Genomic DNA, 143,785 nt, shown 5'->3' with positions numbered 1-143,785 from the left:
GAGAAGGGATTAACACTTTCCATTTTATTCATGGTACAGCAAAGCACAGAGAAACGAAGTGATTTGCCAGCGTTCATGGAAAAGCCTTGGAAAGCCAAGAACCGAGGAAGTGACACCAGATCCCCATAAACCAACCCAACACCTTTGCTATGAGAACACCCTTCCTCCCTGACCCAACCCTCCCCACCTCTTCCCTTCCCTCCCCCTTTCAAATGTCACAGAGATACCAAGAAAAATAATTTAATGCCAGCCAGCTTCTGAGATTCAACCCAAAGGGTGGCAGGATCCCAGACACTTTGAACAGGCGTTTACTGCACAGTTGGGGCATATACTAAATAAGGCAGCAGAAACGAACAGGGCCATCCAGAGTACAAGCGATGGCTGTAGAAAAATGCTGATGTTTTCCTGTATTGCGGGGTCCCTCCCTGCAGGAAATAATGTATTGTAATGCAGAGTGCTTTGGTTTCCTGCAAAATCCCTGTTGGAAGACAACACTAGCCTCTGCCCTCCACCATAGACATTGTACAATAGCCAGCAATTCGGAGCCACAGTAGATTTCACTTTGTCCAGTGAGAATAAAGGCAACAAAAAGATACTGGGAGGCGGTGTGACCATCACTTTCCAAGGCGGTACTACTGAGGAAACCCTAAAAAATGATTTTAGATGGAACTTGACAGCTCAGTTAGATTAGATGTGCCTTTTAAGGCCAGAGACCTGATCCCTAAACAGTGTCAACTCATGGCTCAGCAGAAGTTCTGACATGGGATTTTTTTTTTTTTTTAGAAGCCATTTAAAAGTTAGCGTAACTATCCTTAACAGCAGGTATTATTCATATCTTCGGTTTAACTCAAAATTTCAGAAAATAAGGAAAGTGGTAGAACAAAGGAGCAGCTGAAGTAAAGGGGTGGCAAAGGTCCTCAGAGTTCACCGGGGCTGGGTGATCCTGTGCCTGCTGGCTCTCCATGCCCTGAAAGGCCTTGCAAACACAATTTGCCTCTGAGTCCCGCTGCAGCAGCAGCCCTCTTATCAGTGTTCATAGGGCAGGGGTTTTCTACAGCTCTGTCGCTACGCTGGCCTTTTATCAAAGCATCTAGGCACCTTGGTGAAATGGCAGAAAGACCTGTACAATCTGGGACATGTGGTCTTTTTATTTGTGTGTGCCTCTGGAAGCTGTGGTCTCTTAAAAATTTAACCCTGCAGATATTATCACATCAGGGATCACAGTTGATTAGATGCTGCTTTAGCAGGCTGTAGCTAATGCTACAGATGGGGCCATTAATTTTATGGTCTCAGCTCTAATTGCCATGGTCACAGCGGCAGAATGCAACTCAGAATATTGGGTGGAAACAGCTGCCTTCTCCACCACTCAGGCGGCACTAAGTCCTTCACTTAATTCCGGCGCAGCTGTGCATCTTATCTTGTGATTATCCCTCACAAGACTGAGGAATTGGGCAGAAGGAAGTGTCTCTGGATGCCAGCCACCCGTCTGCACATCTGACCCAATGCTCTGCTCACAGATGGGTTATCTCACATCACTGCCTTTCCCCAGAGCATTCTCCAAGCAAGAAGCATGCCAGAGCACTTCACTGAGGTCTGGACAATTTACTTTGTAATAGGTCATGGCTGGGGACAGGCCACGGGCTATTAGTCTCTTTGAAAATACAGTAGTACACTAAGTTAATTATGGACCCGATCCAAAGACCGTAGACATCTCTGCAACAACTGCATTGACCTTTGGACTAGATCCATTTTGTTTTACTGATAATTACGGGAAGATTTACTGACATTTTCCATGCCACCTCCCGCAACTGGAAGTCTTCTTCCTGTCAAGAACCAACATGCTTTCCCTCCAGGCCCATTTCCCAAAGACTTGACTTTGAAGAGGATTTAAGTATATCTACCTGCTAGCTGCCCAACCTGCTTCAATATATCACTTACTGTGTGGCCCAGTCCCTTTCTTCTTTGTCTAGAGTTAAAAACGTCTTGCGGTCAACACCTATGCTTTATTCATACACACCTCATTCAGGACCGATGCTTAGCAAAGACCAGATCCTGGCACATAATCACCTGAGAAGAACTAGGAAGTCAGCAGTCCTTTGAATGAGGAAGGATTGTTTCTGCCTTGAGTCATAGCAAGAAAATAAAACTGTAGTTGGCATTTCCCTATTGCTGTTTTTTTTTCCTTCCCAAAATGCATTGATTTCCTAGCTCTTTTTGCCCTATTGTGGAAAGGGCAGCCTTGAATTTCATACTAGGAGGTCCAGCTCCAGGGTTTTATGTTTGTTGGGTCTTATATACCAGTTTTGAAGGTGAGGGTGGTAAACAGGGGCAAGGTGATCAGATCAGAATAGATTATTCCTTCATCTTATTTAAATGTAAGGAAGCATCTCAGGATGCTATTGCAAGCATTTCAAGTAGCATAATAATAAAATGAATGTGAAGGTCTGACCGTTCAACAAACAATATTTCTGAGAGGGTCCTTGGTGGCTGAAGGAATCTGCAGCTCCTGCCTTCCTGTGATTGAAATGTTGAGAAACCCTGTTTCCTTGAGTAAATATAAGATGTGGCTTGGCAGCACGAAGTGCATCAAACTTTCTTGAAGGAGCAAAGCGTAACTCAGACAGAATGGCTTGCGGGGCTGAAACCGTGACACTGGAGCAGAGAAAAGACCCTGTAAACCAAAGCGCTGTTTGTATGTGGGCCTTTTCAGGCACAGTCGAGAATGTCTTTGAAAGCCAAAGGCATCACCACTCTTCTTCTAGAAAAGAAAAATAATCTGTTCTCATTTCTCAATGGAATACGTAATAATACACATCTACCCTTTCTGGGTTTATTGAAATCTAATCTCCTCCACAAAACATTAGGCGACCGATTCATAACGAAGGGCCTAGCCCGGGGTTTCAGGAAGACTGAACTTCAGTTCCTGGCTTGGCCACGTCCTTCCTGAACGAAGCAGGGGATTTAGGTACTAGCTGCACTGTAAGGACGTGGGGCAGGAATGGCCTCCCAGTGTACGGTCGTACAATACTGAACACACTAGGGCCCTGCTGGGCAGTACTTCTCCTCCAAACAATGGCGGTAAGGAGGACTGCTGAACAATGCTAATGATTATTTCCAGTACAGAGTGGTTTTGATAAGACCTTAATAAACTTTTCCCTTTGTCTGAAATCTTTTCCCTTTTTTCTCTTTTTTTTTAATCATTAAGCTGCTTCCTCCATTTCTCTTGGATGCCTCAGAACAAGGTGGAAAGACACAGTTTGGTTGAAGACACGTTATTATCTCTGCAGTGATGCACTGGATGAACTACTTGGCTGACCTTGTATGTGCATGCATGTTTGTGTGATTAAACAGTGTGAGAGAGAGATCGACGATTTCTCATGATTTTAGCATCTCAGTCTTTTTGATCTGCACCAGGCCAAGACAAGATGTTCTTTTCCAAAGCTTCATAGCTCATTTATGCAGTAAAGAAGTCATACAGTAACAGCAGTGAACATGAACAGGCAGAGACAAATCGGAAAATGGTTGCTTTTGTTTGAAATACCCAAAGAGACATAGAGGAAAGCTTTGGCTGGGGTTGGGGGGAAGAAAGCTGGGAAAGTGGGTATTTGCCTGGAGGCAGAAGTCGCAAATACAGCTTTGCAACAGCTGAGAGGTGAGCATAAGTCCCTGAGCAAAGGTAAGGAGAAGAAACACCCACAGGGGAGCAAACGTCTGAGCAAACATTGATGGCCCTGTGCCTCCTGAAAGAGCATAAAGTTGCTTGAAAAGCCAGTCTCCCCTCTCTACCGTCAGAAAACCTTTATTTTTTTTAATATATATACACGCACACAAACATACCTATATAGGTGTATATATTATAATCAAACATTTCACTTCCTGACCTCATTTTGGGTTTAAAATAATAAGGACATGCTGTCATAACAGTCAGCACAGCATTAATAGTTACTTAGACATGTTACAAAAAAATCAGGGAAAAGTAGATTTAAGTGATAAAAGTTTTTGTTTTTAAACTTGGACTAAATTAAATCTCATGGAAAACGAAAACCATTTTGGAACTGCTTTATATTTTCCACCAAATTCACGGGAAAGGAGAAGCCAGCGTGTGGACGGGTGTTGAATTTGACAAAGGATAAACCTTTCAGTTCAGGGCTGCATGGGTCCCTTCCTGTAGCGTTCCTGAGCTGCTGGGACACTTAGAGGACCCCTAGAGAAGCTCCCCTGCTCCGATCTTGCACGGGCGATGCCCCTGCCCTGCCCCTGTGCAGGGCCGCGATTCAGCATAGCACATGCCCCTTGCTGATCTTCTGAAGCCTTGGGGAGGCCACGTGAAACAACTATTTCCTGATGACAAACAGCTACTCGGCCTTGCAACGGGTTTTCTCCTGCTCTGATAGCTCTGCTCACACTTTCCTGCTATTAAAGCGCTTTTTCTATTTGATGACAAAAGGGAGAGGTCACGGTGTGGTTGCTGTATCCCTGAACTTGGCTGTCCACGTTGGCTGTTGACACAATTAAACCGAAAAAGAAAATTGCATGAAAAGAAAGTTCCGACGATCCTTATCTGCCCAGTCATGCTGTGCAACCTTTCCCTTCTTTTCTAACAGCTTGCTGTTTTGGGAGCATTTCTCAGCTTCTTGAATCCTGAGACCAAAGGACTGCCAGAAAATCACCAGAATTTTAGAGTATAAAGAAAGCCACAAGCAGCAGCCGCCAGGGCCCTGGCTCTAGTGTGCCGGCAGCGGCGTTACTCCTATTTGATCTTGAAACCCTCAAATAGAAAAAAAATTAACGCGCTTCTTGTATTTTCCCCGTCAACTTCATGCAAATTTATGGGAGGCAAGTGAAAGCTGCGTTTCTTGGCTAACCACATTCCTAAAGTCATAAATAGTCTCAAGCTTCTGTTATCTTATTTAACTTTGGGAAGGAAAGAAGCAAACAGAAGTGCCATGAGGGCAGGCTAATTATAACTTTGGCCTCCAATGTGAGAAAAGTTCAGTCATTTAGACTGTATCAAGCTGTCATCCTCTCTGCTAGCTTTTAATCTTGCACCGAACAAATTGGGATAAGAAAATGCAGTCCTGTTTCCCATAAGACACGAGGCAGAAAACAACAAAAAGAGAAATGACAGCCTTTCGGCGTAAGGCTGAAGGCAACTGGGGACATTTTTTTGTAACAGGGTAGGGTTATCTTAAATGCTGTACGTTCTTTATTTCCACTGTGCTCAAACCAGCACCTACACCCAGAGTTTCAGAACATTTTTCTGTCATTTGCTCAGTGGCTATTCAGTCTGAGCAATGACTTAACAGTGTGGCTCAAGAGCACAGCGTCCGTCCAGATAGCAGGAACACACACAACTACTCCGCCAGCAGTGAAAATCTTTGTTCTCTTTATCAGCGCTTATCTGGTGATATGGGATGACATACCAGAAACCCTGAACCCTGCATGGTTCGTCGACTGTAGGGGCTGGATCCTGCCTTTATCAGTCCTAGAAAGCTGGGAGAGGAAAAGTAGACTAGTGACCACTAGGTTCAAGGGCTCAGAAGAGCTGGTTTGATAGCAGCAGCTCTCTCGCGAGCCGCCTGTGCTGTCTAGAGCAAGAAACGGTAGTCTCCTCGCCTCTGCTACCTCCCTTCAAACTAATGGTCCCAGCCTCCTGATCCAAGTGGAAAAAGTGACTTAGGCCGTAAGTCGCAGAGGCGCAGTACCTGCAGAAAGCCATGCTTGGGTTATCAATACTTGTGCGTGACTTGCCTGTGCCTTGTCTCAGTCCGCCTCTTTAACGCCCCTGTGCGAGCTGGATTTCTGAACGCGTTGGTAACGGTGCACGGGGCTGCTGGGGGAGACGCGGGAAAACGCAAGAGATGCCTCTGCAAAAGGGCAGGCTTACCCTCCAAGATACGTTATTTGGTACACTCGAAAAAAAATCCCTCGTGGGATTCACAGAAAGAGTTTCATGTTCAATCTGTTGCAGCTTTTATTACCGAGCCCCAGAAATAAAACTCAAAGTGTTTCTTTTCCAAGCAAATAGTCTCTTTCAACCACGTCATCCTTACTCTGGTAAACAACAGATTATAACAGCACAAAGCTTTCTCCTCCCTCCTACTTTACATAATGATTTTTAATCCATCTGCTCTATTGCAAACTACAAAAGCCATTGTCAAAATATATCTCCCAGAAATTCAAGGGGAACCTACAAGTGGTCATATTCTGGTTAAAAAAGAAAAAAGAAGAGAAAAAGACAAGCAAGTGTTATCCATTGGGGTGGAAAATAAGGATACTCAAAGGATTTTGCTTTAGCATAAAAAAGGAGAAAAATCCCACATTGAGTCTTGTCAACAGGATACTACAGGTATGCTAGGCCAAAACTCAAAGCTTCTCCAGAAAGCTGTAAGACAAGAACATGCCCCTTGGACAACAAGAGTAGAATTTATATCACATGTAATGCAACGCTAATGAGATGTCTGCTTGCTCTCTCTCTCCTCTCTTGGCAGGAGAGACATTTAGCTGTACCTATGGATTTCAAAAAATAGTCCTACCAAGTTATCTTGCTACACAGCTTCCTATGTAAAAGTCAGTCTTCTTGGAACAGGACTGAGGAGTTTTAGTTTGGGGTGACCAATACCAGCTTCCGTCCCCACAGTGGAAAATCCCTGGACTCAGTTGAATATTCCATGAAGCTGCAGAACAGTGAAGGCACCACAGACCAGCAGCATGAAGCTATTCCGTTTTATTTTCACATTTGAAGTGCCTGAGGAATATAAAGGGGCTGGATCGGGGACCAAGACTTGCAACACGAGGAATTCGCCTACCCCTAACAGAAATGTTTGCAGAGAAAAGCAATGAATTTCAGTGTGAATAAGCATCCATTTTGGTCCCAAAAGCTGGTGCTGGGGTGTTGTCGAAGCAGATGCAGAACTTTGCTTGCACTCAAGCAGTGCTTGCTGCAGTCACCAGTCCGCAGGGAGTACTAGTCCCCCCACCACACTCCCCAAACAGGAACTCTCCAGGATTTCTCTAATTACAGTAGCTCTTGAAATTATGCAGAAGATATACTTAAGGCTCTGATTCTGCAAAAGAGTGCATATGTAACTACCACTGAAAACACTGGGACAATGCAGTTACATTTCTCCCTGCCATTTCTTTTATGTTAGCAACTCCAGGCTAAGTGAACCTTGAAAATCTCTGTAAAATTCTGCCAGAAGAGGGCACATCTGTCTCAACTTGCAGACGAGAGATCATAATGCGCTTGAGATTTATGGCAACACATTGCAGAAGGTCTGGCCGTATGTGATTTTCTGTTACAACCATTACTCAAAGTCATAGGTTTCCTGTCTGGATGTTAGTCTTAAAGAAAATACTGGTGCGGACTGATACCTAGCCTATCTGTCTGAGACTGAGCCCTTTCATTCCTTGCTACTGATGAAAACATATGAAAGGAAAAGCAGATAGCATATACAAAAGGGAAACTTGTTTAATAACACCAAATTGTTCAAGACGGTCATGAGTCACATCCCTTCTGCTCAAAGTTATGACATTAGACTCAAGTCGATATCATTTGAAAAAATAAAACTTTTTTAGCATCCCTTTTATTCACTTTTGGGTTCTTAAGTGTAAAGAGGGGATAAGTTTCTGAGCATTTCTCCACAAAATGGCTAGAAATATATGGGTGTGTATATGTGTACATGCACACACACGCATATATACACAATTTTTAATGAAAGCTGAAGCATCACATTATTCCGGGAACTGAGACATGAAGGGAAAAAAGTTTCTATATATTTGGAGACCTGCAACAAATTCTAGTGCTAATAATGAAACTGTTAAGGACATATAGCTAAAGGAGCAAGTGCTCCTGCAGAACGCTAACACCGACTACGGAGCGCGTTGCCCTGTTTCACAGGCTGTAGAGACCACCAGGTGTTTGTGCTGGTGCTTACATGACCACCCGCCTCACGCCAAAGAAAGTCTAGTCGAACACACCAGTGCTGAGTGGCGAGCAATAGGCAGGGATTTATGTTATAGTTACTGAGCACTGACGGCATTGACTCACCGAAGGAAAACCGAAATGTGAGGGGGAAAAAGTAAATTCAATATTTTCTACTCTGTTTACCTAGCCTTGGTTTTGGAGAGCTTCTTTTGCCAAGATTGCTGGTGAAATACTTGACATCTAACAATTACTTCGATGTAGGAGAGGGAGAACTATGATTTGTTGACTGGAAGAAACATGTAACTTTATTTCACTTGCTCTATGGGCAAATATCATTTCCCCAGGTTATTGTCCAGTAACGCTAAGAGGTGAGAAAATACATCATTTCACAAGGGGATTTTGAAAGGAGTTGGTTACCATTCTGCAACAACAGTTTCCCTCCCACCCACCCTCTTCCCAAGTTCCCACACTGCAACATGAGAGGTTAAAAACCGGGGCAGAACTGCAGGAGTTCAGAGCAGGTTTCAGGCAGAGCTGCCCCCTTCCATGCTGAAGGGCGGATAGCTGGTGACCTGGGTCCTAGGACAACCGAAAGCAGGTTTTTCATGGCTCTGAGGTCTTGGGGGCTCCCTTTGGTGCCTGGCAATCAGGTACCCTGGCTCCAGCATTTCATCTGTGTTTGCTTTGGGAGCCATCATTTACTATTCATACTGCAGGTACTGCCTCCGATTGCTGTTAGTCCACTGCCGTGTTTGCTTGCCCCAGAGTCCTTTACATAACTCCTGCTCCTTTCTGACCACGCGGCCCCACACCCTTCTCTCTCCATCTTCGCTTTCTCCAGGGCAAGAGAGAAAATCCTTGACCAAGCCTTTCCCAAGAGCCTATGCCCTTTGCTTTGCAGAAAGGTCTAGGTCTGCTCTTCCACACCATGGGGCCAGAGGACAGGGGAGAGCACGCTGGGATGGGAATGGATATTAATTTCCGGCTTAGAAAATTCTTAGCAGCTTATTGCTTGCTAGCGAGTTCCTGCTGCTCTGCCCCAAGCTCTGATGAAGCAAAGTATTTCACATGTGACCAAAGAGAGTCAACAGATAATTACTGATTGTATAGATTTCTGTGCAGAGGACCGTGTCAGATTGGGACCCTAACTCTGCATGCATTGAAGATCAGGGAACCAGGACTTTCTCTTGCAGCTCCCATTGGGAGCTATAACAGTGCAATTTTCTTTGGTGAAGAAAGTTTTCATAGCCTTAAAAGCCTGATTCCTAAGGGAGATGAGCTAGAAACAAGGATGAAAGAAAATAAGTTCTTCTAGTGCACTTGCTGAACTTTGCATCAAAAAAATTAGAGTTTAAATCTAGAACTTCTGCTGGCGCCTAAACTTTAAGGAATGAAACATCACCGGCCACTTTTTGCTACCTTAAGTATGACTTCCAGGTAACCTCTGCGCCTTATAAAACAAAACTATAGAAAAAGGAGGCCATCTAACATAGGCAGTGCTTATCTTTGGCTTCGTCTTGACTTTCTGTTTATATATGGTTACATTATAAGGCTTACATTGAATAATGTTAGCTAAAGATAACTCACTTGTTTATATTGGATTCAGCCAGCTTTGATGACACCAGAAATAAAGCTTAAGCAATGCTTAGCAGCTGGCATGTGACACATCTTTAACTTCTTCTGAGAAGATCTGTGTAAAGAGCAGACCTAGCCTTTGGCAGACAGCCTGGCACACAAGCAGTTCAGCTAAACACCAGGCCCTCACTGCAAAGGCGGACGGCCACGTTAAGCATAGCCTGTGGCTCTCAAAAGTAAAAGGTCCACTCTCAGCATCCCAAGAAAGGAGATGCTACTGTGGATTTGCAAAGAAGCACGAAAACCAGAAAAAAGCCCACCCCCATGTGACTCCCAGCTGGAGGTACTGTAGAAGAGACTGTGCCCTTGGCAGAGCCCAGAAGAGATATTGATGCTAGTGGTAAGGGAGGCAGAAAGTGAAACGAGCTAATCTTGCTTTCAGCTTCACATGCCGAATGTCAGCTGTAAATATCCAATCACTTTTGCTGCTGAGTGACAAACCTCATTAGCCTAAAGGAAATCATATTTTTCTTGAAGTTATGCTCTCCTTGAGCACTGCCTTAGCTGCACAGTGACTCTCAGGACAAAATGAGCATGCCAGTCCGTCTTTGGCAGCGTGCCCAAGGCTGCCTTGCCAGTCATGCCTCCTCCTGCTCTTTCTCCTTGCATGGACCATTATTGCGCATTGTTATATTCCTGTGGGCACTTAATCACACCATCCACCACTCCTCAAGCTCACCGCCCACCTCTGCTAAGTCTCTGCCTGTTCTTAACACACCCTGAGGTCTAGACAGCTTGAGAAATATAGGCACTACCGCACAGCGCTTGCGATCACTGTAAAGTTGCTAGCTTTTTTTATTAAATCCCAATGGGACACTCTCCCAATGGGAAGTTTGGCATTCGAGTAGCAAATTTTGCCTTTTGGAAGCATTCATACATTTCCTGTTGAACTCCACAGACCGTGAAGATCCAAAGGCAAACATTCGCCTGGTATAACTAAATAGTCTGGAAAAGGGACTGGTTTTGGATGCTGCATGTTTTGAAGTTCTTGTTGAGAGCAGTTCGTGTATTTTCCAGATCAGCTCCTTCCGTATGGGATCTCCTGAGAGATGACCTCAACACTTTTATGCATATACAAGATACTTTTCTGCCATGCTTATCCTCAATGGTTCTCAAAAAATGTTCATGTTTTAGGCTCATCTGTCTTATTAACGAGCTCTGCTGATGGGGTCTCTCCTGCCCCCACTCAAGTTGCACGGTGGCCGAAGGGGAAAGCAGTTGCAATTACTGCCAGAAAGGGTTTCCAATAGCAAGGGAGTTGTTAACTATCGCTAACTGCTGGTAGCAGATCAGCAGCTCCATATTTCCCAGTTAATGAAAACATTTTGTAACCCCTTCTGAACCCTCTCCCAAGTTCCTGGCAGTGGTGACCCACAGCTGGAGAGCGCCGCGCTAGCTCCGATGGAGAGTGATTTTGCGACTGCACTGAGCGCCGGCTCCGCAGCCTTCATCCGCTAGCCCACCGCTTTCACCTCTCAGCACACCAGGAGGGAGGCTGACATCAATCTGAGCCCATCTGAGCGTTTGGGACTGGAGTTTCTCGGCCGGCTGATCAAGTTTCAGGCTCATATCTCATGTTAATGGGAACGTACGCACTTCCTAGAGACATACCATTCCTATCGGCTGATCCCCAGAGCTGCTTTTCATTATCAGCCTGCTGTACGTGGTGCAATAAAGGCTGCTCAGCATTTCTGAGGAACCACTCAGAAACGTGCTGGGCTAGAATCCATATATATATAAATATCTATATCTATATATATATATATATACACACACACGTATTTTTTTAAAGGATCGCTGTGCCCCCCACCCCACCTCAATGATTCTAACAGCACATAGCAGGCTCTCTGACGAAAAGCAGTTCTGGTAGCTCTCATCCACTCCGAATGTCCTCTAAAGCAATCAACTGAAACTTCAAAGTATGAAGCTGGTTGATGTCGAGATGCTCCGACCCTTTACCACATTGTCACGGGCCCTCGAGCGGGATTTCCTGCTGTGCTGACCAGTGCTTTCACACCTGTCTGTGAATGCTGCAGCTCACAGAGCTCCCCCACAGGCTGCCAGTCCTAGAAGCACCCCCAAAGAGAGAAAAAAAAAAGCTCAGAGAAGTACTTCTCAGAGATGCCTGGGAACTCCAGCATGTGGAAAAGGTAAAGCAGCTTGGCTGCCTCTGCTCCAGAAGCCCAGGTAGGTTCAGGGAAGCCGGGTAAGCAACTGGCTGCGAGGATGCCAAAGACACCACATGGGCACGGCAGCGCTCTTGCACCTTGAAAGAGGTACCTGAAAGAGGCAGCATTGCCTGGGTGCTGCCAGCCACAGTCCTGGGGAGCCTTTGCCTTGCAGATTAGCAAATGTCGGGTGCCAACTGAGTGGCCATCTCCCGGGTCAGGACGACACAGGCTGGCGCTCGGCAGCCTTGAAGCGTTGCCGATCCTGCTCTGCCACTGCCTCCCCTTAACCTAAATCATTCCCTTTCTCTACGCAGCCTTCCTCTACTCATAAAATGGAAAGAAAAGTATTTTTCCAGGGAGCCTGAGAGAACGTAAGATATCAAAGTCTGCTAAACGCTTAGGCACTGGAGCAACAGAAGCACCGCAGACAAAACCAAACAGCAGCCTTCCAAAAAACACACCCGTTGTAGCCACACTGGTGAGCTACCAAACTGCCTCCTACTAAGCAGGCAAGAGTGAAAGCTAGGGCTTGATTCCCTCTGATAACACGACAGGCAGGTACTGGGAGCAGTGTAAGCCCCTCAACACAAATTGGAGGTGGTTGATGTGAACCTTTGAGTCTCTCCAGCTTTCAGAGCCTTCCTGCAAACATTCATCAGAAGCAGCATGGAGCAAAACTCCCATCTGGCAGAGCTGCAGGATGCCAGCAAAGGCCTCTTGGCCACTGCAACATCCAAACCCCTTTTCCTGCAAAGCAAATCTATCGGCTACATTGCCTGCCTGCAAATACTGTGTTTGACAGTAAAGCTGAATGCACAGTAGTAAGCCTGCCACCTCTCTGGGTTGTTTGTGCCCAAATGGACGCTGAAGAAGAGCAGCTACAGCTCTCAAGAGAATATAAGACAGTCAGTGTTGTTTCTTCTAAGTTCACCAAGAAAACCTAGGGAGCACATTAGAGCAAAGCTCTAGTGAAGTTGAGAGTGAAGCAGAGGCGGCCAAAGAATAAATTGTTTTGCTTTCTCTTATTCGGTGCTAAGAAAATATTAAAAAAAGGTGGCTTTTGCCATTGTCAGAGACCAAAAAGGCCTGTGGACTTCAAATTATGGTTAACCAAAGACTAAAGGAAGACTAAATGCTCTTTGCACCCTCATTGCTAGTTTGCTTACCCAGTAGGCAGACACAGTCCTTGCTGGCTGAACTCCCTTGTGCTACCCAAGGATACCCAGTTTCGTCTTTCATCCATTTACGGTTAGATATTTTTTGGTGGTGTCTCTATTTTCTATTGCCCATGGTCCACAGACATATATAGACATGTTCTCAAGCCTGGCGCTCCTGTGAAGAGGGCTGGGTCTCATCTTTTCGTGTTTCCATCACCATCAGTCCTTTAGTAACGTTACTGCTGAAGAGAATGCCTTCATCCTCACAGCAACCAGAGCAGTGCACAGATTTAACGGGCACGCCACCTCTGCCCACCTCTTCTAGTCAGCCTGATTTGAAAATAGCCCTTAATCTGTTCTGCAAATCACGTAGCCGTTCACAAAATGCTATAAATGGTCTGCTTTCTATATTAAGATATTAAGAGTATTTTTAAGCATGTCTTATAATAGACCTGAATAAAGTGAGGAAGAAGGATAGATCTGTGCTTAAGCCACTGGACTAGGCACCTGGATCTGCACATTCAGAAGATGATTCTTCTTGGTCTAAGCAAGTCCCTTAGGCCAGCGGTGTGCTACAGCAGGGCCTGAAGGTGAAATACTGGCACCGCCACGCGTGGATGGAGTTATATCACTATTGTTTGCTCCCTCTGTGGGATGTGAACTACTGTGCCAGGGTATATTCGGAAAACTGTGTCTGCGCTATGATGCGGTGAGAATTGTATTGCTTTAACTGATCTGGTCTGCTAAAACAGTACCATTCGCTCCTGCGGACAGAGCTTTGATTCTTCATTTCTAAAGCATGCACAGTAAACTATCCCTACGACTTTTGGGGTTTTAACCTCTTGGGAAAGATATGACTCTCACACAACCCTTAGTTGATGCTCTGATCTTGCAGTGACACAAACATATAGCAGGAACAAGGAGCAACACTGCTACGAGTGTAAGTTCTCTGCAAAAGTGCCTGAAGTCAGTTTTTCAGCTGGTATAAACAGGCATCGCCCCACTGAGACAGCTATTTAGAAAACAAATGATTATTAAAATCATTCAAGCACAGCTGAACGTTGTTTTTCCTTTTCCTTGCTGGCTTTTGTTTCCATTTGCTTTGGAACATTAACAGCCCTTTGCTCAGCAAGCTTCTCCGCACACCCTGGGACCGCAGAGCGTGAGCAGATCTCTGCATCTCAGCTGTCACTGCCCTTACAGCAATCCCTTGCTCCCTGGTGGTGCTGTTAGTCCCACTTTTACAGCTAAGAAACTGAGGCACAGAGGGGAAGGGATGACATTCCCACAGACTTAAGTAGCAGTGCAGGTTCCTTACGCGGCCAGGCAACATCCTGAAGATAGAGAGCAGTTGGCTCTGACACACCATCAGCATTACGAAATGCCTCGGTCCATTTAAAAATGCTTACATTGAACGTTTAGAGCCAACAACGCAAGAAGTTGCCGGAGAGACTGACACCCAGAGAGAGACTAACCGTCCTTAATTTCAACCTGAGTTGGCACACAAATACTTGCAGGTCTATGGGGCTTTTCAAGTGAAGTCTCTGAAGCTTCAGGCTTCTTCACTACAAGTGTTATGGGCTCAGCTCGAGTTGAAGGTTAGTATTCTCCCACTATATCACAAATGAGCAAGGCACTATATGTTAATGCTCTGTTACTGTACATAATAAAAGGGCACTACTGGATATATCAAGAGTTGAAGTCCTCCCGCAGGCAACACAGGCTTGTTGAAACCATCAAAATCATTAACAAAGAAACTACCTCAAAAAAAGGAGGGGCAAAATAATTTAAAGCATTTCATGACAAGAAATGCTAAGTCTTATTTTAAAAAAAGCCTGGCCCTCAGGTCTTTTTTGAATTGATGAAAAATTTTAGAAAATTCAAGCTTTGGTTATTTCTTAATGAAATGTCAACAGGTTTGCAAGAAGTTCTAGTCCCAGTTTTGCAATCATTTTGGTCATTTCTGCTAGCTGAAGTATTCATAGCTTCAAAGAGGAGTTACATTTTAGCATCTTACTTCCTTTTGTTAAGATATTCATGATTACAAAAGTCCAATTTCCCTGAATTTTGGATGTCAGTACGGACAGATTGTACTTTTGGTTGTATAAGAACTATATTTCTATGAAACAGTGAACACTAACAGTAACACTAGTGGAAACAAGTTCCAACAGATTTTTGTTTATTCAGTAAAATAATATTATTTGGTAATTCTGTGTGTATGTACATATATCCCCAGATATGTTTTGATGTGGCCACTTGAGATTATATAAAATAGTTTTGAATCGAGAGTATGTTGCATTCAGAACACACAATCACATTGCAAGATTTATTTTTGAGAGAACATAAATAAGCGATGCCCTTTTAGGAGCTCACTTACACAACAGTGTTTTTATTAACATAGTTGGCTAAAGCAACAGCTCGATAAGCTCAAATTTAGCCAGGATGAAAGAGTTACATATCGAAATCCTTCTATCAACTTGAGTGGCCTTTGGATTAAATCTTTTTTATAAATGTATTGCAGAAAATGCTGGAGCAGCAAATTAAGAGATGTTAAAAAACAAAACAAAAAAACAAAAAAAAGAGAGAGAGGGAGAGGCAGGGAGAGAGAAGAGTCAGCTGCATTAGAGAGAGCTCTTGTACTGACACTGGATTGCAAAACTTATTTATACTTGTAAGAAGTTACTCATTTGGATAGCTCAAGCCAGATTGCTTTGCACTGGTCTTTAATGTCCTTTAACAGGTTTATAGGAATATAGGACCTGGAATTCTATTAAAAGACTATGGTCTTCTGTACCAAGGACTCAAAACGACTAAAGTGACTCAAGAGACCAAAATACCCCAAGAGCAGCAGGAGAAAACTCTGACCACAGCCATTGCCTTCATGCTCTAAAATACAGCACGTAACATAGGCGAGAGTGTCCAGATGCTCCAGGGAGGAGGATGGCACCCCAAGGTAGCAGCAAAAGGCAGAAAACTCCAGGAGTTGCCCATCTCACCCAGGGGAAAAACCTCTTCCTCATCCTGTGACATCCCAGGGGCATTTCTTGCCAGCCGTGAGACAGCCTCACCAGCTGGCATCCCTGGGAACTTCTCGAACACGTAGAAGCAGGTAATAATCTCATTTTATCTCTAGTTATAGCAAGAATATCTAGGTATAGGGCAGCCCAGATGAATATGGTAAGTTCCCCTCCTCCACCTGCCCTCAGAAACCAAACTAGGAGTTCAAAGGGGAAGCGAGACCTTCCTGTTCCCAGTAAGGGATTCTGTCTATCCCCTAGGCACTACGTGCAGACCAAGTGGAATTAAATTAGATGGACGCAATTATACTAACACTAACAAGAGACATTAGGAGGTCAGGACAAGATCCCTTCTGCAAGGGATCCCAGAAGGGCGCTTCCCTCACAGATACAAGATGCAGCAAGGACCAAGTCTTGCCATGGTGTCCCGCTACGTATTGGGGATGTCCCAGCATGTCAGATGCTGTAAGTTAAAGCAAAGCAGGGCTGTGCCCTATTAGCCCCTTTAGGCATATGCAACCGATCAACCTCTTGGACAAATTGCTCCTCAACTTCTTGGATTACAGCAAAATCGTGACTTGGCATTTTAGTTCTGGAATTCAGCTTCTGCGAACTTCCCATGAACTGAAATCCAGATGGTTGCCTCTAATGAATCATGCTGATAGTAGCAGTTTTCATTAACAATTGTCATGGTGAGGTATCTCACCCCAGTGTGGCGATGAAGCTGATGCCTCTATTTCCCATGATAGTGGACAGACGGCCCTTGATTTACCTCTCAAACCAAATCTCATACAAATATTTCATTTCTAAGGGATCAAGGCAAAATTTCCATCCTCCTTCTCCAAGGGCAGGATTTGCCCTTCTCCTGCTAACTCCTTTGTCAGTTGTTGCCTCATTCTGAGTCACAGCAGTTTAACCTACAAGGCCCGTAATTCTTTCATTACTGAAATCTTAAAGTCCCAGCTCCAAGATGCAACAGCTTGAGAGAGGAAGCTCAATTTTCCTAAATAAAAAAATTGAAAACTGACTTTCTAACCCCCTTTCTTGGGGAGTGGGGAAAGGGTAAGACATCCCAAACTGAAGAACATAACCTAACGCTCCCAAGCCTGACACTTCCAATGTATTACACGCTTTTGAAATGAGGGAATTTTATGTCAATCTCTTGCCTGGGAGAGGGGTGAGGATATCTCACTTTTAAATGCTCTGAACACTTAAGGTTGGCAATGCAACAACCAAACCACATAGAAGCTCTCCTTGCAGACAACCCACTTCACTCTCAAGCCGCGCTAATGATGGACACTTCAAAAGACCTTGAAGACCTCAAGTCATTTCTAAGTTTAAGCCTATCCTCAGCAAATGACTTAATTCTGCCCTCCAGTTTTTACCCTCTGCATTTTTAAGTCAATTACCTCAGGTCTGATTTTTTTAAGCTAGAAAAAGACTATCCACACACATTTCCATGATCATGGCAGAGCCAAGATCAATATAATGAAGTGTGCTTGGCAACTGTCACGGCATCTCCCTCAGTCATGGCTATGACTTGATTTTTATGCATAACAAGTGTTTCTTAACTCTTCATGGCAGCTCCCAGCGAGAAAGGGGCAGTGAGAATAAAGGACCTGAGATCTAGTTCTGTCTTTTGAAGCTTACAAGTTCCATTTTACCAGGAACAGAAGATGCATGGGAGATTAATTTGCTTCCAGAAGTATGATTAGAAGAACTATAACAACATTTGTGAAAGCAAAGAACTAATTATAATTCTTCTACTGCAGACAGCTTCATGATCCGGTCCAATCACATCCCTTTATCAGTTCCTGGTCATCTATACTACATTAATTTTTCAAACTATTAGCCAGGCTATAGAGGAACAGAGAAGCAAATATGTCCCGAGCTACCTGCTTAAACGTGCTCGGATTGGCAGCCGGGTTTCTCTAGGTTGATAGACTTGTGAGTGAGGAACCGTTAGAGTTGTTTGTCTCCTTGGAGGATTTCCACCTTTCATTTCCGTCCATTTATTGCTACACAGGCAGGGCAACACCCATCCCTTTCCAAGTCCTCACTTTTGTTTACTACCCTGCCTTTTCCTTCATATTTCCTTCAGGCAGGTTTCAGCTACTTTCAAACTCATCTCCCTCACATCCTCAAGTCAATTCCTGGAACCCCGGAGGTAACAAGGGAGAGAAAAGGCAATTCGGAATGCAGCTGGGCTGGGTCTTGCCCTCTCAGATAATGTGTGCTGGAAGATATCCCCAGAGGGATACTCCAGCGAGCATACGCCCTTCTGAGTCACAGGCACATGCTGGTCCCTCCTTGGGCCTACGCCGCGTGGTAATTAGCCAGTCAGTCATGTATAGGCCAGTAGTAAGACACATACCAAGATGTCACCACTTAGGTTGCAAAGCCAAAGTTAGCAGATACCCAGTTTAAGCCATCTTGCACTGCCTTAATTTTTTTTCTCTGTGCATATATTTCAAGGTATCAGCTTGGAGTTCTTAGGCAGCAAACCTTAGCCAGGAAACCTGGGGGAAAAACCACAAACATAGAAGCTCTGACAAGAGCCCAACTAAAGCAGACAGGAAATGATGCATTAAGAATAAATATTCCGTAAAGGGAGGCAATTAATAGTCAATAAAAATAAAAAACCCAAAAGACTCCCACAACTCAGCTCCAGAAAGGAAGCCACAGAAACTTGGAGATATCTTTATGCACATATCTGACTACCCTAAATATGAACGAGGGTCTCCAAAACGTGAATTGTTTTCTGAATTATTGGTTACAATACCTTTGCCCCTGGGGCCTACTGAGCTTTTTGAGCTTGACTGTCCCCACTGATGGATTTAAATGAGATGGAGACTAGTCTGAAATTGCAAGGGTAGGAAACAATGATACTTCCTTCAAGATTCCTCTTTGGCACCAAAATGAGAGGACACAGAAAGAATGTCAGTGACCATATCTTATCCTCCTGGTTCCAGTTTTAAGTGAAGAGGAAAACAATGAACTATGGTGATGGTATAAAACATTCATTGCTTGGAAGACAGGTCTGCATGCCCCTGGAAAGACAAGGACTACTAGCCTCCACGAGCCATCTGGAATACGTTGCATTTTTTTCATCTTTCTAAAGTTTCATTTGTAACTGTAACAGGTAGGTACCTATTTCTTTCCCTTCCTCTTCCGAGAGTAAACCCAAAAGCTGGAACTAATGGCATCTTCAAGACTGCTCATCTTTCTAGAAGCTGCCTGTCAGCCCCGGCTGAGCTCTAGGTCAAAGAAGTTTTCCACCTCTTGGTGCTTTCACGTAATAAGAACAACATTTTACACAGGGAAAAGCAACCTTGTCAGCCTCCACCGTGTATCAAAAAAAAAGTCATCACATATCACCTGGAAGAGAAATGGCACAATCTTTTCTTTCCATGTAATCCAACATTAACGCAAGCAGTGTCTTGCTCATCCACCCGCGTCCTGCTTCCCTCTTTGGGTGATCTGAAGTTTAAAGGTATTTTTGGTCTGCAGCTGCAGCCATCGCCCTTCTAGCAAAGCTTGCCAAGAGGAACTGCAGAGCAGCCCCAGTGCGAAGCTCTGGGGATGCAAGCACGAAACCCATCAGCAACCACAAATATGCTCTTCCTTAAAATTCTTCCATTTTATTTGGCAAAAACAAAGCCTGGGGTTGTTAAATTGTTCTGCCCGACACTGCTAACAGCCAGCCCTGAACGTGGTACTCGTAATTAAAAAAAAAAAGTAATATTGCCTCTTTCTTCTGGATCTTAAGCAGCAGCTTTTACCTCACTTCCTGATACATGTTAAGGTTATGGCCCACTGATGTACAGGTCTCTCAGGGCTCTTTTTCCTCTTACTCATAATGAAGTCACCATTACTAGGCTGAGGTACTCAAAAATTGTCAGCCAGGCTCAAAATCCACATGCAGTATTTTAAAAACCAACGTCAGATTACTTTTTGCCCTCACCCTTTAAACATAAAATCTGTTAGGTTTCACAAATCAAGCTTCTTTTCTAAAGCCATAACTCTTTCCCCTTTCCTTTCACTTTTCCCTTTGGTGTCTCCCCAGTCTTCTCTCTTCAGATCCAAAATAAATTTACCTCTCTCACATGAGGTCTGAGCATTGCCTGTAACACAGGAGGAGGGAGGATTCAGTAAGATGCAAGGAGGATTTTATCCGTGTGGGTATAATTTAGCAGAGCAATGCAAGGAAATGGGATTTCATTATCTTTTGATGAGCATGACTGCAGCGCCACTTTTTATGCCACCTCTAACCAACTGCACAAGGCAGGCAGGCCACGCTGTACTTGTCGCCAAAATAGCAAGGGCCAGCCAGCAAGCTGGGCATGAAAAGACAACCTGGATTCCAGCTTTAAATCAAGCCTTTTGGGTGCCACAAGAGTCAGATCTGGGGCAGCTGCCAGTCTGGGGCAGCTCCACATCCCACCTAGCCTGCATCCTGGGCCTGGGTGCTGCTCGCAGTCCAACACTTTTTGCCATTTCTTTATTGCACGTCCACCAGCTGTTGATTTGATAACCACAAGGGAACACTCACATTCAGCAAAATTAGATACTGCTTTCGGAAATAGCTCAGAATAATCTTTGTTCACCGTTTCATTTGTAAAGCCTTAGAATCCATTACAAATAAAGACCCTCCCCCTTCTTAGAAATAAGATGCTTCTCCTGCCCTTCTCTTGCTTCCTGTTGCTCTTCTGAATGACAATTTAGGTGGGGAAAGACAGCATATTCCTGAGTCAGAGGGGGTTTTACATATCTTAATTTTTCACTCCTAGTGCTACCTGTGGGCTAGAAAACAAAACAGAAACCTGGTGAACTTGCTGCTTTCTTGCCCAATGTCAGCTTGGATCCGCAGGTTCAGAAAAGGACCAGGCAGGCCCAGAAACACCCTCAGGCAAGTCACACAGGCTGGTTTCTTGGGGCTACCAGGTCCTAAGCCGCGTGGCACTCATCCCAGCCAAATTCCTGCTTCTCTTCTCCCGGTCCGTCATCCTCTAGAGCCCAACCACAGCACGCCCAGCCTATCCCAAAGGAAACGCTGCATGGCGCAAGTTAAGGAGTGACCCAGCACTGATTTCTGTAGGTATTGAAGAACTGCAGCTGGGGCACGGCTGAGCCATGCTCACCTTGCATGTCAGCCCCTGCTGCTGCATGCAAACGCACTGCAATACTCATGAACCGCGGCTGCTTTTTCATATCTATTGCACAAAGTAGTTTAGCAAATTGAAAGGGCCTCAGAGGCTTAGGCTTTGGCGTTTGGCTAAATACTGTCAAGTTAGCTCTTAAATAGGGAAGAAATGCTGGAGAAACGGGCAAGTATTTGTGGGAAAATATCAACAGTGTTGTTCTGGATGATTAATGCAGCACAGCAGGAGAAATGATAAAATCTGCACTGGAAAAACTACTTGAATGAATGATGTCATTGTAATCATGTATTGCATATAAAGCAATAGCAACAAATTATGCTAATGTTTGATCCGTTCCGTTTTTAGACAGTCACGCGTCTGTTCTGTCTTTTGTCACTAAGTAACAGAGTAGAAACCACTGAGACGACAAAGTGAATACCGCAGGGCTTACTAACCATGCGCACACATTCAGGCTGCCTATCGAGCACTGAGTGTGCCTGCACAGCCGCAAGGCTGTGCAATGCTCCCATGCACCCGTACCCCCACGCCGACGATGGATACCACAGCCTTTCTGGATACCACCATATCTGCAGTAACATACTCTGGCACCAACTACTGCAGCACCTTATCACCATGTAGTATTCACCTCAACAGCACTTCTACGAGGCTGCAAGGTATGAAGTATCTGCAGGTGGGAATATGAGGCATAGAGAAGCTAAGGGTACACAGAAAGTTTAGGGTATAGCTTATTATTAAGCTTCAATAAGGTTTGCAACCCAGATACACCCCTACCTTTCTCTTCTTCTACCATACTTGGGCACATGCAGTATTTCCCTCGATGTTCTGGAGAATAACCACTTATAAAGCTAGAATCAGTTTACAAAAGGATACCTCAGCTGAGGTTGCAGTCATAAATCTTGCTGAAGTTTTAAATTTCAAGAAAAAAAAAAAAGAGAACAAACTTCAGAAAAACATTAGTGAAACCATTTATCTCTAAATGTGGCTTTAAGGCAAGTTGAAACAAAAGCAAGCATACAGACATCAAAAGTCTTTCAACCAAAGCAATGGTTTGCCTCTTATCATTTCGAAGTCTACCATAAAACTGTTGAAAGACCTCTCTATCAAATATCATCACTTCACATAGCTACATGATGAATTGAGCAGAAGAAGCAGAGTTACAATTATTCACTCAGTACTTTGGCTGGAACAGTGCAAAAGGGTCTGAAAAGGAGCAAAACAAGGCGGCATGGGATGAGATTTGGTGGAAGAGAGGATGCAGAGTGTAGCTTCACAGATAGACTTGTTGCACAGAAGAAATTAAAGCAGAACAGAGATTTAAAATGGGACATCAAAACCAGCTGAATCCAGCCTCGTGACTTGGAGGCAAAAGTACACACGAAACGTTGACTTGCAAACTTCTCAAGCTGAGGACACATCTATTCATTCACCATGAAGTTAGTTAGCGGGGGAGACTCTCCTTCAAGTAAATTATTCTAAACAGTTTGTGGCCATCAGGAGTGAGACACTAAAAATCTATTTCAAGAAATCTAGGATTTTGCAGCATAAAAGTCAACATTTTCCTATTTCCCAAACAGGAACCACCGTCTTGACAGAAACCTCAATCCCAATTACAAGCTATGGTGAAAGCCACACTTGCTAACAGAGGCAGATGGATAGATGGGCAGATAGAGGCAGGAACGGGAAGACAATTCTCTGGCCTCCACAGCAAAGAGGTGGAAGTTACTTCAGCAACTTTAGTCCAGCACTTGGGCTCCAAGTTAGGTATGAGCCCACAGCTGTGTCACTGCAGCACCAGATGGTGAGCCCAAAGAAACTCACATTGCTTTTACAGAGGATTTTTTTTAGTATCAGGTTACAGAGCAGCTGCTGGCTTTGAAGTTTGGCTATTTTTCTAGTATGTGTATTTGTATTTTACAGTCCTTCCCATGAACAGTCAAGAATTGCTCTTCATTTGCATTGGAAAAAGCAAGCACTGGCAACCAAACAGAATAGGCTAAACTAAAAAGGAAATCCCTCCCAACATTTTCTCTTGGCAAAAGAGAATCTTAGACCTTTTTTTGCTCTTGTAGCTGGTCCCACATAAGAAGAGAGACACTGAGAATAATCATGCAAAAATTCCCTATGCTTTTGCAACTTTCAGTTATCTTTTCCTATTGTGTATTTCAAGACCAGTATTTACAGAAATAGATGAAGCTCGTCACTATGGGCAGGAGGAAAGGTATGTCTCCACAGCAGCAGCCTGGCTTGGCCAAGTCGACTGCTGTGTAAGCACAGCAAGAACCAGCCTTTCCTTCCACTGTACCCAACTTGGTTGGTAGTGCACTACTTGATCAGTGAGCAAAGGTGGGTCTGAAAAGGGTCTGTCTGCCGGGACTGAAGATGTCCTGCTACCCTTATAAGAGGGGCGTGCTTTAGCCACCCTCAGAAGGTGCAATCACCAGGGAAGGGAAGGGCTGGTGACTTCATATGGAAAACTTGGCTCAGCTTTTTAATCCGTCACAAGAATTTTAGGTGCAACTGCGAGAAATCATGTTGGCCTACACTGTCTAGTGTCTTCAGTTAACTGAGTGGCCCACCTAATTCAAGCTACTGTTGAAGACCTGTGCCTTAGTCACTGGTTGCAAACTGTCCCATGAAACAGATGAAGAATAAGGCACATAAGGTTGAGAGATAACATGGTGTTCAGGGCCAGAGTTGAAAGAGTTTTCAGAGCTAGGAAAATAAGAGTATTCACCAAGATGCTGGTAGTGAAAGCTGGCTCTTCTGGTTCATTGAGACTCCTGAAGGCCAGGAGGGGCCCCACCTTGCCTTCCAAGGAAAAAAGTGCAAAGCAGATGTCCAGATTGCAAGCCATCAGCAGGCAAAGTGCCACTCACTTCAGCTTTTGTGAGCTCAAAGTTCCAGATGAAGCTTAACCACATGTGTTGGATAGGTTTAGCCTTAAAAATCCCATGGTTTATTCCTGTGGCCAGAGGGTTTGTGCACTAGCCAGGTGTCCTAGTGGGATTCCAATAGGCATGATGGAATTAATATGCTTAAATTTCCCTTTGAAATTAAGAGGGGCTTTTTTTTTTCCATCTATTGTCTTTTTCCCCTCCCCTCTACTACAACTAAACCCTCCCCAAAATATTTGTTGTTTAATATTGCTAGCAATAATAGCACATCAGTGGGAGAAAAGATCGTTACACACACACATGCTAAGGAACAGCATTGAATTTAATGCTTATTTTCTCTGAATTTACTCCATCTGTAAGAAAGACATGGTGAGATCTTATTACGACACTGCATTTTATAAATCCATCAATACGCTCAGCCTCAGACCACCCAATACAAAGTAGCCAACAATTTCATCACTTATAAGGCACTACACTGAACTTCTAAACATGAGGAACAAAGGAAACAAATCACTTTAACAAACACTTAAGGGCAAGTAGCTGCCTAAACAGCTCATATGGGATGCATAACTCATCTCACATTAAATGATATTAGATTTTTTTTGCTACACTTGACAGTCTCTCTCAACACAGTTGTGCCTGTTCCTTTGTCAGCAATGATGTCAGATTTCAATCTAAGACAAAGTGGATGTAAACATGCATTGCCGCAGGGGATGATGGCCTTTGAATAAAAGATGTTAGTTCAGAATAGCTCCCAGGAGGCCAGTTGCTCTGTCCCTCCACATAAGACAGAGTCAACCGTGCCTTTGCTGTTCCTGCCGTATGGCTGTCTGAGATGCTCTTAAATCCAGCAAAGTTTCCACAGCTTCTCCCAGCAACCAGCACGCTGTCTCCGTACCTCACGATACAGATTTTTCAGGATCAGTGACATAGCTTCATCTCCCGGAGTTCAATGGGACCTCTGCTCTGCAGTCCCCAAGGCTTACCTGGAGTCCTGCCAGATTCATCTTGGACCAGTTTGCTCTGTTGCCATATGTGAGTACTTTGATCCCATTGTTTCCCGGTATGGGCAGATGCATAACGCCCAGCTACTCCCCCTTACAGGAGGCTACCTTGCTCAACTCCTCTTTTTTTAAGCATATCCAAAGTGGTCTGACCCAGAGGCTCCAGCTTGCTGCTCTTCTAGTGCATTCCCATTTGGGTCTATGGGTCTTCAGGTGTACCCACCACCCTTCCTGTGCAGCTGTGTTGCCTTGCTTGCTCAATTCACTATCGTAACTGGCTACAGTACTGGACTATCAGAGTACCTTATTGCATGTACAGTATTTCTCTTCCCATCACCTTTCTGAAATAAAGGATTGCGATCATCCCTGGATATACCCATAATAAGATACTGTCCCTGCCACCCGGCGAAACCAACCAAATGAAAACCAACCTGACCTGAATGAGTCAGGGAGAGGCAACAGATTAGAGGACTGAAGGATTGCTTCTGTAGAAAGAAGCCATAGAGCTTTTAATCGACAGTTAATCAAATGAATTTTAATCTATGAACAATTTGGTAAGAAACCTTAACTTCATAGGAATTAACAGGCAAAAAAATCTCTCTCAGGGTTACCATACCAGGACTCTATCCTTGCAAGATATTTCTTTGTATTTTGAAATCACTTCATGCTGCGCCTGTGCTGACACATTTCACTTTAGGTGTTGCATGAACTATTTAGTATGGGTGGAGCAATTGAATTTTGACCCACAATCAACAGTAAATAGCATGAACTTGCTGCTGCTGCTGCTCTTACTAGATGATTCCCAAACTCCCCAGAGGCTTGCTGGGCAGCTGAATGCTTCCAGGACTAATGTCTGCTACTTGCCTACTCCTGTAAGGATGTGTGACCCTTTTCCAAACTTTTACGTAAGCAAAGCTGTGCCAGTAACCTGCCCCGCCAGTTCTGACAACTTTGTTATGATTTGCACAGCGCTACCTTCTATTTTCTTAGTGCCTCCACTTCTGCTATGGGGCATTCCATTTTGTGAAAGTCTGAGATTTCAAGTACCATTTAGTTCTTTTATTTGAAGGAAAAAAGCTTGGAAAGAATGCCCTAAGTGTAACATAAGAACACAAAAAACCCTTTTTGCCCTCTTGGAACTTTTTTTTTTTTTTTAAGATATCAAAATCATTTAGGTCATCTACCTGATATTCAGCATCATTTCAACTCCTTGAGTTCACAGCCAACAGCACTGCATTTGAATACCTCCAAACAAACGGAAAGGACTGACCAAAGTCTGCAAAAACAAAAGCTTACCTTGGGGCCGCCAAATTAAATACTCAGATGCCTACAGAAGCAGCCTTATTTCCCGATATCCCCAAAGTCCCTGCTGGTGCTAATCTTGCTGTTTGCCTTCCGTCTCATAGTTCAGGGTGTTCTTAATGGGATGCCATCAGCTTCCCCTGTTATTCCAGCAGAACCGGGTTGATGGCCCATTGGAGACAACAGCAAGACCTGTCTGTTTACTCAGGCCTTTCCTGAGTTAGCAGCAAAAGTTGCTTTTGGAGACTGGGAACTCTTAACTTAAAAAAAAAAAAAATTGTTATTGTTGCATGATGTGATTTATTAGTCAGCCAGAGATTACTGATGGGCATGTTAAAATGAAAGCAGCAGGGCATGTGTGTGGACAAAAATAAAAGAAGATTCGTAAAGATGTTTAAAATATCTGACTTTAAAAGCACAGAGCCTAGAGTTTGGAAGTGAGCGAGGTGGCTTGGCACAGCTCCCCTGACTCGGCCCCAACTGCACTGCCTGGCCCAGCTGAGGTCTGACTCACTGCATTACAAGTATTTCAGGCATAACAACCAGGTGCTGAAAAAAGTGCAGATGCAACAAAATAAATGTGGGACCATTATGAGATGAAGCTCTTAAGGGAAAGCACGGGCCACAGAGATGAATATGTATCAGCCCATATTTCCAAAATCCTTGTTCCTATCCAGGGATTAAAACCCCAGCTGATCGACCTTAGCGTGAGCTCATTTCCACTTTAAATGCCTGCACAAATAAAACCACACAGTATATGCAGGAAAAAAAAAAAATAACTATTCACTTGCAGAATATTGCATACTGGTTCCCAAGCATAACTTTAAATTTGGGTTGGAAATTGCTACGTGAAAGAGGGTGTTTTGCTAAATGTAATTATTCCCTCCCGCTACTGGGCTTCAACCCCACATGAGTCCAGCATTGCCTTCCAGGTTCACCCCCCTCTTGCCATGCCAAGGTCTGCACAGAGACTATTAGTGGGTGCATAACATGCTGCAAACATACTGTAATGAAAAGAGAGATGTCATTTTGCAATGTGCTTAGCTACTAGGTACATCTGTGTTTGGAGTTCAGTGGTTGTTTGTCAAGACAGAACATGAAAACCATTCAGCATGCTCAAAGAGCCCCAAATCTGGCTCTGAGCAGATAGCATAACTCAAAAGGGCCAGAGTCAGGCCCTTGGATGAACCCCATGCAGCCCCGAAAGCAAGTGGGAGTCCTGGGATTGCATAACACAAGGGCCATGTTACTCTGGGACATGCTCCAATGTCAGTTAGAGCAGCCAAAAAAGTTCATCAGGGCTGGGAAGGCTTAATGCCTCCAACACCCTCCACGCCAGGATGAGGGAGGACAGCTGGTCCCAATGGTTCCTATCGCCACAGGGACTTCCAGGCACCTGGGAAAAGGCATCTGGTCAATGAAGATTTTTGAGTACTGGCGATACCGGGTGTTGTGCATGTAATACTGTTCTTGTGCAACAGCCTGCTTCAGGGGTGGGGGGAGGTACAGGAAAGCTGCCCACCTCCAGCAGATCTAAGTGCAGCCTTCTTCAACAGAGCGTGGTTTGACACAAAAGACCCTGATTACTGAGGATTTCAATCCACAGCCAGTGAAGTGCATCCCTATTTGACCTCCAACAGCACATGCTATTCATTATCATTAGCGCAGCTAATAAAATACTCAGCATTGGCTTCCTTGTTCACTCACTTGACATGTGCTCACTTATGCTTGGAAAAGTATAGACACTTGAGTGTAGGGCTTGCAAATACCTTAGTTTTAAGTAAGTCAGCAGATCATCAGGACAGGCACAACTAAAACACAGAAATCCCCACCACTCTGAATCTCATACTAGGGACAAATGTCATCACTGCCCATGTACTTCCCGGACATCTCAGCTGGTGCCACAGGCAGGCTGGTGGTACAGAGCCATCCCCTCTGCAGATGGCTGTCAGTATTTTGCCACAAGGCATCCCGCTAACAGAGGTGCCCGCAAACTAGCCACCTTTTAAGTGTCACCTTCTGCTGATTTTGCTCTCCTGCGTGCTGTCAACTCAGTGTCTTGTTGCATAGATCAAGACTGGCGTACCATCTACGCCTGCTGGGGAAGGGTGCTTGATGGATTTATGCTGCGGAGGAGCTGGGTGAGAAGCAGGTCAGGGAGAGGCAGGCTTTAGGAAATTGCGCAAACTTATCCCATTTTTGGCTCCGAGTGGAAAGCTGTCCTGCCCCACCAGCTAACAGGGCAGATAAGGGAGAAGAACCGCTGATTATCAGTGGGATGCCGCTGCCCTGGGGGAGCAGGTCTAAACATCGCAGGGGGTACAGCCAGGAGGAGCTCGCACTGGGCGCCCTTCCCTGCTTCTGCCCAATGAGCAAAAGCCTATGCTCAAGGTAAGGCCAGGAGCAACTTGGTTTTATCTGCAACAGATAGGAAATGACTTGATAACAAAGACATCGTTTTGAACGCACAATCTCTCTACATATCTGAGCAAGGGGGAGAAGCTCCTCTGTTGGAGTCCATCCAGCTGATGAAATGGGTGAAAGATCCTCTGCAGAGTGCCTGATTCCTGAAGAACAGGGAGCATTTAAAAGGCAGCTGGGGTCTGAGCCCACACCTATAGTCTGTGCTGGTCGGGGGTGGCAGGGGGCTCTGCAAACTCTACAGCTAGCCAGGGAAGGAAGCATCTCTTGGGAGAAAGTCCATCTGTGCAGGCAGAAAAAAAAGCACCCATAAGTCCCATGCAAAGCTGGCCTGGGTGCAGCCTTGAGATCAGCAATCCAGTGCTCTGATTATATCAGACTTTCAGAAAGGGGAAAAAAAAAAAAAAAGAAAAGAAAGAAACCCCACACTGCTGCAGCCTGAAAGCCGCTTCAATTTTAGGGAAACACTGGCAATAGCAAGAAACTGCAAAAGCTGATAAAGTTTTGGGGAGGGTCTTAAACTGGATGTTTCCAGGATTTGACAGGGGAGAAGGGGACATGAACTAGACTGCCATGCAAATAGCAAAATCACCCCTCCTCCTTTAAAAAAAAGGGCTGGGGGTGAGAGGGAAGATTAAGAGACATGTATGTTGTGCTGCTGCTCAAAAGTAATGTGGTATCTGGGTGGGAACTGATCTTTCCTTTCATTACTAATTTTTTTCCTTTCATCCAGATAGATATTTGCTTACTCCATCAAAAGGAAAAAAAATACCACCATCATACAATTACTGTGCTATTTAGCAAGAATTTTCCTGAGAAAGGGAAAAATGGCCAAAGAAAAAAATACTCTGCACAATTTTTGAACGATGTAGCAACTCGAGAGCTAAGCAATTAAACAAAGAAAAAGCATGTTTCAAGAACAAAAGCAGGAACCACCCCTCTGCTAAAACCCTGTCCATGCCTTCACAAATTATTGGGGGAGAGGGGGAGAGAAGAAAGAACACCCCACAAAACAAAAACAGTCACAACATGGAAACTGTAAGGGGGGAATAGAAAACAGAAAAATTGATCTGTGAAAAATGGACAGCAAGGTGGATTGAGAACTGGCTGGATGGCAGAGCTCAGAGGGTTGTGGTCAGTGGTGCAGTCTAGTTGGAGGCCTGCAGCTAGTGGTGTCCCCCAGGGGTCAGTCCTGGGTCCACTCGTGTTCAAAGTCTTCCTCAATGACCTGGAGGAAGGGACAGAGTGCACCCTCAGCAAGTTTGCTGATGACCCTAAACTGGGACGAGTGACTGACACCCCAGAAGACTGTGCTGCCATTCAGAGGGACCTGGACAGGCTGGAGAGGTGGGCGGAGAGGAACCTCCTGAAGTTCAACAAAGGCAAGTGCAAGGTCCTGCACCTGGGGAGGAATAACCCCCTGCACCAGTACAGGCTGGGGGTTGACCTGCTGGAAAGCAGCTCTGCAGAAAAGGACCTGGGAGTGCTGGTGGACAACAAGTTAAGGATGAGTCAGCAATGTGTCCTTGTGGCCCAGAAGGCCAATGGGATCCTGGGGTGCATGAGGAAGGGTGTTGCCAGCAGGTGAAGGGAGGTGATCCTGCCCCTCTACTCAGCCCTGGTGAGGCCTCACCTGGAGTACTGTGTCCAGTTCTGGGCTCCCCAGTCCAAGAGAGACATGGCACTCCTGGAGAGAGTCCAGTGGAGGGCTACCAAGATGATTAGAGGGCTGGAGCACCTCTCCTATGAAGAAAGGCTGCAAGAGCTGGGCCTGTTCAGCCTGGAGAAGAGAAGACTGAGAGGGGATCTCATAAACATGTACAAGTATCTGAAGGGGGAGTGTCAAGAGGATGAGGCCAGCCTCTTCTCCGTGGTGCCCAGCAACAGGACAAGAGGCAATGGGCACAAACTGAACCACAGGAAGTTCCATCTGAACCTGAGGAAAAACTTCTTGACTGTGAGGGTGACAGAGCATTGGAACAGGTTGCCCAGAGAGGTGGTGGAGTCTCCTTCGCTGGAGATATTCAAAACCCGCCTGGACGCGATCCTGGGCAATGTGCTGTAGATGACCCAGCTTGAGCAGGGGGGTTGGACTAAACGATCTCCAGAGGTCCCTTCTGACCTTGGCCATTTTGTGATTCTGTGACATTCCCCATCTGACAACATGGTGATGAATGTTTTTAAGACGACATTCTCCCATTCACCAGTCCCTTTCAGTTTGCTCCAGTGTTACTTGCAATACCAGAAAGAAAAAGAAAAGGAAATAAATCCAAAATAAAAAACAACAACAAAGAAGGAATCACACCAATGCATTCTCCCCCACCTCCAGAAAAGTTGAATGCTGCTGAAAAGAAAGCTTCCAGATTGCACACAAAATCCCTCGAGTATTTTCCAAAGGCTCCTGCAGCAAGGCCTTAAATGTAATCTAGGATGTTGACAAGCGTTTTGTCATTTGTTGTGACCAGTAGCCCATGGGGTAGATGTATGGTGGTTCTTTTGGAAGCAGATGTCTATTCTACCCTCACCTATGACCGCAAAGGACAAGAGTGCAAGGGATGGCTGTGGGATGACAGCTCTCTTTCTGAATGTATGGATCGAATTCAAGCACTGATCCTGCAGCCAAATTCCCATTGCTTTGAGCAGGATGAGCAAGGAATCATTACACAAGGTCCATTCTGATTAACAACGCAGCCCTGTCTGTTCCCCCCCAGCCTTGAGTGAACCACTCACATGACTACAAACACTCGTTTACATGCATGGTTGCTTGTGCCCAAGTTGCTTCCTTGACCAGCACTGGGATGAAGCCTGGGCAGCACAAAGACACTGCTTCAGAGGCCTGTCCAGCTCACCAGTCCTCCCTGTGGAGGGACTGGTGCCCAAAGGCAGTTGATGTCAACACCCAATGAAGCGGCCACAAGGACTGCAATAAAACCGTTTTCCCCTCATCACATACAAGAAGCCTTGAAACTTGGTTTGCCAGGAAGACATCTTGGGAAGTAAGGGTACTTAATGAGGAGACAGGAAGGTAAGAAAGGACTTGGGTCCCAGATGGTCCCAACTACAAGGTTTTGCTGACCCAGACACTGGATTTCACAGCTGGGCTCATCCCCGAGATCTGTGGATTGACAAGGCATAACCTCCCAGTCCACAAACAGGAGTCTAAATACACAAAGCAAGACATGATCTTCATTGTATCATGTCACTGACACCTCTTCATTGTATCATGTCACCGACACCTTGCAAAGAGGTCATACATGCCATAAAAGCTGTTCTCCATAGTGAAAAGCAACTGATGCTCAGAAACCACAAATATACATCCTTGGTATAAAATTATTGAAGTGCAAGTACTGTCACAAAAAGAGTATTTTGTCTAGCTGTTCCTTAAGTGGCTTATCCATCTCTGTGGGACAAGTGGCCAAGCTTCATATGATACATTGTCTTTGATGCCCAGACATATTTGCAGAAAGGATTGCACTGCCACCTGCAGTGGGCTCAAATAGCTGTCCCAGGCAGTGCCCTGAGGTCCTTTGCTTTAGCTTGCTTAGGTGGAAGAGCCTATTTGTAATGACCACCTAACACCAGTGTTATTTTCCCCAATATCTCAGCAATTGCTCAAAGCATATATACATCCACCTTTTCTTGGTATTTCGTTGCTTGTAAGCAAGAGACCTGAGCCAGCTGTTTGCACTGAGGTCAATTTGATGCCACCAATGGATCATATCACAGAAATTGTGGGGTTTTGCCAATCTTAAAGGCTCCGAATATTTTGAGTGATTGAGTAATACAATTTTTTCCATCTTTATCACAGAGTGCCTATTGGTCCAGTTGTACTGAGTTGATGAAGAATGAGTTTTTCAGATTGTTAAAGAACAGCATAATATTTGCTTTGGCTGCTTGAACTTGTGAGTTTATTTGCACGTATTTCACCACAATTGAACAGAAACAGTATATTGAGAATAAAACATGTAATGATAAATTAGCACCATATTGTCATGTAGATACTAGAAAAAATTATTGCATGTGATTCCTACGCGTTTATTCCAACTTTACTCTTACTTATTTAATAGAAAGGCATTTGCAGAAGAAAAAGCGAGATATTTTCCAAGGTGCCTTAAGAACTAGTTTAACAGAATGACTTTGTTATTTTATGCAATAAAAAGCCATTCAAGTTTCTTGAGACGCCCAAATATTAAACCATACAACTCTGGAACCACCATTAATACTTTACATATTTATTTATCATACTGTCCTTTTTGCATTGATATTGTTTCTAGGAAAAGGGAACTGTCCCATCTTTTCGCAGTTAAAGGCAATGTTGCATAAACATTTTGACCCATGTTCTGCTAGCATGTTGCTTAAATAAGCTGAAATACAGTCCAAACATGACACTGATTTTGCTTTACAGTTAAAGACGTATGTTTTGGGACCGTGTTTCTCCTGTGTTTTCCCCAAATAGTGCATTCTCCAAGAGAACAACTGAAAACAACATGTGCTTAACCAGAAATGAGCAATTCTTTTCTGTAGCCCACAACTGAGAAAAGGCACTATCCATCACTCTTAGACAAAGTATTATGAAAACATCCCCTGGAACAGCCAGATTGCTTCAGCTTTATTCTTTTTGGAAGGCTCCTGTCTCACACTCCTCAGAATAGGAAAGGCTTACCAGTGTTGCACAGTCTAGTCCTTCAGGGGCTGTCTCTAGACCTAAAATCCCACCTCAGTCCTTATGCCTGATCAATGGGGAAAGCTAAGCACTTCTGAGGACTTCAAGAGAGCAAATAAGAGGTATAAGTCAGGCATAGAGCTCAGCAAACCTTTGATCAGCCCATAGGAAAAGCAAGGTACAGGAACCTAGAAAGAATTTGTACCCCCTGAAGCTGCAGGGAAGGGGATAGAAAAAGAAACCCTAAAACATGCATCCTCTATTTTATTTGGCTATGCCTTAAATTGTCACCATGGCAAAGCTCTGATGGTGCAGTTGCCATGCTCCTTTGGGCTTCCGGTCACCCAGCAACTCCTGTGCTGACTGGGTCATTGAACATCCACAAGTCTAAATGGAAGCACCTGCAACGCTAGCAGATATCAGTGCTGGCCCTCTAGCTGCCATCACTGCTCAACCATGAGCTGCTTCCCTGGCTCTGGTTTTAGGCCTTCCCAAGATGAGTCTGCTGCAACCATTTTGTTGCTCATCACTGTGAGCCAATGTATGTTTTCATCTAGGGGCCAGGATCAGTTCCTGACCCTCTTTTACTTGGCAGTATTGACACAGGTTAGTAATAAAAGTAGAAACGCCAGCAAATGTGGGAGCAAGCTGCAAATAACAAAACAACAAAAAAGTACAGCTATTAACGTCAACGATCAGCAGCCTGCATGTGAATACTCTGACCACCGTGTCCTTGGGATAGCTAGTCCTATGAAATAGAGGATGGAAGAGATAGACTACCGTTGAGGTACATCTCCAAAGTACATCCTAGCCAGCACTGCTACATACAAATGCAATCTTGTCTTGAAAAGTAAGAGTTTGACTTTGATAATATAGTGACCAGAAACAAACTGAAATGTCAAATCTGGTTCAGATCCTGCATGACTCATGATACTTGCATGTTTAACTCACAAGTTTTATTCCATGTGTTTCTAGCTGTTTAAATACATTACATATATATGTATGTGTGTGTGTGTGTGTGTACGTAAAGAAAGTCTCCCCTTGTTAGGGGCCTGTAAAAAGACACAGTAACAATTCTTTTAAACAACAATATTGAATGAACAAGTTTAACAGAACTAGATGGAGGTGTGAAACTTGTTGCCCTTGTATAACTAGCATAAATTGACAGCAAGCAAAGGGATGATTCAGTACACAGAATGATCACCTGAAACCTGGAAGTCTTTCAGCTTCCTGCCTCAGACTTCCAAGACAGCCACTTATTCTAGCATGCCTCAGTTTCCCCACTGGTAAAACTGAGATCATGGCACTGCTCAGTTCATTAATACATTCATTCTCACAAGAGCCTGAAGATTGCATACAGCAGAGCACAACTATTTAAAAGAGAGCAAACTATGATTTCCCACATACTGCATAAGCTTATGTTTTACAAAAGTATTTTCAGTGAAGAATGCTTGTAGTTGTCCTAGGAATTGCATGGGGCATGTGTTGCGTGTTATGTGTGTATTGCATTACCTAAGCTCAAAATATCAAAATAGGACGTCTTTGGATTTTTACATAACCTTATATTTAGATGTCCTTAATATCTGAATTGGGTTAAAATGAAAAAGATAGGATAAAGCAGTCTCTTATTTGGAATACAAAATTCTTGAGGGAAGCCAGTGACCTCATAGAAATGACCTTAGCTACCACTTGGTCATTACTGCTTAATTCCTGGAATTGCTAAATAACCCTCAGAGCAGCGTGGGGATTGACTGTGTGTGGGAGAAGTACGCAAAAGCCTGAGAGAGCCAGGACTCTGGGAAGAGAGCTGTTAGGATCACTTTGTTTTAAGGACATGACTCATTACCCATGGTCTCACTAGCTATGGGAAAAGCCTATGATAAGCCTAACACCTTACTTCTTGCTTTGCTCACAGGGCTGAGATAATAAATGTTTCTTTGACTGCTGCTTCGATGACAGAAAACATAACAGCACCACTAATAACGTCCTTCTGACTTTAAATGGCATAAAAATTAACCTTCTAACCTGCCCTGAGACAGCGCCCTTCCTCTCCAGAAAGTCCCCAAGGTTTCTGACTGTGAGGAGCAGAGAAACTGAAAGTATCAAAATTTAAGAAATGCTCAAACTTATCTATTCAAAATTATGCAGAAACATTTCAGACAGGAACATTCTTTACCTAAACTAAAAGAAACAAACCAACCCAAGAGATTTAACTAGCAACAGTACAAACCGATTAATGTGTTCTTGGATACAAAGCCATCCCTTCCTGGAACTCAAAAAAGCAAAGTCAGTGGACCAGATAGTCTATCTCTTTTTGCCACAGCTGTACAACAAGGATGGATCAAAGCTGCCTTAGGACAGCAGAGAGTCTTAGAACCAAGACCAAGAACCTCAGGGCTCCAGTTCCACAGCAATAGCCTGGGGGTAGGTGGTGCAGGACACATCGTAACTCCATCTTACATCTTTGTCCACCAAAACAGCTTCTTGAAAATCACCAACCAGCAGTACTAGCCAAAGCAACACTAGATCAGAAATAAAAACACTTCCAAAAAGGCCAACGCATGGCACACCCATTTCATTCCTTACCTGGTGTAACAAAGTCCACAGCCGCTCATCTAGAATCCACTGGACCAGTATGTATCTAATTCGGTGCAATAACTGATGTATACCATAAAGAACGATCTAGGGCCTTACATCACAAGCACTCAAAGGAAGCGTACCTGAGAAGCCTTTTGGCCAAACAGCTAGAGCTTGACGAGCCTGATGCTTATCAAGCCTTACTCAGCATAGCCTCATTGGGTTGCTTGATTCCCATCAGCTGAGGAAAGGTGCTCCTCAGAGATGTAGTAACCCAAGACAATCAAATAAATTATTGGCCTCAGACTAAAAGAGCTGCTGCTCCTCACACCTTTGTTTTGACAATATGATAGGTGGTTGGGGCACTTAAACTTCATCATGGAATGTTTTCTCAAGGTTTGCAGGGAGCTCTGGTTTCTTTATTTAGGATAAAAAGAGGAGCAACCGGGAAAGTCTGGTAAAGACGTCTAACTCTTTCCTTATGATGCCATTCTCAAACCTCCTGTCAGGCCCTTGAGCACAGCACTCCTTGCCTGGCTTAAAAATGCTAACAGCCTCTTGCAAGTGCAGGGGCATCTGAAGCCACTGAGAGCACCCCAAGGCACAAGTGTGCCTACAAGTGTAGATGAGAGGTGGAGCTCAGCAGCAAGAAGTTAGCAGAGTCAGGCACTATGTAGGGAAGACACTTAGTCTTCAGAAAATACAGAAACAGCTGCATTTGACCCGTCATTTTAACCCTGGAAATTAAAGCTATTCAGAGATTATCCCAGGTTATAGAAAAGTTATTTTTTGGAATCAAGACATGAAAGAATTTCTCCAAAGCTCTCAGAAGCAAGAAAAATATCACAAGTACATACATGTTGTGGCTGACTTAGATGTTTAAATACTATTTAAAAAGACATTAATAGCGTTCTCAGAAGGGAGCCATACCTTTGGGTAACTCAGGCGAGCTGATCAAAATTAGAGGAGTGTCAGAGACTGAAGTCAGCCGAGGATCTGGTCCTGTGAATACCTTTTCCTCCTTGCTGCTTGTTCAGCATGGTGGCCCCCCTGAGGGTTGCAGAGCGTGTTTGCAGGCTGTGGTTTCACAAGTGCAGGGACCACATGTGCAAGCAGACACCAAAACAGCTAGGTGTCACCCAGACCCCCATACTGGGTGATGAAAATATGCTCCTTCGGTGTGGAAACAGTGACTTAATCCAAAGAGACAGACTGTAATAGAAGAATAACAAAACAAATATTTAACCATTGCCAAAGTATTGCATGCCAAAAAGGAGGAAGCAGCTCCTCCCAAACCTCTCCGCATAGCGCCGGGGACATGATTATAAACGCCGAGTGTGTTGGTGCCTGTGCTGTCGGCTCGAAGAAGGTCAGTTGGCAGGCTGCAGCTCACCCTCTGCTCTCTGGTTAGTGTCCACCCGCTGCACGCATGCATGCATGCACACACGCATGTGCTTCACCAGCTCTTGGTTACATCACTGCTTTCTCTAGCTTGTTAAACTAAGGGTCATCTCAAACTCTTAGCTGCAGGCTAATTATGCAGTAAAAGGTACAGCTATTGGGAGCAAACTAGAGAGGAGAAGGATGCTACCTGATAACAGCAATCATTCTTAGCCCCTGGGGAGAGTTATGCTGCAGAAAGCAAATAGCAATGGGGTGGCGTGATGAGGGAAGAAAGGAGGAAGACAGAGGGATGGTGGGCTCTGATAGTTCGATTCGCTAAATTGGTATTAAGGAAAAAAAAAATCTTAATGCTTGTAAAACAGAGCCTGAGGAGATGTAGATAATGCAGCTCCATTGCACTGCAGAGTTTGATACCAACGGAGCAGCTAGACTTTTAGGGCTTTCTTTTCATTGTCCCCTTCCCGCTAAGTTAACTGGAAAGTAAATAAAAAGAAGTCATTAGAAGATGAATCAGAAGCAGCAACTGTCAATCTAAAGAGATCAATTGCATTGATTTACTCTGAATATGTCCACTTCCCAGCAGATAATACCTCCATAGGTTTCATGGAATGTAACCACGTCTGTGGCACTATAGCAGATGCATTAGCCATTTACTAAAACCTCCAGCAAGTACTCACTAACCTTGTAAAAACCATTAGGAAGCAAAACCTTGCTGTTCAGTGAGATTATTTCTGAACATGCTGCAGATTAAACTCTTCAAAATGATCAACACAATGTTGTGTGACAACCGGAAAGAAACATTTCTGTGTTGATTGTGTGTGTGTGTTTTTTTTTCTTTTCCAACAAAGCCCCCAGAGAAAATGAGTTAAATGAGTTTTGCCTAAGCAAAGAGGTCAGGATCAGCACTAATTGCCACAGTGTCTGTGCCATGCCCTTCTGCATTTAGGAAGACTGTTTTTTATCTCTATCCTGTCTCTATATTGTACAGATAGTAGCCCTAATGTGGTTCCTTCCTGGAGACAGGACAGACAGGAAGAGCTACATTACTGCACACCAGCCCCTCCATTTTTATTTGTAAATATCCTATTTTTGACTAAGAAAATCACTCTGTGTTTAAACAATTCTTTCAGGGAATGATCTCTCTGTAGCTATTGTTTCATGTCCAGCCCCATTGCTAGATTTTGCTAAGATGGGTTGAACTGGTAGAAGCATTAAATGTTTCCTGTGCGATAGGAAAATGGGCCAAGTGTGCCATAGGTAGGGGCTCTTCAGTTCAGACCTTAGGGGAGAAAGAATGGAAATAAGTTAGGAGAAAACAAGCCGGGTGTGCATAGGAGCTGGGTCTCACTCAACCATGGGACGCAGCAGAGCTAGAGTTTTGGGCAGGGGTGTTCTCCTTTGCATTGCAAGCCCGTTTCCCACTTCTCTGCTCTCCTAGAAGCTCCTGCTGCTCTAGGGCTTCAAGCAGCTAAAGCGAGACCTAGCAAGGTGGAAGAGGGTGGGGGAAGAGAAGTGCAGTGTGGCTTCGCTCCCTCCCGTCTCCCTTGGTCCCTTCTGCATCAGGGTAGGGTGGCAGGAACGAAGGCTAGCACAACAGGATCCAGGGAAGGAGTTGCATGGGCGAGAAGGGTGCTCCATTCCCCTTCGCTCCCTCGGTTTCTTCCTGTCCTGTTTCAGCTCTGATCTGTTTGGAGACAACAGCGAGGAGGTGGGAGGAAATGAAACCTGCACAATGGCCCCTTCCTCCTCAGGTGTTTGAAGATGCTCCTTGGGGTGCGGAGTCTGATTTGATGGGGCTTTGCAGGCTTCATTTTCCTGGGACTACTTGTTAAAGAGGCCAGGAGGAAGAAGAGGAGGAGGAGGAGGACGAATTTTGCTCCAGCCCCTCCAGCTTCTTCTTGGTGGAGGATTTCAACAGTTTCAGCACTTTCCAGGAATTCCTAAACATGACATCTATATGCTCATCAAATCGGAAGTCATGGCCTTCCCTTTTATTCCTGCAACGCCAGATTGTCGGCCAGTGTATTTCAGGGAAACTACACTAAATTCACACGTATTAGACTAATCTATTCGTCTGAAGATCTGGCCCATTGCCTCTGTCCATTTTCCATGGTTATCTGATTTTTAGACTCTGCTCCTCCTGAAACGATGGAGAGGATTTGTTGTTGATTTACAGTAGGATGGCAAAACTCCTTGGGGGTTAGAGGGGCATATGCAAGCCGGTGGTGTAGACGGGTGTATTTTAGCTTTGCTAATGGTGTGGCCATATGCTGTATGAAACCATTGGTCTCCTCGCAACTTGTATTTTCACCCAGACTATTTTACGCTATAGTGCCTATTCATTAACTCCCTGGTGTCTCATCAAAGCAACTGGGAGAGAATCCAACTCTTGTTGCTCTAAAACCTGAGGGTAGCACTGCACAAATTGCATATGATGCTGAACTGATTCACCATTGAGCAATGTGGAATCTGTCCATTGAAGGGCAGGGTTATGATCACCCCACATTATACAAAGCTACAGGGAAATGGATGGCTTGGGGAACTGGAAGGGTTATGACATGCTGTCAGCATTCCCACAAGAAGATCCTGTTTTGTGGAAATAAAATGACAAAGGCAAATAATTCCAGCCTACTAGATTATGATGGATGTTAAAAAAAAAAAAAAATTCCGAATTAAAATTATTACTCTCCCCCAGGTCAATTAGATGTTGTGCCAGTTATCCTTTACTCTGTTTTTCCGGGCAGTTGCTTTGTGGACAGTTCCAGCATGGCCACAAATAACCCACAACAATAGATCATGATAGTCTACTGTGCGGCTTACATTTGATGCTGCAGTATGACTGTTCTGCATTGCTCGGCTCTTAGCACATGTCCTAGTGCAACAATCTGTCATTAAGCCAACTTTTCTTCCTCTGTGGTGCTCACTTGGAGCAGGGAGATGTTTTCTTTTTCTTTCTTTAATTCCAAACACATGGAGGAAAGTATATGACCATTAAGTAAGTATTACAAACAGACACAGAGAACTAATATTTTACTTTATAAATTAGCATCACAACATCCCACTGACATTTGGGTTCTTTCCTTAAATATTCAGTAACAAATTCTCTAACTAATGTTCAGGGTGTCCCACAGAAGAGAAATGAAAGACTGCAAAGCTTGGGATGCAGTTAAAAACTCATTTACAGTAAATATGGGAAAGTTTCACAATTTCATTGCATTCTTACAGGTGGGAAATAAAAATATTTCAGGTCAAAATCGTTGACCTTTCTTAGTTCAACAAGATACTATGTTAGTTATTGCTCACAGTATATGTATGTGAACACAAATCCTGGTAAGTAATAGAAAGCAATGAGACTTAGAAAACACTTAATTTGCACATAGGAAATACTACTTAACATTGTTGATCTTCTCATTTGGGTGTTGTGGTTCGCTGTCAGACAGGTAATACTTTTGGCCCGTTCACTATTGGATTTTTTCTTGTATTTGTCAATCAAACTATCAAACTTCTCATCTTTTTTTCTTTCCCTTCCTTTTTTTTTTTTCAGAGTCCTGGGGAGCTATATCAGAGCTGTTGGAATGTATAAAACATTATTAGTGAAACAACTTTCAGAACAGCCCCCCGAAAGACATTTTTCATGCAAAAGCATCTTTTTGTTCTTTTCTGGAAGACCTGCCTTCGTTGCCGTGACTGAGATGGTGGAGTCTGAGCATCTCTTTCCCTCTGCATGCAAGCTGTGAGCGTGCTTAACCTAAAGCTAAGCCCAAAAGAGGAAGGCACATTTCCTTTGTCACTGAATCTTTTGAACAGACACATATAGGCTTAGACACATGTTTTAACTTTATACGTAGCACAAGTCCCAAGGGAGTGAGTCTGTGGAAGTGTCGATGTGCATATAGGAAAGATGCTTGCGTAGAGCCCCAGGAGGACACCTAATCTGACTCCCTGCCAGGAATACCAGTGCTTTATTTTGTTGGAAAGTTCTCCAAATATTTAACTTAAATCTCTCTTGCTGTGATTTAAGTCTCAGCCAGGGACCCAGAGAGCAGATCATTACCCAGTGAGTGAAGTGTGAGTGTGATCGTGAGCAGGACAGGAACTACAGGGCCTACAGGGTCAAGCCGACTGCAGGCATTGGAAGCCTTGCAAAAAATGATCGAGCAGGCTGGATGGGTGTTAGCAGCGTTTACGCTTTGTGCCTTTCAAAAACAGCAGTGCTGACCTCGATTGCACATGCTACAGGTGGCCCCGTGTGTGCCAGCCAGATGGCAAGCGGTGTGTCCCAGAGCTGCACGTTTCATGTGGCTGCGGGAAGAGTATCCTTACAGCATGAAGATGGAATAAATCTTCTTCTCCCAGTCCATGGCAGGCAAAGAAGACCAAGGATCATGCTCCTCCCTCTTTGATCACTCGGCACAGTTTTTAATAGTTTGGTGTCATGCTGCACAGATAGAAGGACCCTTCCCAAGTTAGTTTGACGTATCATATCCCCCTCCTGCAGAGCACCTCAGGTACCTATTAAGAGCAACGCTTATAAAACAAGGGGAATGAAAGACGGTGATAGAGTGATGGAGGAAGATGCTTTCCATGACTGCTCTGAAGGAGGGTCTTGGAGTTCTTCTGCGCGCAGGACGGCACAGAGGCTGAGGAGGTCTGCTCCACTCCCCCGCTGCAGGCCCCTCTGTGACACAGGGGCAAACAGCTTAATTTCGTGTTGCTTCATCCCTCAACTGTAAATGGACATCCTTTCACTGGATTTAAGCCTTCCTTTCAGGTGGAGCTTATGTAGATTATAAATGTTTCCAAACACATTTTTTCATTGCTCTCAATATGTAGAGAACCAGCCATAGCAGAGCTCAAATTGAGATCAGGGCCTATTGGTTCAGCTGCCCTACAAACTAATAACAACAACAAAGCCTTTTATAAACTGATAAGCAAATAAAGATCTCAAGGTCTGATAATTTCAAAAGCTCATGAATGAAGTAGCAAAAACAGCCAAGTAAAGTAGAATTACTTTAAATAATAGTATGTAATTGGATACTAATAATGATATGAACATAAACTACAGTGAATGTTAATTCATGGTTACATAGCTTGGCTTAAACCTCTGAGAGGAGGCTCTTTGCACATCAAGTTTATTCCTATGAGATTTTAATCTTTTGCATAATGCATGGCCACAAATTGGCTGCTGGTTGTTTTTCGGTTACAGAAATATTGCCATTTGGTAATTACCATTGCCTGTAAACATGAAAGTAAAAGTCACTGAAGCGACAACAAGCCATGGGCCAACTGCTGTTTGAGATGGAAAGTTAACGGGTTTAACAGTAAAGAAACACAGATCTGATCACACCAGGATGCATTCTTTCTTCAGCCGCAGGGCTAGGTTTCAGATCCCTGGCAGGGTTTTAAAGTAGATCCGTTTCAGAGAAGCTGCCCTGACACCAGATGAATTTGTAATAGTACCTCCTGTCAACAAGGCAGCTAAAGGTCCTCCTTCTCACCCAAGAGAAGACAGTACAGATTTAGCATGGACCATCAGGATCACATCCAAGCCCTAACAAGCATAAGAGGGGAAAGAGTGATGAGAAAACAAGCCCAAGATTTAGTTGGATAACAAACTTCTTAAAAATGGCATTTCACAGTAATTCCCAAATCACCAGTAAAGATAGATACTCAATTTACATGGGAAACTCATATCCAGAAAAATAAATGAGGACAATAAAAATAAGTGAAAAGCGTACGTTTTATGAGTTTGGATTTGCACTGCTTTTTCTTCACATCTTGCCCTCTTCACATATTAATTTTAATTTTCCTCCCACTCCCACCCTTACTGTATTCTTATTCCCAGGGAGACAAAACAAACTGATCTCGTCACTAAAACTGCCAATAGAAGGAGGACTATAAATATAGCCAGCTTAACCCCACTTAAGATTCAGTTCCATCCCAGTGTGTCCTCTGGGCAATCTCCGCGCTTTCCAGACCACTGAAGCCTGCAATAAATATTGTCCCGACATGACCCAAGGAGAGACACTGAAATGTCCTGTATTAATGTGCTGGCATGTGTTCAGACAACATTCATGGGTTCAAAATTTTTGCAAATGAAGAGCATCAAAAAAATCAAAGCATGGGAGAGTCTGCAGTGGTGGAATATTACTTCTGCTCACGAAGAACTACTGGCTAGCTAACCGAGCCAGGTGGACAGGCACTGTGAGGATCCCGAACAGGCTGAGCTGGTGGCAGAGGGCTCAAAAGCTGGGTCCAAGATGACAAATATTGTTACCACCACGTCAGAGAATGTCCTTCTGTGATGCAGAACCCAGGAATGCCGCTTGGGCAGTTAATAAAGTGGGAATTCAAAGGATAAGGCACAGTTTTCCACAGTGCTTTAAAATTAGTAATCATTTTGATACAAAAGCTGTAATGAAAAGGGAGTAGGTGGGCCAAGATTTAAAAAAAAATGCATGCTGAACGGCCTGACTTCTCAGTCTGTCTTTACAACTCTAAACAGTGGCTTGGTCTCCAAAGACTCAGAACACATTGCTCAACTTTGCAATTTGTGTGAGAGAATTTGATAATGAGGTTTGCAGCCTGCTGGAGTGTCGTGATGTTCACGACTCCTGGACATAGCGAACTCTCTGTGGGACATCACTGCTTAAGATCATTTCCATCTAATGATATTCCTAAACGTAATAATCAAAGTAGAGCTTTAGAAAGCCTTGTGATTTTCTGCTTGAAAGAATGGGGGATAGCTTGAGCAGCTGGCAAAAATGGCATGATTTCCTCTCCCATTAGGAGGGAGAGATGAGAGTTAGCGAGCAGGGCATGGCTTATCAGGCCAGAGTTTCTTGCTGAAAGACCCAGTCATTATTTGCCACCACCTTTCCACTGACAATCTGTGAAACCTTTTCGTTAAACCCTATGAAGCTATTGAGCCAGCACTGATTGGAAAACTTTCTCAGTACAAGTGACCTATATGAGATAAGCTAAGAGTCACTTACAAAGGAAAAACCACCGAGTTAATCACTTTGGAATGGAATGCAAAAAAACAAGCGGTAACTTTGGCTGCAGGTCACATAATGCACACTTTGCCTAAACGAACAATCTTTATATTCCTCCTGAAAACGAGGGGCGGCAGAATCCAGGGGGAGAGCGAAAAGCAAAATCATAGAGAAGCACTCAGTAGCACCCAGGCAATAACATCAAAGAAGGGGAAATATAAGGTCTCAATGTCCTTCCAGACCTCCCCTCACTGGGAGCCGGGAGGGGATGGCACATGGCGAGGCACTGGGCACTACGCTGCCTGGCCACTGAGTTCCTTTGGTCTGTGCTACCAGCCTCTGTCTGCTCTGTATGTAAGGCTAGCAATACACTCATAGCCATAATCCAAACATCCTCCTCTTCATCTCCCTAATAAATTAATAATACTTAGCCTATTTCTTCGACTGAATCTCCAAAGGTTTCCCAGTACCACAGCTCAACTACCTAAGAACATTAGTTTCAGTTGCTACAAGCCTTATTTGGGTGTGGGATTAATGTTGTGCAGCTTTCCAGAAAGCGGAGCTTAAATTTGCAACTCATGTGCTCTTTAAAAAGATGTGAGAAATGAGGATGATCTTTGAAACCCGCAAGCTTTGGACTAGTCACCACTCAGCATATTTTCCCTTACTACTTGATCCGAAAAAAGAGGACACAGACAGAAGTGCTATGACTTTTAGTGCCGTGACTGGGCTTCGTGAGATAATTCCGGTGAAGATACTGCAACATCGGAACGGAGACCTGGGTATGGTGTGGATAGGAGATGTCTTTCTCTTTTGTGCTTGAAGGGCAATTCTCATCCGTGAAGGGGGCTCACTGAGACTGCCTTCATACAAACAAACGACTGTCTTCACTGCTATGATGTAGGCGTGTATTTGCATCAGCTGGCAAAATTATAGTAACTTTTCAAAGTTGGTATAATTTTAAAGGTAATTTTGCTTGCTCCGGAAAAGTTGACCACTTTCTGCAGTGTTCTTTGTGGAAGGAGAGGACAATCAGAGTAGATTGCTGGTGGCCCTTGATAATCCTTTCCTCAGGATGAGGGGAGAAATATCTTTGTAAACGTATCCTAAGGAACATCCCAATGAAACGTAGCATGTTCTACAGTTCTTCCTAGAAGAGTTGTATTTACAATTAAAGGCCTTAATGTAACGCTATCACATACCGTAGTCCCCATGCCAGATTGCAGCCCTCACTCATTTCTCACCATTGCTATTCTACCTCCAATGCTGAGCTTCCTCCCTCTTTGATCAAACCATTGATTTCTTAAAACTTCCCCATTTTTAAACACGTTGAGTTTCTGGTCTTCACGTCCTGAGGCACGGAGAAATTCCCCTCCCATGTCCTTGTCACACCCGCCAACTGGTGCCCGCTGGCCTTCAAGTTCAGGGGAACGTGGCACCAGCTGTACCATGGGCTGCATTTTCTGAGCCCACAGCCCCTGGACCATGATCCTTGAATAGCCTTTCCTGACTCCACCTTTGTCACCTGGGTTTCCACACAAATGGCTCAGTCAAAAACTAGTAGTCCGTGAAAAAAATCATCAGCTTTATAGGGTAAAGGAGCTGGCCTTACGTTAATTATCTGCTGAGATTGTGCCAACCCTTTTTCCTGCTTAAACGCGTGTTTAGATTTCAAGAGTCCCCAACCCAACACGCACACTTTCTGTCCCTCTTTATCCTCCATGTTTCAGTGCTGAGCCTCTAATTGGAAGTATTGTCCATAGTACAAAGGAATACATAGAACAAATAAATAAAAGCTCACAGCACAATGCCCTTTGTTGTTATCAACCCTTGTTGATAAAATATAGGATTTCTTCTCTGTTGTGGGAGAGGAAAGGGTGCTCTTCATGTGGCTGCCTTTCATGTGGGATACTGATAAAATTTTTTTTAAACTCTTGCTTTTCAAAAGCATCCAAATTCTTAAAATTGTTGTATTTGCATAGCCAGATGCAGAGACGTTTCATGTAACCGCATTCGGGTTGTGTTAGCCCAGCGCCTTAAGAGGCTTCCTACGAGGCCAGTCTATACTCCTTTGGCACTGGGAGTAACTAGCTCTCTAGGCTCTGCAGCCTATCTGCACCACAGCAAATCAGCATTATAATACAAGTTATAGTCTAGTTTGCTGTTTAGAGGAAGCTGGTGATGGTTGACTGCTTAGCCTTGTGCTTTCAGCATCAGAAGGGACTTATGTAGCTGTTTCCAGTCTCTCTGCTGTCACAGTGGGGAACATCCGCCGTGTTAGCTCTTTATGAGCATTCCCAGTTGCTTTAACAATAGAAAGGAAGGTGGAAACACATCCTTTCCTTCCACTCTGAGGCCATTTATTGTCTTACTTTGCTACAGTTACTTAAACAACAACACTTAAGGAAGGGCTTACAAAAAATGATTCTGCGCAATTATCATTAAAGAATGTGAAATATATATATATTTTTTTTTAATTAACCAGGCCTTGTTACATTTATTCACAGGGAGTATTTTCCTTCTCTTTGTAAACCCCACACAAAAATCCTAGAAGGATTGGTAGAGCATGCCATTCCCCCATATGAGTTAGGACAACCTACTGTAACCCAGAGAGAATTATACTGTACACGTGAATATAAATAAGTACAATAATGTTTATAAATATATATTATATATAAAATACGCATATGCATGTTTGTGATATATAATGCATATACATCCATAAAATAGTTATTAACCTCAGAGGGTGTTGGTTTCCTGTAAGAACAAATATGCTGGATCAACCAACGAAATGTGGCACCACCTGCAACTGCAATTGTATTTCACGATGCTGAAAAGAAGGCTGCACCAGCTCAGCCCACTCGTGGGTAACACAATGAACCAGGCTAATAACTTCATCTGCAGTGTGGGAAGAAGAATATGAGGACAAGACGAGAACGTCTTGCAAATGGATCCCCCTCTGAGGGTGAAACCTCACTTGCTATCGTCCCAGTTGTGTGGATGTTTTGCATTAGCCTGCTTTGGCTCTTGCGGCTGTTTGCAAAGCACTTCTTGATGGAGTCAGTGATCCATCCCATTACACGTCGCGTTTTGGAAGAGGTTTTTTTAATTCTTTCCCCTTGAATTCAGTGTTGTTTGCTTTTCTACTTCCTTCTAGGCATTTTGAATAATTCCCAGGGTCTCCAGCAGCTTGGCTAAAGCATTAAGCCTCCCATGTTAGTCCGCTTTGTGACTTCTGATGCCTGTCTCACAGGCAAACCTTCAGACCAGCGCCAGTTTGCTCTGCTAACCTGGTAAAGCAGAGGGCTACCTTCTGGCCCAAGCTGTGAGGCTGAGCAAGGCTGAGTGGGGCGGATGGAAAGAAGAATGCTTTTTGGTTCCCTTGCAAAGGTCACCCAGATTTCATCCTAAAAATGTGTGGCCTTATATTAGAATTTTTTTTTTTTTTGAGTGCACTGGCTTTGCTGAATGAGCAACATCATAACATTTCACAGTTTCATAATGCACGGCTGTAAGAATTCAGATGTTGACAATCTGGGTTTTCCCCACATAACTTAAGAAACAACCTTCTAGATGAAGTGCAAAGCTGACCCTGTGTCTCATATTCAAGAAGAAGAGGAAGGCGGGAAATTAGTCAGTAATGCCAAATAGCCTGATCTTTCATAAGGCAGAACGCGAGAGAGTCGCCTGTTTTTTGGTTTTTATTTTTTTCCTCAGGGATGCTAAAATTCCTGCAGAAAGAATATGGTGCGGACGTACATCTGATAGATCAAGATGCCACGTGGAACCCGTGAATTATTTGAGAGCCTTAACAACAGCTATTTTTCTTTTTACCTAACTGCTGTTGCCGTAAGTATAATAACGGCGACAGCGAGAAACTAAACAAAGAAACATTCTTTTCCTGGGACTTATCTTTGACTTTGTTTTCATTATAGCCTTGCTAATTCCTACTTATTAGCAAGGGACTGCAACAGTGGACCCTAAGCATCATCCTTCAAAAATATTTAGCTGGAAAACGTTCCAATCAGCTCCCACAGTATTATGATTTTATTACTTAAAAAGCAGATGATAAAAAATCTTACCTAATATTCAATAAGGTATTACTATAAATCAACAAAACTAAAGCGCGCTTGCCAAAATACACAATAGCCCCTCTTCTGAGGCAGAATGTCCTTCAATACTTTTCAATGCATCTTGTTTGCTTGGCCATTAGTGGATTTTGGCAAACCCCCACAGCGGACTTTGTCATCAGTGCAAATTCATCAACTTTTACCCTGTTCAAATTCACCAGCGTGCAATTACATGCAAAGCTTTAAAATATCCCCCCCAGCGTCTGCCCATAGTGTTTGTGTCTCATCTTGAGCCCGCCGCAACCCGCTTGCAAAACCCTTTTTCTGGCACCCCCGGCTAGGCCAGGGGCAGATACGGCCGAGGACGCCTCTCTGCAGGCCCTGCTCCTTGCACAGCAGCAGCGAGGCGGGTTTCCAAGTCGTCATCGTGCTGCCGAACATAAAAACGTACGTTTGTGCCGGCAGAAGCCCAGGCTCGATTTGCTATATAGGGCAACAACGGCATCGCCGCCCTCCCCAGGGAAAGCGTTGAGTTCCTCCTATTCTTCTGCGGCGTGCTCGCCGGGCTGCCAGCGATGCAGGTGTTCCCCTCCGGCTTCTCTGTGCTATTGTCCGCTGCTCTAACCTTGATTTTTATGTTGTGCGCAAGCATTTGCTGTTGTCAAGCAGACTGTATGCATTTCCGTCTCTGGCCTTTACGAAAGGTTTTTCTAATCAATTCCTGTAAGAAGCTGATACATTTTTATGTGCGGCGTGCTATTCAGCTCGATTTCTGATCTTGAAAAGGCAATTTGCTTGTGATTATTATCTGAAACATGGCTTTATAGGGTAGTTCAACTCGGGGTGGGGGAGGCTGAGAAGCAATAGAAAGGAACAAAACCCCTTTTAATTCACAGTTGGGACTTTTATGGGTTTTCAGATGGGAACATCAGCCAAATCGAGAAGAAAATTTAAAATGCATGGTGTATTTAATAAAAACTAGAGAAGTTGTATGTATTTTTAAGTTACCAAAAACTGCTCTGTTGCCAACACTTTGGGGAAAAATGTGGATGTGAGCTTCATAAATGAAGAAGTTCTCATTAAAAAGTGTGTGTTGGGGCTAAATGTCCTGTCCATGAAACTGTAACCAGCCTGTAATTAGCTCTAGCAGGAATGTTCAAGTTGCTATTAAAAGATAAAATACCAGCGGAAAATTTGATTAGCTGTATTCTTTCAAATTTAATGAAGGGATCTGATATCGCAGTCTTGAAAGAGAAGTCCCGTTTCATTTGATAGGAATCCTGACTTATAAAGCTCATACTGGCTTAGACCCTCTATACATCATAAAGAAAAATATCATCAGCTATCAATTAGTGTACTGAAAGAAAGTAATTTTTTGTTGCCTATCGCACTTTTTTTTATTTTTTATTTTTATTTTAGTTCTAAATACTTGGAAGTATTTAGAGAAGCTCCAGGTAGAACTGGCCATTTCTTTGTGCATAAAACATTGTTCAACAGAAAAGGCTTGTGGGGATTCGACTAAAATAAATTAAGTACTCAGTTTGCCTTACCGTTTCAGCTGGAAAGAGAAAACACTAACAGTGTTTTTATAAAAGCAAAGGCATATTTTGATCTAACAGAAAGGAAATGCTTTTGAGTACTCTGTTTCATATGAATTATGACAAAATTTCACCATATCTTCCAGGAGGAAATTTTGAATTACAACAATTCTAGGTTGCATCAAAGTATTTTTTTCCTCCCAACCCTTTTTTTTTTTTCTGTTTGGTTATTGACCCCAAACCCTCAGTTATTCACACATCTTAGCTGCAGATATCTGGGAAACTGTGAAGGACTTAGGTTAAATTCCTCGCTGGTTGGTCTACTTCCCTTTCCTGTCAGTCTGTCCTGTCTTAATGCTTGCTTCCTCCATTACTGCCATTTTTACTAGTTTATATTACGTGGAAGCCTGCAGCATAAGCTGTCCGACACAGAAGTCCAGCTCAAAGCCTCCTAGCAAGTCAGTGGCTGTCCAAGTCAGCGGTGGCTGAGGCTAGAGGAGCGTGACGGGCTGCGTTTTTGGGTTCAGCCCACAGCAGTAAAGGCTGGGTAACGCTGCTAAAACAGTGTGGAAGCAGAGCAGTGGAACAGGCTGAGCACTGCAAGCCCCCACCATCACCTTTGGCTGCCTCCAAGCAAAACCTGGAATACGATGCTCAGGGGACAACTCAGCCCTGGCCTCTGCTCCTTGTTGCTCAACTCCATCAAGCTTTCCCGCCTTTGCATCACTCCCTTTTTGGGATCCCCAGGGCTTGGCTCGGCCAAAGATCTGCTCCATCCCGCCTGAAAGAAAAAAGGGCGAGTGAGAGCCACGCTGTCAGCGCCCAACGTCCACATAATGGCCCCAGGTACTGGAGCATCAGCTGCTACAGCTGCCTGATGCTGTTTCTCCATCGGGAAGCCACAAATCAGATCAGCACCAGAGACAGAAACTACATATTTCTTTTTTTGCTCTTCTTTCCTCTCTCTCTTTGCATCTTATGCTGCCAGATCAGCCAGGAGTGACGATTCTCTTTACCAAATGATATACTTTTCTCTTTTTTATCCCCCAAGTGAGGGCAGTTAATGCTGTCTGGTAGCTTGCCAAGCTGTAGGCTTAATTGGTAAAGGGGCTCCAGCTCCTGCCCTCTCCTCCTTTGGAGCAAAGGTCTTTGCTACCTTCAGATGTGCAGAAGACCAAAACCTAGCCCTCGTTAGCATAAGTATCTGTTAGCCACAGGGTATCCCAGAGTCTAGGTGTTGTACACACGCAAGTTTGGGGAAGAAGAATAGAAACCTGTATTCTTTAGAATTTAGATTTCTGGGCACTTTTTATACGTAGGGTATAAAATAAGGAAATGAACAACGGCTTTCTTCTTCTTTTGGTTCCTTAGTTGGATTGCTCTAGCTTACTACTGTGTTACTTAGCAAACGCAGCACAAGAAGTCAGATAAAGCAGCAAATAAGTAGATTCCCGGACATTTGAGAGAGATGTGGACTTAATGGTCACTACTCGTGTCTGCTATGCAAAAAAAAAAGAAAAGAGTTGTGAGTCAAGGGGTTAAATTCCCAGTTGACTGCGACAAGAAGAAAACTTCAAGAGAAGAGCCTCGGGATGTGCAGGGACAGGCAAACGATCTCGGCGAGGGACCTGTTGATGAAGACCGTTATTCTGACAACTGCAGTTGTGGCTGCTCAGATCCCAGATCCTCTTCTCACATCTCAGACCCTCTACTTTCAAATGGTCGCTCTGCCTCGACACACTGTAGGCTGTCGTTGCGAGCCTTTTGAAGCCCAAGAGGATACACTGAAACTCCCAATTAGAGGATAGCCGTTGCGAAGACATCTCCGGATCACAGCTGTTACTCATTTCACTTTTGCCTATCAAACTGCTTTTTCTCATCTCACATGGTGGTTTCTTCTCGTGCCAAGACACTCCCCTTTTTATTGGAGAGCGTTTTGCTCTTTTGTTCTTTTATCCTCTAACACTGCCATATATTCTGCGGGTTGTGCAAATAAACTGTCCAGTGTTATTTGACACATGTAAAGCCTCTATCAACTGTCATCGAATCAAGCTATGAGTTCATCTTCATCTAAATATCTCCGAGCAACAAATGGAAAGAATAAAAGAACACTGCGTCTGCAGATGCTCTCACAGTTTTACCTTCTTCAGGATATTCCATTAATCTTCACAGTCTATAATGCTGTCACCATCCTGAACTCCATGTCCATACTGCTCCAACTGAACACGCAGCGGGTAGGAATCAGCTTTAAAATAAGGGTAGTTTACTGATTAAAAAAAAAAAAAAAGGCCTCAAATGCTTGGGGAACTTTGCGCGTCTGTCTGCACACCTACTTCTGAACGCACAACGTATCCAAACCAGGGCATACAAGGAGGTGCTGGGACGTGTAAAATATTTGTTGGTGTATGTGCACAGCCAGATTACACGTGTGGCTGCAGTGGATGCGCACTTGAAAGCAAACAAAAGAGTAAGCAGGAACTGTGAGCAAACCCATTATGGTGTTGTGTTTAAAAAAAAAAAAAAGAAAAGAAATTACTCTGTTGCTTTGCGCCTAGGACATCTCCAGGTCTGAAAAAACGACAGTCTAGTAAGTTCTGCTTCAGTAAATATGTGATTTAAATCACATTCCTGAAATGCTTTTGGAGTCGGAAATACCGTTGTGAGTAATTTCAAGCCCATCTAAAGGCTTTCGTAATGTTAACATATTTGTTTAAATATCCCAACGTACTATATTCATGTCTTTCTCCTCTCTTTAATGGCCTTCTCTAAGGCTACTGACATCAGCAGAGGCGGCTCTTCTGCACCAGACCGGATTGAGGGTCAAGTGATTATTGAGATGTTCACTTGGAGTGTTGCAGCAATGATCTTCACGAGTGACACTACAACGCTGGCTGGCCCGCGTTTTTCTCCTGTTTGGAGGGATCGCTTTTGATCATCTTAGGGACTGGCTGCCTGCGCGGTGGAAACTCCCTCCTGTCTACCAAATAGGAATCGGTTTAGCGCCATTAAACGACTTGGCTTAGTTCTGACAGCCTGGACGTTCTCACGACCTAATTCCTATTTAAGGACTTGTCCATCTATTTAAAGTACACGAACGGGGCGGGGGGGGCGGGGGGGAAAAAAGCACTGGAGACGCAACGTGCGCATGAGATACTGCGCCAAATATTCAGTTTCTTTTAGAGGCATGATACTGAGGGATCCCACGACTTTTATTTCCCCTTTTAGCGATAGATGCTTGAAAACTGAAATGCCCTATTAGGGATTAGAAAAATTATCTAACGGGTAAGTAAGCGGATTAAGCTGTTTAAAACCAAAAAAAAACAACAAAAAAAAAGCAGGATTCCAGCTAGTTTCTCATACAGAAAAGCGACACGAGCCAAAATAAAGCAAGCCCCTTAATGGTAAAACATCTCAAATGGGAACTAGAAAGCCTTTTCCACTGAGGGAAAAGGCCAGAAAAAGAGCCAAATATCTCAATAGCGATCAACAGACTCCGAGTAACAAAAATACGCTACAGGAAACGCTAGTCTCCGGTGATAAATAAGAGACCCAGCGGCACAGGATGCATGTGGGGTGAGCTGCTGGGGCCGGGGGGATGTGAGCGGCAAACGGGCTGTCCTCGCTCGCGCCGCGCGTCCGCCCGCAGCCGCAGCGCCGGCAGCAGCCCCGGCGCGGCCGTCCCTGCAGGACGGAGGCATGGGCATCGCCCCGCTCCTGCTGCTGGCCCAGGCCTTCGTCTGGGGGGCGCGCGGCGGCGCGGCCGAGCGCCCCGAGGTCCTCTGCGCCGGCGACGCCTGCTACACGCTGCACCGCGGCAAGCTGGCCTGGAGCGGCGCCCAGGAGAGGTGCGAGAGCAACGGGGGCAACCTGGCCACCATCAGGAGCTCGGAGGAGGCCGAGCGCGTCCAGGAGCTGCTGGGCAGGAGCCAGGCCGGGGCCGGGTGGCAGGGTAAGGTGTGGATCGGGCTGTCCCTGGAGAAAGGCAAGTGCGTGCAGGCCCACGACCCGCTGCGGGGCTTCGCCTGGGCGGCCGGCGGCGAGAAGACCAACTACTCGGCGTGGCTGGCCGAGCCCCACACCACCTGCCTGAGCCACCGCTGCGCCAGCCTGCAGCCGGCGGGGCCCTCCTCGCCCGCCGGCTGGGCCGACGGCCCCTGCCGGACCCCGCTGCCGGGCTACGTCTGCAAGTTCAGCTTCCAGGGCATGTGCGGGCCGTTGCCGCTGGCCGGCCCGGGCGCCGTGACCTACAGGACGCCGTTCGGGGTGGAGAGCGAGCAGTTGGCGGCGGCGCCCTTCGGCACGCTGGCGCAGGTGACGTGCGGGGCGGGCGGGCTGGCCGAGCAGCGGTTCGCCCTGTGCAAGGAGCGGCTGCCGGCGGGGGGTTTCGCGTGGCACCCCCGCGGGCCGCTCTGCGCCGCCGGCTGCGCCCACCGCAACGGCGGCTGCCAGCAGGAGTGCCTGGAGGAGGGCCCCGGGGCGCCGCCGCGTTGCGCCTGCCGTGCCGGCTACGCGCTGGCCGCCGACCTGGTGTCGTGCGAGCCCGTCGACGGCTGCCGGCCCAACCCCTGCGAGGGGCCGTGCCGTGGCCTCCCCGGCGGCGGCTTTGAGTGCAGCTGCCCGGCTGGCTACGGCCTGGCGCCCGACGGGCGGCGCTGCCTGGACGTGGACGAGTGCCTGGGGCAGCCGTGTCACCAGGAGTGCCGCAACACGGCCGGCAGCTTCGCCTGCGCCTGCCGCCCCGGCTACGAGCCCGAGGCGCCCGGCTCCTCGCGCTGCCGCGACGTCGACGAGTGCGCCGGCGGCGGCGGCGGCGGCTGCCCCCAGCTCTGCCTCAACGTGCCCGGCTCCTTCCTGTGCGCCTGCCGGCCGGGTTACCAACGGGACGCCCTGCGGGACGCCTGCGTGGACGTGGACGAGTGCCTGCGGGCCCCGTGCCCCGGCGCCTGCCTCAACGTGCCGGGCAGCTTCCGCTGTAGCTGCCCGCCGGGCTTCGAGCCGGGCCCGGATGGCGTCGCCTGCCACACCACCTCGCCGCCCGCCACCCCCCGGAGCAGCCGCCCGCCGGCTACCACGGCCGAGCGGTCCACGGGTTCGCCGGTGAGCCCAGCCGGGGCCACGCAGCAGCCCGCTCCCACCGAGGCGGCCGGGCGCGAGGGGCAGCACGCCGCCGACGGCCCCCGGCTCCTCCTCTACTACATCCTGGGCAGCTTGGTGGCCATCTTGCTGCTGGTGGCTTTTGCCCTGGCTTTGCTCGTGTATAGGAGGAGGAGGGCCAAGAAGGAGAAGCAGCAAGCCAAAAGCGCGGCGGACGACTACCGCTGGGTGCCCGAGCAGGCGGAGAGCCGCGCGGCGGGCGGCGAGTTCAGGTGAAAGCAAGGGCTGCCGGCAGGGCGCGGGGGCCGCCCCTGCCCGCGGGCAGCCCCTCCGAAGGGTCTCGCGGGGGGGAAACGCAGAGCCGCGAGCAACAGAGAGCGTTTTATAAAGGGGAAAAAAAAAACAACAAAAAAAAAGACGGTGGTGGTGGTGGTGGTGGTGGGGTGGGGGGGTGGATGCTGTCCCTTGAATGCTGTTTTGGACGCCTTCGTGTCTTGGATCTTCTCGTGACGCAGGACCCGGTATTTCCAGAGGCAGGCGCTCAGCCCTGCGTGACGAGACCCCCCCCCACTGACCCCCCCACCCCGCGTTAGATGTGCTTCGGGGCCCCGCTGCCTCTCCTGCCAGTGAAAAGTTAACGGGGAAGGAGTTGCTTCCTGAGCAGTTCGGGGACGACGAGCTGTTTAAAGCGACGGGTTTTACGTCAGCTGCGCTGGCTGCTCCTCAGGTCTCCGAAATTTCACGATTCCTACAAATAGCAAACGGCTAGTATTGACTTATTTTCTTAAAAGGAAAACGATTCATTTAATCTTTTCCTTTGATGTCCCCCACCTGCGTGTAAAATGCAAACACGCAAAAGAAGCAATTCTCCCCCTCCACCCCCCCCCTCCCCAAAGTAATACTTTGTCACCTCAAAAGAAATGTTAGTGTTTCCCCTTTGCCCGCATGGAAGCAGATAACTTGCCACTCAGCCTTCATTTTCGCCTTGTTTTCCTTGAAGTTGGTTTTCCAACCCTCACTTATTTCACAAGATCTGATTATCTGCAGCCATGAGTGGTTTGGTTTTTATTTTTTAAAGTTGCTACACCATAATAATTAAATAAGGCCCGCGTGAGAACTGCAGCAACAGAACACTTCCGCACATGAGCAGAAATAAGCTTAGCGGAGCTAATCGTCCCTGCAAAATTACTCAGAGCCAGTCAGGTGCAAGGCTGGAGCCTAAGCGATTCTGCTGAATTCTGGGAAGAGGGCTAATGCTGCTTCTCAGAACTGCTGACCAAGCGGGAAGGAAAGCCCAGGTATAGCTAATCCACCTAATGAAGGCAATAAAACCTGCGAGAATGAGATCTTCATGCATGGCAGGGAGCTCACAGGTACACAGTGTGCATGAGAACTGTTGAATTTAGCCTTTCGTGTAGGTAGCCAAGACGGAGAATATAAAAAGGTAGTGAAAAAGTATGTCTAGGAAGAACCATCCATCTATTTCCCACGTATTCAGAACAAAACCACTTGAAAAAATACAAAAAACAATCCTCCTTTTCAAATGCAGTCAGCGCTTGCCGTTGCATCATGTTTTTTGGTAGGCTCCCGTCCCAGCTGCTTGGGTTAAGCTTGCATGGCGTCCAGGCTGAGTGTATTTTTCATCCTCCCCCCCCCCCCCCACCCCCACCCCGGCATGGTAAAGAGTACACTGGATGTAGCATGTTTGCTGACTACTGAAACTTAAACATCCCCCTCAGAACAATATGCTTTCTCAGGGTGAAGTTGGTCCCTGGTCTTGGTTTGGGTGCTGCAAAGCAGAGGAAGCCAAGTCACTCTCAGGTCGTTGCACGTGGTGCGTGAAGGCCACAGTCTCGGCCTCGGCGCTCGATCCCCGGGAAGCATCAAGGGATGGGGAGATGACACCTGCGTCCTTACCCCCACCCGCTGGCTCCCAGGGAAGCCGGGGGAGCCGGCCACATCCTTTTAAAGGACTGAGCACTACATTTCTGCAAATAATCCTGTTCGTTTCAGTGCGACTCTAGAGGCGAGCAAATACCCTCTCACCGGAGCGGGCCAGGCAGGAGGAAGGAGTCGCAGTCTCCTGGGTACCTCTGGGTACCTTCTGGTACCCTCTCAGGGTACGGCGTTACAAGGTCTATCAGGAGGGCTTCGTTTGCTTACAAATCTCAAGCAGGTTGGCCATGCTGATCTATTTATAGATGTTTTAGACATTCTGGGAATTAAGTGCATTGCGCTGTGCTAACCGGTGTGTGCTTTTGCCCAGACGAAGGGCTGGGAAAGCTATCGTTAATGTGGCTCCGTGAACGTCACTGGAAGCTGGACTGGACCCAGGAATGCGTGTGAAACGGTGGCACTTTGTATACAGAAGTCCCTGATTTTGGTAACGTTGCTGCAGTTTTAAAAGCCAGCAGAGCAAAAAAAAAGCTAAACGCAGACGGTGATAATGTGGCTTGTAGGTACCTAGCTTTCAGAGAGCTGTTTACTCAGCTGTTTCTGAAAAGAAAGTCTCTTTAAACTGTTTCACAGTGAGAATCATCCCAAAATTGAGGCAGAGTACGGGGGCCATTCCTGCTTCCAGTCAAAGCAGCGCCACTTTCATTACTTACTGCAGTGAACCAGGGCTGTACAAGGCGAAAAGGTGCTGGAAAAGAATAGGCATGTTATTTGAAGGGTACATAAGTTCCCTGAAATTTCTGCTGTTTTTATTGTATACTTGAGGCTTAAATTGTGACAGAAACGGGAACTGAACACAAAAGAGTTTGCTGCGGGCAGCAGCCTACATCCTGTTCTTCAGTTCATGGAGGAAAAACCCTTTCCTGCTTTTTTTTTTCTTCTTCATTTCCCTATTGTAAAATTTAAAAAAAAAAACACACACAAAACAGGAAAATGTAGCTTCTAGCTGATACAAATGTTTTTAATGTTCTGTTCGTGCTTCCTTTTCTCTGCATGGTAGGATGAAGAAGCCGTGAATTTCACAGTGGCATTCCTGGAATTCCCACAGAAAATTCATAGCATGTCTTTGCTGTGACAGCAAGCCAGCAGAGCATTTTGAATGCAGGAATACATTAAGCAAATGAGCAATCCTACTAAAATCGGTGGGACAACCTGCAGGCGTGAAATTCTGCGTGTCCTGAAGGGCTGGGGTGCCTCAGGGTCTGTATGGGGGGAAAAGCAAGCACACCAGTGTGCGCCCCAGTTCGGGGACTACTTGATTTGCTCTAGCTACAGTTAAGGCATTTCCAAAATGTTTATAGTCTCAGGAGTTTCTCTGACATATTTTTCAGTGAAGATATCAATTAATTTCCATATTAACTCTTTTATTCCACTGTGAAGAAGCGAAAAGGAAGCATAAGTACAGACTTACAGCTGGTAACAGTCTGAGGGCTATTATTTATTCTAGAAATGCATCAGTAAAACCGATAAGCCTATTTTCTCCTGTGACCTTTGTGTATTCTGCTGTGTGTACCGTAGAGCATTACAAATGGAGTATTGTAGTCAGTTAAGCCTAGAGAAGACACTACTTTGTACATAGGTTTTAGTTTAGGGTTGATCTTGTGGAATTATTACATTTCCTGATGTAGCTTCCCTCCCCTTGGTGGAATCACACCAGAATAATCGCATAGCCTACTTTCTTCCTGCCGTGAACACAGCGGGAAAACTTTGATACGTGTCGTCATTTGGGAGTTATCTAGGGCCCAGTGAATACAATGGGCTAAAGCAAATAGGAAACGGCATCAGGCAATTTGGTACACCTGACTTAAAGTCAGGAGAGACAGGATAGTCATCCTGGCCCATGGGGGATTTACTGTGTTGCCCTGGGCAGCTGCCTCTTTGCTTCCTATTCCTTGCATATAAAAGGGATGTAATTATAAGCAAGACCTGTAATTGTTTTTCTGTTGATCTGTCAGGACTGGCTAGCTAACACATCTGAAATGTTTTGAACGTATCAACTGGTTTGTAAGCATAAAGCATTGTATTTTTATGGTCTGGAGTTAAGACTTTCCTCGTCCTGCATTGAGAGTTGCATCTATCCGTACTGACTGTGCCAGACTGCAACGGCACGGTACAACCCCCTTACCATTGCCTTAAACTAAAAGAAAAAGGTTATCTCAGCCTTTGAATAACACTGTATGTTGCTTTTCTGTTGGAACTAATAAAATCTAAAGAAAATATATCATTAGTGATTTTTAATATATACCGTGTCAATATCTATCGATTTGGTACATGCAAATTTTGTATTTCTTACAGTCTGTTTTCTCTCTAATCAAGGAGACACCCCGCAGATTTTCTGAGGATTTTAATCATGAGAAACCTCAGTTTAAGAATGAGAAGGCAAGCAGAAATGCTTGCTGAAGCCTTGATCTCTGAATTTGTTTAAAATCTATTTAATACTGCAGTTTAGCAGTAAATAAGTCTATTTTTAAGTCAATACCTTTCATCACCGTTGCTTTGCTAAACCATGCACGCGATGACTGCATACTACAGGGCACAACAAACAGAAGACAGATTTGTCTTACTATATGGGGTCACACCGCTAATCTTTGCTTCTTTTTTGAAGCTGTAGTCTATACGTGGAGGCAACGGCAGGCCCTCCCTGCCCAACCCAAGAACTGCAAGCTGTCCCGATTAAAAGCCTGTCTCCAGTGTTAGGAATCAAATGGCCATGGAAACTGGACAGATTATCCATCCTTTCAATGTGACCAGCTGTTTTTCTTTTCCTTGTCTAAATCTGAACCAAAAAAGAAAAGTTTTTGCTAAAATATCGTCTTTGATTTCTGAGGGAGAAAATAACTCTGTTCATTTTTAACATGTGCAGTTGGCTTGTAACTCCTAACCCCTCCCCAAACGTATTTTTAAATAGCAACCAAAAAAACCCGTTCCTGAAGAAAGCAAACTTTTCTCAGGCAAGCATTTTGTTGAAGATGCAGATAACTGTCAGGAACTGGACGAGCGGAAGATTTTTGAGCAGCCCTCTTGCAATGTAGCTCTTGCAAGGCAGAGGTAAGGCCCTTAGTCTGGACAGTACTGGTGAATCATCTTACGCTATCGCTACTCATCCTATGTGTAATGTCGCTACTCATCCTATGTGCAATGTAGTCAGTAGGATCCCAGCCCACCGAGCTGTCCGCAGTCACCTTTTGTAACTGTCTTCGTATTGACAGAGCTGGGCTTCAGGCGGTATCAGGGCACTGTTGACCTGAGCGAGGGTTTTTCACTCCATGCCTACCAAGGCCATGAGAAAGAGAAAAGAAAGCCCTGTCCTAGGCCATACAGAGACATGCTGAGACACATCTCCTGTTTCCATGGGGCTGGGGCCATTGGGATGATCTCGGTCAGATCCTAAACCCATAAGCAATCCTGCTGATTTCAATGTAGCTCTGTACGAAGGCAGATCAACTTTTCTGGTTCCGGTCAGTGATAGAGCAGAGAAGTCACTAGACGCTTTAAAACGGCAATATTGCTGGTAGCTAGAGCAGTCTCCACAATACGCACCACCAAAGAAAGGCCATGCAGGGAGAAGGTAAATTCTCACAAGGACTGGAAAAAACTCAGCAGCGCAAAGAACCCCTTAGTGTTGCCCCCATTTGCAATGGCATTTGCGTGGCTTTTTATTAGTCTTTGGCATTTTTCTTAAACAATGTTTAAAAAAACAAACAGTCAAAAAAGAGGATGCAGCATGTAGTGACAGATGGATATTCAGCGTCTGCACACATCAAAATACAAAGAGCATTTTCAGATTTATTCTGGCTACCCGTGGGAACTGCCACATGAAGATTTTGCACCAGCCATGCTAAACTTGGCAGCAGAGGCTGCTCACGGAGGTGGGAAGGATCCCCTGCTGAGTTAAGGGGCTGAGGAAAGCGGGAACACAACTACATTGTAGTAGGAGCAGCAGCGTGATGACAGCGAGCTGCGATCCAATAACACTCACAGCCTGTGTGTGGCAAGAGCCTCATCAGTCTGCTGTTATCATTAATCCTGTTTATTTTGCGTTGCCAAGGGACCGGCTGAGATTGGTACATACTGCATACGCACAGAGGAAGCAGAGTTCCTCCTAGAAGACCTTCAGGTCTAACTCAATAAACCAAAACAAAGGAATGCAATATGGTGATTTAGCCACCCTTCCGATTTCCCCCAGTTTTTCTGAGCTGGGAACCCAATCCAGGGGCACCGTTCCTGGGTGCTGGCCCCATGCCCCACTCTAAAGCAGCAGCAATGCTCCCCTGTGACTGCTAAAAAACCCAATGCTTCCAGTCCTACTCGAGCTCTCTTTTGCCAGCCTGACCGCTGCAAAGAGATGTGAGCGGCCAGGTCCTGCCGCTACCCAGCTTGGAGGGCTGCCTCCGTCCTCCCTGCAGCAAAACCAAGCACCTTGTCTCCTAGGTGGTGGCACAGCAGCAGCAAGATGGGTCTCCAGAGCCAGCCGAGGAAGGATCCAACCATTTGAGCTCTGCTCATTCAGCTTTTCTCTGCCTTCTCCAAAGCAAACGCTGCAGGCAGCGCATGAGCGTCCGATGGGACCACTCCAAACCATGGAGGCCCCATACCGAGTCCTCTGAAGTTAGTGGAGTTTGGGCCCACGCGGATTATTTCAGCTATGACTCCTCACCACACTGAGACATTGCCGCTTTGGCTGGTGACATCTGTGGCCCTGCAAGTGCCACGGGGCAGTTCAAAAGATCAGGTATATATTTTTCCCCCTTTTGTGGGAAAGGTGCTGCAGCAAAAAAGCCTTTACCAGAAGAATTTAGAGGGAAGGCATTGGGGAATGTTAAAATACAAGCTACCATGCTCCTCACTTCAAATCCCACAAAGAGTCAGACACTGCAAAAACAAATGCTTTAAATGTCTGCTCATTTCCCCTTCTTCTTATTTTTATCTTCTAAATATTTCTTGGCATTTGGTTCTCTCAAGTCCTTCCAAGGCTGGTAAGTGAAGTTAATGTCTCGCCAAGTAGATTTCAGCGCTGCTGGTGACAATGCGACAGAGGAAAGGAGCCAGCCTGCTGCGGAGAAAAGATCAAGCTTTCTTAAGGGCAAATCCAGAAAACCTCCCAGGTGCCTAAGCTGTCGTGCAAAGGCGTGTGTTGGAGGCGACACAGGGTTCAACAGTAAGCTCATGGAAAGGGGTAATGGTCTAATCTCCCCCATTAAGCAAAACTTCCAGCATTTCCCCTGTCAGGGCCTGAAAAGGAGAGCACTTGCAGACTCTTGTGTCAGTGTTACAAACACCGGGAAAGCTTATGGACCTTCTAGACATTGTATTTTTTGCTAAATGGGTCAGATATGGGGTGATTCCAAACAGAAGGAAAGTTGCCAGAAGGTGAGGAAGATGGGGGTGGGGGGGAAATAAGTCATGCGCTCGCCAATGCCAAATCAGCTCAAACATCCAGCCTTTTGAGGTTTTAATCCCTGTGGGAAACAGCACTTACCATTTTTCCTGTTATTAACCCAATGATTAACATAAGACTATGAACTAGAGGAAATAAATGAGACACACTTGCTTGCAGGACCTAATTCAGTCCTTTCAAAATTTGGTGGTGATCTGCAAAGACAGGCGCATTGTTCTGTTGTCTTATAAAACAATAAACAGCTTATTGCTTTGTAAACAGGCCTTTTTGGTAGTGGTTTTGCTTTAAACAGGAATACTGCGCCTTATGAAAGCTAGCTAGGCTTTGATTACCCCTATTACTGGCCAAGGGAGGGGGAAAAAAACGATTTGGGGTGAAACCTGTCCTATTGAGTTGATTAAAATGAACTTCAGAGTAAAGAAATTAAGGAGCCTTGGGTCTTAGCCTAGAGGAAAGAAATACCAGTTCCTTCCCTCAAAAAGCAATGGCTGCATGTGCTTAACGTATAAAGAGGCGAGAAATGTTGTTATACGTTAAAGTCAACCGCTTTGAACCTGATGCATTCATTTGCTCTTCACAGCCCTTGTCTTCCCACGATTACTACAAACGCGATTAATACAAATGTGGCCTGGCAAGAACACAGTAGAAACGGCAGCACCTCTCCTAAAGTCTTTCCGGAGAAAGAAAATTCACTGCTCTCAGACTGTGTTTTCTGTATCTATATTGAAAATCACGGTGCTATAACATGCTATCGGGATGTGAACAGATCTGCATCTCCAATACCAGCAGTCCTGATGTAGGCAAAATTTCCGTAAGCAGCACTCTTAATTAATATGCAGCCTATTAAACGTACTCACTACAGATGTGTTCTGCTTACCCATAGCATCGGCACCCCCTTGCAGAGCCCTCTGCATTGCCTTGGAGTGGGACTGGGTATGGGTTTGACCATAATTGCAGCCAGCTGACCTAAAAGTGCCTGGTTCAAAGGCTCTCAGGCTGCTCTGATTCCCAAAATAGGAAATCCTCAGGAGGCTAAGTGTTTGTGACAGGACACAAAGATTGTAATAAGAAGTTATATCATTTTTGCCATTGCTTTTATGGTAGTTTTGCAGAATACTTTGCATCCTGCAGACCAGTTATAAGGCCTAGCGATGTACTCCACCTCTCACTGTAAGATGCTAAAATCCGTTTGACAAAGCTTTATTGGTGTAAAAAGCCTAGAAAAATGAAACAGCATGAAAGAGACTTCACATAGATGAGAGTTAAGTCTTATTTTTGGATATATTTATGGGTGTGCTTCTCATTTAAGTCTGCAGTCCCACTCTGACCATTTGTGTTCCTCCCACTGGCAAAACAAAGCCTGAAGACATTTCAATTGAGGGCATGGTGACATTCTTTGTCCTGCCCTTCCTGGACTTGTTATACTTTTTTTTTTTTTTCCCTTGTAACTGCAGTAAACGTACCATTTCAGCTTTGTCTCACAGAAACAGCAGGCCCCCGGGTGGCTGTTTAAAACACTGAAGACGGCTTCCTTTGCACCAGCAGCCACCGGGGCTGGAAAAACACGGGGGTTCACATGGCCTTTGACAAGAAAGCCTGATCTGGCATAGTGAAATTTGCTTTTTTTTTTTTTTTTTTTTGCTGGGGCTTTCCTGAGAAGTATGTATATGTCTATGTATTAAGTCCAGCGTGGACCAAGTGCTTTGGCTCTGTTGCACACAGAGAGGACCAATGGCATCAGATACACCTGTCTGGCCATCTTGGCAGTCAGATCTAGCCTGGGCTTGTAGAGCTCCAGTAGGTGCAGACTACCCCAGCCAGTGACCATTTGCCCAGGATTTCTGGGTGTCCTGTTGGACCTACTGTTCTTATCGAGCTGATGGACACCAAGCGATGCCAAGCAGATGATCCAAGTCCTCTCATTCTTCCTCGTCAGTATTTTTGGATAGAATAAAAGGGTATATCTGGCTGTATGGGAGACCTAAATTCGCAGCAGGCATAGAAATACTAGCAGAATGTGCTGTGTGTTTTGCAGAGGCCACTTAGCACCCTTACAGGGTGTGGGCCGGTGCAGGTTTCTCTTCTGTTCGCGTCTACAGCCTCCTTCCCTCGCTCTCGAGTCCACCATGCAGTCCTTTGCAGCTCTGCACAGCAGGCATGCTGCTTTGGCACTGGGGTGCACCAAGGAAGAACGGCCAAATAGCCTAAGTTGGAGGCAAGATAGGGAAGAAACAGGAGGTTTCATGGGCTGAGCCCATTTCTTAACATTATTTGATAGGCAAACTGATGATAAATGCCGGGAAATCCTGACAGAACTATTTATTACGTTCTTCCGTGTTACCCATCATCTTCCTAAACGTATGGGGAAACTGAGTACTGCTGCTCTTGGGACCCTCATAAAATCCCTGTTTGAATATGTGTGGTGTAGATGCCTACAAAGTTCACTAAGGATGAGCTCATCAGAAATTCCCAAGGAATGCTATTATCTGTGCTGCTGTTTCTCTAATTTTACATGTCAGAAATCATGCACTTGTCTTCAAAGAAAAAGGGTAAAAGTAGTTAAGACTGTGGAGGTTTGTTCCCCATTTATCATTCGAATATGTAGAGTCCATGTTGTCAAGCTTCCTCAGTGACAGAATTGCACCAGGGTTTAAATGCAAGCTGAGCTTCTCATCAATAAATACAAAAAAGGAGTCACAGAATCACAGAATCACAGAATCGTTTAGGTTGGATGGGACCTCTGGAGATCATCTAGTCCAACCTCCCTGCTCAAGCAGGGTCCTCTAGAGCAGATTGCCCAGGATCACATCCAGACAGCTTTTGAATATCTCCAGCGAAGGAGACTCCACCACCTCTCTGGGCAACCTGTTCCAATGCTCTGTCACCCTCACAGGGAAGAAGTTTTTCCTCAGGTTCAGATGGAACTTCCTGTGGTTCAGTTTCTGCCCGTTGCCTCTTGTCCTGTTGCTGGGCACCACGGAGAAGAGGCTGGCCTCATCCTCTTGACACTCCCCCTTCAGATACTTGTACACATTTATGAGATCGCCTCTCAATCTTCTCTTCTCCAGGCTGAACAGGCCCAGCTCTTGCAGTCTTTCTTCAGAGGAGAGGTGCTCCAGCCCTCTAATCATCTTGGTAGCCCTCCACTGGACTCTCTCCAGGAGTGCCATGTCTCTCTTGGACTGGGGAGCCCAGAACTGGACACAGTACTCCAGGTGAGGCCTCACCAGGGCTGAGGAGAGGGGCAGGATCACCTCCCTCCACCTGCTGGCAACACCCTTCCTCATGCACCCCAGGATCCCATTGGCCTTCTTGGCCACAAGGACACATTGCTGACTCATGCTTAACTTGTTGTCCACCAGCACTCCCAGGTCCTTCTTGGCAGAGCTACTTTCCAGCAGGTCAACCCCCAGCCTGTACTGGTGCAGGGGGTTATTCCTCCCCAGGTGCGGGACCTTGCACTTGCCTTTGTTGAACTTCAGGAGGTTCCTCTCCGCCCACCTCTCCAGCCTGTCCAGGTCCCTCTGAATGGCAGCACAGTCTTCTGGTATGTCAGTCACTCCTCCCAGTTTAGGGTCATCAGCAAACTTGCTGAGGGTGCACTCTGTCCCTTCCTCCAGGTCATTGAGGAAGACTTTGAACACGAGTGGACCCAGGACTGACCCCTGGGGGACACCACTAGCTACAGGCCTCCAACTTGACTCTGTGCCATTCACCACAACCCTCTGAGCTCGGCCATCCAGCCAGTTCTCAAGCCACCTCACCGTCCACTCATCTAGCCCACACTTCCTGAGCTTACCTAGGAGGATGGGATGGGAGACAGTGTCAAAAGCCTTGCAGAAGTCCAGGTAGACAACATCCACTGCTCTGCCCTCATCTACCCAGCCAGTCATTCCGTCATAGAAGGCTATCAGATTGGTCAAGCATGATTTCCCTTTGGGGAATCCATGCTGACTACTCCTGATCACCTTCTTGTCCTCCACATGCTTAGTGATGACCTCCAGGAGGAGCTGTTCCATCACCTTTCCAGGGATGGAGGTGAGGCTGACAGGCCTGGAGTTTCCTGGCTCCTCCTTCTTGCCCTTTTGAAAGACTGGCGTGACATTGGCTTTCTTCCAGTCCTCAGGCACCTCTCCTGATCTCCAGGACCTTGCCAAGATGATGGAGAGTGGCCTAGCAATAACATCCGCCAGCTCCCTCAGCACTCGTGGCTGCATCCCATCGGGGCCCATGGATTTATGGATGTCAAGTTTGGACAAAAGATCTCTAACCTGATCCTCCTCCACCAAGGGAGAGTCTTTCTTTCTCCAGCCTTTCTCTCTTGTCTCCAAGGTCTGGAATTCCTCAGGACTGGCCTTAGCAGTGAAGACGGAAGCAAAGGCAGCATTCAATAACTCTGCCTTCTCTGTATGCTTCGTCACCAGGGCACCCGCCCCATTCAGCAGTAGGCCCACATTTTCCCTCGTCTTCCTTTTGCTATTGATGTATTTGAAGAAGGCCTTCTTGTTGTCCTTGACATCCCTTGCCAGATTTAATTCCAGCTGGGCCTTAGCCTTCCTTGTCGCATCCCTGCACGCTCTGACAACGTCCCTGTATTCCTCCCAAGTGGCCTGTCCCCTTTTCCACATTCTGTACACTTCCTTCTTCTGCTGGAGTTTGGCCAGGAGTTCCTTGCTCATCCATGCAGGTCTCCTGCCCACTTTGCTGGACTTCTTCCTCAGAGGGATGCACCCATCTTGAGCCTGGAGGAGGTGACGCTTGAATATTAACCAGCTTTCTTGGACCCCTCTTCCTTCTAGGGCCCTACCCCAGGAGATTCCCCTAAGTAGGTCCCTGAAGAGGCCAAAGTTAGCTCTCCTGAAGTCCAGTGTTGCAATCCTACTCGTTGCCCTGCTCCCTCCTTGTAGGATCCTGAACTCCACCACCTCATGGTCACTGCAGCCAAGGCTGCCCCCAACCTTCACATCTCCAACTAGACCTTCTTTGTTCGTTAGTACAAGGTCTAGCATTGCACCTCTCCTCGTTGGCGTCTCCACCACCTGAGTCAAGAAATTATCATCAATCCTCTGCAGGAACCTCTTTGACTGTTTGTGCCTAGCTGTGCTGTCTTCCCAGCAGATGTCAGGGTGGTTGAAGTCTCCCATGAGAACCAGGGCCTGTGATCGTGAGGCTACTTCCAGCTGTCGGTAGAAGGCCTCATCGATGACTTCCTCCTGGTCAGGTGGCCTGTAGTAAACCCCCACAACAGTGTCACCCATGTTACCCTGCCCTTTAATCCTTACCCATAGGCTCTCAACTTGCTCTTCATCCACCCCGAGGCAGAGCTCCATACATTCTAGCTGCTCCCTCACATAAAGAGCAACTCCACCACCTCGCCTTCCTGGCCTGTCTTCCCTAAAAAGCACATAGCCATCCATGACAGCATCCCAGTCATGTGAACTATCCCACCATGTCTCTGTCACTGCAATGAGATCATGGCCCTGCGACCGCACACAGATCTCTAACTCTTCCTGCTTATTCCCCATGCTGCGTGCATTGGTATACAGGCGTTTCAGAGAGCCAGTCAAGCACGCAGGCTTCCCAGAAGAGGTGCAAGAGGAGCCTCCATAGCCATGTCCCATGCTGTCTCCCCTGGTTGTATGCACCTGCTGGAGGCATCCTGACTCGAGCGGTGTTTTACTGACTCCCCTGCCACTATACCACTCCCCTTCCCCCATCTTGTCGAGAGGCCTTCAGAAAAGCCACAAATGTCACAAGATTAGCAACAGTCGTTAGTGTGATAACAGAAAGCCTTGCAAGGGTATAAGCCAAGCCGTGGAAATTGAGGCTACTTCATTAGACGGTAAAAGTCTCTTGCTGTATTTTGGAGCTGTCTTTGCATCTGCAGGAGAAAGGGTTCTTGTGCAACTCTCTCTTAGTGTCCAGCATGCTTTTGCTGCTTATTTTTTTTTCCACATTCGTTTCGACATGATGCAGGGAGACCACAGGTTGAAGTGGACGCATATCTTTTAATGATCCTAAATGGGATTTTGCATATATCATGCCCACTTGGGAAAGCACATATCTGTTACTTGGATAGCCTGGTTTTTATTTTTTTAAATTTATAACATAACAATTTAATATTGAAAAAAGACCTTTATGTATAATTATTAGCATTCTATTATTATCAAGCTTGCTTTCAAAATCAAACAAACAAGCAGACACAATCCTTGACAAATGCCCCCCACAATCAAAGGTCAAAGAAAGCGATTTGAAACATCCACTGTCAGCATTCTTTGGCGTAAGGATGACAATGGCATTTTAGATGACTCAGACTAAAAGAAAATGAAAGGTCTTTCTTCTGTTATCACAATGGACAGCTGGTAACGTCTTGCAATAACTTTTTAAATTGCAGAGAAGCATGATTAATCAACTTTTATAAAGGAAAAGAAGTATGTCTGCAGGAAAGGCATTTCTCTATCTGACTCAGCCTGAGAGCCACATGAGCAAATGGCGATGATGGTTTGAGGCAACAGAGCGTAAAGATCACCAGAACGCAAAGACACTATTAAAACACGATTAATCTGATTTCTTTTGTCCTGATTATGTTTTCTTTCTACTGGCAAGGTCAATCCTGCAAACTGTTTGCAAAACAAAGGACCTTTGTGTGAGAACCGCACACCTCACAGTTCTGAGAAATTTTTGTTTTGATAATACTATATTTTTCCTGGACATTTTTGAAATATTTTTCATCGTGCTGGCTTGAAAAGGAAATGCATATCTGTCTTATGATTGCTTAAAAAAAAAAAAAGTGAGCAGAAATCTAATGATGGTTTTTATTTTCCACTGATTACATTCTGTATTGTTACTTTTTCAGTTGTTTTCCCTGACCTTCCCCCTTTATTTTGCTGTTTTGCTTCTGAAAACACTGAAAAACAAAAAAAAAAAGGGAAGGGAAAATAAAATTCTGAGAAGTGGGGAAAAAAAAAAAAAACAACCAAACCGAAACAAAGTGAAAACTGGAAAACAGAATGTTTTATCTGAGCAAAGAAAGACTGGTGTTACCAAGTCTCAGGGACAATTCTCCTTCATGGATCTTCTAAGAGCGATGCCATTTCGAACGCTTTGTGAACTCGCTATGGGTCTGTTCCCTTTCCGGATCACGTACGGAGGGTCTAAGTGGATGAAAGAGCTTAGGGGCAACAGAGCCCTTGCTGAATGAACGATTACAGCAAGCGAACGATTGGCAGTTGCTCCGAGTGAGAAACCCTCTGCAGAATCACTGACAGGTATTATAGCAACGTGCGGTCTAATTTGTCCTTTCTTTACAAAGGAATAAATGGTTACGCGAAGTCAGAACAATGGAGGATCAAAACCTGCAGGATATGTGTCACGCAGGAAGAGATGATAACTTTAGGTCGAGGTTAGCTAATCCTGACCTAACCACAGCCTTTCCCCTAGTGTTGACTTCTACTGGAGAAAATGAAGTCGTCCTGCCCCACAAGGCCACAGCTAGTTCAAGGGTAAGGAACAAATCCTGCCTTAATCTTAGCCCTTTTATTTAATTTTTTCTAATTTGAGTAAATCCATGCTGACAAAAAGTGCAGAGACATTTCTCTCACTAGACCTGAAATTCTCAAATGGGAGTAAATTGTTTTGAAAATTGGTGGAGTGTGGGTGAAACATGCATTTTCTGCCTGTGGCAAACATAGATTTAAAAGAATCGTTTTTCCCTGCTGATAACCTAGAGTGTAAAAAATCCTTTTATTTGTCAATGACATTTTTGGGTTTTTTTTTCCAAAGCAAAAAAAAAAGTAAAGATGAGGAAAGTTCCCGGGAAAGCTTTCATTTAACAAAAGGGACATTGATGTGGGAAAAGCTGTGGCCAGCCCCCCCCAGCAGGTACTACTTCAACGGTGTCATCAGAACCATCTAACAGGCACCAACGTGCACCAACAGAGAGATGTGAGCCTCTGGTAGGCAAGCGCTCCCTTTGCACCACCTCAGGAAGCTCACTCCAGCGTAACGCCGGCGTAATTGCATCTATCCGTGGGGTCACATCAGCGTCAGTGCGGCAATTGGGCAGCGCATCTGGACCGAAACGGTAAAAGGGTCGTGCGTCTCCTCGTTGGCACCAGCTACAACGCGGAGCTCTACGTGAGTTAGCCGCCCTCCTTGTAGCCCCACGGTTGACAACGTGAGGGATGTGAGGAGAACATCTGCCATCATCTTTCAGTGCAACGCAGGCCCACAATGCCCGAGGCCCACAGTGGCCGAGGCTGTGCTGGAGACAGGTTAGCCCCACTCGGGAGACCTGGCTGGTAAAAACTGCCTCCTGACACCGTCCAGGAGCAGGGATTCCTGCTCTCTGCCCAGCTGCAGAGCTGGAAGCTGCTGTAACTTTGGTGTGGCCCAGCTGCATACATCCTGTTATGGCAGAAGTCATCAGCTGGCCCAGTTACTCAGAAGTCTTGCAAGGTAAGGTGACAGCATTTTTGCAGACGCTCCCGTTGGTTAGTTTTACCACGCATAATCTGGTGAGGAGTGTTTGCTCTCTGCTGTGAGCTCTTTTACAAGTTCATCTAAGAAAAGAGCCTGCTTCTGCGTCACTGGTACCTGCTTTCACTGGGAGGTGATCACCAAGATCTCTAATTCATGGCATCTCTCATTAGAAATTTCGACAGCAGGCAGACACAACACCTGCAATAAGACAATCAAGGTTACTACAGAGGTATTGCTTCTGAAATGTCTCCTATGTCTGGCTACGGGCAGTAGAAATGAACGGGTAAATACAGCGGGCTTGAAGTACTTCAGTCAGGAAATCCTCCAAAAGCCAATGGTGTGGGGAAGGGAAGGGCTGAGGGAAAATAGATCTTCCCAGCAAAGTCTATGGAATAATTAAATGATAAATGTGAATGCTCTGTAGGCCAAGTTCAAACCTGCCCATCTCTCCTACGCAGTCTAGGTAGCAAATGGCATTTCCTAATAATTCCTCTTCCCAGAGACAGGCTGATGGCCAAAGGTGTGAAAAGAGGTCAAAGCCACGAACCAGAGAAGGCATCTGATACAGAGCATGAGCTCTTCATCTCTTTTTGCCATCACGCTAACTTCGCAGATCACCTAAGAGCAGTGTTTAGGGCCATTATTAATGATTACTGTTACTCTTTTCCCCATCTCTCTTTTTTTCCACAGCAGGAGTCGTTACCAACACCCTCCTGCGTGCTACGCGAACCAGACGGGGCTGGAAAGCAACAAGACATAAAGTGGGAGTTTAAGAAAGCAACCTCGGAGCAATGCACGAAGTAAAGAACGAACTGATTTGTTTTCTCTGCAGGGGATCGATCCCGAAGGCCAGCTGCTGTGTTTGATAAAAGCGCCACTTTCTAAATTGAAGAAAGGATCAAATACCCTTTTCTTTGAACGACTAAGCTCCGGAAGTTTGTTTTTCATTTTCCTTTTGCTCCTGGGTATGTTCTGATCGTGCAGGTGGGTCCTACCAACATAAAAACATTGGAAGGAAAAAGCTGTTAAAGGAACGTAAGTGAAATTGCTCTGCGGGGAAGGAGGGGACGCAGGGAAGACTCGTGTGTACTGAGCGCGCAGTTCACAGGTGCTCTGTGCCGACCATGGCACTATTATATATTACAAGCTCCATTAATAATTTACCCCTTTGCTGCAAACGTGCTCGTTGCGCGGGGAAGCAGCAGGACAACGCGCGCTGGGAGCGCGGGGGCGCTTTGCTAGACAGCTAGAGACCCTGCCCCAACAGACGGCTCCTCAGCCGCATCATTCCCGGACCGGTCTCCCCGCCGCCGCAGATGCTCGCGGGGTTTCCTCTTCGGCAATCTAACGCAACCTTCCTGAGCCTGGCTGCCCGCGCCGCTCCGAGTAACGGGGGAATTAGCGCCGTCCTGGCTAGTAAGCCTGCGATGGCTTTCATCTCTTCGGCACGGGGAAAGTGTGGACCTTCAGGGGGCTGCCCCGCGGTCAGGAGGGGGGGCGTAGTAACCTGAAGGGTTGCTCTGAAGGAAGGGAGAAAAAGAGCCCCTTTTTCCTTTGCACTCTCCTCATCTTCCAGCAAAACTCTCCCTGAACGCACCCCGGCTGTGGCCCTGTTTGGAAACGCCGCTTCCGCCGCCAGGGAGGGATTGGACTGTACACCCAGAGAAACAAAAGCAGGCGATGGGAAGAGGCAAATGAAAGAACAAACACGGCCGTTTACCCTCTGGGTCCTGATCTTTGCTGCATCAAAGGAGCGAAACTAAAAGGCTTCTCTTAATGCTCCTGTTATTACACGGTCAGCAGAGTTGTCCTGCACCAGGACATGCGCTGCTGCCCCCCCCTGCCCAAGAGGAGGGAGTTCTTGCCTAGAAGACGCTCGGGGACATCACAACTGAGCGTTCGCTAAAAATCAGGTCTCCCTCCCCAGCTGTGTCACAAGCTTCCTTGCTGCATGCCCATCACAGGGTTGCTCAGTGCCTCAGTTTCCCTATTTGTCACAGTCGCGACGGCAGGCGAAAGGAGCGCAGAAAAGCGGCCTCAGCCCTGTTCTGGGCAATGCGCTGCATGAAATGCTGGGCGGCTGATCAGCTTTGGGAAACGCTCAGAGCACAGCAGCACTTGACATGCTCTGATGGGAACTGAGCTGGCCGCGCGTTCCCTGCAAAGGCAGCTGCAAGACACCTGGCCTGAGAAGTTGGCATGGAAGAAGAGAACGGACTGCCAAGGAACAGGTTATGCTCAAGGAACAGTTACTCATAACTGTTGCCTCCCCTGGGGGCAACAAAAATAACTAACGTGAAATCAAGACACTGCAAAACGAAGCTCCACGAGAGGGTAACGTGAGCAGTGGTGTTTAGGCTAGAAGAGACCGACGGCCCATAGGTCTGACCTTGGCGCGTCGTGGCATGCCAAGCGGCACACTTACTCGTATCACTTGTCAGGCTGCCATCGTAGCTGCTGCTGTCACCGGCTTGTATCAGCTTCCTTGGCCTGTTGCTGACTGCAGTGTACCAAGAGCAGTACCCGACAGGTCTGCAAGCACCTGGAGGGCCTTACCATCCAGGTAGGAAACCAGGCTGGGCTTTGGACGGCCCGATTTCACTCCCTGGGTGACCTACAGCAAGTCAGTCAGTTTTTGCTCCCTCTAGTTTTTGCTCCTCCTTTTTAGAAGGAGAATAATGATTACTCCTTGGTCTGTTCAGACCCTAAAGCCCACATCCTCAAAGCTGCCCTGGTCACCAGTACCCAGCACCTAATATCTCAATGCTTTGGAGAGCTGGACCTGCAGAAAGTTTGGGGGGGGGGCTTTTTCCATCACCTACAGTGCCCTGCAGACTCACAGAGTTATTGAGACTAGTTCTCAGCCCTTCTGGTTTTATTCTTTTTTTTTTTGGTCATCTGTACTTCTCCGAGCTCCTTAAAAGGGCAGCAGCAGCAGCATCACCTGCATAGTGAGGGTACTGGGGCAGAAGATATGATTTGTCGGTGGGCAGAGCCTGCGGTCCCCGCTCTTTTCCAGCCCCCGGGGATGCTGCGGCAGCATCGCCGCGGCCGCTGCGGAAGCCAACTCCAAACGCGCCCCGCGGGAACCCGGGCCAAGGCAGGTGCTTTGAGACCTGTGGGCAGCAGAAACCCCCCCCCCCGCCCCATCCCCAGAGGCTTCAGGTGCCGTGCCACCCGCCGGGGGGGGGGGTCTCAGCCCGGTGGACCCCCTGCTCGAGCTGCCCGCTAGAAATCAGCCCAAAGCTTTTCCTGCTGGGGGGGGGGGGGGGGGGGGCTCGGGAGGGAAGCGCCCATCAGCTTTGGCACGGGGCAGCGCTCGGGGGGGGGTCCCGCTGCCAAGGACCCCCCCCCTCCTCCGAGGGTGGGGTGGGGGGAGGACGGGGGAGGCGGACCCTGGCAGCCCCCAATCTCCCGGTCCCAACAGGACGAAAATAAAGCGTCCGAGAGGGAAAATCGCCGCCGGAGCGGGGGACGAGCGCGGAGCGGGCGGCGGGCTGAGCCGGGGCGGGGGGGGGGGGGGGAGGAAGCCGCGTCCGCCGCTGGCTCCGCCAAGGGGCGCCCGGCCCCGACCGGCCCCCGCCCCGCCGGGGCGGCCGCGATTTACTCACAGCCGGGCCAACGGGGCCATCCCCGCCGCAATCATCACTCAGTGCAGCATCAGCCCTTCCCCAGCGGCACTTCCTTCCTCCCGGCGGGCGGCAGGGAGGGCCGGAGCACTTATAAAAACGCGGGCACGGGCGCCGAGGCATGACAGAGATTTCCCGACGCCGCCGCCGCCGCCGCCGCCGCCGCCCGCCATGCGGCGGCTCCCGCTGCCGCTGCTGCCGCTGCTGCTGGCCGCCGCCGCGGGAGCGGGAGCGGGGCTGCCGCCGCCGTCGGGCACGCAGTGCATCGAGCACGACTGCTTCAGCGTCTTCTGGCTGCCGGGGCCCTTCGCCGGGGCGAGCGCGGCGTGCGAGGAGCGCGGCGGGCACCTGATGACGGTGCGCTCCACCGTGGCCGAGGATGCCATCGCCTTGCTGGTGCAGAACCGGCGCGGCAGCCTGTGGCTGGGGCTGCGGCTGGCGCAGGCCTGCACCGAGCCGGCCGAGAGGCTGCGCGGCTTCCAGTGGGTCACGGGCGACCGCAGCACCGACTACGAGAACTGGCGGCAGGGGCAGCAGCGCTGCCGGCAGCGCTGTGTCACCGTGGCGCAGGACCTGCGCTGGGAGGAGCGGCGCTGCGACGCGGCCGCCGACGGCTTCCTCTGCGAGTTCAACTACGCCGACACCTGCCCCAAGCTGTCGCCGGCCGCCGGCTTGGCCGTCACCTACACCACCCCCTTCGGGGCCCGCGACAGCGACTTCCTGGCGCTGCCGCCGGGCAGCGCGGCGCACGTCGCGGCGCTGGGCTTGGAGCTGCGCTGCGCCGAGCCCGGCGACGGCGGCGGGGCGCGCTGGGGCCGGGAGGCGCCGGGCGCTTGGCCCTGCGAGTTGGCCAACGGCGGCTGCGAGGCGGCGTGCGGCACCGAGCAGGGCCGGCCCGCTTGCCTCTGCCCCGCCGGCAAGAGGTTGGGCGCCGACGGGCGCAGCTGCGCCTCGCCGTGCGCCGACGCGCCCTGCCAGCATCACTGCGTCCCCAACGGGGCCACCTTCCTCTGCATGTGCGACTCCGGCTACGAGCTGGCCGCCGACGGCAGCAGCTGCCGGGACGTCGACGACTGCGCCACCAAGCCGGGCATCTGCGACCAGGACTGCGTCAACACCGAGGGCGGCTTCAGGTGCCAGTGCCACCAGGGCTACGAGATGGTGGACGGGCACTGCCGCTTCCAGTCCCACTGCTACGAGACCTCGTGCAAGCACAAGTGCGAGGACGTGCCCGGGGGCTACCGCTGCAGCTGCTTCGAAGGGTATGCCGTCCACCCCCACGAGCCCACGCAGTGCGTCCTGCACTGCAACCAGAGCGAGTGTCCGGCAGAGTGCGACCCGCACGCGCTGGATTCCTGCGAATGCCCCGACGGATTCATCTTCGACGACCGGGGGGGAGGGCTGAAGTTCTGCGTCGACATCGATGAGTGCGACATGAACTTCTGCAGCCACAACTGCACAAACCACCCTGGCAGCTACACGTGTCACTGCTACGCGGGGTACAAGCTTGTCGACCGGAACCAGTGCGCAAAAATAGGCGAGGAGGAGGAGGAAACCTATTCGGGCGACTTAGAGCCTGGCCCCGAAACACCCATCCCCACCTGGACACCGCCAAAGGCAGGCCACCTCCACCCTGGCGTTCTGGTTGGCATCACTGTGGGCCTCCTGTCCATGCTTTTGGTCCTGCTGGCTTTGGTCTACCACCTGACGAAGAAGCGCTGCAGATCCCCCACTGCTATGGATTATAAGTGTAACAGCAGCACCGAAAAGGACGTGGGACTTCATCAAGTGACCTCAGGGTGCACCTCTTCTAACCAGAAACTGTAGAGAATTTGGGTAGCGTGGAAAGAGGGAGGCGAATGGAACTGGTGTAAGTCTTTTTCACGTTTTTAATGAAAAAAGAGAGAACTTCAGGAAAAGCTGTGATCACCCCCGCCCTTCGAAAACCACTGTTTTCCCGCTAGCTCTAGTAATAACTTGCTGCAAAGGATGGGGAAGGTGAAAAGCGTGCCGTCCTGTGCTGAGCTTTCCCACTCCTGCTCCCTGTACAGAAAGGGTCAGACCTTTTTTTGGCTTTCCTCTTTGCCCGAGTCAGCAACCTCTGTGAAGTTTCAACGAAAAGGTCTGTGCGTGTGTATGCGTCTCCATTTGGAAGTGACTTTTTAAGCCCATGTGGACCGTGGAGGCAAGAGCACATATGCAATAGACTATTTAATTAATAATGATGGACCTTAAACGGTCTCTTGCCTGATGGTTGTCAGCTAGGCCACCCGAGTGCCTTCTCTTCTCAGCTGGAAAGTATGCCACCAGCTCGGAGGTAAAGGTTTTCCTGGGATGAAGAGGAGCTGGCATGCTCCTGCCTTTGTTTAGGTTCGGTTTAATTTTTTTTTAAACTGATTAACTATGAAAGAAGTAGCAAAGATCTTTTGGTCAGCGCTTCTCCTGGCTTCCCTGCACTGGTCTGCACGTTGGCAGAAGTTTCATGCGCTTTCTCTTTTTCGCTCTCTGTCTTACACAGCCTCTCACCTCCAGCAGCCGGGCGCTTTTTTGCATATAACCAGCAGCAATAGTCGGGACTCTGCTGACCGTCACTGTTTGAGGGCTAAAATGGCTGATTTTTATTCCTCCTTGTCGTCTGGGGGTTTTGGGGGAGGCTGTGCGGAGCTTGAATGGGGATACCAAGAATGCGAGAGCAATTTTTTTTTTCAGGAAGGGCCTTTTTCAAAGCCTGACTGTGCCTTGCGTTCACCGCACGATTTCGTCTGTGATTTTCTTTCATCGCTGGATTAAAATGTCGTTAACAAGGCCGCTTAAGTTTTTTCTTGCGTTTCCTTTAGTCTCAGCCTGCTCGGGCGAAATCCTATTTGTGTTGAAGTTAGCGGCAGGGCTTCCAGTGGCGTTAGCGGGAGCAGGACCCAGCCCTGTGTTTGCTTTCCAGCCACAGACTGGAGGAAATCTGGAAAACTTGTATGTATTTTTCCAGCTCTTTTTATAAAATAGTGAGACAATGGGCTTAGGAAGTTCTGCAAATCTCACACGGTGCCAGTACATGTATTATGCAAGAAAACACGCCGAAAGAGAAGGGGGGGGGGGGAGGCTCTTAATCCTCGAGCCTTATCTCGTGTGAAGCCAATGGTTGTTTGTGCATTAGCTTCAACAGGCAGCGACCGAGCTTTTGCTGACAGGTTTATGCCCATGAGATATCTGCGTGCAGCAGCGCTTAGTTTTTTAGCAGAAAGTTGGTTTTGCAGTCGCAAGCCTGGTAGGCAGAACCCCAGAGGGTCAGAGGCTGCTCGCAAACTGGCTGAGAACGGAGCGTGCTCGTTGCCAGCTAGCTGTGCATCAGGAAAGTGACTGCTAAGCTCTCGAGGAGTTTGTGTTTCTTCCTCTTCCCCCTCTTTTGGGTGGATACAACTTTATATGCTAAGTGAACTTGCTGTCGCACAGCCTTTTTTTCCCTCTGGTGTGCCAGAACGATCAAGCTGTATTTCCACCTCCGAGCAAAATAAAAGAAACATGCTGCATGAACTGTAGCTTTCTGAATGGGAATGGTTCAAGCCACTGTTTTGTACACCCAGCACATTTGTAAATACTTATTTATTTATTGGAAATATACCCTACGCCATGCACAATCACACTGTGATTTTGTGTGTAGACCAATAAAGCTTTTACTATCTGGTTTATAGAAATCTGGTAATGAAAGAGTCTTTCTTTTCTCCCTCCCACCCCAACTTTCCCTGAAAGCAAGAGGCTCTCTTTTCTTACTGCCAGATTACCTTTTGTAATTCCAGAAATCACAAACCCCGTTGGAATAAAAAAAGGAACTGTGGGATCTTAGCTGAAAATCAGCCTAAACATGCCCTTCTGCTTATTTCAGCAATGTGGTCATAATAGAAGGAATGAACCATAAATAACGGAGAACAAGAGTAACATTAGAAGGACAAAGTTAAAAACGAACAAATAAGCTGGAAATAGGTAATTTAATGCTACCTCAGTGCAGCCGCATCGGTATGACTCCGGTGCTGTTCTCCCACTGAAATACCTATGTTGCACGTGTTTGAGATACCCCTGAAGGCAATGTGTATCTGTGGCAAATAGAGTGAACAAGATCCGGTGCTCTTAGGTTTTCTGGTGGAAAACATAAATTTGATCTTGTGTTTACTAAAATCCCTTTGCCCAGGAGCTTGGGTGTTTTGGGGTTTTTCTGTGGATTTTATTTGTGGAAATTGAAGTTTTTTCTTTTCCTGTAAGATGAGGGGAGGTTCTGGACACCTTGGCATCTGCTAAAGCTGGATTGAAACAGAGCTTCTGCTGAAATTCCTCTTCTCCAACTGCTCTGAAATTTAGCAGGTAACTCTTTCCTCTGACCTACTCTTCTCAGGCCTGTTTTCAGTCCAGAGATGAATTTCTTCATGGAAAAATTTGGCAGAATTTTTCCATGGCTTCTTAGCGCTGTATAGGGAAGCGTATGATCTCCCCCATACACTCCAGACAGAAACGGTGGACTCAAAACTTATGTCAGACCTCCCTTGCTATTCTGGTTGTGGCAGTGACTGGCTGTGTGACTTTTATCACATCCCTTTAAACGCTCCATGCTTCAGTTCTCCTGTCTGTACAACGAGGAATGATTTTACCTCTCAAGGGGGTAACAATTCTTGCTCTCCTTAAGGCAAGGCCCCCAAATCACTAGTTACCTGCAAATCAGCTAAAGCACGTGCCAGTTTTAACCATTAAAAAAGAAAAGCCCCTGTACAGAGATTTTTGGGCTGTGTCTCTTTTTGTGTAATCTCAGGCTCTGGTTGCTCAGTTATTTGGGAACCCTTCTTCACAGCCACGAAACCCAAAAGGATGAAAGTGATCTTGCGCTCCCAAACTCCTGCAGAGTTAATGTGAATGTCTAGTCTGGTCTTACTCTCTAATTCTGCTGTAGGACATAGGGGAAAGAGATACCTGGACTGATCTGCCTTATTGCTTTTCTTTGTCTTTTAGAGCTGGTCTTTGGAAAGGAACCATGAGTTTGCCACGATTTCTATTAAACGAGCAGAAACAATCCAGCCTAGGCTGACCTAAATTGGGCTGTGACCCTCTTCCCCTCCTTCTAAGCGCAGAACTGGAGCAGCTGGGGAAATCTCATGTCTTCCCAGAATTTCCCTTCACTGCGGATTTTGTGCAGAGCAGGTACCGTTAAATGAAATACAGGTATTTCCTCTTAAACATACCTCCATAAGGGACTGAAAGCTTAAAAACCAAAGAGGAAACCACTGAAATGGCATCACACTGGTGGTGTCCCAGCAGAGACCTTGATTTCTAGGGGGAGCTGTAACTGAACACTGCAAGCTGTGGCCACCTCTCTGTCTCCTGCGAGAGGGCCAGTGTCACCACCGAAAGCTGGCTTCTCCGACACAGAAACACAGCGCAGGAAAAAGTAAAGCCGGGTCAGGATTTTTACATGCCCTCCTTTCCAAAAGGCCAGGGTTTGTACGAACCTCGCTCCCTGCCTCAAGCCGTCCCTGAGAGCACTTGCTGTCCCCCCCTCTCTTGTCTTCTGTGCTTTGCCCCGGGTTGACTTGCTGGTGAACTCAAACAGGTGGCTGTGGGTGGCCTCCTGGAGGAGCTGCCCTTTTCCTGTAACTGTTGCGGGAGAACGGAAACTCAGGTGAAAGGCCGGATGTCGAGCAGCCCGTGGGCTGACCCGCGTGGGGGAACGCACCAGTTTTCTTTCGCCCCGCTTTCGTGCCCCGCAGCCAGTCGTCGCGAGCAGGGACGATGAGCGGGTGTCCGTCAGACGCTCTGCAAACAGGCGCAACCAGTCCTTTCCCTTCCCAAACACCGTGACCAGAAGGGTAGACACAGCCGGAGGAGCGGGAAAGCGAGGACGGGTTAAGAGGAGGAATCCTCCTTGGTTGGGAGGGCCTCTGCGAACGCATCCCAAACCAGGGACATAAACAGCGTATTTACAAGTCAATCAGAAAGCCTTTAGCAAGCCTGACTATCGCTCGCCCCCTCTTTTTCCTCCTTCATGTGGCCCCCAAAATCAAAGCGCCCTGCTAGGAGCTTAACAGCCTTTTAGCGCCCCTTGGAAGTCGTCTTCTCCTTCAGTGCCATCCTGAGGGGAAGCTCGTGCTAAGCTAGGGAGAAACGTGGCATAGCCAAGGGGCTTTCTGGGCCGGAGCTGGCGCTGGGTTTCACCACTTCCGTCTGTGCTGCTGTCCCCGTTGAATAAAGGCTACCCTTGGGACCCTTTGCTTTCCTGGAGAGTCCTGTGGTCGAATACCACCGATCCCAAATATTAAGAAATCACAGCTTTCCATAGTCAAGCAAGTCCTTTAAACCACAAAAGGCACATATCATTTTTTTCGATTTGACTTCTAGGTTTTGAGCTTCTAGCATTCACGCTTTTTTCCCACAGTTACAGAGGGCAAATCTTTAAATGAGATTTCTGTAATATCGCATGAGTCCAGGAGCTGGGACTTTAGGTAAAGCAACATTTAACTACATGAGCTGGCACCAGGGCATGTGCCTGATGCTCCGTATGGCTAAGATATGAGCCACAAAGTTCCCGGGGATACAGAGTGTGAGATATGGCCCTCCATGCATACAGTGAACTCAACGTGAGTAATTTCATTGACTCTAGTGTATTAAAAAGGGCATGTCAGCAAGAACAAAACATGAAGTGAGCTGGCATTTCTTTAAAAGGGACTCCACTATTTTCAGATAGAGGGCTGGTATTTTTTAGGACTACGCATGTATCTGTCTGCCTGTCAGGATGTATATGTGAGCAACAGACGGGTACTGGAGGGTCATGGAAGAGCTAAAAAGTGATAAACCCCTATGTGGTACTCTTGCTCCGAATTAAAGTGGCCTTAATCTCATTTGGTTTCCTCCACATCTTCTTTTTCATCTCCTGAAGGGCAGAGAACATTTGTCCACCTTAATGACAAGGACTGCATGGCTCTGTCTGAGGGGCCTGAAATCTGTTTATAAAGGTACAACAGTCTGAGTCTGGTTTTTTTTTTTATGATTTCCTTTTCATTCTGGATGAGCGTCCGCCCCATGGTTTTGCTCAGTTTTACTAGCCCAGTTTTAAAATCAGCATTTTCATTAGTTTGCGTGAGCTTTCTCCCAGTGCCTCTGCAGCGCCAGCTCTTGGTCAAGAGACAGAGGGTGGGGAACCCTCGGGTCCTGCAGAAGCAGTGGTGAACACCCCCACTGCTGCCTTGGGCAAAAATCGCAGCAATCTAACGTTTATTCTGCGCATGTGGGAGCAACCACAGCTCTGCATCTGCTTGGCTGATGGGAGGCCGCCGGACTTGATCTGCACCGGCATTAGCAACAGCAGTGTAGTTGAAGGGGTACCACTGTCTTCCGGCAGAAAGCCCCGCTGCACGTGCTTGACATCGCCAAAAGGGATAAAAAGGGACCGTCCCCACTAACCGTCCTGGTAGTTAAAGAAGAAAAGGAAAAAATACAGCTAATTTTCCCTCTTTCTTTTTCCTCTGTAACAGAGCATTATTTTTAGAGCACAAAAAGAGTGAAAAAGTCAGTAAACTGCTGAAGGGGACGTTAGCTGGAGAAAGGTCATGACAAATCCAAAAATCAGTGTGTGGACTCAGCCAGAGGAGCAGCGAGTTCGAAGGATTAATAACTGCGTCCTCATCCAGTCCTAACTTGGTGGAAACGAGACAAGTTTTACCAGCGGATATTCTTATCCTCCGCTTTTCTCCCTCTCCCGAATATAGTGTTCAAAGGGACATGACAAATTCTTTATGCCGTGGAGGGCATCAGTTTGGGTGCCTTTCTGAAAGCTGTGCCCGGCTACGGTTTGCAAGCTGAGGACTGATCTGTGCGGCGCGGGGTCTCTGCTGGCCCCGAAATCTGGGAGCGAAAGACACTGGGTCAAAGCCTCTCCAAAGCCGGGGACGCGCTTCAGCCTTATCAGCGTTGCATAAGGGTGGAGCGCTAGAGCCTGTACCCAGACTGGCAGCGTCCCAGCGGGGAGCAGAGCCAGAAGTTACACTCATGCTTTATTTATTCGCCTTTCCCTCCTTGCATTCCCCCCCCCCCCAACCCTCGCAGGGAGGACATTTAGGATATTTACAGCTTTATGAAATAACCTCTCCTGGGCCACCACCCTGCGGGCTCGCATGCAGAGTTCAAAACCGGAGGTAAGTAAGTGGGGCGCCGGGGGGGCCCGCGGCAGCGGTCGCTGTGAAAGGGTTGCAGCCCAGCTTCCCTGCCCCTCGGCAAGTCCTTTGCTCTCGCTTGGGGCTGCTGGGCCTTCGCCAGCGGCGGGGCCGCAGACCCTGCAAGCCGCCTTCTCTCTGCCTATTGCTTGTAATTGGGAAAGGCATTGAAAAGCTGAAAGGGAGCCAACATGTTCTCGGCTTAACAGGTTTTACCATTAGAGTTGCAAACATTAAGTAAAAATATTGCCTTTCTATATGTACATATATATATTTATATACACACACACACACACACACACATATACATAGATAAGAAACTCAAAAGCCTCACGCTTTAGCAATCCACATACTCCGGCTCCAGGCTCGCTTGCCTTCCCCACTGCCCCGTGCAAAGTGCTGCTGAAACGCCACGCTGCCCCTGCAGAGCAGTTAGTCTTTTTTGTTGGGCGCCGGCCTCGCGCGGGAGAATTGGTGGCTATCACTGAGCCTCCTAGGTGGTGAAGGTAATCATCACAACTATCCAGTAGATGCTATTAACTGTATTACGGGCCAGTGTTATGGCTTTCTATTTTGCTGAACTGCACAGCACAACTGACGGCCAGCCGTTCATGGCGCAACTGCGAAGCAGTTACGTGTGACGTTGCTCCTTTTTAAGGATGTGACACCTCCGCGCTCAGGCAAACGCACCCCACCTCAAAGACGCTCCCAAAGCCGGCACCTCCCGGCCTCTTGTTCCAGTCACAGCTCTCCCAGTGGCAAAACTGTCATTGCATAAATAAGAGCAGGAGTGGGATCTGAATCGGTCCCGTTGGGTCAGCGTGGCCACCGTACTCTTTGCAAACGATAGCGCTTTTTTTTTCCCCCCCCCCCCCTTTGGAAAGGAACTGCAGTGGGGAAACGGCGAGGGTTTCAGCAGGGCCCGGCAGCTGTGGCTGTGCACGTCATACCCCTTCTCGCAAGAGACGGAAGAAGTTTAGCATCTCTGTCTTTTGCATTTTACATACCAGCCTGGGGTTAGGTCTTATCCCCAGTGAAAGCAGATGGAAAACTCACAGTGAGGTTACCTGTCGCAGGGTTGGGAGCCAGTGCTTCCAGCCGCCCCTGGCCAGTAGATTCCCAAGAAACGTGAAAGCGGAGGAAACCCCACGGAGAGCTCCGGCAGAGCGCGGCGGAAGGGACAGAGAGAAAACAGATACCCCAGGGTGGGTTTCCCACAGGTTCTTGCAGGAGAAGTAGTGCCTGGAGTGTGGCAGTAGGCTCCACGGTGGCAGAATCTGATCCCACCACTGGTTCAACCCCCAGCTCGGCCAGAGATCGAAGGAAAAAGCCAGTTGCTCTCCCACTGGGGACACCGCGCAGACTGGAGTCGCTCGTGTCAGTGTACAGGGTAAATGAGAACAGCAGGCACAGGAATTTGCTCTCTCTCCGGCCACGGTGTTTGCTCGTCCTTCCCTTTGTCAGGATGGAGGAAGACCTGAGGGTGCCTGTGCCTGACGGAGATGCCCAATCAGAGGTCTCAAAGAAGAGGCTGCGGGGAGCTGAGCGCCTTAGAAGGTGGTGGTCTTTGTAAGGAGGGGGCCAGGCTTGCAGCAGGGCTCGGGGTGCACCGGCTCCTGCTGGCAGGGCAGCGGTGGGCACATGCAGCCCTTGTTCTTGTCGTCCCCCCGGGGAGTGGCGCAGTAGTCAAGAGGCTCCTCTTCCTCCTCCTCCTCCGCTGTCTCCGAGTCAGTGTGGCAGCAGCAGGAGCTGGTGTCGAAGCACCGTCGCAGCACGCCGTGGAAGGAGTGCCGGAAATTCTCGGAGAGGAAGCCGTAGAGGATGGGGTTGGCGCAGCTGTTGGAGTAGCTGAGGATGAGGGAGGCATTGTTCACAGTGGCATCCAAGCGGCCAGGCAGCAGGAGATTCACCAGCTGGACCACGTAGAAGGGCATCCAGCACACCACAAACATGGCGACCACCATGAGCACCAGCCGCGTGAGCTTGCCCTCGGAGCGTCGGCGCTGCTGCCAGCCCACCCGCTGAGCCACTGCCCGCATCTTGCCCACAATCAGCAGGTAGCACAGACCCATGGCTAGCACCGGCAGCAGGAAACCCAGTAAGGTCGTATAGACGACAAAAGCGGCTGACCAGGCCGGGCTCGGCCACAACAGGTTGCATGCCACTGCCTGGCCATCGTGGGTAGTTGCCGTACCAGCAAAGATGGGGATGGGTGAGGCTACCAGCAACGAGAGTAGCCACACGCCCCCATTGACCATCTTGGCCACGCGAGGCCGGCGGTAGGTGGCTGCTCGAAGCGGGTGCACCACTGCGATGTAGCGGTCCAGGCTGAGCACAGTCAAGCAGAAGACACTAGTGAACATGTTAAGCCCATCTACACCCAGCACGGTACGGCACAGGGCCCGGCCAAAGGGCCAGTGGTGCAGGGCAGCCGACGTGGCCACGAAGGGGATGCTGAGCATGAAGAGTTCGTCAGCGATGGCCAAGTTGAGCAGGTAGATGTTGGTGGCTGTCTTCATCTTTGCATAGCGCAAGATCACGAAGATCACCAGGGAGTTGCCCAACAACCCGAGCAGACACACCAGGGCATAGATGCACTGGATTACCACCATCCCTGCAATCTCACCTGCCTTGCCACCCCACTCAACCGCCCCTCGCTGGTCTACCTCCGCCAAGGAGGCACTCGTGTTGGGAGGGACCTCGGAAGCTGTCCAACTGGACGCGGTCCATAGGGGCACGCTCACCGCCTGGGCTCCTGTTGGGAGATGGTCAGCATCCGCGCTCATGTTGGCAACTGGCCCATAGAAGGGCCAAGCGGCAGAAGGCGGGTGATGCTAGCACACGGGGGAGATGGGGTGCGTGTGCGTGGGAGGCCTGGACGCTGCAAGGGGACGGGTGCTTTGGAGTGGAGGCGGCGAGAGGGTGGCGGGCTCTCCCAGGAGACGGATTTGGCTGGGAGAAGAGTGGCAGCTGTAGCAGGCTGAGGGGCGCCTGGGGCTGGTGGAGACGGCTGCTGCGAGGGGAGGCTGTCGCCTGCCGGCTACGGTCCTCAGCCTGCAGACGGGGCACAGACAGAGCAGGGAGAGAGGCAGGGAGAAAAGGAGAGCTTGCAGTGCACGGAGCGGCAGCAGTTGCAAAACACGCTCTTCGGTGCAGCTGCCGTCTCTGCCAAATCAGTGTCACACACTTTCGGCAGCCCCCCCCCTTCCCCGCTCCCCCCTCCCCAGCTGGCTGCCTTTAGTTCACTTTACGTAGCAGCAGCCACGCTCTCCAGCCTGGAGCACCCTTTAGGTTTGGTGTTTTACGGATTGCAGGGAGGGACCCGGACTTGGGGTGTGCGTTAACTGTGTCATTCATGGGGGGCACCTTGGCAGCGAGGGCAAACTGAGCAGGATCACCTGTCAATCAATACCGCTTCTCACCTTAACGAACCTTTCCAAATCTTAACAATTTCATTAACCTCCCCCCCCCCCCGGGGCAGAAAATAAGAAGAATCAACTACAGGCTCTGGAGCGGTTTTACCTCTCAGTCCCTTAAGGATTGGAAGGTTCTGCTGCTTCCCTCCTGAGGGGTAGCACCACGCTCTGCAAACTGTGCCAGTGAGATGCACAGCCCGTTTGCAATGTAAAGTCCGACTTGCCCTGAATCATGGCCAGAAGAATCCGGTCCCTTTTAAAGTGAAAGGCAGAGCACGCTTTTCTGATTTCAACGCAGGCTGTTCTAACTCACCCACATCATCTATGTCAAGGAAACAGCCTTTTCTGTGTTAAAAAAGCTGAGTTCCTGATTTATGTTCTCTACTTTAATAAATAAAGCACCAAAAATACCCAACCCTTCCCCCTTCTGTTTTAGGTATCTGATATTCTACTTGCTCTGGCAATAGCAAAGGACTATCTTCCTGCTTTTTGCTGTTGGTGTAGACATCTCCAGTCCTAGAAGGCTGTTAGCTCAGGGAGGCAGGATTCATAATCCACAGATCAAACAATCCATTACCGGCAATTCTGCGTAAAATAGCTGTTCCTCGCACTGCAGAGGCTTGAGTGCTGCAATACAGGCATCTCGGCTGGCAGAAAAAGGGGGGCTCCCAGCACACGTCCCGGCTCGGTCGCAATGTTTCCATCCCTCCAGCACCTCTCATCCCGAGGACCGCACAAATCACATACGTACAGGAACGGAGCAGGTCCCTCTGGGAGACGGTCGGTGGTGCAAGCCGCCGGCGCCGGCACAGCGCGAGGTGTCACCACATGGGCAAGGCTGGCGATGGAGGAAGGTTGCCCTGACAACTGCTGACAGCCCGCCTTCCCCGAGCAGCGCGCACCGGCTTGCTTTGAAATCCCTTCCCACTGCAGCCGGGAGCACACGCCGGGGCTGGGGCTGGGTATTATTCCCCCCCCCCTCACCCCCAACCCCTTTCCTTTTCCCCGCTGAATCCTTCTCTGCCCACGCAGAGCGAAAGCAAGGTGGGGAAAGGAAGGGGAGGAAGCCAGAAAGGTCCTCCAGACCCCGTGGGGCTCATTAGTGCCCCTCGCCTCGCCAGGGGTCCCGCCGGAGCGGAGCATCCCGCAGCCAGCCCGCGGGAAGGTGAGTCTGCCCCCGGGCTGGCGGAGGGCTACGGCCCGAGACGCGGGATTTGGGGTGAGAGGGCGGGTAGGGTGAGCTGGATGCAGGGGGGCCGGGAACCAGTTAGGCACTGAAATCTCCTCGAAGGTAGGCTTAAGTGGAAGTTTAGACTGAATTTCAGGGTTGCCTTGCGCAAGGAGTGAAGAAGGTCAGCGGTGCAGGGACAGCGGCAGCGTTAGGCGGTTACGTCTGACGAAGGCAAAACCAGCCTCCGGCCCCGGCCGGCCTGCACGCCCGCCTGCTGCACGTAAGGCCGAGACTGAGTACGACCTGCAAGGCTCTTCCTTTGCGGCTTGCCAGCCCGAAGGGCAATGAAGCAGCTGACATCAGCGGTGCACAGATGGCATCGCTGTTTCCAGTGGCGCTTCTCTTGCAGGAAGTGATTTCACTGCCATCCCTCTGCCTGTTCTTCTCTGTTATTGTTACGTTCGTCTCGGAGGTATTTCTCCGGTATCTCATCTGTTGGGTGCTACGAGTAAAGATCATCCTCACCTCTGGAAAGGATGTGATTCAACACTTCTAAGAGAAGTTTTCCCATCGGGACCTGGCAATAAATCAATACTGTTTGAGGAAAGGGATTGGTTTCTGCTGCTATTACCAAAAAGGATTATACAGCCAGGATGGGGGTCAATTACAGATTAGAGAAAGAGACAGCTGCCGACACCAGCGCTGAGCCCGTTGGCACATGTTCAAGGTCTTGTAGTGCCTGTCTCAAGGCAGAGGTCATCCTGCCTGTCCTGCAAAATAGGAGCTCCTGTTCCAGAGTATTTGTCACACCAATGGTTTCCCCCAGATTGGACTTTGAACTCAAGTCTCCCAAGTTTCAAGGGAAATGGAAAGACTGCTTATTTTGGACTGGAAGCTCTGCTTCTTTTGAAACAAGTGTTTTTTTGCAAGTGATTGATGACATCTTTGTGCAGAACAACAACAGCAGCCACGCCTCAGTTTGGTGACAACCCAAATTTTGGGGCAGGGAGTAGCTCACATGATTTTCTGTGGGCACTATTACCCGATAGCACTATTTTCAGCACCTGGTCTTGTTTGATGACCACTTTTTGATTCGTCTTAACAAACTGCAGTCCTAGTCCTACACCTGATCACTCCTTTCTGGTCTGGGCTATCGAATTATGGAGCAAAGGATGTTTGCTCTGTTGTCATTGTCTTACATTCATGGGTTACCACATTCGGCAACCACTTCCAGTCTCTTCCAGGAGACCTGGCTCTCCGCAAATGGTAGCCGTTCCCCAGACCTAAGAGATCTTAGCATCACCTTGCTCGCTTCTGTTGGCTTTGATGGTTCTCCTTTGTGGTTGCTCCTTCGAAAAACTTGTCAATCTTCTCATTAAGACTTTCCCAAAGCAGCCTGCCTTCCTGCTTCTGGGAATGTGTCATTCTCTCAGACAGCAGAAATGGCACAAACTGGCTAAACCAAGGGATCACGTGGAGCAGGGTGCAACTGAAACTAATAGTTTATGAACAGCTTTTGAGCTGACATTGGCTTATGTGAGTTTGTGGACAACTGCCTGGGAGTCGTGAAGATTTTGAGAAGTCAGGATGGATCTAAACGCTGTCCATAAGCTGAAAATGAGCTGACTGAATGAGCTCATTTGTGCACAGAAGGATTCTGATTACAGAGATAGAAATATAGGTAAATGTATATATTACATTACTGAGAACAAGCTCAACCAGCATGGGAAAGCAGGTGCATGGTTTTTCTTGGAGCTTAAGTATATGACCATAGTTAATTGTACAGCTGACAAAGATGGTTTGGCTAGGACCTCACGGCTTAAATATCGTGAACATGGAAAAGCACAGAAACTACTCGTCTCGACTGCTTCCCGCCGGCCTCACTTCACCACCGCTGGGCTGGGTTACAGGAGCTGAGGGAAGCCGGACGCCGAGAGCGGGGCACGCAGCGTCTCCGCACAGGGGCCCTCCAGTACGCGGCGTATTTTAATGCGGGGAAAATGACGCTTCAGTCTACTCCGATGACACAAAAGTTCCGAAAATGAGCTGGCGCCAAGTTAAGCGTGGAGGCTGAAGGAGGGGCGGAGGGCGGGGGCACAGTGTTCGCAAAGGTTCCTGTTGCAGCCAGAGACCGGAAAGTGTGTAATAAAACAATGTTAACAGCCTGCAGATTACATTGAACTGCTCCACCTCCCAGGAGCTAACAGGAAACTTTTAAATACTCTTTACTGTATGGGAGGAAACTCCTGAGCAGTTACCATGATTTTTGTCCATATTGTATCGCTGGTGCTAGTCCTTATGTGGAAAAGATTGGGGTGGGAGGGGATGAATAGGAACTGCTCTTGCTGCAGAGGAACATTTTGTTGTGGCTATTGTGATATGAGCCATTAGGAGCGCAGGCAGCTTGCAGAAGGCTGAAAAGTTCCAGGTACTGTTCCTTTTCCAGATACAGAGGTGGGCAAGCGTCCCCAAAATCTTGTCCATATCTTCCAGGTTGAGGAACTGACCTAGTAAAAGAGAGAAGCTCTCCCTGTAAAGCTTCCTATAAACAGTAACAGGCTATTAAAGGCTTTCCTCTATGTCTGGAGGTATGCTGTGATAACTCTGTGCCGTGCTGGACACACAGAGTTCAGGAGAGGCAGAGCTGGAACTGACCTGAAACCCAAGTTCTCTGGCTCCTCTACAGTCCCCTAGCTGCTCTTGGGGCAAAAACGTGGAGAATGCAAATGCTTTCCCTGAGCAACTAGCTGGGGCAATTCCAGGTGTGTCCTCAACACAGAGCTGTTGATTATCACCCTTTATTATCCTCAAAGGATACTGGATACATCAATGCAGTATACACAGTTTATTCTAAACTTGCCGGCGGAATGATCTCATGTTTCATCTGTGTTAAGCTCTCCAGGAGGTATTGTTTGATACCCTTCCCCTCAAAAAGCAGTTTTTTACAGTATAATTAGCCTTGGTACAAGGGCCATGGGAATCAGGGAATGAGTGGGAATGCATAATTAACTAAGAAGGCCACCTCATCATCAGTGAGGTTGCGTGGGCCCTTAACTGGTGCCGTTTGCCTACAAAAGTGCTGATGGCTGCCAAAGCCTGCGCAGTGCTAGACGTTGGAGAAGCAGAGCCATATGCCCTAAAAACAGATTTCATAGGATTATGTCTCCTGCTTTCTTTCCCTGAGGAGTAAATCCATCTCGTAGCAACCAGGGGATCGCAGAGAAGTCCCACAAGGGGAAGGGAGAGGGAGAAATCCTCCTTCAAGGCCGTGAAGAACAAGGTGTCCCGGGCAACTAAAAGATTGGGATTTTGGAGCTGTCTGCCCTGTTTCTTCCCTAAAGCTTGCTAGGAGAGGTCACCAAGAATGGGACCTTATGGGCCACACTCTGAGATGTGGGTTCAGACTGCTCACAGAGTGGGCTTTGTGCTATTGCAAACTGTCAGCTCAGAGATGGGTGCACAGGGTGCTTTCAGAGCCAGCTGTCTGGCATCGTCCCCTTCTCCTCCTAAATCCTGCCAATGTGAGACCTGGCTTCCTTAGTGGCCCGCAGAGGTGGAGACCGGGGTCTTTCCCTTACACAGTGAAGAAAGCATGCTTGTCTTTGGCTGCCTCCCTCTCAGCACGTGTCCTAATCTCTGCATAAAAGGTTGTGTTTGCTCAGTTGAGATTTAGGGAGGCCGTTCGCTGCACAGTATTTGTTTATCCGCCAAGAAATCAACGGCTGACACTTTGCATATTTTGACTATTTTGACAGCTGGCTAAGAAAAATATGGCTTCATCCCCAGCCTCACCTCACACAATCGCACTGGCATTTTATCGTCAAACACAAAGTTTTTTTGTTTCATGAATCTTGCATTTTGAATTCAGTGACTGCCTAGTTCCTAACTCAGCTATTCTCTTCATGAACCCATTAGCATAACTTCAGACTAGGTAAAATATTCGAGCTGGAGACTACCTGCTTTGGTTTCCTTAAACCTTCGGCAAGGTACACAGGTAACACCACACAGAGCACAGGTAAACTAATCTAGATGGGTGGAAATCCTGGTCTCCATGGAGTAAACCTCACCAGATGCGTCTAGATCGTTGGTGTTGATAGCACATTGGTAAAAATCAAGCTCAAATACAATTTAGCTGTCTTTATCATTCACTCTTTTCTTTTATTATCAGGTTGGCATCATGGAAGGAGAAAGTCTGCCTTGCAAAGAGCTTACAGCCTCAACAGACGGGACAAAAAAGAATGACCAAAAAAAAAATCACTCTTTTTTTTTTTTTCTGCAGGCAGGGATCTATGGAAAAGGATGTAGGATAAGTGATGGTGTTGCTTGCTCCAGGTCATGGAGGAAGTCTGCGGCAGAACCACAAACTGAACTCCATCTTCTCAAGTCCTGGAGATTGGTCTTACTAAGCCAAAGCGCTCATACTGACTTGAAATAGCCAAGCTATAATGGCCTTAAATGCTATATTCGTGTTAACTGGCCTCAGTGGAAGCAGAGTTAGACCAACATTCAGCCTCCCTCCTTTCTTCCAAAACTCATAGATCTGAGAGATTTGAGATGAGAGACTCTTCACTGTGTTGTTTTAACTGGATCTCCTAACAAGAAAAATCAAACCTTGTTCCCTCAAGTAAAGCTCTCCAGATGGTTAATTTTAAAATAAAATGCAGGCCATTTCCCCAGAGATAGGATCAAGTGGTATTTAATAGGTTAAAAAAAAAAAAAAACCAAACCTCAAAACCCATAGCCTGCAATAATAAAAATTGACTTTGCCAGGTGAAATCTGAATCCTTCCGTTATCGGTTTATTTGAAGCATATGACAATGGAAAGGTAATTTGAACAGCCGCAGTTCTTCAGCTTATAAAAGAAACTTTTGACCTGTCTTGCCTGAGATGAAGAAAATCAAGAGTGATATTTTAAAATACTCCTCTCTGAAGTAGCGTTTATTTTGAACAAATCCACCCACCCCCCCAAAGAGGGAAGAGAGAGGGGGAAGTAGAGTGAGAAGCTTGATTCAACACCAACATTTAAAAATATATATCTGTAATTTCACTATAAAACATAAACAAAAAAATCTTCTTCCACTAGCATCCTTACATGACATTGGATATAGATATAAATAGATAATAGACATAGCAATTTGACAAAAATTTATAAAAACACTGAGTGTTATTTTTTATGAAATATCTGTTGAAAATTCAGATGTCTTGACAGTTTTGTAGTGACTCGTGAGAAGGTTTTGATCAGTTTTCTTGTTTTCCTAGATGGTGCAATGGATAGTCAGCAAGAGGACAAGTAAAGAAGATGACTTGGATGTGTTCTGCAGAAGGGCAAGAGCTTACTTCTTGCTTTTACTGAGGTAGCTGCGTTTGTTTGTGTGAGTTTTCATGGTGCTCCAGAGTAGGTTGGTATCATGTCATTCAAGCAAGTGTGTTGCAAGACAGCCTCTGTTGGCTCAGCTCCATGTAAAAACATGTTGTAAGCAGTTCCAATCGCTTCAGCGGGGCATGTGAACCAGCTGGGAACATTTTGAAAGTTCATTGTAAGGAAAAACATCACAATTCCTAGCTCCTCTGAAACCTTTTCAGGGTGGTGGTCTTCCATTGCTGCTATTGTGGTAGCAGGTATAGGACAAGGTAGGGTGAAAACACAAAATAAGGAACAATCCCATCAGGCTTTCTCTCCGAAGGACAGTCAGGTGCTGGATGCAGAGATGAAGGGATTTGCCTGAAGTCACCGAGTCCCAAGCTGGGAGTATAAATCAGATTTATGGATCCTCAGGTCTAATATACCAGATGATGCTTTTTCTCTCTGCAGCCCGGAGGCACAACTGCATCACTTTGGTTCTTCATGACTGTAAGCTAATAATAAACTGGAACTTACACACAGAAAATCCCTATTACCAAACACAGTTGGCAGAAAAGTTGGTTTAGTCCCTTTTTTATATAATCCCTCTCCCTACAGGTTCTATATGTCTTCTCACTTGCTGAAGATATCATCCTGGCTTACAGCAGCACTGTCCCCCCTTTTCCAGTTTGTGTACAGATACATTTTACCCATTGGAAATGTGGAATGTTTTAGAAATGCCACCTATGTAGTTGCTGTATGACACACGACCTTGCTTTTTCTCAGCTGCATTTTGACAGGGAGTGGGGTGCACACTCACACTGTGCTCTGGTCCCCTGGTTGTCCACAGTGGGGATCTACTGGTGCACAGTGCACCTTGCTGGCCACCACACTCATCCCCCTGCCTTCAGAAACAAGACTACTTGGCTAGCAGACATCTAGATCTTACTGATCTTATGGATCTGTTGATCTAGATGTCCTTGATTCTGCCCTAACAGGGAATCAGGGCTTGGCTGGGGCAGATTACCAGACATGGGCACTCGGGATTGTGATTAAGGCTATGTTAAAATAGCTGCTGAATCCACAGGTTGGCGGCCCTCTCTGTTTTTCATGGTTTGCTCAGTAGGATTGGATACCAAGTGTCCACCCGCCAGACTTTGCAAACTATTGACTTACAGCCTTATAAACTTGGTTATCGTAACATTCAGTTCTCCAGACGTGTGACACTGATTGTGAATGTAGTGTAATAGCGTAGTCTTGACTGCATGCAAATGTGCTCCCATTGGCAGTTTTCCCTCCAGCTTCAGCTTGCAATTGCCACTAGCTAAATATTTGTAAACCCAAGCTTCCACCCTGCCCTGCCAGAACTTTTGACAAAAGACGCTCAATTGCTCTTTTTTTTTTCTGGCTGCAACAAAAATCCACCTTGAAATACAGCCAAGAGTTAAAAACGATCAACACCGGTCTAAATGCCTGACTTTATGGCACACAGGTATGGAGTGAAAGAGATGTCGTCCCCATTGCAGCTAATGGAGAATCACTGTGAGTATTTGAGTGGGGCTGTGTTTTTACCATCTGCTGTGTGCAGAAGAGCTATTAATTAATCCGTAACTTTCTACAAGTAAAAAAGTAAAAAAAAAAGATCATTTGTCTTCTTCCTCTGCATGCCCTTTGTATCATGTAAAATGTGTGCCTCCAAAGGCCCTCTTTTTTCGGAATAAGCTAGAAGTGTGCTGAATTTTCATTGTCTTTGGGCCACCCATCCTGTCTCCACAACGGATGTCACCTCTTTTCCTCTTTGCTGGAAGACCTACGCCGATACACCATTTTTAACATGCAGTCCTGGAAGAGGGTGTGCGTTCAGCGCTGCACAGAAACCCATGTACGTGTTCCTCAAAATGTTTGTAGCTGGTGGCCAAAAAAGGTGGTGGGAATCCAGTTAACTACACAGTGGCAGCCTTCCCAACCCCCATGGTGGTTTGCTGAGCCAACCGTGCAAAGAAAAGCTGAGAGCTGGAGAAGGCGCTGATCATCCCCATGTTTTTAATTCTGTAGGACTGGCTTGGAAATGGTGTCTGGCTTTGACTGCCACAAGGGTTTGGCAGTGTTATGCTGAAGTGACAAGATGTGCTTTAAATCTGAGAGCAAAATTCACAGGCAGAGCAAATCGGCAGCACACGAGGGAGCGCGGGAAAGTCAGGCCAGACACTGAAAAACTAACCCTCACGTTTGTGTACTGAGGGCTGGGTAAAGAAGTACACAGCACTTATCTCAGATAAATTATAAACCAGGTGGTAAAGGTTTTATTTCTCCTGAGGCAGTTGATATGAGTTTGGTAGATGAATAAAATCTCTTGTTTTAATTAGGGATGGGACTGAGCTCCCAAGCTCGGGCCTGGATCTCAGCTTCCCTTCTGTCTGACCTAGTTGAGAAGTGTGATTTTACTCTGTGTTTACTTTTACTATTACTAACGCCAATAGTATGAATAAGCAGCTGGTGCTTTTTCTTCATTGCACTCTACATCGGTTGAAAGCATGGGTAGTCTCCTGTTTGTTTTTAAATCTCTTCTCTGTGTATTAAATGAGCGTGGGCTTAAGTCTTTGGTAATATTCACAGGAAGCCATTCTATAATTCAGGCATATTTCTGTTCTCCAAAGTCACCACAAAAATGGCAACTAATAATTCAAATTACTGGCTGCCTCTATGAGTTCAGGGCACACTAATCTGTCGGATGAGTAGCCAAGCCAAACAAATAAAACAAAATAAAATAATCCTTCTGGGCTGACCCAAAAAGAAAATGTCTTGTTCTTCTCTGATCAAAATGAAAATCCAATGAAATACAATTTTAGGTAAAACAGATCGTGTTGTTTCCTTTTGGGTTGGGTTTTTAAACTTTTTCCTAAATACAGGAAATGTAGTTCCAAAGTGGACCACGTGATCCATTTCAATGCAAAAACGTCTGAACAATATATTTTAAAATGTTTTGCAGCACACATACAGAAAAATCCTACTTGTTTGTTTTCCATTCAAATTTGTGAGTAAATAGTTATGTGTGAAAAACTGTGCTGATCTCAAATTCAGGGCTGGCATTGTTGATTTGCTGTAAAGAACAAGTTTGCAACTCTTTTATTTCTTATAGCTTTGTGGAGGAATAGTGTGCATTTACACATTGCAATGCTTGATCTTTATCTCGTGACACTGAAAGGCAAAGACAAGGAGTTTGCCATCTGTGATTTGTGAAGGGTTCATTTAGTCATTTCAAAGGGTGACAGGTAAAAAAACTCCACGCTATCAACACATAGGGCTTGTAGGCATGAGGGTATTTGAAATGGTGAATCTCCAAGATGTTTTCTCAGAGGCTTTGGTTTGCTAGAGGAGAATCACATCTGAGTCCCTGACTCCAGTGTGGTGCCGGGAGACTGGCTTTTCAGCTGGAATAGAAATGCTTAACGCTACTGACCTCAAGATGGTGATATCCGTTCCTCACATCCCAAGAGCAAGGCTTTCTGATTTTTTCGGAGACCAGAACATGCCAGTTCCTGGAAAGGTGGGAAGGAGGAGAAGATATTTTGATTCTCTTTGCTCCAGTCATCACTGATGTTTATATAAATATCTCAGAAATATCTTTGAGTGTCTCCTTATGTTGGATATCAGTGCACTTTTTTGAATGGAAACTTTCTCTAACATGATGTTCCTTGTTTAAGTCTAATCCCGAGACCTTACTGTGTACAAACCTTCATCTGAGGGACTTGTAAGACAAGCTTAGACAATAGATGCTGAGATAGTGTAAGGGGTTGTCAACAGCCACTGTCTGCTCTGATCTTCTCTCCTCACTACCACGTCAGCAGAAATGACCACTTGTCTGCACCTGTGCTGCTGCCATTCACAGCTTGATACCAGCCTGTTCAAAAATGAGGGCTGGTTACCTGTGAAGCGCTGTAGCTGAGAACTGACACTTGCAACTGCTGAGCCAGTGACAGGAGAGAGCGCCAGCATTAGTCAGGCAGAATGGATGAGAGTTGTGAGCTCTCAAATTGCCACTGTGCTGCTCTTCAGAGGTTGCCCATCAATACCCCAGCTGCTCATTGCTTTCAGAGAGGTGTCCTCTTGCTTCCTGCACCCCATGGGCCCCCGGGTGCCACCTACTGATGCCTAAGGGGCAGCGTGACCTCCTTTCAAGCCCTTTCCTGAGCAAGTGCTGGAGAGCTGGAGCAGCCGCTTGCACAGATTAGCCACCCAGCTATTACCCAGCCTCATGAAGGAGGTTTTTCAGCCCATGTCAAGCTCCATGACATGGCTGGTAGTGCTGCGCTGGGAAGGTTAGTCTGGAGGAGGTGCCTCACAGCAGTGACTGCGGTACAGACTTACACAGAATGAACACAGGCATGGGCAATAACATGTGATTGTAGCTGAATTAGCCCAATTTTCATACCTCAGGGTTGATGTAAATACTCCTCATGATGAGGAATGTATCATTTCCTTTAATAAACTGTTTCCATGGTTGATTACCTCATTATTAATATGTTGCATCTGCTTTCTAATCTGATTTTTTTTCCAGCTTCATTTCCAGCCACTGGGTAATGTTATGTCTTAGTCTGAAGACCTAAAGATACCTCTAGAAGCAGACATCCTTTTTTGCGTGTAGATATTTATGCACTACATTCATGGTCCCGCTCCTCTTTGCTACCAGCCTCCTTATGTCTCTTTTTCTAAGGCCAATTTTCCAGTTGAGATGTTTGAACAGAAACAAGAAACTATTAGTAATTAATAGTAGGATCCAATTTCCAATGTAAAATATAGTACTGCAAGCATTCCAGACATGCACTGCTTCTTGAGGGAATGTATAACTTCAGCACAGATTAAAAACAAAATTTCCCCCTCTTCTAATGTACCATGGATAAAAAATTGGCTAGTTGAGCAAGCAGAGCCTTTTCCTTCCACGGAAGCAAAGACATCCAGACAGCATTTATGTAGTCTGGCAGACTAAAAGAGACATGGAGCTCCTGGAGCGAGTCCAGCGAAAGGCAACTAAAATGATTAAGGGACTAGAGCATCTCTCCTATGAGGAAAGGCTGAGGGAGCTGGGCCCGCTCAGGCAGGAGAAGAGAAGGCTCAGGGGAGATCTGATCAATGTGTAGAAGTATCTGAAGGGAGGGTGTCAAGAGGCTGGCTCTTGTCAGTGGTGCCCAGCGATAGGACGAGAGGCAACGGGCACAAACTGAAACCCAGGAAGTCCCATCTGAACGTGAGGAAAAACCTATTTCGTGTGAAGGTGACAGAGCACTGGCACAGGTTGCCCAGAGAGGTAGTGGAGTCTCCTTCCCTGGAGATCTTCAAAAGCCATCTGGACACAGTCCTGGGCAGTGTGTTCTAGGTGACTTTGCTTGAGCAGGGGAGTTGGATTAGATGATCTCCAGAGGTCCCTTCCAACCTCAGCCGTTCTGTGATTCTGTGACTCTGTGACCTGGATTTAACCAGTTGATTCATTTAGTTTTCATTTTATTCCAATCTCCTTAATTTATTTGCTAGATCACTTTCCTGTTCTGTTATGAAGACTATGCTGAGGCTCAGTCTGTTGGGAGCCCTGCTTGTTAACCTTTTTGCAGGCTGGCACTTTGCCTGTCGCTCATGTTTTCCTCCGGTACCCTGCTCGGCTTTGAACGGGGCTCTGATCTTTAAAATGCAATTGCCATTGTTTTATGTTTTTAGTGGAAAGCACCACAGAAAGTGAATGATTTGCAGCCGTCTCCATTGTTCATGTGAATTCTCTGCTCCCTGTTTTTGGGAGGCTAAAGGGGAGAAGGTGGCGTGGAAAAGTTTGCTGGCCATTTGAACTATTTGATGGGAGCCTAGCTTTTGCTTTTCTTCTTCTGCCCCTGCTAGCATGTTGCAGCTGCTCTAGATGGTGACGGTTAAGTAAAGAGCAAGCATGTTCTCAGCATCGTAACCCTGCCTTGGGGAGGTCCATGGACCCTTTAAGCCAATAGAGGCTGTTGCTGCTACTGAAAACCACAGCCTCGGAGTCCTGCTGCCAGGTGCCCCTCTCATGTCTGGCCTGCCCCCACCCCTTTTTGATAAAAGAAATACAAGTCACAAGCGCTTGTGACTGCGGGGTGCAATGGGTTAACCTAGGTGGATTACAACCAGTTTCTTCCTTCAGGTAGATTTAACCCCAAGCTCTTCACTTGCTCAGTTCACTGCCTGGCCCTGGAAGGATGCTGTAGGGATGCTGCAGGGACAGGGATGAACAGCTGCAGGTACGATGAGGAAGAGCTCCTTTGGTGACAACCTTACACTGGTTTCTCAAATGTGTAGGAATACAGTGTGAGAGACATAATTTACCTGTCCAGGCAGTTGCAGTGTAGTTAAGTATAAATATTGCTGTGTATGTTGATGTAGCTGTAATCAAAATAATGCACTGCTGAAGTCAATGGGAGTTTTGCCACCAGTTTCCAATTTGTGCCATTTATTTCCCAAATGCAAGAAGAAAATTCAATTTGTTCAGTCACATACACCATAGTCCCATCCAGCTTTTACAACCAGGTGAAGGAGACTAAAGAATGAGGATGTCTGCTAGCGCTTTGTAGGCAGACATGACCATGACCTGTCATATTTGTGAATATTTGTGTGTGTTTGTAGTGAGTGGTCTCTCCCTGGAGCTGGCTTGCTGTGATTGAAGACATTGTAGCACCATCCTGCAAATGCTTTGGCGTAGTATGAAATTCTTTAGGATCATGTTGCTTTGAAAGCTTCTGTTCTTTTCTACTAAATGCTAAAACCTCTGGGCTGCTGTCGCTTAAGGAATCCACGTTTAAGATCTCTGGTGATATTCTGCTATTACGAAATACGATCACTTTGTCAGCCGCTACTTTTTTTGCCAGTAGCTACTTTCTTAGCTAAAAATAGGATAATCCCTGAAATAAGATCTGAATTAATACAAAAATAAGACTGCCAAATGCATATTTTCTCGATTCTTAGCCTTTCAAGCTTGAATAAAACATCTGAACTTCTTTGCTTTGCAGCCTTTAAATACATTCCCCTCTGGTTTTAGCTATGCAGAAGCCAAAAAATTTTTGCATACCAAAACCTCCGCCGGAATATTGTGCAGCTCTGATCTTACACAGTCAAGGAAGATGAATTCCGGTTGGAACAGGTGGAGGAAAGGGCTGCAGGGACGTGGCGGGGCTGATCTTTCAGAGACAAAAGAACTGGCTTACCCTAACAAAACAAAGGCTAACGGTTGCTCGCCATTAATTGGGGGAAAACTTTAGGGAGAGAAAACATATGGTCAGGCTAAAGGGGTAAATTTTGGTATGAGATGTTGTAATTGGCTCTGAATAAGGTTTAGCTGGAATTCATTTCCCCGCTAGAGCAGCCAGGTCTGGAATAGCCACGTAGTAGATGGAAGAGGGCAAAACCCTGTTTCGTAACAGAGCAGGGCTTGCTCAGTTCAGGAACGGGGTTGCATTATGTAGGGACTTAGACTCAGTGACCCACTGTGATCCTTTCCGGTCCACTGTTCGTGTTCAAATCCCCTGACACTTGGATGTGTATGATTGACTTGCCTTTTGATCTAAACTACATTTGAACTATATATGACTCTACAGGGAAGAGACTCCATTAACCCAGGCCCCCTTCAGCTGATATTGTTCTTTGCGAGGTTGTCACTGGGGCTCCTTTTCGTATAATTATTACATGTATCACTGCCTCAAAATTCAAAGACTTTTTCATCGTATCACTTTCTTATTTTCACCTTCCTCACATTTGATGACGAATGCACCCAGCTTTCTTTTTGGTTGACACAGGGATAAAAATGTCATGAAGTGTCAATCACTCTCTCCTCTTCGAGGTTGATAGGGGCGTTCCCCACTGGGGTAAATTAGTGTGTGCCTGTCAAAGTCAAGGGGATTGTGCTGTTGACCACCAGCGTAGGGCCTCCCAGGTCTCATCACCTTTATGAAGTGAAAAATGTGGGCAGGAATTGCTTTCGCAGAAATAAGGGGGCAGGTCTCAAGTGCTGCAAAGGAAGCTGGAGCTTGGACGAGGCATATGGCAGATCTCCAAAGTTAGGAATTTGATCTAAAATCCCCAAAAGTCAGTGATAATGCTTTCAATGGCTTTGGTGGGTTGTGGATCATGTCCTTCATTCCTAGAGCTGCCTACATAATTGGATACAGGGTGGGTAGACCGCAGTCCGAATATGTGCTTTTGGAGGGACTTTGTACTAGGGCGTATTAGCGTGAGCATAGTCCCATACTCATGTCTAAACTGTCTGGGACCATAGCGTGCCCATATTCTGTCTTTTGGGCCATGAGAAGGTCTAGCATGCCAAAAGTTGCCTGGATATTTTTAGATGTCCCCTCCATCCAAAAGAAAAAAGAAATTAGAGTCAAATCCCGGACAATTGTCTGAACCTGTTTGCCCAACTTTAATTTTAGTGTTATAAAATTAACAGCTGCATTGCTTCATTAAATAAGAGCAATCTTCTAAAATCACTGCTTAGCAGAAGGCCAAATGTCATCTTCAAGAGCAGCAATTACCTTTAAACACATGGCCATCCAAGGGCCTATTGCATTATAACAGAATAACAGCATTACATTGTAATGGAATAATTGCAAGCTGGATTTGAAATCCTGCTACTGAATCATAGGTGAGTAAGGCAGAAGAGAACTTGGACATGCAGTAGTGTGATAGAGACATTGTCAAACTTTGGTTTGTGCAGCTCTCTGATTAGAAAGAAAAATATGTCTAAAATACCACACTGTTTAAGCACATTACTTTATTAAAGAAGAGATACGCCATAGGAATAAAGGTCAGCAGGGGTAAAGGGGTAAGTCAGTTCTTGTATAGCTGTGACTGTCACACTTATTTTCTACTGTCACATGGCGTTGTGAACATTCTCATTTTTCAGGCTTACTCACTGGGTCTTTGACCAAAAGTACCTGAAGCCAATGAGTAGGCTTCCTTGATTTGTGGATCAGGCTATTACACTGCAAAACAAAACCAGAGTGTATTCCTATAGTATTATGAAGCAATCTTCCACTACAAGCTCATTGAACTTAAGCTCAACCACCTTTATTATAGTAAGAATCATATGGGTATGAGGTACCCTGAATACTGTGGCTTTTCAGAGAAGTAAAAGAGCCTTTGAAATATGAATTGTCATAAGCACTCAAGGGGATATGTCCATTTCTGCATGTGTTGAGCAGTGTGAATAGCAAGCATCTATTTAGTTCCTCTAGGCTGTTTTTGTCATTTTAGAATAACAGATATTAAGGTTTAGCATAGCTTCCTTTCAGCTGAGCAGGGAAGTTTGATGGAGTCTTTCTGAGCTAAAAGGCTCTTTCTTCATTTCTTCAGAAATTTAGGCCTAGAGTCCACTGACTTGGGGAACAGAGAAACTCAGCAGCAAGGTGAGATTCCTGATCGCTCAGCGTGAGCTGTGATGTTCTTAGCACCTCCTGCCCTGGAGATCATTGGCTATTTTTTCCTGCTATGACAGAAGTTTTCCACAGGTACTTGATCACTGAGCATGCACAGCCTCCCTAAAACACCTGAAGGCAAATTTGTGCATGCTCAGCATTCCCAGTTAGGAGCTGTTTTCCAAAAGCGTCTGACAGATGTACACTCAGCCTCTTTTTTTTTTTTTTTTTTTATGGCATTGGCCAGCAAGGATTTTCACTGAATTGCTCTAATTCACACTTCTTGGGGATGCCCTAGTCATTCATGCTTGCAAGCCTATCCAGCACAAAACCCCATTTTCAATGAAAAAAAAAAATCACACAGTTGGGTAATATCGTTACCATGGGAGCAGAATAGCCAAGCACAGAAAGGAAGGTATACAGATTTAAAGTGAGTTCAAGCGTATTATAGCAAGGTTGTTTTTTGCTGCTTCCACGTTGATGCAGGAGCAGCCTTTATATTGTCTACTTCCCCTCCTTCCACTTCCACCTTCTCCCCCCCCACCAAATATGCATTTTATTCAATTATTATTTTCAAAAAGAGTTATCAGAAAGTCAGTTGAAACCAATGAAATTCAAGTTTATATTCTGGGATTTTTATTGCAAAATGGTATAGTGTAACACATGACTACTGAAAATCTTCATTAGTGTTTGATGTTTATTTCAGAAAAGAGATCCTTCATGGCCATATTAAGAGGGATCAGCATCTCGAAGCAAAGCAAAGAGGAGCATTAGGAAAGAAAACAAAATTTTTCTTCACTTCAAAGCGTGGATATTAGGAGGACCTTCCACTGCTCTTTGAAGTCAAGGGAAAGACGTTATCACCACCAAGAAATTGAAATTTGGCATTTTAAGTGGTATCATTTTTTCATTTCTTCCTGAAAGCTCTCTTTTCCAACTTCCTAAATGAAAAGTAAGTGCTAATTTTGGGCAGAAGTGCTCCAAAAAATGAGCTACATCTTTATGTCTCCTCTTCTTCAAGTCTCCCTTGGGCCTTTGAGAAGCCAGGCTCTGGGGCAGAGTTTGCAGAGCGTAGAGAGAGTTTACAGAGCTTACAGAGTTTACACTCTGGTGGCAGCAACAGAAAAGGGAATTTTGATGCATATGGGGTCTGAACTAAACCCTTTATAAGCCACATGATTTTCTCCAGCATTCAGGGTGGTCTTAAAGAGCAACTTCTGCAAGGCAGGACAGGAGACAGAATTTGAGAATGTTATTTAATTTGCAATGTGAAAAGAACCAGCATAGGATTTGTTTTGCATTGCTGAAATGGCTGCCCATTTGGTCAGCGACTTTCCTGGGAAGATTCGTTGAGCAAACTTTCTTCTGCTGTTTCCAGACTGGTTAGGTATGAGACTACATAGGGACCTGGAAACCTGGGACCCTCTTGCAAAATTGCTGTCCATGACTTACCAGTTATGGACAATAATGACCACAAGGGCTCTCTCTGTCATACAAAGTCACAGCGAAGAGGACTTTCACCACTCCTTTCTGCAATGCAACCTTCTTAGAGGAAAAGAGTGTGAACAGGTGAGTCTCCCACGAGGAAACCACTCTTCTCATGTGAAACTAGGATCTCATCTCTACTTAAATGGCTCCACTGAGTGATTCTTTCCCTGCATTGCCCAGGGCACAGACGATGCATCACGGAGAGTCTGGAGAGCCAGTGGGGTACCAGCAGACAAAGACATGTGGCTTTTTCTTCTTCATATCAAATGCACAGCACCACACTGTATCTGAACATCTCCCAACATATTGCCTCATCCGACCATGCAATAACAGCTCCTGCTGAACGGACCGCTTTAGTGATACTGAGCTCTGAATTGTGCTGTTGAAACGTGGCATGGCATGCAGAGCCCTGGCAAGGAATCGTCTTGGGTGTATTCAAGTGGGAACAGATAAATAAAATCAACTGGCGACATCATCTTCGCAGTGTTGGCACAGGGACTGAAGAGGAACAGGGTTATGGCATAGAATATAAAACACGAGCTAGCTCATGACTGCAGTCTGCCTCCTCTCCCTGGTGCCTGAACGAAGAGGAAAGGCACCAGGAAGAGGGGAGAGGTAATGGCTGTGATAATTAGATGAGTCAATTCCAGATGTTACCTATGAACCGTTGCACAGAAAAACATGATACAGCCATAAGCAGCTCCTTGAACATGTCAGGTTGCAGCAGAGAAGCTATGGGAGCTTGTTTGAGTTTGAACACAATGCTGTGTGTACTGCAAATGGAGCATGTTATTATTTCTTACGTTTTAATTTAAAAAAAAACAGGCAATTTTAGAGGAATAGTGGATATTTGGATTCCAGTTTTGGAATTTCTGAATCAAAGGCTCTTGGAAATACAAATATTAAAATACTTCTCTATGAAAATCTCACAATGACACATTAACTTTTTGAGGTTTTTTTGTACATGCTTTCATCTAAGGGAAAAACAAAGTGATGAAAACAATGGGAATTTGTACCACAGACTCTATACTGAAGACCCTTGTGATCATCTGTCTCACGTGCAAAAAATTTTCACTGAAAAATTCTGCCTAGCGCCTGTTATCATTGCTGGAAGACAGGACATCATAAAATTTATTACAGGTATACAGGAGACAGTCACTCGGTGGAGCAATAAACAGACATCTCTTCCACTATATCTAATCAAAATATTTTCACATTTCAAACTTTGAATGGTTGACACACACCAGAAGCCTTAAATCTTACATTTTTAGGAAGAAAAAAAGACTTTTTCTAAACAGAAAAGGAATTCTGTTTCTCCATTATCTTTCCTCATGATCTAATTTCGGAGAGTGGCCAAAGCACCCAGCCCCAGAGGAGCGAGTTTGCTCAGCACGGCCGGCAGAGTGGGACGGAGCCCAGCCTTGGCTTCTTCAGAGAAGCTGGGGAAGCCTGAGAAGTACCAGGATGGACTTTTTCATAGCTCAGTTGAGTTGGGGCTTTGGAGAACAGTTTGGGTGCCTGTGAAAGTGGGGCATTTGGAGCCAAGACCTGCAGGCTCGACAATACTGCATCACAAGGAAATGTGGCAAAAAATTGATATCAGATGTTCAGAAGTTTTAGAAGATGATAGAGAAGGGTGGGTTAAGGGTATAAAAGCATAAGGGATCAGTGCTTCATGGGTTGCTATTGCCCTCCTGCATTCAAATCCTCATGCACCAGTTTCTGGGAGGTGTCATCAATGTGCAGCAGCCATAATCTGAATTTTGATTATTCCCTTGGATAGACCTTAGCCTAAAGGGATCAGTATGTGAACATAAGGACAAACCTGCAACAGAATTAGTGAGAACCTTGCAGGTCAGATCTGCAACACTGTGATTTTGCTCAGGGCAAGGAAGCAGGGAAATCCAAAGGCTGTGGAAGCCAGTGAAAGTCTTTTCTGTTGATTTGAATGGACTTTGGACCAGGCCCAAGAGAAGGAAAAGCAGTGGATGCTGAACGTGAAAGCATGCAAAGAAAGGAGTAACAAAAGGTCAGGAGTAACAGAGTAGTTCAATGACACAATCAGGTCACCATCCTTTCTTTTTTCACTAACGCAAGCATGTATACTATGTCCAGGATAGGGTGTAGTGACTCGTGCTACATGAGAGCTGTGAATAAAATGAAGGATGAGGCTCAGCTTCCTGATTTAAGAGCCACAGAAGTTGACTGTGACTCTCCAGGAAGATCACAGAATCACAGACCGCTTGAGCTGGACAGATGCAAATAGCTCATGCTGGTCTCTCCCTCTTCTTTTTCAAATGCAGGTAAAACTGTGGTTGCTGTTGAATGGATGTTCCTAGAATTTTTCTTTTGTATACACAGGCAAATCATTAGGGAATGTAACAGTGAGCTAAAATATATGAACAGACCCTGCTTTCAAAAATGCTGTTTTCCTTAAGCTGCTTTCATGAAAAATTTGGCACATTGTGCTCTTCTGAGAGAGGAATTTTGTGTTTTGGGGGGAGGGTCTTTTTATTCTTCTGCAGTACAAATCTATTTCTACAAGTTGTCTTTGTAAAAATTGTATTTAAAATAAATGACAATGGAGTTCATGGAGATGTAAGCGATTTATCCAAGGTTTAGGATTTCCTGGCAGAGTACCCATATCCTTTGCTATTGAGAACAAATTTTGGCAACGCATGCCGCACCTTTGCTATGGTTCAATGAACTTAAACCATATGAAGAACAGATAGTAAAATTAAGGAGCCGCATCTTCATTCAGGGCAGATCTGAGCAGACGGTAAGACTTTTAGCTGGCTGGATAGTGAATTGTTAGGCTGAGCCATAGGTGTTTGCAGACACCTACCTACCAGTGAGGATGTAGCCAGCCCACTTCACCCATCACACCACACAACCACATCAAACCGAGTGAGTTGGGTTAACAGGCTAAACTTTGAATGCTCAACAGAAACACTTTTCTAGCTCAGGTGCCTTTTGCAGAGCTGGAGGAGGGACTGCCTAGGCAGTCAGGACTGCCTGGGCAGTTAGACTAGCTCATCTCAGGGCAAATGTGGCAGTGAGCAAACCGCAGCTAGGGCAGGTGGAAAATAAGCAGAAAAACTGCTTTTTGCCCATTTTGGTGAAACAGAGTCCAAAGGGTAGTAGGGATCAGTAGTTAAAGTGGCTATGTGGGTTCCTGCCCCTTCAAAGGCTGAGGCAGGAGCAACCATGAGGTTTCTAAAATGCAAGCTTTTCACCTGCACGAGAAGATGTCACTATGCAAAGCTGTTATGAGGCTACCAGGGGTATCCACTTTGAATCCATGTTGCAAATGTTGATGGGAATTATTTCTTATTTAAAAATGGCAGAGGAAGTATGATCCAGGTCAAAGCCGGTCCTGAAAAACGTGTTTGATCTCCCAGGTACAGTGAATAAAACCGTCTCTTGATATTACATCTTCTGGAGCGCTGGAGACTTGCCTACATGTTCTCAGTGCCTTAGGCAAAACACAAGGATCTCTCCTACACACTTTCCATTTAATCTCAGGACTTCTGGCAACATTCCAGCCTCTCAAGCAAAGATAGGTCAGACCCCCTTGAGGATACAAGGTGTCTGATCTACTATTATCATATCTGATAGTCTTTTGGACATATTTGTTCACAGAAGTCTAGCAGATTGGTGTCTAAATGAGGTTGACTTCCCGTCGCTCTCAAAAGAGAGAATAACTAAAATAAACAGCACTATCATGACAATTAATTACAAAATTTACTGTAAAGAGAAACCTACCAGGGCTTCCATCCAGCAAAGCACTTAATCGCGGACATAACGTTAGGTATGTCGGTGCTCCCATTAGGGAAGGGCAGATGTTACAGAGCAACGCTAACAATAAAACAGCTGCAATCTGATGGAAGGCCGGAAACCAAAGGCCAAGGCAATTCGTGCCAGCACGGTGTCCTCCAGGCGACGTTGCAGCGTGTCCTCGAGCCACAGAGCTGTTGAGCAGTGGCCAGGCTGGAGGGGGGAGGTCGCTAGGATGGCACCTACTGCGGCAAGGTGCAGGGCAGGCTCGAGTGCCTGGGTGAGACTGGCTGCGCGGGATGGCATCAGGGAACATCGGACATGCCGGATGGGCTGGACCAACCGGGGCAGCATGAGCCTAAGAGTGGTGGCCCTGAGAGGTGTGGGGCCTGTGTGATGCATTTGATCTGCTTTCCTCCTGTTTCTAAAAGACAAACGTACACTGTCCTCCATGACCAGCACTTGTGTAGAGGTTGCTTCGTGGGAAGGTGAAGGCTGCAAACTGAAGTGCTCCATGATATACTGACACCCTTCTTTGGGGCACGTGTTGAAGTCAAAGCCAAGCTACTGCCATCACAGGTACTACTGTGCGGACGGCACGCCTGCCTTTTGGGTACGGTTTATCCAGCCTAACCTCAGCCGTCCCTACATTTGCTGCCTGCCCTGGGGCAGGCGTCGTAGTTGTCGGCACAGAGAGATGAACTAGCAGGCAGTGATTCATCCCAGTCAGACACAGGTATATCAAGGTATAACTTGGCATGCGTTTTAACATCAAGTAATTAACAAGCACTAACGGCAAATGCTAACATGTACGCTAAACTGGAATTTCCGGTAGTGTTAGTTAATGCACGTTGTTTAACGAGTCCTGAAGTAGGCAAAAAAAAAGGCAAGTGCAGGAAATGGGATTACTCCCCCTCAGCTGACATATTAGTGCTTTCGGTCTTTGCCGACAGAAACACCCCGGTCCTGCTTGCCGCTCGGTAAAAGCCATCTGTCTGAGCTCACCACCACAGCAACTGTATTAGATTTCAAGTTGCTTTGCCCATACTGCAGCCATCAAAAGGGAGCTGTTAGTAAATGTTTAATGAGGTTTTATGAGCTAAATGATAACTCTGATGCTGTGATAGATGACTTTAAAGAGACAAAGTGTCTCCATTTTGAAATGGGGCCCTCCAGGCATGTTGTTAGTTATTCTGAAAACACATGGCCAGCTCAGTTAGGAGAAAACAATCTGTTCTAACACGTTCCCACCAAGTATTTTTGACTCTCTCTGGTACTGCCAGTGACGTTGCTCCTGACACGGACGTGGCATTTAGACAGAATGTGGAAGGCAGGGATGACCTCCATAATCACGTAATCACAGAGTGGCCCAGGTTGGAAAGGACCTCTGGAGATCATCTAATCCAACTCCCCTGCTCAAGCAGAGTCACCTAAAGCACATTGCCCAGGACTGTGTCCAGATGGCTTTTGAAGATCTCCAGGGAAGGAGACTCCACTGCCTCTCTGGGCAACCTGTGCCAGTGCTCTGTCACCCTCACAGGAAAGAAGTTTGTCCTCAGGTTCAGATGGGACTTCCTGGGTTTCAGTTTGTGCCCATTGCCTCTTGTCCTGTCACTGGGCACCACGGAGAAGAGTCTGGTCCCATCCTCTTGACACCCTCCCTTCAGATACTTCTACACATTGATCAGATCTCCCCTGAGCCTTCTCTTCTCCTGCCTGAGCGGGCCCAGCTCCCTCAGCCTTTCCTCACAGGAGAGATGCTCCAGTCCCCTCATTATCTTTGCAGCCCTCCACTGGACTCGCTCCCGTAGTACCATGTCTCTCTTGGACTGGGGAGCCCAGAACTGGACACAGTACTCCAGGGGAGGCCTCCCCAGGGCTGAGGAGAGAGGGATTACCTCCTTCGACCTGCTGGCAACACCCTTCCTAATGCACCCCGGGAGACCATTGGCCTTCTTGGCCACAAGGGCACATTGCTGACTCATCCTTAACTTGTTGTCCACCAGCACTCCCAGGTCCTTCTCTTCCAGGCTGCTTTCCAGCAGGTCAGCCCCCAACCTGTACTGGTGCAAGGGGTTATTCCTGCCTAGGTGCAGGACCCTGCACTTGCCTTTGTTGAACTTCAGGAGGTTCCTCTCCGCCCAACCCTCCAGCCTGTCCAGGTCCCTCTGAATGGCAGCACAGTCTTCTGGTGTGTCAGTCACTCCTCCCAGTTTAGGGTCATCAGCAAACTTGCTGAGGGTGCACTCTGTCCCTTCCTCCAGGTCACTGATGAATAAGTTGAACACGAGTGGACCCAGTACTGACCCTCTGGGGGACACCACTAGCTACAGGCCTCCAACTAGAGTCTGCACTGCTGATCACAACCCTCTGAGCTCTGCCATCCAGCCAGTTCTCAAGCCACCTCACCATCCACTCATCCATCCTACACTTCCTGAGGGTGTTATGGGAGACAGTGTCAAAAGCCTTCCTGAAGTCAAAGTAGAATATAGATAATATTTATATATTTTTATACAGATAATATTTTCACCTGTCTTTTCCTGTCCAGGTACGTATACCATAAATAGTGCATGCCAGATTAAAAATATATCCAGAGTCTGTGTCATTGATTTCATATCTGTAGGAAACAGGACTTGCAAAGCCCTACCTATGTGCACAGCTTGGCCTTTTCATTTTGTTTTGCCTCGCAGCCTGGTTTTATTCCCTTTTATGGATGTTGTAGCGTGGATGGCGCACTTCAGTGAACAGAGAGCACTGCTGAGCTGTGTGATGTGATGGCCCTGGAAAGGACAGTGCCCTAGCCTGCTGCTCTTTGTACCAGGTAGAAGTGCAGCATATGTGTTTTTATTATTTGGTTTTGAACAACAATTGGTGGACCAGGTGGGTACCAGTCACCCTTTAAGATAAGCAATGTAGAAACCCGTATGACAGCTTTTGTTCTGACTTTGCAATCTAAACAGTGAGGACAGATAAAAAAGTTTTTTAAATTTGAAATGAGGTGCACAGAGACAGTGTGAGTCGCCCAGGGCCACCCAAAGCCCGCGAGAGCAGAACCTAGAACAGAGCCCATATACTGCGACACTACAGCAGTGTGTTGGCTGAGTGTCTTCCCTGCTGGCCCTGCTTGCTAAGGCCCTTTCCACTTTCTAGTGCAAGATCACTTGCACAGTCAGAGCTAACAGCAGCTCGACGAGTGGAGAGAGCTTGAACTGAAGTCCTGCACCCACTTTGTGTAAACTAACAAAACTGGCCGAGCGCGGGGAAGCAAATCTGCGCCTTGCCGAAAGGTTATGCTAGGACACCCTTTCGCTCCGGCTCTCCCCCAGGCCATGCCTGCCAGGTCTCTGCCATCACCTCCCAGCGATTCTCGGCAGTGCCGCGCTCTGTCCGCTCATCTCTGCTGCCTGCCCTTGTTACGGGTGTCTGCTGTGAAATCGCGGCAGGGTGACAGGAGGAGGTGGTGCCATCAGGCACAAGGCACAAGGGGAGGCATAAGCAACATAAAGTAAACACGAACCAGGGCTTTTCTGTCCTTGCAGATCACGGAGGTGGCACGCCAGCGCTGCCAGGGTCTGCATGGTGGAGGTGAGGCACAGAGCAAAGGGGGCATGGTTAGGAGGAGCGGAGGCATGGCTGGGAAAAGACAACACAGACGACAAGCAGAACGGACATTCATGGCTGGTGTGAAAGTCAAGCTTAAAGGCAGCTTTGATGTTGCTGTCAGGAGGTAGTAACCGTGCAAAAGGCACTCCCCTGGTAAACACAAGTGCAAGTCCTTTATTCTCTTTGAATACAGCAGATGACTGAGAAGCTGTCACTGTGTGGTGTGCACAGCGAGCGTTATGGCTCTTCCCACCCTTTCAAGAGGATGTCACCCACACCCTTTTCCTTCTAGCATTGAACTGCGTCCGGAAATGATGCTCCTCCCGACCAAGGCTCCGGCGTGCCATCCCTGAGTGCTCTGTGCGCTTCCTGCCCAAGGCAATGGGAGTGTTCATTTCTACTGTTCGCTGAACTATTTTAATCACCGCAGAGATGTGCTTTCCACACGTAACGAGTGACCCTTGCACTTTTCATTCTGATGAGTCAAATGAAACAGGACAACGACTATCTGCAGGAGTGTCGTCACGCTGTTACACGTTCCCGCTGTTGCCAGTGTCACACACAGATTCCTCTTTCCTGGCCTTGGTGTTCAAAGTGCTGGGGCCTTCAGCGAGAAAAGCGAAAGATAATGCTGGACTCGCTGTAGCAGAAGCTGGCCCCAGGTGCAGAAGTGACCCACGTGGCAAACTGTGATGGCATTTCAGTGCACCTCTGCTCTGATTTTCAAACCTAATCATTTAGACATTTTCAGGAGTGACTTAGGCACTCAAGCCCAGCGCTACAAGGTATCCACAAGAAGATGATTTCAGGAGGAATTTAGGAGTTTAGCTAAGCTGTCTACCCCTAAGTGCTTTTATGGATGGAGCCCAGAGTTTTAGCCCTACGGGTCTGAAGACTTGTCAGAGGGACAGATAGGGAGATTGAAACAAGAGACATAGACGTGAAACAGGCAGAGCTTTAGCTTAATCCTTCCTAGAAAGCTGGCTGACTCAAACCTGTGGATCAAAATAATTGAGAGGGGAAAAATGGGAGGGGGAGGTACTGCAGGGGAACTGAGCTCCAGGGCATCTCCTTGAGTCACAGCATCATCAGGAGGTGGTGATGCCTTTTCCTGGTGGCTGAAAGACCCAGTCCAGCCCACGCCTAGCTGTTTGAGCAGCATCACATTTTGCTTTCATCCTTCTAATACAATAAACCTTTTCCCTTCCCTTACAGCTGCTTGCGGCAGATGTATTGCTGTGCAGAGCTCCAAAACAGCCTCTGCCTGGGAGATGGTATCTGAGCTGCCACATCGCTGGGCGGCGTGTGCTTGGAGCCAGGGCAGCCGAAAGAAATGTTGAACGGTCGTTCATAAACATTTGGGGAATGTACTGACAGCTCTCCCCCAGTAGGCTACCCCAATCTGCAAGTTGTTGAGATGACAGATGGCACATCCTGCCTTTGTTTTCAGTGGGTGGAGGGCTGGGGGACACAGAGATACGATCGCAGTGAGCTCTTCTGATATTTTTAAAGAGCCTGCCTCTGCGCAGTAAGAAAACACTTTTTTTTTTTTTTCCTGGGTTATCTCAGGAAATCAGCCTGAGGACACACATCTGAGAGTTATCTTGAGCACAAAAGCTTTAAAGGAAAAGTTTTACTCTGTCAAATGGCGACGTGTGAAGCCCCGGTCTGTATTCCTGTGTTTTCAGATGCCCGAGAGCTCTTTGCCTTGTGGTAGCAAGCACAGCCTGTGGTCTCAGGGTGGTGCTGCGGGCTCCCCCACCTGCAGGTTGCTGCAGGCTCCGAGAGCTTTTGGGCAGGCAGGAATCCTCCCAGGGACTTCTTTGGTACGTGAAGACTTCCTCTGGCTTGGACCGAACAGCGGTGTCTCTGCGGAGAACGGGGTACGAGGACGGGCCGACAACTCAGCCGCTCGGCAACGTCTCTCCTTCCGTACGTCACGATCCGCTAAAGAAGCGCTAGTTTCTTATTCCCCGTGAGGATGCTCTTTGCGTTCGGGATGCAAGCGCTTGCCTGCTTCGCCCCTGTGGCAGGGCGTTCGCCCTTCCCAGACGACAGGGCGAGCGCGCTCCGCTACGGCTCATCGCAGAGAAAACCGGGGGGTGCCCAGGGCACCAGTCCCCACCCTTAGGGAAAAAATATTTGGTAAGAGCTAGCGCCTCGGCTCTACAGGCAAAAGCGTCAGCGTTTGGATGGGCTCAGGCTTGGATGTGGACCAAGTCTGTTTAAAAATACAGTGTGGTTTTTCAAGCGCAATGGCAATTGACCAGTACGAGCATTTACAAGCGGCTGCGATGGCTTTTTTTATATGTATCACTGACGCCTTTATAATTAAAAGTAGGTGGATTTTCTTTCCCAAAAGACATGCTGGGTTTAAAACAGAGAAAACTATTGCACTTAGAGCAGGAATAAATCCAGAAGGGTTTTATAGCTTCTTACAAAGATCAGGCTTGATGAGCACCGCGGCCCCTCTGGCAGCAGAAACTGCGCCTGGTTTTTCCCCTCTCCAAGCGATACACCCAGCGCTTTCTGCTAGCGCCGTGAGGCTGCAGAAGTCGTCCCTGGAAGCAGATCTGTGCGCGAGTGTGTGGCTGTGCATCTCCGCGAGTTCAAATACGGAACGGCAGCAAAAAGCTGTGCTTCATTTGCCAACTCCTATTTCCCAGGCTTTTCTCTCTGCATCAGTTTTTGTATGCAGCCAGCGTTATGCTAAGCTTTTTGTCTATGCAGGGAAGCTAGTGTGTTTTAGGAAAGGGAATGAGCTTACTGCTTATTACTCCCTACCTAGAGATGCTCAGCGCTGTGCAGAAAGCGATCCGCTTGCGGGGAGCTGAGCCGTGGGGGTGACTAATTTGAGGCTGGAGGATCCCCTCGCTCTCCTGCACGGATGGTCGAGCTGTGCACGCATCTGCCACGGTTTGCAGTGTGGCATTTTACGGCAGCGTGATTTTAGCGGCGATAACTCTGAGGCTGCTGTGCATTGTGTCCTGAAAGAGCCTGAAAAGAGAGGTCACGTTGGATAGATTTCTGGTTACTGTATTTCACAGGAGAATCTAGGTCCACTTCCCTGGTGTGCGTTATGTAGGAGGACTGAGTAAAAGATTGTAGCTCTCCTCTGGTACAAGAAAAACTAAAACTCAAACACTTCCAGCCGAGATTTTCTTTTCGTAGGCAAGATGCCTTTTAAACAGTAATTCACAAACTGAATGTTGCACTGGACCTATTCTTGCCTTGTGAAATATTTAAAACTCTGCTGAGATGGAGAGAGAAATGGAAAATTATGATCTATCACGTAGACATGAAATTGGAGAGGGAGAATAAAACAGGTTGATGTGAAAGAGCTTCATACACAGTGTGAATATCCCTGTGTGAAAATCTTTCCAGTAGCAAAGATACTTAATACATCTATCAAACTGGGATAAACACCATTGAACTGGAAAGTGATGGATATTTACCTACCTTTATATTAACAAAAGAAAAAAATAATCTGTATAACTACAGACCTCAGTAAGTTAGAATTAATTCTGAAGCAAAAAAAAAAAAAATAGATACAGGAACGGAGATAAACCATAACATGGTTTTACTAAAGGCAGATTATTAAAAGAATAATGTAGCTACATTGTGAGTTTTTAATGGGTGTCAAATGCAAGAAGAAAGCACACAGAAAGCAGAAACTGCACCGGATGCATCTAGAGGTATAGCACAAGTCGGTGGGGACAAAAGCAAAATTCAACAAAATGCAACTGGGATACCAAGGGTAGCAAGCAGGAATACGAGCAAGGCATTGTAAACAGAGGCCAGGGAAGGCCATAGAAAAGTACTGAGGGCATACAGCATATCCTAAAGTGAACATGACTCAAATAGACACACCAAGAAAGCAAGCTCTGTATGAGCACGTATAAGGTGATGACACAAAGCTGGAGGCCCAGTCCAGCAGAGGAGATCTGGGGTATTGCAACGTAAGACCTAAAAAATCCTAGAGCCTGAAGCAATAGAAACGGACTGAAACTCAATAGTGCGAGCCGTGAAATCTTGCCCAAAGAGATTAGTTTGTGATCTGAGTGGGAGGTCAGAGGCTGAGGGAAAAAACAGAGGGGAAAGATGTGAGCACATTACAAGGTCATAAGCAAGTTGATGATGAGGCTCTGATGAGACGTGCTTTACAAAAGGTAAATGTCATCCCTGACTAGATTAGGCTAGGCATTCCCAGGAGAGAGAGAGAGAGAGAAAAAAAGTGTTCGTGCCATTGTAAAAAGCACTAGAGAGGCCTCCTCTGTAATCCTGCATAAACTCCTGCTCACCCATGTTTGAGAAAGGTGAATTAAAGCTGGGAGAGGTGCAGAAAAAGGCTTCTAGATGAGCAGGGGAATAAGGCATGTCAGATGAGAAAAGACTAAAAGCACTCTGATTATTTAGCTGAGCAGGATGAAGGTTGAGAGGGGAGACAATTGCCAGGTACAACTGCATCAGAAAGGTAAACATCCTGGGAAGAAGAGTTGCTTAAGCTGCAGGACAGTGCTAGTGTAAAAAGAAATGGGCACGCACTGGCTAAGAATAAATTTAAATGGGAAATGATAGGGTGGTTTCTAGCCATCAGAAGAGTGAAGTCTGAAACAGCCTTTAGTGAAACAGGGACACCACGCTGCCTGGTTTCCAGAGCAGTGGTGTCTGGGCGTACGTTATGATGGGTCATGGGGAAACCAGTTATATTGCTTTCCCACCTGCTGAAGCGCAGTGAGGGGATGGTTACAGTGCTCAGGACTGGCCAGGTATCAAGAAAGGTGCCGCAGATCCCAAAGAAATAGGATCACGGCATCAGGGTTGAACGGGACAGACCTGTGACACTGCATTATGGGGTCAGAAGGAGGAAACTGCTCTCTTGGAGAAGAGGCTCTGTGATTTTAAGCCTCCTAAGTGCAACTGCCTGGAGGGTGTTGGTCCTGCCCGTTCCCTGGGCCCATGTGGCCGAGGACAAGAATCTGTGGCAGTGCCTATAGCCAGAGGTGAGGCTTTCCCTGGAGACCTGGCAGGTCACAGAAAGGGACTTTTCTACTGTCACCACCACATTTCTCAAGGATGAGTCTTTAGAAAGAGTCACTGACAGAGATCCTCCAAGTAGCTCCTCAGCAGAGACGGTAGTCAAGTCCCCTGAGATAAGCCTAACTTTTACTTTAGGCTTTAAGTCAGGTATTAACATACACGAGCTTTCCTTTGGGCCTTTGTCACTCAAAAACAAGCCTAAAACGGCCTGTCTTTCCCTCATCTTCCCTGTTGGGTCTGGACTCCAGGTTCCAGAGAATGGAGCCCTTCATTCTTCCAGGACCTGCATGCACGAGGATTCCCCTTTCAATACACTTGGTGGATACACACTCCCTAACTTCCATGACTGAACGTTAAACAACTGAACTAAACTCACTGTTCATGCTCTCTCTGCAGTCACTGGCGTGAGAGTTGCTTCCAGAGAGCTAGCAACCTCTTTCAGGATGTTTGGGACATAAAGGACTAAAGTCAGGTGTGATTAGCCTTACCCTAAATGTCATCAGTGTAAAATACAATACAGCTGTTCCTAACAGCATCGTAAGCCAGCTCCAGATTTTATCATTTTTTCCTAATACTGTGTAATCATCATTTGAGCATAAGTTTATATGGGCCTTGTTGCCCCATTTCATATTAAGCTCCTTCACCATGTGGTTATGATTTAGTTCATAAGAGGCCAAATTATTGAACTACAGAAGGGTTGCTCCAGCCACTGCTATATCTATTATCGTGCCATTTGACAGGAGCATGTGAAGGCTTCGCAGAAATCAGGACCATCTTCTTCTGGCATGGATATAATTTGGGAATGAGAAGGATTTTTGTGAATTTACAGATGAGGATTTGACATAGCAAGCGAATGAATGACTTTCTCAGGGCATGGCAGGAGCCTGTGTGAAGGTGGAAATAGAAACCAGGCCTTGTCTTGAAACACACAATCAAGAGAACTGTGGTGCTCACCTGCCTCCAATGATTTGAACAAGATAATTGGGATTCTCAGATAGCAAGATCACTGCACCGTGTGACTGCATAATTGGGATTAGTGTAAATATAGATAGAGTTTGCCTAATAGCCTTCACGATCTCATTGCAGGGTACAGAAGTAGCCCCAGAAGGAGCCTAGAGAAAATGTTTCACAGGAGGGTTTTATTTAGTTATTTTTGGTTGTTCTTGTTGCCAATGGCAGTTTCTGTCAATGAAGCCTGGCTTCACGTGCATTTTGCCTTTGACCCATAATGGCAACGAGTAGAAGGAGCACATTCATTTTGGAAACAATAAACCACTTAATGAAAGCTGCTGGAAATAAGAAAGCGTTGGCCTTAAGAAAAAAAAAAAAATGTTGTGTTCATTTTGAAACCTGAGCTGGACACATTTCTCTCATTTTTTTTCCCCCAGTACATTTTTGTGTGCATGTGTTTTGCTGCCTGAACATCATTATTGAAAACAACACCAAGATACAACCTTTAATAACATCTTGGATTTTGGCAACTGAACATGTCGAATCTTGTTTCAATACTGCTTTTAATTTGAAGAATTACTTAAACGAGGAACGAAAAGGAAATCTGGGACTTTATAATGACGAATGCTAACAGCGTAGGAGAAAAATGTTGAGTACAAGTCAATTTTTTTTGGAAAAGTTGGGCAACAGTACCTAGAATCAGCCCTTGAACAGTTGTTACTCTGTGTGAAACTTGTAACCCTCAGGCTCCTCCGCTCCTCCTTTTACTTGCAGCCTGCTGTTGGGACAGCCTGGTGCAGCTCCATCTCAGCCCCTCTGAAAGGGGAGGACGCTCCTGTCGTGGGAGACAAGCTGAGTCTCTAACAGGCTACATCAGCCTGAGCTCGGAGCTTTCTAGGACTGGGCTGTGCTCTAATTGGCAGACTTGGATTTTGACGAAGATTAGAACAAGTTTTTGGCGTTCAAACCTCAGGAGAAGTCAGTGACTCTGAAGGATAAGGATTTACAGTCTGTAAAGTCTTCTTGTGCAGCTTTCCTCTTCCCATCCCTCAAAATCAGTCGGGCACAAGACCAGACTGAGTTTTTTTGGAGAATTCTACCTGTCACGGTGTAAAAACTTCCTGTTGGGGCCACTGGGCCTGCCAGCGCTGGGGAACAGGCTGCTCTGAAAGGAAAGCCACGTTCAAGATACTGCACCCATCCCACAGAAGAGTCAGATCTCCTGGCAGGGAATACTATCCCTCCATGCTTTAACAGATAGCTCCAAAAATAAAATCCATTGAAAGTACTTTTGCCTATTACTGCCCTGGAATTTCCAGGTGCTTTAGCCTGGCTATATATTAAAGTCATTCTTGGATTTAATTCGAGCATCAAAGGGCTTTTTAATGCATTGCCTCAAATGTTTCCCATTTATAAATTGCAATTTTAGTTTTGGACGGATCTGGAAGTGTAATTGCTTTGAAATTCTGCTAGCTGAACTGCAAGGTTGATTCGGAATGATATCTCTGGAGGGAAGTTTTCTGTTTTCTCTTTGTCTCCTATTTTCACTGCCACTGCTATCAGCTTTTGCGGTGATGCTGTGTCCTGAAATGCTGGGCTTGCATTGATGCAGCAGTGGCAGACTTGGAAGAATGAAATGCCATAGGGAATAGCCAGGATGAAAGTGATTCAAAATGAAGTAGAAAAGGTGAGGGATAAGTCAGTAAAGGAAATCAAGAAACATATATGCCTAACAAGCTTTTATCAAGCCTCACTCTTCTTGTATGCGCTTTGGCTTCATTCAGGTACGTGTTTTCACAAAATATAGGTACTGCCTGGAAAAGAAACTCCGTTTGCACTGAATTCACAAAATTAGCATGTTATAATTAGAAGTGCACTGATGCTCTTTTCAGTCCATCTTTATGTTAAATTTCATTGCCTTTGGCCAACTTGAATTTGAAACAGAGCCGGAAGCGTCAAGACATGGGATGGCCGTGTTTGCTTGTGCTCTCATCTCACAGTGTACTCTGGGTGCCCATGGTCGGGCTCTGATTTACAGGCACATTTACTACATGTGCAGTTACCCAGGGAGTGTTTGTTACAGGCTCCCTGGGACCAACCTGCACAAGACAGGAGCTTGTTATAACCTCATTTAGCTCATGTTGCTCCCCGGTGCACTGCCCAAAATGGCAAGGATCCCATTTGCATTGATTTATACTGAAAGGTAGAGCAAATGCTTTTCTGTCTACACAGTTTGTGAGTGCTCTCCAGGGAAAGTGTTTACCTTCAGAGGCCAGAGAAATGATTGCCGAGTCAGAGAGAAAGTTTTGGTCCAATTTTGACCTGAAAAAGTATCTGAAGTATCCTTAATACTGGAATTCAAGGGTGGAATTTCCCAATATCCTCCATGCTGGTTTAACTTTTCTTCCTTTGTTGACAAATACTACATCATCAACGTCAGAGCTGAACGCTCTGAAGACCTTCTCAACTGTCACTGACTCCTGGGACCAGGTCCCCTGTTGACATAAGCTGATATAGTTGTACCAGGTTTGAAGTCAGCAGTAGATAAAGAAGCAGAAGATATATCCACAGACTGGCCATCTGTACCTGAGCCATCCCTCCTGACCAGCCAGTCTACCCTGGGCCAGGTGCGGAGAACTAAATATACCAAGAAACCGATGTGTTGATGCGGAAAAAAGCTTGCAGTGCTTATGGGGATTTTGGATTCCAAAACATCATTACAGCCGAACTTTCCTACCATATCTCAAAGAAAATCCTTGTTCCTTTACATCCTTGTCAGCATTTATGACTTCCTTTTATATATATTTACTTTAGCTTAACTGGATTGAGGTAACACTAATTAGAGTATTTTGCAGAGATGGTCAGATGTGAAATTTAAGTCCTTTGGGAAATGTCTGCATTTCAAAACTTGTTTTCTTCCCAAGCTGGAAGGAGAAAGCAATATTCCTAATTTGTTATGAAATGGGAATTCTGAGTACCTTGATTTAGAAATAAAAAAACACCTAAACCTAAAACCACCATAACAAAATCTAAGATTAATTCTGTGTGTAATTGACCTATATAAATACAGTGTAACAGAATAAACACAGTTGGAAGCCAATATGATGGGATTCTAGGATGACATAGGCTACTTCTATGCCAAATAGTTTTGAAAAAGATGGAAAAATTAATGCACTTAACTGATTGAATCTCTATGGAATATCGTTTTAGAAGAGAATATGTTTTCACCAAAAAAAAAAAAAGAAATCTACTAGTTAAGTATTTTGTAATCATTCTTCCTCGTGGCTACACAGACTTTGTTTAATGGCCAGTTCCAATACGGTTGAGGTCCTTTGTGGTGTCAGCACTTTTTGCTTAGCTCAAGGTACATTTGGGCCAGGAAGAAGAGCAAAAGGCATCTGTGTAATTCTTCCATAGTACGGCTCTGCTATTTCATTTAAACTGTGACTATTACAACTGGGCCAACAGTATGTGATATATGTCTTTACTGATTTGGTGGGGTTATATTTGGTTGAGTATGTGACCAAACCCTGCACGTGATGTGAGAAGGCCCATGGGCTCCAAACCAGGATCACTAGAGACGTCTCTTTGCTTTCCTGGTGAGGGGTAAGGGAAAGAAGACCCTTTCGTTCTCTCTCTTTCTCTTCCGTATAGAGGCAGATATCGTGGAGGACGTGGAAGAGGTGGCATGGTGCCTACCTGAGACCCCTCTATCCCCAGCACCCAAGTGCTCTGGACTCCACATAACCACAAGGACCCCCTGCACGGGTTCACATACAAAAAGCTTCTCTTCATGTACTTTCCTCTTACCTACCATCTAGGTGGCAGTTTTAACCACTTTCTGGTTGGAAGAGCAAAAGATGTAGTTTCTTTAGTGTTACTCCCTCTTTTGGCTGGTATATCAAGGCAGTACCCAAACATCAGTATTAAAAGCTACAGAGCTGGCTGCTTAAAAGAAAGAACCTGGACTTTTGAAGTGAGATGTAGCAGATGCAATTCAGCTGAAATTTGGGCTCTGCAAGGGACCTGTACTGTATTCTCCCAGGTTTGCTTTTTTCCTTGGGAGAGGAAGTCTAGGCTTTAATCTGGAGATGATTTGAGAAGCAAAACATCCTTATTCATATTGTGCTGATTAGTTGCCTGATTGGGGAAGAGAAATGATACTCCGTGACTAGCACAGTTAAGAACGAAGATGTGTACTGCAGACTTCAGACAGCCCAGTGAAACCTCATGTTTGCAAAGTGTTTTTTGGCAGCGCTTCCCACAGCAAAGGTAGAGTTTCCACTCTCCTCCAGAAAAGCCTATGCGCTCAGATTTCATGGAGAGAAATCTGAGCTGTGCATGGGCCTGGAGGGAAAAGTCTGCTTCGAATGGAGAGGAGAAAAAGATACTCCGCTCGGGTCCTCACAAAGCAAATGCAGGCTTAGGAATTTTGCAATTGTTCCCTGACTGAAATGCGCTTGTTTTGAGGAGCAGGAAGGCTCTGCAAAGGCTGCTGTTCTGCTTGTGAATGGGAGAAACATGGGTTTCTCCTTGAAATGAGTACCCTGCGTAGATGTTAGGGGCTTGAAAGTGAATTTGACTTGCCTGTCTTCTGTAGTAGACGACAATAACGGTCCCTACCAGCCTTGAAATCTATGAATTGCTGTATAAACTTGCTGATTTTAGGGACACTTTAATTGAAAGCTGATGTGTTTTTAGCTTCACTCATAGGAAAAGATTAAATAAGAGCTCACACCTTGTCAGACCAAGAGAATCCAGCCACACACTGCAGGTACCCAGGAGTCTAGGCCCTTCTGGCTCTGCATCTCCCAGCGCTTGGCCCTTCTGTAGGAATCTCACAACTGCACCTATCAAGGCACCCAGGTCTGAATTTCACCTAATCCAACTACATCAGGCCGGGTTTCTCTTTCCAGCTTTCTGGCGATGGCTTACAAGCTTCCCTCTTGTAATGTTTCCAGCAGGCTCCTTCAAAAGCTTTCAGAGCTGAGCCCTACCAGCCCCACTGGGATCTGCTGTGCTGCATCTCTCGTCATACTCTTCTCTGGGATTTAGTTTAACGAGCTGAGCCCTGGGTCTTTTCTTTTTAACCAGCCTTAAATAGGAAACACCAAATACCATCTAGTTTTGGACAGGCGAGAGGGCATGACAGAGTATCTCATGGGAGACTGTGATGGCTGGATTCTGACGATCATATTTACGCTGTGCGGCAACAAAGAGGCCCATGGATTCAGATGGGGTCTGTCTATGGAGTGAAGTATGATGTGGGAGGAGAAGGTTCAAAAATATGACTCTGTTTATCTGATGTGATCAAACTGTCCATCATGTAACCTGTCTGTGGCTTCCCCTACCCCATGTCTAGCTGCAACCAGTCTCCACGGGGGAATCTCATTCAGCCTGCGAGTGGGTTTTTGTGATGACAGGCAGTAAAACTGGTTGAATACTTGGCACTGAGAGCAGAGAGGAAACCAGTGTCATTTTTATAATGAGTAATTTGACATTCTAACATGAGCAAACAGAAAGGGACACGGAGTCTGTTTCACAGAGGATGTTATTCCACATATTAGAGGGGGGCCTCCACTAGCTTTTTAGGAAAAAAAGAAAAACTGATTTTCCTGATATTGTTCTGCACCTTTAAAGGAAATTCCAGGACTGGGAACCTTAAGTGAAACAATGAAATGAGCTCGATGGGGCTGGTGGAAAGGCAAAGGTGGGCTGACCCCAGCAGGTTAGCTTGTTTTTTCCTAGAATGAAGGCAGGTTTCTGCACAATCACCTGAAAGCTGTTTTGGGAAGAATAAGGGTATCTGTAAGTGCCCCCGCCTTTTTTGATGGGCCAATAAGAGGTAAGCCTGTTCCTCAGCCATCTGGAAAGACTGACAGCTTGGCATAAGCCATGGATGAAGGTAGAGACATGCTGAAATGCTGGGCTGGGACCCTTGGTGGCCAAGGTTCACCCATGCCCTCCGTGGCATGTGCTATAGCAGCCATTACATCGAGCGGAGGGCCAATCAGGATTTCTAGAGCTGGGTAGAAAGGCTGCGGCATCTAAAAGCATCACTGCTGTTTCATCAACAAAAAAAAGGGTAAACACTTTGAGAAGAAAATGCATCCTTCTGTGAGTTGAGCGAGGGCTTCATTCTAGGGAATCTTTGTCCCTTTCCTATGGTGGCTCGCCTGCCCTCAGTTAAAATGTCAGGGACTGTAGTGGGGGCTCTCAATGCACAATGGTCATACCAAACATCATAGGCAGAGAAAAAGCTGCATGGTTTGTATCCCACTGCCCCTTCCCTCTGCCCTCAAGCCAGTCACAAAGTTAAGTTTCATGATGATTATTTGTTGCTTCCAAATTTCCTACAACCCTGTGGTGTTGTAGTTTTTTAAACCACGGAAATCCCAGAGAAAATATCATATTTTGGGACATTTTCTGATGTTTTCATGCACAGGAAAAGATTGGTGATTCCCTTTCTTAGAACTGTCAACGTGTCCTCAAACCAGCTAAGAGCCGGGCCTATACTGAGGTGTGAAGGAATAATTTCTGCACCTAGTTCTGAAACATAGAGGGGGAGTAACGCTGCGGACATCATAGCAATTCAGGGCCCCTCTGTTCCCACAGTGACTTACGTTTATGCTTAACTACCTCTGAGCAGTCTTTTTTAGCTGCACAGAGATTATATGTGAGAAGAAAGTTGGGTGCTCATATAAACTGCTGTGCAACTGGAGCCTTGGTTCTTCCAGCAAACGCTCTAAGTTCTTCATGTGCTTAAGAGTTTGTAAGACCCGTTAGTGTAAGTAGGAATAAGCACATGCCAGTGTGAATGCCTGTCGTGGGGGGATGGTAGAGAAACTAAAAAACAAACCAGTTATTACTTAATGACTGAATTCACCACTTCTGCCTTTTGGAGGCAGCTAGTATGATCAAAGATGTCTGTATCTATCTGGGAGTTTTATTTCTGGGCTATTTTCACTGGTTCCTCCTTATCATCTCTTTTCAAATGGATACTCTTTCCTTTGACAGCATCACTCAGGGCTGTACTTTACTCTCAGTTTTATTTTCCGTTGCTCCAGAGGAGCAGCTTGCACCATGCCCACCGCACTTGTTGCAGCACGCTAAACATGCACAAATGGTTCTAGCGCTGAGCAAACGCTTCAGGCTAGTCCCCGTTTTGAAAAAAAATCACTCTCGGTTGAGGTCAGCTGATACTGTACTAGCAGGAAACTGCTGTGCTCCACTCTCCCCCCCCCCACCACCCCACCACCCCAAATCTACAGCAGAAATGGGACAGAGAAAAATCAAAGCTGAAGGTTTCTTCTTCATTTTAAAGGGGTTTTCCAATCCCTTGGATTTTGATTGGCCTGATGCTGGATCTGGCATGCGAAGAGGAGTCAGTGGTGTCCCTGCGCCCCTGAGGAGCTGGACCCATGTAATTTGGCTGGGGCCGGCAACAGCCACGAAAGAACAGGAGCAGGACAGTAGATTTGTGTGAACAAGGCTGTCTGACTACCTACTGTCCCCTACTATCTCCCTTTAATGCCCCCTGTGGACGGAGCCCTGAACACAAGGCAAGTAATTAAAACCAGTTCAAAAGCAGCCCGTTCCTTTCCTTGCGCTCCTGCCATTTGCAAAGACGTTGGTGTGAGGGATCACAGTATTTTTCATTCTTGCTGTAAGTGTTTCTATTGTAGGGGTAAAAAAGGTGCTAAGCATATTCATATCACCAAGCCCCTCTCCTCTGCACTTTCCATCACTAGATAAGTTTGGGGAGAGAACTATTATTTCTCTCTATCCCTTTCCTGAAATAACAAAGACGGCTTTTGTTTTCAATGCTATAAGTTTCCTAGGGAGCACAGTGGTATCTGGGTATATATATCATCCATGTTAAAATCAAGCCACAGAGGAGGGAAATTTGATCTTGAAAAGGGCAGCTTCTACCCGTAATTTAAGGTTTCCTTCAAGAGCAGATCTGACTGTTTGCTTATATTTCGCAGCATGCTCTCCTGATTTTGCCTGGGTAACAGCTAACTGACCACTCTCTCTTCTCTTAACATGAGCCATAGTCTATATTCACATCTGACAGAGCAGTGTTTACGAAATGGTATTTTAGCCCAGGCAATTGATGATATCACAGAAGAAAAGTAACAGCCCGCTGAGCCAGGGAGACCCGAACGAGATTAAATTCCCATTTGATCACCTAGCTTCTCTCTCCCGTGGAGACAGCCTGGTGTTTGAATAGGATCCCACCACGTAAACATTTGACTATTGCATTTCACACATCATTTGAACTCTTTAATTAGGGCAGCTGTAATAATCCAGAGAAGTTGAAACAGCTCCGCCAATGTGCTGAGCCAGCCAGTAGCAGTGTGTAGGTGCGTGTAGGGGCAGAGGTGAGAGGTCTTCTTTGTCTCAGTAGGCTGAGATGTACCCGCTTCTCCCTGACACCTTCCTGAGCCTTCTCGGATGAGCAGGCAGAGCTGGCAGCTTTGGCATCTCCAGCATTGCCTTGATGAGACCTTCCCCCGCTCCCCTTTCAAGAACAGGACCAGTCTGGTATGTATCACAGAGTCTCCCTCCTGCTTCTGCCGAGGGAAAGTCCTTCTCCTCTGGGGTTCATAGAAACTCCCCAGGGAGGGCTGGGGACAAGTAAGGATATCTGATGGTCCTCTTTCAGAGGGGCGAAGTGCAAATGCTCGCTTGGGTGACACCCCTATAGGGTAAGAGAAAATGCATTGCAGTCCTAGGAAATAAGTAGTCTGGGTTTCTTTAGGTTAAAACAAATTTAAGTTTTTGGAGAAGAACCGCATTCCTGATGAAACCCACTTTTCACCAGAGCAATATGCGCAGGCTCTAAAAATCCTAGACCCGGACAGGTCATATTTCTGTGATTCCCCAGAAGGTGGTACGTGCTTATGGGCGATCCTCTGATGTGCGCTGTGCATATACTCAGGACTGGATGTTTCCTGGATGTCCTGTGCCTGTACTGTACACTTCATCCACATGTTAGCAGCAGAGATGTCTGGAATGGCTGAGCAGCTGCTCCTGCAAGATTGCCAGAGACCCGCAAAAGCCCGAACAAATACCAGAGCCCTTAGGTTCCCCTTAGACAACAATTTGAAGAGAAATAAGGCAAGACAGTCAGGAAAACGGGGCTGAAGTCAGGAAAAACGACAAACCTCCTGTCCAGAGGCAGTTCTCCTGTCCAGAGAGGACAGCGCAGGGCTGTCTCCCTTTACAGCTGTGCGGTGGCTGGGTCCTGGGATGGGCTGTCCAGCCCCAGAGGTGAGACTGCTGCATGCTCATCCCGTGGTGGATTTTATGTTATGCTGGCACCCGTGGGAAAGCTAAGGGGACAGCTGTGATGTGCAGAGAGTCTTACGCTGGTACCGAAGACTATATAGCAGACAGAAAAGAGAAAAGGCAGTTTAGGCAGCTGTACTTTCCCTGTAGGAAGTATTTCATTCTGTTTTAGGGCTGGGGTGTGAGTCGTTAATGAAGGTGCAGATGCTGGGCCGGTCACTGCTGAGATCTGTGTAGGTACCCCAGCAGGCTAGATGCAGCTTTCAGACACGCCTGTCTACGCTCAGTCTTTGACAGGTTCATTAAAATGTCTTAAAATGATGTTTCTGCCTTCCTCTGTTCTCCCCATTGCATTTCCCTTCTTTGTGTTGAAAAGCAAGTGTTAAATTCCGAGCTTAAGAAAACAAGAGTTCAGTGTCAAATGATTCATTTCAAGTTTTCGTGAAGAACCAGTTCATTTACAAATCACCAGCTGGAAGTTATTAGGCCCTTAAAACAAAATAAATTACTATAAAACTGTGTCTCCCTGCAGTGGGTCTGCTATTAATTTGTGCTAAATGCTGGAGCCAGCTAAAAACCCAGCATGTTTCTTTTTTTTTTTTTTCCCTTTGGCATTTTTTTGTGATGATTCCAGATCTGTACAAACGAAATCACCCTTCTAACTCTTTAGGAAATAGCATCGAGGAAGGGAGCGCAAAGCAGGCAGGCTGGTGCTGACATTTTGGGTTCACTGAGTCAGGTTTCCCGGTTCTCCGTCAGTGCTGGGCCTGTCGAACGGTAGCCTGTTTATTCCCTGTATCGTGCTAAAAAACTTCATGCTAACAGTGAGTGCCGTTTCCAGTGTGAAAGAAGCTTCTTTCGCTGGAGGAAAATCAATGTTTTCATGCTGCTCAGGGGCCAGTTTGACTCTCCCTTGTAACCATGCAGCCTTGCTGTAGGAAACAGCTCAAGCCTGACTTCTCCTGCTACATGTTGCCTGCGGTCACTTAGAGCCGGCGAGGGAAGCGTTTGCTCGGGCTTGCGGTGTTTTACCTAATTCAGATGGTACTGGATGAGATTGAAAAGAAGCAGGGATTTGCTGGCAGGGCTGATGGGAAAAATTTGTGTGTGGCAACCTCCTTAGACCATATGTGCGCCTCCAGGCTATGCTCGTGGACCTGGAACCAATTAAGTCAGCTAAAGAGCTGGGGAATCTTTTGCTTCCAGAGCAAGACAGAGCTTGGATCCCTGAAGATGGTTACTTTGGTTTCCTGCATAGCTGGAGTTCCAGCCATGGACCAAGATCTTGTGCTGTAGAGAGGACAAAAAAACTATTCCTACCTCAAATACGAAGTAGGAAAGGTAAAGGAAGAGGCAAGAAGGATGTTGTTATGCTGCTGACCTCAGAGACCTTGTAGCAGGTGATCTGTTGGAAAGCAGATCATGTGAAATGCTTTATAATGTCAACCCTTTATGCTACATTAGGCCAAGAGGAGATGTTGAGGCAAGAAAAATCCCCGCAAGCAGCCATATGTGAGAACAGCAAAGCAGCGAGGTTTTCAGCTCTTGTAGGGAGAGCTAATAAGATCAAGCCAGTTCAGGCAGCCACCAGGACAGACTGAAAGGTTCATCTTGCCTGAGGGGAACAGGATGGCAAACCAGGTCCTCCACTTGTCGTGCTTGGCTTCATGCCACTCTCGGTGGACGCAGCCAGAGAGAGGGGCTCCAGATGGAAATGGGAAGGAAGCTTCCTATGAGACCCTGCATTTAAATAGGTCCTGAAAGAGGCTTGCAACTCAGATGGCCACCTGGCTCCGATGGAAACTTCCCTTCCTAGGTCGGCCGTGTTGAATGGGGGCTGTGGTATCACAGCAGCTTTAAGGCAGCATAAGAGAAGGCTGATGGAGCAGTGCTACTCGCCCTGAGGGCCTGATGTTGTTCTGCTGCTGCTGCTTCTCAGGCTGGGGTGTGCCTGTGCAGGTCGGGGAACTGATCCAGAGAGAGGAAAATTAATTTGTCTTATTGAGCAGCAGCAGGGCTGGCACACGGGAAACACCTATTTCAGAGACAACTAGCTGCTTGAAGGGACGATGAAACCGCAACCCAGGCGCTGTACTGTACCTGAGCAGGGCTTGCGCTGGCCTATTTTGAACACTCTCGTTTTGACCAGCTTACTTAGTATAATGCAGGACTGATTATCATAGCACTCGTGTCAGTGGTGTTTGAAGAGAGGAACTGGGCAATAACAGATCTCTCAAGGAGGGACAGAGCTGCCCAAAGAGGTCACCAAGCCTCTCTAATTTCCACTGATTCCACCTAAATCTCCCACAAAAGGCCACTGGTCCCCTGTTTCTGGTGACTTAGCTGTTTGTCCGTTCATGCCCTCTCCCAGATTTGTAAAGAAATCCTGGTTAAATATATTTCATCATTATTCAGTTAAGTTTTACTTTTAACTTTCATATTTAATGAAGCCCAGACTGACTTGTTCCCAGAGTGGGGAAACAAGCAGATTAACAATGAACACACCCAGCGGGGAGTGATGATCAGCTGATGGGCTGGAGGAGACAACGGACTGCATATTCTACAGGGACACCTTGGCAAAACGTAGCCCTGACCGCAACAAAAGAAGGTAGCACAGGTGGGAGGACAGAGCCACGAGCCAGGGGGCTGGATTCAGCCCCTGAGGCTACTGTGGGCCAACGGTCAGCCTCTGCCTCCACCTCCCTGGCTGCAAAATGCTAGTGATACCCTCCAGGCAGCACTTTGGTCCCTACTGCTTTGTGAGCTTGGTGCCGTCGTCCATGCCCGCTGGTGCTCTCATGCCCTGGGTGCTACATGGGATGGGAAACAGTGCAGGTGAAGTCAAGCTGGGACCTGGGACCATGCAGGTGCCAGCAGGAAAGCGAATACAGCCTGTTTGAGTCCACTGCCTACATGAAAGCGAACCAAGCACTGGCTGGGAAGGGAATGTGTTAACAGCCTTGCTGTTGTCGGGGATTGAATCTGACTCATGGGGCTTTGGGTACAAGGAGCTAATTATAGCTTAGCACTACCTAAGCTGCACCCTGTGAAAAGTGTCGCCTGTGGACTGGCTGTGGGAAAACATGCCTTCCCCCATGTGCAGACGTGCTTTTGGCTGCTGGGGGCTCTCGCTAAAAAAATGTATAACTAGTGGTTTAGTCAAAATGTAGATTAGGCACAGACCAGGCAAAGAGTTCTCATACCTTCAGAGTGTTTCTATTGCCACGGCTTCTCAGCAATGGGATACGATGGGAGGGACAAGCTAATCTGCTCACATCCCCATCGCGTTTTCAGAGGCAAAATACTGGAATTTGGGACGTTTCTTCAAACCTGAACAATTTGCACTATATGTTTGTATAGTCCTTGGCATAATATGGCCCCAACTTTTGTTTGAACCACCTAAATTATTGCAATTATCATCATCACCACCACCACCATCGTCATCATCATCATATGAATGCTATTAGTGTTAGGGCAAACACGTTTTCCAGCTAACTGTAGCAGTGCCATCTGGTGACCCAAAGTGGGGTTAGAGCTGGTGCATTATGCTAGAAAGATACAGCTGTATTTTGCCTTCCAGCCCAGAATGCAGCAGTACAGCCACATGCCCAAGGATATGTGCTGTTACCACCATGCAAACTTTCAAATGAGCAAAACAGTTCAGCACCGTGATTTGGATCGGACAGTTGGCATGTGGAGTGTGAATTCAGAGCTGTCAATGAAATGCAGTAGAAATCGATGAAAAATCAAGTGCAAAATTTATACAGTGTTTCCCCACTCCAATTTGATCATGGCCAGTGTCAAGCTTTGTAAATCTGTATCTGTTCAAACAATAAATCATTAATCTGAGACTTCCAGGAACTCATGAGCTATGAACTGCTAAAGCTGCGTTCCATTATCTGTGAGAAAAATGATAGCATTAAGAGAGATGGGATCTGAACAGTCCTGCCTTTCTCAGCTTCTCAGGGTCAGAAAAACTTTAGCAGCCTGGAACAAATACTTCCAATGCATTTCCCCAAGGATTCATCCTAGACCAGTGACTAAGATTCTCTTTTCTTTTTGTTATTTCATAATACTAATAAAGTTGAAATCTGAAGTTAGAACAAAGATTTTTTCTAAGTGGTCACATGTGTGTTGAGCATCCGCCCCATGAATGTCCTCAAGAGATGCCTGATGGCCCAGATGTGTTGTTGGCTCCCGGTTTCTAGTTAGGGGCTGGGCAGCAATGTCTCACCTTCTGTCTACAAACGTAAACTGTTTGGTTGCTCTGCTGTACTTCTGGACAGTGATGCCAGTGTAGCAATATTATTTCCAATATATACTGAATGTTTTAGAGTTAGGTCCCTGAAATGGTCACCTCAGGTCTCATCTGTGCATTTTCCACAGACTACAGCCAACAGGCCTCTCCTAAAGGGACACCTTGAGACACCCACTTTAAAATTCTCTTTCCCTCTGATATGGGCAATGGTCTTGACCACATTATATAGCAGAATGTTAGTCATCACCTAAGGTCTTTTTGCCAAATGATAGTATGACTATTTTTTGGGAAGTATTATGTGATCCGTTTTGTGGCTGTTAAAGTGGGGGACGTGCCATCCTAGAAGACAGGCTGTAGACTGCACCTCTCACTCTGTTTCCTCTCTCTTATCCTTGAAAATGGAATTATTATTTTTTTAAATATAATGTAACAAGAAAGTTTCCAGTAAGATAAACTAAAGCAGAATTGCCCTAACCACCTAGGTCATTCTGGTGGTCTCCTGGAAAATGAAAGAGCTGAGCTGAGAATCTGATCCTCTGCAGGGCAAAGCAGTGATTTCAGCATGCACACCAGGAAGGTCCCCAAAAGAGGTAAGGACATACAGAAACATTAGAAGCCCCTAGGCCTTTGTGCCAAGGTCCTGGTCAAACCCAGCTGCCTGAGATACCCTTGAAAAATGTTCCTCTAGTCTTTTCAGCAACATACTGATTTTCTTATCCTGTATTTTCCTTTAGATTGTGTTGAGAAGATGTTGCATGTTTCAAGCGATGATGTCTTGATTTTGATCACTGTTATGACTTTCAGAACTAGATGGAGCCTTCAGTTATCTGTACAAGGTCCTGATTACTTTTTGTTATCCATTCCATTTAAGATTGCCTCTAACATAATTCCTCAAGAAAGTACACTCTTGAATGAGGCCTGTGTTATATTTCATTTCCCAGCTATTAGGCCGGATAAATCATCTAAACTCTATTTGCATTGCACTGAAAGCTCTTTCCCCCAGAATCCAGCTGCATTTGTCACTGGAAGGCTCTGGCTGGCTTTCCTCGAACCAGCAGCTGCAGTAATTTAAGATGCTACTTTGTCCCAGCTGTTTCTGGCTGTTGCCATTCCTGCGGTGGCATCTGGGGGACAGAATTTGGGAACTCTCTTTGGATACTGCAAGTCAACAGTCCCACCCTACAGCTCAAACTCAACTTTCCGAATGCATTATCCAGGGGCTTTTCAGTTTCTTCTTATCTGCAGACCCCTAAAGATTTTGCAGTGAGTATGTGAACCTGAACAACAAATTTAAACTGCTAGACTATGGAGGGGCTTTGCAAAGCTAGTATTCAGAGTTCCCCTTCTGCTAGTTGCAATGTCTATGGTTAAAAAACATGGGTTAATCTGATAAACTGATTCTTGTTCTGCTCTGATGATTCTGCCATGGGTGGATAAACCTCTGGCAGAAGAGCTGGGCAGACAGCTGGGGGCTGTAATCTTTTAAACTTCCCTCGTTAGATTTGCCAGAGCCTGTAGACAAAGGTTTTTTTATATCGTTATATGGACCTTCCACATAATCATCCACCCAGTACATCTGGGAGAGAGCCTTCACCAAGACAAACGCCAAGCAAGAGTCAATCCCTGCTCCGGACTGTAGTCTAGCTATGTGTTGGACAAAGCTGAGGAAAAGGAAGGATTGTTGCCTTGAGCGTACGGACGGGAAAGCAATGCCCAGAAAGACTCTTTAACTTGCTGGAGGCCACACAGAGAGCTTGGAAGTGTCTCCTGCTCCTGAGGTCCAGCCCAAGGTTCTAATTATGAGGCCATGAGTTGCCAACAGCCTAGGGAAGGCCAATGACTTGCATGAAATCTGTTTTCAGTCTGAAAAAGGTGTGTTCGTGGCTCCTTGCATCCTGTCCTCTGCTCACTGTTAACTCCAAGGAGCCAGATTTCCTCTCAGCAGCTGATTTTGCAGCCTGTCTGCTAACTTCCAGTCTTGACACTGAGTATGTGCTTACTTTCCAGTATTGCCACATCCCTTTTGTCTATGTTTGCAGGAACATCATTTTAAAGAACTCAGCAACTTACTAAGATAACGACCTTCTTTTGCTGAAACCATTAAGGACTTCCTCAATCAAGCTCTGCTTCCCTTAATGTCCCAAATGGCATCACCCAAAATAGATTAATACTTTCCTTACAAGCATAGTCAGATGAAACAGCCAATTGACAGCTTCCTGGTACAACCTTGAGACCTTTCTTTAAATAGGTGTTATGTAAGTCATCTCCCCAAGTCTGCCCCATCATTGTCTCATAGGATGCCCTTACAGCCCTTAGAGGTTACCTTTTGGTATCTTAGGGAACTGCGGGGCTGCAGCTTAGCAACCTTCGCAACACAAAGATGGGTGTTACCAGAGACTTCCCACAGCACCGCCTTCCATCTCTAATGAGTCTAACTTCCAAACACACACAATGGGAACGAGCTGCTGATGCACCTCTGTAGTATGCTGAAGCTCAGCAGGAGTTAAGACAAGGCACAGCAACGGGCTTTGCCTGTGTTGCAACTGGATTGCACCCCACAGGGTGGACACCCCTCTAGACCCAGGGCAGCAAGGACAGGGAGGGCAGGAGATGTTACAGTGGGCTCCACTTTGTTTTTCCCTACTGAGGTCCCTGTTAACCACATGATTCCTCTGGAGCTTAGAGGACTCTGGGGGTTTAAATGAATGAGACATTGTAGTCATGAGCAGAGGGATTCATCTGCCTATTCCCAGAGGTGAGACATGAATCACATTTCAAACAAACCCAAATGCCACAGCTGAAACCACACCCAAAGGGCTGTTATCACATCAAAATCCCAAACAGCCTAGTTAAAGGCTTTGTGTTGGCATGAGAATAGCTTGAAGGGAACCAATAGTGTAACGTCTATATGCCACCCGAACAGAAAGACAACTTAGAGACTACTTCACCAGGAAGCGTTCTAACATCCTGATGTGGACATTAGCACAGGTGGGAAAAATGAAACCAGAACCTGCTTGCAGCTCCTGGTCCAACATTAGCTTTTTAGCCTGCTCTCATCAGGTAACAGGATGAATGCTGCTGAGTGCCGTGTGCATGGCTGAACTGAGTAGCTCCTCCACTTTACTCTGGGCAAGTTTTTAAGCCAGTGGCCAATTTCAAACTAGCCTGATGAGGGGTTAACGCTATGTTTCTTCACTTTATGTGAAGGAGATAAATCCTACAGGTATTTCCCCTGATAGAAAGTGTGCAGACCGCACTAGACAATAGTGAATTGTCTCTTTGGAGTTACCCAGGCTCAATTCAGCTGCCTAAAGTTAGGCTTCTAGTGACACTTGAGAAGGCTAGGGTGTCCAAGGCATCCTCACATATGATGCAGGACCTACAATACACGGCACCTTTCTTGGAGAGGCAGCTGGAGGCCAGGTGGGGTTCCCAAGAGTTTCTCAAATGACTTTAGATGTCTGTATGCATGCAGCTGAACTGAGCCCTATGCCATCTGTGCAGGGCAGAGACATCACGAATACCTTGGCCTAGGGGAACACTGCAGGCTGGGCTTACACCATGCAATACCCTGGAGAACTCAACCACGAGGCTGGCAATGCAGCTTTGCTGTTTCTACCGCTCACTGAAGAACTTATTTTCCTTACCCTCTGCAGAGATCACTGCCTTGCAGTAGGCCAGTTAATGGGCGTAGCAGCAATTACACACACAATCAGCTCTGTTGAAGTCAGTGGGTAAGTGCTCCCCCGGAGAATAAGTGTTAAGCTCATGAAGTTTATGTTCAGCTGGACTCAGCCACCAAAAAATGAAAACTCCCCTGAGCTCTGGATTTCAGCATGAAGCCTCTTATTAATCCATTTTATGATGGTAATTTCAGTGAACAAATAATTAATCCACAGTTTAAACAAACTTCTGCTTATCCCTAAAGCTGTTACAGGGGAGGCAGCTAAGACTGACTAGAAGCTAGTCAGGTAACCAATACCACCAAGCTACAAATAGTTTTTTTTAGCTAAATTTTGAATACCGTGTTAGAGGGTGCTTGCTGTGATTACTTACTGCGAAATGGCTTTGGAGTATTTAACAAAACACAGAGAGAGCCATGAACTTTTTCCTCGTTTGGAGGGCTGTTGCCTATAGAGAGCTGTCCAAGGGTGGAGACTACAGGTTAATTCATCATTTCATGATAGAGTCAAGGGAACATTTTTCTTTTCCCTGAATATGTTGTGAATGAGTTTCTTTGGATAGCACCAAAGACTTTTTCTTACATTGGGAAAAATCACTGAAATAAATATCCAGGGAAATGACACCAGAATAGCTGCTTGGTATAAACCTCCCCTATGGACATCTTTGGATTTCAGCAAGTTCCCCAGTCTGGATAGACTTTGATCCTCTCTGTAAAGCAGCATTTCTCAACATTTGTGGCTTGTGCCCTAGGAGAGAGTATTAGCCTAGAGATTTTAATCTCTGGTTCCAACTGCACACCAGCATCTCAGCTTTCATTTAATGTAATGGCAAAAAAAATGTGTCTCCTACTTTCACGGCTGCAAAGGAAACCTAGCAAGGGTCTCCTAGAGCTCACAGAAATTTTGAACCCAGTGTTTGGAGATATTCTGGCTGAATCGTGCCAGTTTTCTGCCTTGCTTTGCTCACTGCTTGGGCCAGTTTCCTTGCTGCTTGTCTCCATTGGAAGACAGTGGAGGAACTCTGATCTTCATGGTGCTTTTCTTGTAAACCACCTCACCACAATACACCGCTACTCAGTGACATTCACATCAGAGAATCTAATTCAGAATCAAGTCTTCCAGGTACATTTCTGTTGGCCTCTAACTGATCATAACTGCCATGTAATATCCATACAACCTCTGTACTACCAGAAGACCAGTATCCACTTCCTGTGGAAAGGATAAACCATGGGGAAAGAGACTGGTTTCATTCTCTCAGAGTCTGGAAATCTTTGATGGTAGAAGCAAGCCAAGATGAACTTTGAAAATTCATTGCACTGAAATCAAGCCACTGGTGAGCCTTCCTTCGGAGACGATATGCAAAAGATAAGGAAACTTACTACAACTTAGCATGGAGGCAACTTCATTAGGCCATGTGGAATGTTGGACCTGTCTAATGATCTAATGTCTTTGTTTAGATCATGCTTAGCTGGATGCTTTTCCTGCAGGGGCAGACTGGCTCATTTGTTCTTCACTGGATTGTTTTTCAGTCCCCATGAAGTTCAACACCCCATCCACACCAATGGTTACGCCAGCCTCACACCACACAAAGGCAGAAACAAGCAGTCAGAGAAACAAGCTCTTTTCAGTGAGTTCAGTGAGTAGCGGATCAAGCCTTAGTGCTCTCAGGCTTAGCTGCCTTAATGTCAGGTCTACACAAGTGAGTGGGAGGAAACATCACGCTAGTACAGACCAGCTCCAGTTCAGCAGCTCCGGAGCCACGTGAATACCAGGTTATGCCCAAGCTAATATGCCCTGTTAAAAGCCTCCAAGTCTAGTTCATCAAATATTCTTTGGCACCTAAGTACCATTAGGATCTGCATCTAATTGCTGAAGAAGTCAAGGTGTAACAGAAATTAGCTATTTAGCAGCTGTGTTATCATGAGCTGAACAGCAATTTCCCTTCAAAATGGCACCAAGCCAGGTAATCACAGACCTGTTTGTAAAGGCATAGGATTAATTATCCCACTCAGTTGCTGGGGTTTTACCTTTGCCTTTGCCATCTGTCCAAGCCATAACAGGAGAATCTCCTGCTAGAAAGGCAAGCTCAATTAGTAATGGGGGCAGGGGGAAGGGAAAAGTGCATCTGGGTTTGGGCCCCCTGATGGATAGACCTTGGTTCCTCATTAGGATGTGAATAGTGAAATTCGGGAGTTCAGAGCTCCCTAAGCAGAAACAAATATCCCAAATGGCTGCACTAACACCTAGGGTGGCACAAAGCAGGAACCTAAGAAATGCCTTGGAGAGAAACAAAAACAAAAACAAAAACACACATTACCACTGTGATCCACCAAGCGTGACCTAATTTCACTAATACCTTAATGTTGGCCAACATCATAGACATTTTAAAGTGAATAAACTGTTTGCAAAAGTATTTCCTAGAGCTCTCCAGCAGTAATCAACAATACATTATGCCTAATATAGGGCTAGTGTCAGAAGACACATATTTTCCATATTTTCCTTAGCAGCAGATTTAATTTCTTTCTTTTCATACTGAGTTTGCTCGGAATTAAAAAAAAAAAAAAAAAAGAAACAGGCTGTAGTGATTGCTATGACCTAAATCTAAAATGTTAATGCAGACAGACATTTTGAGTTCATCTTAACATCCTTCCAGCTCGAAAGAATTAAGTTAAAATGTCTTTACAAGGGATTATTTTTTGGGAAAGAAGAAGGGCTTGGAAGATGAATGCAACTAATATAATGAAAACTTAAAAGGTAATAGAAATGCTATTCTAAGGAGATAGATGAGGCCAATCTAACAAAAGAATGAATAAACTGGAATAAGACCCTTGGTATTAGGCTAATATAAAACTGCATGTGAGATCCGCATGTGAGCTGGACTGGTTGGCTCAACAGGCTAGAAAGCTGGGCTCAACCTCTCCACATGCTGTAGCTACAGCTGCACAGACCAGGACTCTGTGCAGCTCTCTGGGGCTGCAGGCTGGAAAGCTGAGGAGGGGAAGAATTGCATGAATTGCAGCAGAATAAACTGGATTTATGGCTAATGAGATGCCATCTCCCATGTTCAGAGCTGGGAGGTGTGTCATCATGAAGAGAGGGAGGGAGGGAGAGGGCGAAGGGTAGATCCTGATCTGCGGGACTTGTTTTCTCAAGCTGAATCAATAGTTGCTTGATCAACAGCCTGGCTTTGAGTCCTCAGGGACAGGAGGATGAGATGTGAAGTTCAATGCTGCCGAGGAGCTGGATCTTTGCGCTGAACGAGAATTGAACCCATGGGCAGGGACAGCCAAATGAGGGGCTAGCCCTTTGAACAGAGCACAGCATTGCCTACAACATCTGCTTCAAAAACTTATGGATGAGCATCTCTGTCTTCCCAGAGAACTTAGTGTAAAGGCATTTGATTTGAGGCAAAGAGATATTTATCCTCCAGGTTGGTGGTACAATATCAGGCTGGGGTTCAGAAAGTTGAACTGAGTCCTTCACTGGGAAATGCTACAGGTCTAGGGGCTGAGGGAGTGGCTGGAGAGGTCCCTGTGAAATGGCGGGTGAAGAGCATGACTGGATCTGGATTTTAGCAAGCGCTTTACTTGCTAGCATCCAGGAAGCAAAGGGAGCCAGTTAGCCCTAAGCTTTGTCTGCTCCTGCAGGGTTGATGAAATGAAAACCTAGAAGCAACCATTCCCACTCTTTGGAGAAGTAACCACAGGCTCAGATTCACTGGGGTTCAAAAGTGCTGCTTTTATAGCCACATGTCGTTTTAAAGGAGTGAACACTGCTGACCCAGGAGTGCGGGAAACCTGGAGTTCACCTGGACTTCTGTGAAGCTTGGATATGCAGCCTCGCTCCCTTCAGCCTTAATCATCTGCATCATCTTGCGTCATTAAGGTCATTTTCCTATCAGAGATGGAAAGGTCACAGCATGACCTGGAGCTGGCAGAGACTTCTGAGCTGGGAGATGCTTGGGCGTTGTGCTAACAGAGGTCACTGAAGTACTGTGGGGTCCTATGAGGTGTTCTGGATGAACCAGGATGCTCTAGCATTGATGTGTTCTCAAGAGGAGCTGTAATTATCTAGCCCCTGGCAGCTTCCTGCAAAGTTAAGCAACTTTGCCTAAACAAGTGCTTTAAAACACACTGGGTTTACTGGGGCTGCCAGCACGGTGGGCTGGTTTCACTGGGATGCTCCTGCCTCCAGTCAGAGGAAGAGTGTCTGCCTTGCAAGGACGCATATTCCTGTAGCACAAGGGAGTGCTGCGATCTTGTGGCAATTTAGAAACATGACATTGGGCGGGTAAATAATAGTGAAAAGTGCTAATAAAAGCAGTAAGCATGGCCATGCTAATCCCGCTCATGGAGCACTTTCCACAGCACATTTTATGCAGCAGAGGGCTTATAAGAGGAGCAGAAAGATATCGTCCATTTTATAGATGGGGAAACCAAGGCACAGATAGGTAGAAAGACTTTTCCAGTATTGCCAAGATGCAGTACTGCATAAAAGCAGGGGAAAATAGGGCTCAGATTTTTGTGTGTCCACCCACGAGGCAGTGCTTTAAAAATATTCTGCTTGAGAGTACTGCTACTCTAGCTGAGACTTGCAGCTCCCCTGTGGCTTTAGATGCTTGGCTATCCAAATACCTTGACTTTCTTTGACAGCTCCAGGCCACATGCATGATGTTGGCCAACATCAGTTGGCCTTGTATGGTCTTGCTTATTGGGCTATTATTTTTTGGCATGTGTGGTGTGGAAAATGGTACTCAATGAATGCCATTGCTCTCACATTTATTTCCTCTCAATACCAGTGTTGGGAAAGCTTTGTGCAGTGTTTCCATGAGTGTTGCTGACGCTTTGCTCACAGTGCTAAGGAGTTACAGGGCACTGAGATACCATTGCTACACTGGCTTTTGCAGGGAAGTGCCCCTGTCCTCAAAACCTGGCAATGGGACAAGCAATCACAGTGATTCCTGATGTCCTGTGAAGTGCCAAATGTTCTAGTTGTCCACCTGATTTGTGAAATTTGTGAAATTTGATTCGTGAAATCAAATCTCTTTCAGATGGGGGAATTCAGCAAAATCCCAGCTTATGACTTAAAGCATGGCCCACCGTGGGAATTTCTCCTGCTGTGGATTTGGGAAGCGTGGGCAAGACCCTTGCAGGGTGCAATATACTCCTCCACATGTGTTTTCAATCATTTTCTCCCTCTAAGAAGAAAAGCCTTCTTCCAGAGCATATCACACAGTCCCACAGTTGCATATTTAGGAGAGAGATTCTAACTTAAGGGTATCAGAAAAGAAGCATGAATTATTTTGTGTCCAAAAAAAAAAAAACCTGCTTGTATTTAGGACTTTTAACAGCATTTGGCCCCAGTCAAACTGGAAAAAAAACAAACCCAGCTTTCAAAGGCTGAAAAAATGTTTGATTTACTTTAGACAGTGAGTCCACAGCACCTTCTTCCTGCTCAAGGGAAAAGGGGAGGAACTGGATGGGACCCAAAGCATCCCTCCCTCCTAAATATTTTTAGTTATCAAAAAGCCTGAAAAATTTCAGCTGAATCAGAACAGTTCCTGGCAGTTAATAAGATGTTTCTCATAAGTAAAACATCCTGATGCAAACACATCTAAAAAGTTCTGCTGCCAGCAAAGTTAATGCAAATGCTACACAACATCCTTGTCAAGTCCCTCCTGACAGCCCTCCGGTTTGATTTCATACCTTCTTTTGTTGCTCTGGGCTTGTTTTTGTTTGATTTGGGGAGACTCTTATTCTTGTAAGAGAGTGGTTTGCAGCATCCTTCATAAGAGCTGTTCTCCATCACATAGATAAATTGCACCGCTCCAAGGGGCCCTGTGATGACCACTGCTGACAGTTTTCCTTGTGCTGTGGCATGCCATGAAGATGATTGTGTCAGATGGCCTGACACAATCGGATGCTCCAGATCCCACTCTTTCTTCTGGGCCTCATCCTCTCCTGCACACCATGTAGCATCATGGCAAAACCAACTCCCCCTGCTCCCGGATTAGCAACAAAGATGGTTTTCTTCCCGGGCTTCTGAGGCCTCAATGAACTATCTTAAAACAGCAGGAAGTTTTTGTCTCTAGAGGCTGGAACAGCATTTGGAATTGTTTGACATTTCTCTGTCTCAACAGCAGCTTTATTGTTTTTGTGTGCTTTTCGTACCTCGTCAAAGAATGCCTCATCGTTTCCCCTGTCCTGGAGGCATGGCGTGGGTTATTATTACTAGCCTTTAGGACATTTCCCCTACCTCTCTGTAGTCTGAGTCACTGTATTTCTTGCAAAGTAGTGATCGCTTCTGCCCTGAAATCAGATCTACTGAATTAACAACCCTGCTCCAAAACCTTGTGATGCCAATAGGAAAACAACTGCAGGTTTTCTGGAATTTTGCTTGATTGTTCAAAAGATTGTTATGAGGTAAAAGCCATATGCATACAAAGAGCCTATTTCTACCTGTTGACGTGCAGAGAGGACATCCTGATATCCCGGATAGCCCTGTTTGTTTAACTGTCTGCACATCTAGCTCTCACTGGTGTCTCAAATCCCTGTCTGAGCAGCAGGCTTAGTCTGGCGTTACCCCTATGGGGGCCACAGGAGCTGGAGGGGATGACCTACATACATGTTCTGCCCCTAGGGACTGCAGGAGCTGGCTGGCTCCCCAGCTTGGGCTGAACTCCAACACAGCCACCAGAGGCAATGCAGATCCGGCTCAGTGCAGGCTGGAATAAGCACTGATGCTGTTAGCACCAGTTCCTGGTCCCCAGCTTGAAAGGGCTCCAAAAGCTGGTTGCTCCGGTGTGCTAACTCTGAGCACTGGCGGCAGTGAGCGAAGGCATAGCCACCTGAACAGCTAAAAGAGCTTGGGTGGGAACGCTAGCTAGGCTAGGGAGTTTAGGCCCTATTTTACGCTCCTGACCAGGTATGGGTGGCCAACCAGCATCACACTGAAATCATGGCATGGACATCCCTTCGTTTAACCTGTCCCGTTCAGTCAACACAATTCCCTCTAATCAGTCTTCTGCCTTCAATTACAAAAAAATCAATTAGATACTCTCTATTGCAACAGTAAGATTGCTTAAGCATGAATTCAGCTCCTCCAACTTTTAGATAAAAGCATGGGTAATAAATTTCCCTAATGGCATGCTATTTTCTCCAAGTGTATCTCATGCACTCATTTGCAATAGATTCCCACTGTGTGGGAAGCACTGCTTATTAGCTAAAGAAGGGCAAAGTGAAGTGAGAAGAAAAGGAAGCATTTCTTAAAGATACCCATTTTACCTTCTTTTGGCATTCTGAACTGATTTTCTTGAATTTTCAGAAAATTCGATGTTTGCTCTAAAAGCTGAACGCAGGAAATTTGGGATGCCGATGGAAATTTATGTTACCTTTAGAGCTCTTTTAGCTTACCAATGAGGAGAAGAACTTTGTGTAAGGTCTCTGCCTCTAGCCACACTGAGGAATTGCCTCATTTTTTCCTAATTTACAAGAATGAATGGTTTGGGTTTTTTGAGATATTCCAGGACTGGGGCTTCAAATTTGGCCGGAAGAAGAAAATCTATCCCCATTTAGCAGTAGTTTGGAAACGTCTACTTTCTACCTACTTCATAGATGCTTCCTTGAGGTTAAACTTTAAATTCTCCAAAGTTTATGCCAGACATGCTCCACCCTCAGAGAGCTGTTTTGTCGTGCACAGAGCACAGCAACGAGCTGCTTAAGCCAGCTTTAATGCAAAGAGGAAGCTGGATTTGCTTGCAAAGGCTGGAAATATTTCTGTGTCAGGGTAGGAAAAAGTGCAGGGAGGCTGTGCAGCAGACCTTAGTATTACTTTAGTTATTTATTTACTTACTTAAGATTTCCAGAATTCAGTGTTTGTAGGAAGCCACTAAGTCAACAAATTGCAAAGAAATAGTTCCATGAGAGTTGCAAGGGGATTCCCTGTTTTTAATCAGTACGTGGTTTCGTTCCTCTGTCCCCAGCATTAGTAAATAGACTCTCTTAGCTATCCTTCGTCTGCATCATTGCAGTCTCCAACTGTCGACGTGTTTTGTCTCCTCACCTCGACAACCTTGTCACGTCTCTACTACCTTTAGGTTTCGCTAGAACATGCAGAGTCTGAAAAACTGGAAGGAGAGGAGTTTGGATGGAGCAGAGGAATGAAAAGCTCGGTCAGACACGGAGCAATGAGTCAATCCTTCTGGCCAGTACTCAGGGCACTCATTCTTTAGACGTGTCCTGTGTATGTTGGCCAGCTTCCCCAGTGCAAATTGGCAGCAGCACGGGAAAAGCAAGAGACCTGCACTGCTTTCTGCCCTCCACGGGTCTGACCCCTTAGCAAAGACTCACACAGCTCCTTTGGAAGCAGCCAGAGCTTTTTGCTGTGGCTGGTAGATTGGAGGCACACCGGGGTAGAAGAGCTGGGCTGCTGGGTCTTGGCTGGGCTGAGTCTCTCTTTTACAGGTGAAAGATATTGGCCTGGATTCTGGTCTCACTTTCTCCAGTTGAAATCATCTAGATAGGTAAAAGTGGCCTTAAGGGAAAGCTGAACTGGAGGGTGTTTGCTCTGTCAGCTCGGATACAACTTTCTCAGCTGGGGGGGGCTGAGAGTGAGGACCTGGCCGCTGGGCAAATGGGGGGATTTGGTCCGTGATTTTTGCCGCTGATTCCTTTCTATTGCATCACCAGCGGCAGAGTTTACAAAGGACAAAAGAGACCCTTGGCCACATCCCAGCATTGTCTTCACTTTCCTTTCTTCATTCTCGGCTGACTCAAGATTTGCAACCACTAAAGAGCAGCAAAGGGATCAATCACCAGGTCGATCGCCAGATGAGTATGTGAATGCTGCTCACCCATGCTGAGGGCCTTGCAGAGGTAGGGAGAGTAAGCTGATGTAGGAGTTAATAGCTACACGGTTAGCTAAGAGCTGAACAGCAATGATTCCTCCACTGCCTCAGGTGGGCGGCTGTGTTTTTTTCATGGTTAATTCACATTTAAAGAGTGCCCAAAAGCCCACTTCATATGGGATGAGCGCGTCCTCAGGAGAGGTAAGTCCTGAGAGCGACTCACAGGCCCCTGGGTATGATAGCTCTGCAGGGGTGAGCGGAGTAAAAAGCTGTAAATACTTTTTGCGGTTATAAATCTCAGCTGTTTGGACTCTAAATGTACCAAGGAAACAGCTGCAACAGGTAAGGGTTATTATATCACTTTTCAGTTCAAAACCAAAACTGATTTAAACAATCCTCTGAGGGCAAAGACCCTGTCTATTGCATAAGAGAAGAACGGCACACCGAGAACGATTCAAATTGATTTGGGCTGCAAAGTGCTACAGAGAAAAGCTACTGAACAAATATATCTTCAGCTTACTGAAAGACATTTACAGTGCTAGCTCGCTTCATTCTGCATATGCTACCCCAGCAGTTTCTGCTAAACAGCTCTGCAAAGCTGTGTTGCCTGTACTATGAAACCCTGTCCTGGGCTTTAGGGGACTTGATGGTCTAATCCTGCCTTGGCCAGATAAATCCTACGCAAGCTTGGAGAAATCATTTATTCTTTTGCCTACTGCAAGATCATAAGCCATTCATGTTGGTTTTCTGACATGAGGAAGGACTTGGTCTTTTTTGGGGGAGTACTGGCTTCATTGTAGTGCCAAAACACAATTTAG

General features: G+C 46.4%; 2 protein-coding genes and 1 long non-coding RNA gene across 3 annotated transcripts; 1 reads left to right on the top strand and 2 right to left on the bottom strand.

Annotated features, from left to right (window-relative positions):
• The first annotated feature begins 53,504 nt into the window (after positions 1-53,504).
• LOC104142953 (fibrillin-3) lies at positions 53,505-77,503 on the top strand. Its single transcript, XM_068936522.1, has 2 exons — positions 53,505-55,303; positions 74,480-77,503. The coding sequence occupies exons 1-2, from the start codon at positions 53,634-53,636 to the stop codon at positions 76,320-76,322; spliced, it is 3,513 nt and encodes a 1,170-aa protein (XP_068792623.1). The 5' UTR covers positions 53,505-53,633; the 3' UTR covers positions 76,323-77,503.
• On the bottom strand, positions 69,187-73,673 carry LOC138066914 (uncharacterized). The gene is made up of 3 exons (XR_011140609.1): positions 73,292-73,673; positions 71,773-71,857; positions 69,187-71,064 (listed from the first exon to the last, which is right to left on the bottom strand). It is a non-coding gene; the product is annotated as an uncharacterized lncRNA (long non-coding RNA).
• Positions 77,504-83,546: 6,043 nt separating the features above from the next.
• On the bottom strand, positions 83,547-87,001 carry SSTR4 (somatostatin receptor 4). The gene is made up of 2 exons (XM_009673117.2): positions 86,672-87,001; positions 83,547-85,732 (listed from the first exon to the last, which is right to left on the bottom strand). Exon 2 carries the CDS (start codon positions 85,462-85,464, stop codon positions 84,229-84,231), a length of 1,236 nt encoding a protein of 411 aa, XP_009671412.1. The 5' UTR covers positions 85,465-85,732; positions 86,672-87,001; the 3' UTR covers positions 83,547-84,228.
• Positions 87,002-143,785: the final 56,784 nt, after the last annotated feature.

Source organism: Struthio camelus, chromosome 3 (assembly GCF_040807025.1).
Source record: "Struthio camelus isolate bStrCam1 chromosome 3, bStrCam1.hap1, whole genome shotgun sequence".
Classification (NCBI taxonomy): Eukaryota; Metazoa; Chordata; class Aves; order Struthioniformes; family Struthionidae; genus Struthio; species Struthio camelus.
The sequence above is the reverse complement of the archived record's forward strand: the minus strand, read 5'-3'. Positions and strand labels throughout refer to the sequence as shown.

Bases quoted from the DNA above. Each gene is read 5' to 3' on its own strand.
- LOC104142953 (XM_068936522.1), top strand. From the start codon at position 53,634: ATGGGCATCGCCCCGCTCCTGCTGCTGGCCCAGGCCTTCGTCTGGGGG. The intron at 55,304-74,479 runs GTGAAAGCAAGG...ATTTACTCACAG, and splicing joins GCGGCGGGCGGCGAGTTCAG to CCGGGCCAACGGGGCCATCC.
- SSTR4 (XM_009673117.2), bottom strand. From the start codon at position 85,464: ATGAGCGCGGATGCTGACCATCTCCCAACAGGAGCCCAGGCGGTGAGC.